Source organism: Ctenocephalides felis, unplaced genomic scaffold, assembly GCF_003426905.1.
Source record: "Ctenocephalides felis isolate EL2017-DRISC unplaced genomic scaffold, ASM342690v1 CF-g0.4_SCAFFOLD_01604, whole genome shotgun sequence".
Lineage (NCBI taxonomy): Eukaryota > Metazoa > Arthropoda > Insecta > Siphonaptera > Pulicidae > Ctenocephalides > Ctenocephalides felis.
Window position 1 is genome coordinate 28,387,958 of NW_020537758.1, and position 144,179 is coordinate 28,532,136.

The following is a 144,179-nucleotide window of genomic DNA, read 5'->3' on the forward strand; positions in this document are numbered from 1 at the left end:
TAATTCAATTAATAATTAAATGTTAATACTGGTTGTATTGATATTTCGTATGAACTTTTAGGAAAGTATCTTGAAAATCGAATCATTCAATTCTGAATATTCGGCAGTTCTCAACTTCATCTCTGGTTAGATGTATGAGGTTTATAGTTGTCAATTTTTCTTTTTCGTAATTCTTCCGTAGTGGAAAATTGAAAAAATCGAAGAATACGATAACAGCAAATCAAGTTCTTCTAGTACACTCGGAACGTGTTACGACTGCCAGTGACACTTGTATTTAGTGATGCTCATAAACAAAATTTTGTTGAAAACTTCAATAAAAGTAACTAGAATTTAATTTTAATAATAATAGTACAAATTGAGAAAACATTAATGTTTACGGATTTTTCGTTATTGACTTATTTTAAATTTTGATTTTTTTTTTTATTGTTTCAACGAATTTATTGAAATTGTGTGTACATAGTTTTTGTTGAATATTTTATATAACCCGTCTAGTAGAGAATGTAATTCTAATGTAAAAGCCAAATTAATAGTTATTAATATGAATATAATAATCTTTTTCATAATAAAGCTGACGCAGATAAATTTAAGGCTCTCTATTTCTATTGTCCCCATAGATCTTTTTTTTTATTTAAATTTGTTGATTATTAATTTCCCAAAGGAGGAATTTGTGTTCGTCAGAAAATCTTGCTAATTTCATTCTTTTTGTCAAGTAATTCTGAATTTTTTGAGACAACCGCAAATGTTTTCGCAAAAAATCATATACATTGATGTTAAAAAGTTAAAAACTTTTTGAAAGATATCAGTTGGAAATCTTGCTGATAAGAATGCTAGAGTCTTTTTTGTGTTGAAATAATAAATTTGATTGTTTGAATAAAACTATGCTTGTTAATAAAGTTATAAGCGAACATCATGAGATACCCAAGGACTGCAATAATCAATAATACAATAACTTGTTGAATATGAGCTTTTACAAAATTCGGCCTGCTACATGTATTATGCGCATGATTTTTGTGAAATAGTGAATAAAATTCAAGATATTTTACAAAAATAGCCATCTATATGTATAGCACATTTGTACAAAATTGAGTAATATGCAATGATTTCTAACATCATAAACCATATTGCAACGCGATATACTTTTAAACCACTCATAAATTATTGGACGCAATTAAAATTACGGCAATGATTTTATTTTGATGAAATCAATTATGAACTTATGTCAAAAAGTTCACGCAACTTGCCCTAAGAGAAAATGCCTTAGTCTGAGCATAGTATGAATACATAAACCATGAATAGAGATCAGGAGAAATTAAGTATTGTAGACGCATAAAAATATCGCTTCGACATAAATAAGTAATAAGTAAATGTATGAAATGTTCAACTGTCAGTTATACAGTCAACTTGAACATCACTACGTATAAAATTTTAGGGAATGTCAGATAAACATCCCGCACAGTGGCGGCAAATAGTTCCTTCATCCCCTTCGAATACACATATGAACTATGTGTAAAACGTGCTGAGCAGACATCGCGGCATGTCATGTACCGAAAGTCGGAGCGAAGAAATTCGCAGACGACAGGAAAAATAAAAGTTATCCGGAGGAATATAAATTTACCGAGACGATATCAAATTTATTCTTGATTGACAATTATTGCGCGCTAGATGTAAGGATTTTATCTGTAATGATGTAAAAATGAACTGATTGACATGGAAATCGATAAAGTTAATGAAACGTTATGGAAAATTTACTACAAATTATTTTTTTCTCATTTATATGCAGTTGATTTTTCTGGATTAAACATGAATGACTTGAATCGTACCAATATATAACAATCTTAACATTATGTTTATATTTATTGGCACCTTGACTTTAGATTAATTGCGTGCAGTTCTAAAAGGTTTGCGCGTAAAAAGATCCATTATCGATATCTCAAAAACAACTAAAATTAAGATTTTTTGCAACTATATTTGAAAGTACAGGAAAAAGTGGTGTAACCAACCATCATTTAAATTTATACGACGCTGCTATCGGGAGATCCGTAACAAAAGCATTTTCTTTCGTTGTTACTTGTTTTGGTATTGAGCACTATTGCTTAGTTTACGAGATCTTAATATAATTTTCAAGCATACGTTATTTAGCACGACCATTAAAAATTAATTGACTTGTAAATAAAACAAATCAAATTATAATTTTCAATTACAAAGATTTCGTTTCATTTTACGACAAGTAATAAAAATTCCAGTCGTATTCTTGCACGAATATCAAAAAGAAAATTTATTTTCAACGAATAATTTTAATACAGGAAACTATTATTATTGCCGGTCTATTATTGCGAATATTATTTTGCGGCCGTGCAGCCGGGGGATTTACGATCGCCCTATTAATGCAAATACGATTCTGTTGCCTTGGCAAAATTGTTGGTAATAGCTACGCCGAATCGTAAACACGCTATCGCGGAACAAAAATGCTATATCGACCAAAGCAATAATGGATAAAGTACAGTATGCATTTCGGGGGAATATACATTCGCCGATTACATGGCACCCGATTTTGAACCAAGAATGTACGCAATATATAATTTTTTGATTCAAATCAATGTATATAGTTTATTGGACTTGTTGAAAATACCCACTTTGGACAGACTACTGTCAGGCAGCAGTGACAACAATTTTTACTTGAAAATATAGATAACAATATGTTTTCCAGTGAAAATAGCTCTTGCCCGGCATTGCTGCACCAATAAAAAGTCCTATTAGATTAATTTTAATAATAAAATCATAAAATATGAATGGATTAACCATTGGGTTACCATCTAAATATACGAAGTAAGAAGTTTCAGTCAATTGCTTATATTTATAATCTACAACACTATCAATACAATATTCTGAGCCTTTTTTGAAATAGAGATAAATTCTTAAAGTTATCAGTCTGTTTCTCCTTTTTGAACATCTTGGGAACCAATCAGAATACTAAGTAACGAATGTTTCAGAATATCAATCAAATGATTATTTATTTATATTACACACACTAGCAGCACTTTTCCTTAAATGCTTGCAACAGCTTTCGTCGATCTGGTCATTTACCATTCATACATTGAAAACCGATAAGTTCTACTAAAAAGCCGCTTTTTGAATTTTACTTTGAATTTTATTAAATTTAGTAATAAGACATTTCAAGTTTGGTTGAGTGCTATTTCATATGGTAAATTAGTGGAACTTTACGTTTCATCAGACAAAGGAAACTCTGTAGTCTGCTATTAAAACCCATCATTGCATTTAGGTTCTTTTCACTATTTTTACTTTTTTCATCTCGCCAACTAGCTTACAATGACTATATTTTCCTCTTGCATGAAAAGTAAGAGTTAGTATTGCGTGTCCGAGAAAAAAGTAAATAATAAAGAATGATCGTAAGAAGGTAGAAAGCATTTCGTGTGTAGACGGTTGTTTTAGTACTTTTTGCACCAGGACCTATATTATACAACTTTGTAGTTGGAGATATATAATATTTTAATAATTGTAAAAGGTACGCGATATGGTAAACATGTGTAATAATTTTCAAACACTATTAACAATAAAATGTTATATATAAATAAATTAACAATAAATAATTTAATTGGGTTGTTTTATGTTTCCATTTTATAAAAAAATGTATTTGGGACTTTATAAAAACTTCCATTTGATATTCTTTATTTACATCATCACTAACTTATTGTTCAGAGATAAATGAAATAAATACAGTCTAAATTTCTTATCATTTTCTGTAACCAAGTAGCAATTTAATGCCTTTATATTTACTTGCCTTATTCAAACTTTAACTATGAAAATGCAAACGGTTCCTGTTGACTATGCCACGAGTTAAACTTTGCTTATTCGACTTTGATGCTTGCTTTTCTCTGTAGGCAAATGCATGAATTTTGGTACATGTATTTGCAGTACTTCTTGACCTTATTTTGAAAGATTCAAAATTTAGTAGAGAAACCATATAAATTAATTTATAAGGTGTTTTATTTATAAGGCTCCTGATAGCGACGTTACTTGATTAGAGGCGTTGGCTGATTACACATATTTTTCCCTCTACTTTCAAATATTGTTGTTAAATAATACTAACTTTACTTGTTTTTGAAATTTTGAAACCATTATAATTTAAGAATTCTCTCGCAATTTTTGTCAAATCTCTTTCGTTTAAAATATAGTTTTCTGCACGGATTACCGTATCTATTATTTCCGTTTATCTCCAATCCTGCTCGGAAAGTTTTCCTCGCATTTTTGCCTACGAATAAGCGCTCCTGACAATTTTTATGCGACCAAAATCCTGGCGGCGTTTGATGATACACTGCATTTTATATCCGCAGATTGTTTTCAAAAGTGCGCGCCACTCTTCGGTTATTTATGAGGCCGGATTTTTGGACAGCGCGTCCATAAACAAAATCCGACTGCATGTTTATGCACAAAGCGAACGCGCATTATATTACAAGTATAATTTATATTCAATTCGCGACATGTTCGTTGCGGTTCGTAGCTCCATAGCTTCGCTTAGGGTTTGTCGGTTTTCAAAAACCGATTTGAGAAGAAAATCATATAATTCGAAAACTGGACTTTTAGTGACAACTATCGGTTTTCAATGTATGAGTAACACTTGAACTGAAAATTACATATGTAATCAAAACTGCCAGTTTTATACTAATTATATTACAACAAATACCATTTATCAAACAAACAACTATATAACTATGTTCAGCAGAACTCTCAGCTAATTCATCATTATATAAATGTGTCTTCTGCTGTTTTGTTTTAAACTTGTCACCTGGTCCTTTTGCTCCATATGTGCGGTTAAATGGGACGACCAGGTAGCAAACAGGTCCAATGTCTTATTATTAATTTTGAAGGATTTTTACGAAATATCAGCTATTATTTAACCAATGCAAAATATAGTTTGGGTAGGTACATTTTTATGGATATAACACTGTATATAACTATGATCTAGTATTTCATCAGAAATATTCATCAGGAAAATTGGAATAACTCTTCAATTCATCTCTTGTAAAATTGCTTTTTTCGAATTATTCAAGCTAATAGTTTTTTTATAAAAACTCAAAATCGGGCAAAACCGTTTTTTCTGAGAAAAATACTATACAAAACCAGTTTCCCAAAATGTATGTTTTTGTACAAACCCTTGCTAAGCTTATATCCCATCAAAAGCCGATGACACATTTTTAACCCCCGAGCGAAACGTCTGAAAATTGTCACAGTGACCGTGGTTAAAAATATATTGTGTTGTGAGATGAATTTATTTTTTCATAAAGTAATATAACACGCGCCGGTATTATTTCTCGACACTTTCCAAAAGTTTTGAAAAATGATTCGTGTAAGGTAGCTTATTAAATTATTGGGCTTGTTGCTACCCGGTAAGGGGCAGTTGTTTCTCTTGTTTAGATAAAAAAGTCTACCGTGCTGTAAATCATTTATATCTTTCTAACATATTTTGATTTATATCTTTGTAAACTTCGTCGTTGGGTTTTTTCATAATTTACTTTTATATCACAGCGCAAACATAATATTTAAATTATTGCATTGAAAATAAATAATAAAATTTTGATAGGTATATACAAAAGTACACAATGACGATAAAAGAGTTTATTTTTTAACAGGGATTCAAGCTACATATTTTTTCAGCTAGAAATTACATTTCTAATTAGTTTAATCAGAAACCCAGTGGTTCTTCTTAACTATTATTATGTACTATGAAAATACATAAATAAATACTATATATGATTATTTTGGATTAAAAACATACAAGTGGAAAAATCTACAAGTGAAATTGAGAAAAATGAAAATAATTTACAATTTAAAAAATTACATAATTGTGAATTATTTATTAAAAAATTATATATGAATATACAAACTCTTCCATGAAATGCAAAAGGTTTTGAATTTGATTTAAGACTAATTATTTGAAATGGTTCTGAAGTTAAGAAACCCTATACATATTTCCTGCGCGAAAGTAATATTCTCCTCATTCTGGAAAAATATTGATTATGTAATCAATTTAGATGAGATTAATAATAAAATACTGTAATTTGTTTAATAAAATTCAATTAAGTATAGATAAGTTTCTAATAGAGATAATTAGTTTCCTGAAATATAAGTTTGCATAATAATAAATATTTTTTGTCGAGTGTTAACTTTGCAAATTATTGTTCGATACGGAACTATTCTTTTGTAAACTTTGTTTTTTTAATAATTTGACCGGGGTACCATGCTATATATCTTACTAGGTCGTAAAATTTTTCATACCAACACGATAACCCAATTTTCGAACCACGTCCTTAGGTCGCTGAGCCGCTCATCTTCCTCCGTGTCCATCCGACTGCACGCATTTATCAGAGTCAGGAGCGTTGTGCGAACAGATTTTAATTAAATTTTATACGAGAAACTTACTGAAAGTTTCCTTGTACATGTAATGATACTTTACTATGGCCCAACACTTATAAATATATCAAGCGTTAAAAGAGTTAGGGTGTACGTATAGTCCACGTCTGCATGGAACAAGGCAACTTGTACCGAAATATAAAAGTTGGAGCGTAGTTTGCTGAGATTTATTTATGTTTGTAAGTTTTGCTTCTAGAAGTATATGGAATGAAGATGTATAATATATAGAGAACTAAATATATTACACGTGCATTAAGCGCATAACTCTAGAAAAATTCGCCGAGTACTTGCTAGTAGTAGAAAGGAATAGTGAATCATGTTTTACCGCGAGTCAACAATGTCTTTTCGTCGAATTCGCTATAGATGTCAGAAATAGAAATTTTCTGTTATATATTATATTTTTCTATTGTATATTCTATTCTACGAACAAATAATTGTATCCTAATGGCATTGCCACTAAATTATTAAAGCGGCATTTGTATTATTGCCATTTTACTAAAAAGTATTCTCATTTATCCAGAACCCCGCCAATTCTAAGTTAATGAATAGTACTAATTTAAAATAAAAGTTAAATATTTAATTTATGCATATCAAGATATAACATGTTTTATTAATCTCAATTTTATGCATACATGGCTTTACTAAACTTTGGTTTTTTACGTATCAATAAGAGGAAAATCTTTAGATATCTATAAGATTTTCATTGATGTATTGTAGTGTTAACTCTGATTTAATTTTTTACAATATACTCGTGTTTGTATTATTTGTTGAAGATTACCGTATCTTCTTGCGAATTGTTTTTTTCTTAAAATAAAAAACCTATTAAAACAAAAAAATATCAGCAATCTATTACATATTCCACTGGTTATATTAACTTTTAATGCAAATACTTCATTAATAATTCATGCTGAATGATTAAATATCTTAGAGATAATTAATAAATTCATATTTTTTTCATATTTTCATATTTTATAAAATTCATATTTTATAAAATTAATAAATTCATACTTTTTATTAACTTTTTTATTATATTTAATACATTATTAATCCGTTATAGATAACCTGTTATCAAAAACAAAAACATACTGATTGACTGTAAATATTCCTTACCATAAATTTACCTTTGCATAATTGAACTCCCAATTTTTTATTTAATTTAATTCCTCATTTTCTATGGATTGTTATATAAATTAGTCTATAATTGTTGATTGCATTTTGGTCTTTACTACTAAATTTTAATAAACCTTCTTTAATAATTAGCAGCATTTTTCTAAAATATATTCAACTGATATGAGCAGCCATTTCTGAGTTACTGAAAAGGATTAATTTAGAAACAAAGTTATCATTAATTTTTTTACTTATGCATATCAATATACTATTTCTTTCATTGATTTTAATACCAAGCATATATTGCTTTATAGAACTTTGGGTGCCTAATCAAAGAAATGATTTTGTTATGTCTAAGTAACGTGTTTTAAGGTTAACTTTCCAACACATTCGATGCCCATCTATATTATTTGTTCAGTTGAAGAGTTTCGTACTATTTTTTTCGGATTTGAAACTGTTTTCGCTCATGAATTTTGTTTAACTAATTTTGGTTACTTGACATTTGAAATAGAACTAGAATTTTCAGCATTATTTTAAAACTTTATTCAACCCAATTTGGTGTTCTGGTATACAATTGTGGGGCAGTGCTCATAAGACTAATGTAAAAATTATACAGAAATTTCAAAACAAATTTTTGAAAATTGCCTTAGGAGCTGCGAAATATGTTCCCAACTGGTTGATTCATGCCGACACGAATATACCTACCATAAATGAAGTAATAACAAAAATAGCATAGAAGTATAGAAACAAGCTAATCAATCACCCAAATACATTAGCAAACTCATTGATAACAGAGAACTATCGAAGAAGATTGAAAAGAAAAGCGCCACTGGATTTAAGCCATCAACTCTCCTGAAAAAAAATGGAAATAACTTAATCATTATTTATAAGAAATTATTCAATAAGTAAATATTGTGTATTTTATATCGAAAGGAAAAAAACAACTACTGAGTTGTTTTTTCCAACATGCCAATTTAGTATACAATGTCCCTTTTCGGCGGACTATTGTAAATTTATTAAATTTACTGAATGTCCTTTACTGGACAGTTGTAAATAAAATAGTTAATAAATTTTTTTTTTTAAATACACTATATACCACTAGTTATCTGCACTTTACTAATAATTATGCATCGTCAGATAACTAAATATCTTAGCGAAAATACATAAAGTTTCATTATATTTAATACACCATTAATCCAAATTTTTGCGACATTTAATTTTTAAAGAACAAGCCATAAAATATTACCATTGTCCACATCCCATTGTCATTATTAGATTCGCACATGTGTCGAGTATCTAGATGGTCGGGTGGCTCTCTATTGTTCTTTGCGCTTTCCCATCCCGCGTTGATCACTGACCAGAAGTACCACGGCACAGGCCGGTCCGTCGGCAAAGCAGGCGCAAAACACAATGAAGACGCAATTAAATGGGAACAATGAAGAGCGCATCGACGGGTCTTTCCTGAAAATCACGCTGATTGGAAAACGGAAAAGCATTGATGGGAAAATAATAGTTTTGGGTGGGAATTATAGAATAGAGAATATTTATTTTTATCACAATACGATTTTTACATGTATTGTTAAAGACATTAGTTATATGAAAATATATTGTAATTATTTCGCTGATCTATCTTTAGACAGGGTTATGAAGGGACTGCAACATTTCTGCTCATATCTTTTACTCGGAACTCAATTTACTATATTTTCTCTTTTTGTGAAAATTATCGACTAAATAATTTTCATTATTATTATTATTATTATTATTATTATTATTGTTATTATTATTGTTATTATTATTATTATTATTATTACTATTATTATTTTTATTATTATTTTTATTATTATTATTATTATTATTATCTTACTATTTCTATTATTGTTATTTTGTTATATTTTATTTTTCTAGTATTATTTTATTATTCCGAAATTTTATTTATATTATTTATTAATTTTATTTTTATTATTATTTGCTTATATTTTACATTAAATCATATTACGGATATTATTTTCATGTAAATTTTATCCTTTGCTCTTTTATTTATTTAAATTTATATTATTATTTATCAATATTACTTGATGTTAATAAATTAGCAGTTGTAATAATTATTGAAATTAAAAAAAAAATAATAATAATTTTTATGATATAGCTATTTCTGTCTTTGTTACTTACCTTTGATGGTGGATGCAGTAGACATATGGATTGGCAAAGCCCAATAATTGGGCTTACTATGAATAGTAGACCTGTAATTCTTTAAAAATTATTATAAAATTCATATGTGTCGGCATTATTCTTCGTCATTCACCGTCATTCAGTCAAACAAAAAATAATTCACTTGATGTTAGAGAATTTAAAATAAAAAGCAATAATGTACTTACAATTTGCTTAACATATAAATAGAAAGAAAACAATAATCCATAGTATGAGAATATATAGTACAGCACTATGTAATTTTTTTTTTTTAATAATTTTATTTGATCATTTATCTACAGGAGATATAAAATCAATTGCATGGCTTAGAATTTACCAAAGAAAGAAAAAGCTAAGATCTGCATCCAGTGATGCAGTTCTTTACAGTATGATACATAGATTGTACAAAACAAAAGAAAAATAGAAGTTAGTACTTATTATTAAACCTAAAACAAGTCGTTGGGGTAGTTCTTTTTCAGTCTTCTGAATTGGATTGGAGCACTATGTAATATAAACTTCAAAACTGTTTAAAAAGTATTTTATTTAAATATTTTTCACGAGTTACATCTAGTAGCACAACTATTTACAAAAAAGGAAGTGTAAGTTTATGCTAATTTATAGACTAAGTAGAAAAATAATAAAACCATGATTTTTAATTGTTTTATTAGTATGTAACTAATTGTGAAATATATATATATATATATATATATATATATATATATATATATATCTATTTGTGTGTGCGTGTGTGTATTGTACCATTTTAATTAGAATGAGTTCCAACTTATTTATTATAAAAACATTTAAAAATCAATGAACAAATTATAAAATTATTATTCTAATAATTTAAATTAGTAATAAGATTTATCGTGTGTTGTTCTCAAAAATATACTCGTTCGAGCAAAAGTGTTCGGATTAATTATCTAATAAGTGTAACGTTTACCTCGTTAATCATTCTACTGGTATCACGTTATTTAGAGTTACTAGTGTTCGCGATTATATTCATAAATCTCACGTTCTTCACTGATAACTAATGGAAACTTTGCACGTTACTAGGTATGTTACCAAAATTGTGTTTACTTTGACCGCTATTATCTATAGATAATCAAACACGGGCATACTTAAATTATATATTTGATTAATGAATGGATCAAAATAGTTCAGTCATCGAAAGATATGGTTGCCCTTTGCAGAAACCTTGAATAGAAAATTTATTGTTCTAGTATTTATTAATTGCAAGTCATATAGATTGATAAAATGTACATGATATATTTAGTGATTTGTTTAGCCTAAAATTTTATAGCTAATGTGTCTACAGGTAATCTGCTCAGAACTTTGATGACCTTCCATAAATATACCAACTATTTATTATTATTTATTATTATTAAACTAACGTGGCCAAAAATAAATTTAGAATCATTGTATTGCTTGTGAAAAACATAAATTTCTTTGTAAAAAAAAATTATATAGTTAGTTCCATCTGAGTATATTTCACAGTTAATTAGATATCATAAATAGATTGTATGTCAAACTTTATCTCACGCTTTAATATTTTTATCGGATTTTTATAAATTGTACTGAAATAGCAATATAATTGGTCTACACGTGCTCGCATGGGCGTTTATAATTCAATTTAAGTTACCTTTACTATCCGTATGCAAGATTCAATTATAAATTCACAAGAATGTATAAAAAACATATGCGTTTATATCATAATATTTTCATACCCTTTCATGTAACTAACATAGAAAATTAAATTATGAGATGAAATATATAAACAAAAAAACAATTATGACTTTTAAAGCAATATAAGCACAATTAGATTAATATTTTATTACAAGATCTACATGTTTCTTTCTGATTTTCAATTTAGATAATGTTTTATTTTCCGTTTTAAAAAGTACCCAATTTGCACGCTAAAGTACAGTTATTTCAAATAAGAATTCTTATCTAAATCACTTTTAAATTTCTTAGGCGAATTCCGTAAGTCGTGCATGTTCTGATATACAAGTCATGAATAAATATCATTATGTTAAAGATATTAACTCAAAAAAACTCTTATTATAAAATCATTTAACAGTAATGGTTTTATACAAAATAGGGAAATAATTATATGTGTATACAATTTAGAATTTAATGTTGATATATATGATAACGATATAACGAATTTCATCAATATAAGTTTTATATTTCTTTGAAAACATTGTATAGTCACAATTTAAAAGTTGCTAAGTTTACATTCTCATAGATTAGGTGTGCATAAAATCAAATGAAATAAGGAAATGTGAAGATTTTAAATCAACTTTTATAAAATGTTAGTACTGGCAGTGGCGGTGTTATGTGATAATTATATACATGCTATATATTTTCGTGTATACTACAAGAGTTAATCCACGTAGCTTAGAAGAAACCTCTTCTTAACTTTCGTTACGAAGCTAATGATCATGTTAGTAATCATGCCCTTTAAGTATAGTTGTAGTTTTGTCTATAGTTGCGACTATGTTACGTGGTTATGTAGATTTGCTTTTTTCGCGAATGTGGTATATGACAGAAATCTCTAATTAAATATAGGTTAACTTCGTGACACCGTATCGCCGTATTTTTTGAAAGGCAAGCATTTATTTATTAAAATTAAAATCAGTGTATAATTAGTTGTAAAATTAGATAATTTACTGCGAACTTCAAAATCATTTGATATGATATCGATAAAAAAGGTAAGCATATTTCTACTGAAATATTTAATTTATAAATTATTATAATTATGATTTGTTATTTTCAGATGGTTCTGCAATCAATGCAAATTCTGGTCAGGTCTTGTGATAGTTTTAGCATTTTTTTTACTAAAATTATTAAAAGAAGCATTTATTTATTAAAATTAAAATTAGTGTATAATCAGTTGTAAAATTAGATAATTTATTGCGAACTGAAAAATCATTTGATATGATATCGATAAAAAAGGTAAGCATATTTCTACTGAAATATATTTTAATTTATAAATTATTATAATTATGATTTGTTATTTTCAGATGGTTCTGCATTCAATGCAAATTCTGGTCAGGTCTTGTGATAGTTTTAGCATTTTTTTACTAAAATTATTAAAAAAAGCATTTATTTATTAAAATTAAAATTAGTGTATAATCAGTTGTAAAATTAGATAATCAGGTCAGGTCTTGTGATCTTTTTAGCATTTTTTTACTAAAATTATTAAAAGAAGAATTTATTTATTAAAATTAAAATTAGTGTATAGTCAGTTGTAAAATTAGATAATTTATTGCGAGCTGCAAAATCATTTGATATGATATCGATAAAAAAGGTAAGCATATTTCTACTGAAATATATTTTAATTTATAAATTATTATAATTATGATTTGTTATTTTCAGATGGTTCTGCATTCTTTACTAAAATTATTAAAAGAAGCATTTATTTATTAAAATTAAAATTAGTGTATAATCAGTTGTAAAATTATATAATTTACTGCGAACTTCAAAATCATTTGATATCGGTTAAAAGGGTAAGCATATTTCTACTGAAATATATTTTAATTTATAAATTATTATAATTATTATTTGTTATTTTCAGGTGGCTCTGCATTCAATGCAAATTCTGGTCAGGTTTTGTGATAATTGAGTTAACAAATAACAATTGAAATCTCTAACTGACCAACGAAAAATTATTACCTCAGTTGGATATTTGTGTGCAGATATATTAGTATTCATACATAGTTAAAAGAAATTCATATATGATATTATACATATTCATTCTTAATAGTTCCACCAAAGGTTCAGCTAATCACTAGATAATACAAATTGGTTTTTAAAAACGATTTTTGCAATTTATTGCTAATTTGTATAACATATAAACCGAAATATCGGATCGATAAGATGGCGGAAGATGTAGAAGATCCAAAATGTTGCAGTATATGTAATATTGATGTTAATGGAAAAAACATTATTGGATGTGAAGGTGAATGCAAAGGTTGGTTCCACAAAAAGTGTGCGAAAGTTACTAATGAACAATATAAAGTTATCAGCACAAGTAACAATATAAAATGGTTTTGTGACATATGCTCAAAAAAAAATGAGGTAAGATATTCACATGAAAGTAATTTGAAAGAAATAGTAAATGAGCTTAAAACTTTAAAGAATGATATTAAAATAATTAAAGATGCAAGATCTAGTTATGCTACAATATGTAAAAATAATGCCACAGAAAATAATAATAATAAAAATTATAAAAATAAAGACATAATAAACCCAAATATGCCGCCAATAATTGTAAAACCAAAGAATAAACAGAACAGCTATGAAACTAGAAACTATATTGAGAAAAACATAAATCCAAAAAACGTAAAAGCAAAAGTAAGATCAATTAACAACATTAGTAGCGGGGGGTTAATAATTAAGGCCTCAACAATTGAGGAAACAAAAACATTAGCAGAACATATGATACAAAAAATTGGAAGCGAATACGAAATATATATAAAGAAACAAAGAAATCCGCGACTTGTTATAACAAATGCTCCAAGGCAATATATGGACGGCACAGAATTGATAAATGAAATGATAGAATATAATTACAATATAAATAACACAGATCAAATTAAACTAATATACCAAAGGAAATCACGAAAAACAGAAAATTGGATTACATATATCGAAACATCGGGCAAAACATACGAAAAATTGTTAGAAAATAATGTAAATCTAGGATGGAGGACAGCTCATATAATAGAAGATTTAAACATAAAAAGATGTTATAACTGTCAGGCATATGGACACAGGGCAGTAGAATGCAAAAACAAGACGTTCTGTGCAAACTGTGCGGATGAGCATAACACAAGAGATTGTAAGAGCAAATCTAAGAAATGCATAAACTGCACAAATGCCAATGTAAAATACAAATCAAATTTTAATACGGTGCATAATGCAAATGAAACGGAATGTTCATGTTATCAACACAGAGCCAAAATGGTAAGAATATCGACGAATTACAATGGACAAATTCAAGAAAATGAATAAATATAATAGCAATAACAAGAAAATAGAGATTAAGTATTTCAATATAAGAAGCTTAAGAAATAAAATAGATGACTTAGAAATAATTATGCATAAAAATGAAAATTGCCAAATTTTAATATTAACAGAAACTTGGATATACCAAGAAGAAGAAGGATACTTTAATTTAAAAAATTTTAGAGGTTTTTACAACTGCAGAGAAAAGAAAAGAGGAGGAGGAATAGCGATATTTGTAAGAAATGAACTAAACTGTACTGTCATAGAAAATAATAATAAAAATAATATAAATCTCCTGGAAATAGAAGTAACAAATATGAACCCTGTTATAAAGTTTATTGTTATTTACAACCCTCCGAATAATAATAAACAAGATCTGATAAATTTAATAGAAAAAAAAAAGGAAGAAAACGGTAAAAATACAATAATAATAGGTGATATGAATTTAGATATAATTCCAAACAGTAATATATCAAATTGTTACAAAGATATTATAGAATCATCAGGATACAAAATAATAAATAATATAGATAGCCAATACGCCACAAGGAAGACTCAAAACACTAAATCAATAATTGACCATGTTATATCAAATTATAAAAAGAAGATTAATATAGAAATAGAAGACACAGAAATATCTGATCACAAAATGATAACAGTATTTATACAAAATACGCCGAGAATCAAACCAAAAATGCATAAAATAATTAGATATAGCATAGATTTAGAAGGATTAGAAAAGACAATAACTTGTAAGTTAGACTCTAAAATAGTGGACCAATTAGAGGATTTAATAAAAATTATACAAGATGCAGCAAAAGAAAATAAAATCAAAGAAACAATAAGAGCCAGAGAAGATACCTGGATAACAGAAGAAATTATTAACTTAATGAAATACAGAAACAAATTCTACAATAATTTAAAGAAATGCAATATAAATGAAGTAAGCAAACATAATGCCATAAAAATGAAATATAATAATATAAAAAAGATATAAAAAATATGATCTACAAAGCAAAAAGACAATACTATTCAGAAGAAACAAAAAAATGTGAAAGTGACTCTCGAAAAATATGGGAACTAATAAATAAAACATTAGGACGAGGAAAAAATAAAAATGAATATAAAGAAAATATTGAAAAAATACAGCATAAAGATAAAAATATATTTCTTACAGAAAAGGAAGACGTTGCGGAGTATCTCAACAAACATTTTGCTGAAATAGGTATGAAACTACAAAAGAAAATGGATCATTGCAACTATAAACCATCAATACACAGACCTAAAAACAAAATCCAAATTTTTGAATTAACAGATGAGAAAGAAATAAAAAAAATTGTTGAAAATCTGAAAAATAACGCTGCACCTGGCGAAGACAAGATAACAGCAAGAATCACTAAAAAAATAATAAATATAATAGCTCCACTACTTGCTGTTTTAATGAATAGATACATAGAATGTGGTGTATTTCCATCGTGTCTTAAAATGGCTACAATAAAACCAATTTTCAAAACAGGAAACAAAACAGATCCAAATAACTACAGACCTATAACAATAACAAACACATTCTCCAAGATATATGAAAAAGTAATAAAAAAAAGATTACTTGATTTTCTCATTCAAAAAATTGACAAAAATCAATATGGTTTCCTCCCTTCATCAAATACACAAGGTGCCCTAATAGATTTGACTAATACCATCAGTCAGCACCTTGAGGAAAATATGCACACAGTTGCAATTTTTATTGATTTACAAAAAGCTTTCGATACAGTAGATCATGGCATATTACTTAATAAACTAATAGATTTAGGTGTAGAGGGTTTGTCTTACAGCATTATCAAAGATTTCCTCATGAAAAGAGTGGTAAGGACGAAGGTGGGAAATTTCACAAGTGGAGGATGTAACATAACCTGTGGAGTTCCACAAGGTTCTGTATTAGGACCTTTATTGTATCTATTATACACCAATAACCTTAAAGACGCAAAATTAAAGGGAAGATACATATTATATGCAGACGATACAGCGATAGTATATGCGGATAAGGATAAAAAAAGACTCGAAGATATTATAAACACGGACATGAAAATATACACCGAGTGGCTAACTGAAAATAAACTAACAATTAACATAGATAAAACAAAATACATATATTTCAAACATAGAAAAAATACTGAGAACACTAAACTAAAAATTGAAGTAAATAATAGAGCAATAGAGGAAGTGGAAAGCATAAAATACTTAGGACTGATAATAAATGAAAAACTGACATGGACAGACCATATAAACAAAATAAAAAGAAAGATAGGAACATTAACAGGGGCATTGAAAAGGATCCACTCTTTCGGCAAAAAAAATAAAATACTAATTCTTAAAACGCAAATAATACCTATAATTTTATATGGCATAACAACATGGAGCCAAACAACTAAAGCAAACCTAAATGACATACAGAGAATAATGAATAAAGCCATAAAAATAGCATATAATTTACCACATCTAACACCCACCAAATACTTGCAGAGAGAAACAAATAATCATTCACTAAATAACATAATTAAAATAGAGAAATGCAAACTAATACACAAAATGAAATTTAACCGAATTAAAACAAGTGCAACAATAGACACAAATCAAGATATACATGAACACTACACGAGACAACACAACAATTTTCACATTGAACGCAATAGAAAAAAGAATTTGAGAGAAAATGTCATATGGAGTGCTACCAAAATATATAACGAATTGCCAGACTATATTAAGATGACCAATGATAATGATAATTTTAAAAGAAAAATAAAGAAGTACTATATGGAAATTGAAGAAAAAGAAGACTGAAGAGTTATATATAGATATTATATTAATGAAATAGATATTATAGTCAAATGAAATGTAAATATTATATGAAAACTGTTTTTCATAATCTCTCATACCAGGCACCTCTGTCTGACTGAGATATGAAAATAATGTATATATGTAAATAAATAAATAAAAAAATAAAAAATATAAAAAAAAAAAAAAAAAAAAAAAAAAAAAAAAAAAAATCTAGACACGTGTAGTACAGAATATGGCTTTGAATTTTGATTGCGTACTGGAGGCATTTGTTAAGATCAAGAAGATGAATATAAAGTTTAATAAAACATTAGAAAATATTAATTCCTTTCTATCGAAAAAAACATGACTTGGAGAAGAGTAAAGAATACAACTTTCACATATTATATCGATTAAGTGTTGGAGAGGAAATTAATGTATTTCTTAAATAATGATCTTGTGTAGTAATATAGTTATACTAATATTGCACTATTTAATACTAATTTGTAATATTTCAATTTTAGCAATTTTATGTTTTAAAGAGCTGGTACAAGAAATTTATTCAGCATGTGTGTTTTCAGAATTAGCTGACAATGTTTTTGGTATGATTTCCGTTCTTATTATTTGTACATTTCCATATCAAATTTAACAAGTTTTAATATATTTTTTACAACAACAATATGTTTTGTTTAATCTATCCTTCCTAGTGAAATAATTAAAATAAGCATATATAATAAACATTGCAAATATTGCCGTTTATTTCCCGATGCTAACGTCATAAGGATCAAGGTGATGGCTGGTTATATATCTTCCTCCCTCTTTTTTTAAATATTGTTGTTCTTAACTTTTCAACTTTACTTGTTGAAATTATTCGTGGACCTTTAAGTCCAGTTCCGCCTTATTGTAAAAATATAATCAAAAAAATAAAAGTTATGATATATTGTACATTCATTCAACTTCAATTTAGTAGTATGATGTACAGTTGTCTCCAATAATAAAAAAGCAAAACACAAGAAAAAAATGTATAAACCTGCCAATTTTTATATGCATGATACAATGAATACAATAATTTGTCAAATAGCCGTGTTTAAAATTTAGTCACTTTTTTGCTTCAGTATAGCATATCAATCCGCGATAAAAACTAAACATTATCGCCCAAGGATTGGTTTGGTTGCCAACACTTCAAATCCGTCAATCAAACATTTAACTCAATATTGGAGAAAATCCGCAATGTGAACGTTTCTAATCATATGTAATATGTTGCGTTGCGCCGTTCATTAACACTAGGCCTGTCGACGACCAGTGACCAGCGGTTACCGCGTTCTATTTCCGACAACCCCAAAGATGGCTTCGAGTCGCGGTCTTCTTTGTCTACGAAGCCGAGAGCACGCGCGCATGTGATATTCGAGACCGCCGGCGACTTATTTATATCCACGCGGCAGTGATTTCCAACAGTCATTAATTATGTATTTTAGTCATTTTAAAATAGCCCATATATAGAAGTATTTAGATGCGGATGTAAAAGATATTTTTAAAAGGCAGACGGCATGCGAATAGTTAATTTCGGGTTGGAACAATCGATTGTCAAAAATTTCCATAATTATTCATTTTTGCCAATGTAGAAGAAAACGATTGTGCACTATAATATAATAACAATAATGATCAAATATTTTATATAGTCTTATTTTTTATAATAATGATAATTATATTTATCTCATTTTGCAATATGATCAATTGTTTATTAATATTGTGAATTGATTTTTTTGCTAAAGTCTACGAATATTTCATTCATAAATAGTCCAAACATTCCAGGACAACTTTTGATATTTACCCAATATTATAATAATTTTTATCTAAATGTATATGATCTCATTATCTAAAAATTTCCAAATTTATGAAAATAATGAACATGCCTTTTACTGGGAAACAAGGCAAGATTTATTGTGTCTATCAAATTTATGGTATTTCCTAATATTTGCACAATGTCGTAATAATGAATGATGACCTCATGATACAAGAAAAATTATTGAAATTCTTATTATTTGCTGATTTATGATCAAATTTATGATAAATAATAATTTTAGTAACTTCAATTAATAGAAATTAATGAGTAATCTTCAATAAATATAAAAAATGCACATAGTATTAAAATTGGGCATAAATTCGGCATCCGAGTTAAAAGGGTTATAACAAACGTTTTTATAAATTTTATAATTGCATTAACTAAAATTACTTAATAATATAAATATTAAAAGTATTTTCAATTATTAAAATAAGTTTTATTAAAATATATAGAAAATAGCTGCTTTGTTTGAAAAATAACTGTAAATATACGTTAAATAAGACAGCCATACCGCATTGTTATATTGAGCAATAAAAATACCTATTAACAGATTTATTGTTTACAGAATGTTTCTTCATGTGTTACAAAAAAGATTGTTTGGTACAAAGATAACAAATATTATTTCATATCTATGAGTAATCATCATACATATGTGTAACAAAACATGCGACATACTTCCGTAGTAGTAATTTACAGATTGATAAATGATATATCTAACAAATTTAGCTAGAATATAATGATTTACTTTAAATTTTCGCCTACGATATAATTTTGATGATACACTGACATGATTCTATAAAAAAAATGGTTAACGTTCATATATAATTTCTTAGAATTATGAAATCATACAATCATCTTTACGCAATTGTTGGAAATTTTGAAATAATAATTAACAGATTATATAATTAGTATCATTTGTTACATAAAATTGCTATAAAATGAACGGTTAACATTTATTCCAGAAAAGTCACTTTACGATTTCATTATTATCGTTGTTATGTTCATTACAAGTTCGGTTTGTGAAATAATAAACTTTTATATAGAAGTCATATAATATTTATGATTTTCTTGCGCGTAAAACTTCGAGTACTATTTGCAGACTTGCATTTGCATATTTACAGAACACAAGACGTAATAAAATTATGGCCATGATTCTGAAGTAGCAATTTAATACCAACATTACGTAATTGTTAAGTTTTCTTTTATAAATCTCAGTTTTTTAGTGGATATTGTGATATTAAAAAATAATGATCTGAAGAAGAGCTTATAGCTATGATGGCATCGGGGTGCATTGTGCTTACCTTTAACGTGTTCCGGTTTGAGAACGTCCAGACAGATTTTCTGAAGTTACCCTGCATTCGCTCCATACTTCTTTACATTCCATATGATATTCTACTACTATGGGAAGCAAGGAAGTACGGATCAACTACCAGGAGTTAGTTGTATTCAAGCACAACTTGTATGGGTCCTAACCAGCAAACCAAAAAGAAATTTGCACAAATTTTCTCACTGTAAAATGTCGAAGCACATATTTATGATTATCATGTCACTACACAGTAGAACTTGCTGAATTATGGTGTTAATCACAGTATACTTCTGATAGCTTCTCTATTGGCTGGTGCACCCTGCCAGTGTCTAGACTCGAATGCAGCACTTCTGCATTGCGTTTGTTTAGAAGATCACATTCTCAGGCATTAGAGACCCTCGACTAACACGTACACATGTTATCATGTGTGTAGAAATATGAAGCAACTCTCGCTCTCCTCCGAAGAAATCAACATCGGTCGAACCGTGTGCCTGGATCTAAAAATGGATCGGCGTTCGTCTATTGGCCGCAGGATTCATTTCGTTTTTACGGAATATGTACATACGGAACACTGCGGGGTAGAGTCCCCTGCCCATGTGTGTGACGGTTCAAATAGTGTTAGTGCATCGGCCGAGTCAGATCCAAATTTGTAATTTCTTAAAATACTTCGGGGCGTTAGCTGATCCGTTCTAAACGGTGGCCCCCTCTTCGAGTCCGCTTCTTGTTCTTACTTCAGACGCCAGACGCGTGTTTTCATCGCGGCTAACTAGGAACTACGAACCGGCAACGGCGGAGGAATGAGGAATGTCAGCCAGAGATAGCCTGTCATGTTATGAACCCGACGAAGTTCGCAAAAACATTTGCCAAATGGTTTGTTGTCAAGTGTATCATGTGATATAAGAAGTCAGATTTACAGAAATAAAGCTGATTATATGAAAGTTATTTTCGGCGTGTTATTGTTATCGAAACTTCTTTATTACGTATATTGAGGGGATTTTTTTATTGCAAATTGTATATATATATATATATATATATATATATATAATATTTGAAATTTAATTATAATTTGTAACTAATGAAGGGTTATATAAAATGCACCTGCATTTCATTTGTTTTTTATACTGAATAATTTGACTAGAGCTTTTTTGAAAAGAAGATATATGCTAAAACCATAATTGTCTATTCTGAATTCTAAAAATTTTTGTTATAAATAAACTAGCACTAATAAATCATGACACATGTGTGGGTACAAGCAAAAATCACAGAAACCATATTAATGTATAGAAAAATAAATAATAGACTTTATAAATTCATGAACATGTAAATAGTACTAATAACTAATGCAGCTGAATGAAATGAAGTGAAAAAAACATTGTAAAATTTGATTTAATTTAAATTCTATGTTAAATTATGCTCTCCCCATTTATAATGTTTTTCTGTGATTTTATTTCTGTTAAATTCAGTTCATAGACAATTTAATCACGAGTATTCTACCTTTAATTATAAGAAAAATAATTTAATCGCATAATGTATTATTTTATATCCCAAGGAGTGCACCCGTACAAAGACATTAGATCCATAAAAAGTTCAGGAAATTAAACGACGGTTTCATTATAATGTGGGGACAAAAACAGTATTAGCTTCTTACCGAGATCAAACCCAGAGAGATCCAAAAAACTGTTTTACAAAACTTCTGGAAAACAATTCTGAAACTCATTTCGAAGCGTTAATAATCTTAACTTAGGCGAAGTTATACGGCGGTAAAGATAAGATAGGATGTGAAATGGAGAAAAGTTGTCAGATAGCGTTAAAAGTTACTTTTTTTGGCTACACGCTCTAGCTGATTTAATGCCCACATTACTCTTTTTGTATTATGCAATTTTAGGATCAGGCTATACTTAGAAAACTCTCTTTTGTTTTATGTATGCTATCAGCGTTTAGCAACACAACGGAATGAAACTTCAGGAAAAAAACTTACGAGAGAAATTGGGAATTTTATAACAATTTGTCAAAGTAACTTTCATTGGATATGTATCATTAGGTTAATACAAGTATGTGAATAAAAGTCTTATATGCTTCAATTTTGAACGTGTTTTTTAGGAAATAAAGATCTTCATTGTTATTATTATGCCATTGGAGACAAATGAAATTAAAAGTCTTAATAGTAATTACATAAATGCTTGCGTGTGTGTGTGTGTATCCCAGTAATTTTTAAAACGATTTTCTTACAATGCATTTATATTAAAAAGTTCAACCCTTTTAGCATTAGAAGGTAATTCCCAACCACCTCATATATGAGCTCAAATCTATAATCTAAATCGACATTTCGACGATTCGTGCGATTTAAAACGCATTAGTAAGCGGAATAACTTCAGAAATACAGAAAAGGCGCCTTCAGCGAAAACTCCATTCACAGCCAATGACAAATTTTCCGAAAGCTAAATTCACGCGAGCGTCGGACGGCGAGAGAGAAAATTGTTTGATTTGTCGGTGCGAGCACAATCGTCAAATCCGTCAATCTTCCAAGACTTGTCTTTTTAGAATACATACTTTACTGGAAGCAAACCGATTCAGATTCAAATCGCATTCAATCGAGAATGTTTCCACTTGCAATGTGGGATATGAAATGTATGTGATTGTTGAATTCAATCTCTCCATGCGGAGGAAGAGCTTTGCGTGTGGACTTTGCATGGGGCATTTTCCTCACACGCGCAGTATTTAAGAATTGTAAAAGCTGACAGCTGTTCGCTGGGAATTCAGATAAATCATTCAGAATTTAACGTTTTGATGAACTTTTAGTTTACGATACGCAAATATTTAAATAAATATATATTATTAATTTAAATTTTATACATAATTGATTCAAAGTTTATAATAACAGGTGGGTCAAATTGTAAAAATCCTACTTTTCATAGTAATTTTCTTAACAATAAAGGCTCAATAAAGAAAATTACAAATGACAACTTGATTCATTAATATTTCATTATTCGTTAAGTTTCCTTCAAATTTCGATCACAAAATATAAAAAGCAAGCATTTATTCAAATAAAATCATTGAAAAGGAATAATTATATTTTTTTCATTGTAATTTGTATGTACCTACTTTATCTTATCAATATTCCTGATAAATGGTACTAATATAAACAATTTTGTATATTACTATATCTTGATCCTATTTTCATGATAATTAGGGTTTTCATGATAATTAAGAATTTCTATAATTATCAAATTTTGATTATTTATCAAATTTTCTTCAAATTTTAATAGCACAATGTTAAAAAGCAAGCATTAATTCACATAAAGTCATTAACAAAGAATAATTATATTTTTTGTGACAACGTATAAAACGTTGTCATCATTGCTGATAAGTGATACTTTTTATGGCTATATTGATCATAATTATTCCATAATATTTAATCATTTCTACAATTATCAAATAAAAATAATGGTCAATTAATATATCTTTGTGGGCATTTTTTGAAAAAAATTATTTATGAACAACAATCTTTATGTTGATTTTTTTAACGATAACTTCTAGAAATTTTTGTTAAGCAAAACTGAAACTCCACTCGTGCATTAAAATAACGCATTAAAAAAATAACGCATATTGAATGAAAAATGATAGAAAGCGTTGTTATGCTTAACTTTTCCTATAATATCCATTTTAGTGGAACCCAATAAATGGGCAAGGTGTAGTTATGCAATAAATCTTATATTATGATATATCGGATATAGCGTTTATATATTACACTCATACGTTGAACTTATATTGATTTATATGGGATTATCCGTTTGCTATTTCTAAATATATCGTTGGGAAAAGGGATTTTTCTTTTCTTAAATCCACAGATATGAATGGTGGGTCGGTACGTATACCCCGAAGAGATTTCACATAATATTGGACCCAAGGGTGCAATCGACTTACAGATGTGCCGCAGATTTTTAAACATTTCCGAGAATGATTTTATGAGGAAAGTTGCTTGAAAAATTGCGATGTCGTTTGCGGTAACGATCACTTGTCTAAATCATCGAACTTGGAACTATTTTTGGAGAAAAAAATAATTATGCTCCTAACTTTAATTTGTAAAATATTTCTAAATATGCCTTAATGGTTACAATTTCTATTGCAAGTGGAAAATCGAAAAACTATTCTTATAAGATTTTTTAAATAAACACATTTCTTAAATTTAAACCCCGAAACAACAAAATATTTTTTTCTAGAATGAGTTATGAAATGTTAAAGTTAAAATACACTGGTAGTTTTATTATTGCAATAAAATAAATTAATAGATATACAATAATTGGATAATAACCCATGTGCTTAACATTATTATATTCGAAATATATTTGGTACAAGTTCTTGCGTAGTGCAACTTGGAAGTAAATGATACAATAATCCCTTTTAAAGACTTCTCAGAGAATGTTCTTGGAATGATAAAACTTAATAAAACTGCGAGTCAATTTAGTGCACTAAGGGTTTCGTCATCGTAATAAATATATTTATTAATTTCAAATATATTTATTCCACTTCCTCATTTTAATGAGATTTTTAGATGTTAAATGACGAGTATGCGCACAAAACTCTGAAAATATTATAAATGGAATAAGTGACTTATTCCGGTTAAATTTATTTTATACGTTCTGCATATGACTCCTATAAATTCACATATAAGACAATTTTTATGAGTAGCTTTTAAGAATTAATATTAATATGTTCAGACATGGATGGCAAACAAGCTTTTCATTTTTCCGCAGTTCTCGCCGCATAAAATATATTTTCTTTGTGCTGTTAGTACATTGTACAATTTTATGCGGTTAGTGAGCAAACGATATTTTTGTCACGTACTTATTACAGTTGCAAATCTTTATGTTTAACAGCTGTTCCAGTTATGCTATACCGTGGGGCAACGTCCTGGCTCCTGCTTGTTTTAATAAAATGTATACTTCCGCTAGCAAGGTCGAGTTGAACTTACATTTTACCTTAGAATAGGAGCCAGGGAGAAAATTGTGATTGCCCTTGTGCATTTTATATTTTTATAACTTTAATTCATATTTCTAGTGAAGACATTAGAGTTAATAATTGCAGACCGGGCCTGCGCAAGATTATTCCTTTAGTCGTAAATTCAGAAAATAGGTACGGAAGCAGAAGTTTGAAAAAAAAGTTGAAAAGTATATTGCGCTACATTATTATCATCGAAAATAGCAATAATGATAAATAAAGTGAATAAATTATACTTATCAATTAATATTATTTGTGAAGTAAATTTAGTCTGGCACTTGTGGGTCAAATGTATAATATTAAATCCTGTTTAAATAAAATCACAATTGATAAATATAGGTTTGTGTGATACATTCTGATTCAATTTTTATAATGTTTCATGCTAAATTCATTGTCTACGTTTTTATTTCCCATTTATTATATACTTTTCTTTATTTTGAATAGTACTATATTCCAATAAATAATTTATAAATGAAAAGAATTAGTTTCTGAATGTTTTTCAATTCCTCAATGTTACTAATGTTTTCATCAAAAAATCTTCCGAGTTGCTCATTTTATGTTTATATGACATTTGAAATCATTCTGGATAATTGAATAGATCTAGAACAGAAATGTAGTATTTGGGCCAAAATTAGATACTTTGTCGACGACCGATTAAAAATTTCATGAAACTTGATAAGGACTAGCATTCATTAGTTTTAGGCAAAAGATAAGTGCAAAATTTTTCTTCCAAGTTTTAGCCAAAAATACTGAACCTATTTTGAAACAGAAACGGTAAGGAAGATAACAGTCGAAGATTGTACGGTAGGGATCGTCCAAGCCATTATTTGTTACTAATTGTTAAAAAATGTAATTCAATGAAAATATTCACAGACTTATTTACAATAAAAATCTTGGGTTTCTAGAAGACTTAGAGAACCGTATAAAAATTGTTTTTATGTTCTATCTGATCCTTTGTTTAAAATTAATACAGACAGTGTTTTAAATTTACTGTAAAAAATATCATAGTAATATCAATATAACCATAAGTCCAAATGGGCACTATGATAGTTTTGTACAGAAGTACCTTGTTATCGGGAAAAATTTCAGATTTCCTCCCAAAAAGCCAGTAATTTATATTTATATATTCTCAATATGTCCCAAAGGTATTATTATGATCAGAAAGTTCAATTTTAAAGCGCCTACCCATTAAAACTATGAATAGATGAAAATGATTTCAGATTAATTTTAATGATTTTATTCCGAGGTTTAGACTAGTTCATTTATTACATCGACGCCTTCTTTATATAACTGCGGAGGGCTGACGACACGAGGTAACGAATTATAAACAATCTTAAAATAATTTCTGGCTAAATCACAGGTCCCCTTTTCTCCATCTTGTACCGTCATAAATTGAACGTAAACATGTTTTTTTTCTTTAAAATTCTCAAACACTAAGCTTGTGATGCCGGATACAGAACAAAGTTTATACAACGACTTCTAAGAAAATTATTCAATACAAGGAATCGAAAAATCAATAATATCTATTAGTACCAAAGACTAGCCACAAATTATGGTTTACACAATTTTAAAAATTAAATACCATGAACTTTGTGCAAATAATTCAAGTAGAGCTTAATTCAATGCATTATAGAAACAGTAGTGTGCAAATACTTTTATGTCCGTGAAGAATTCATCAAGAACTATTATGAAGATATATTTCAATGAGAAAACTATATTAAAAAATAAAAAGTAATATAAATATTTTGGAATATTGATTAAATTGTGTATGTTTATTTACTTTTTTTAATTTTGTTTTGATTTGTATTATGATTTGCTAAGCCAAGGTTTTTTGCTAGATTATAAACATTAGTCAATACTGTTAAATTTATTTTTTAATTATTATTGAAAGCTCATTATTAAGTTATTAATTATCAATTTTGCCAAATTCTAATACTACGGTCAAAGCACAATAATCAAAGAAATTTTTCTTTTTAATTAAATAATTATAGTATTTTGTTGCTATTTTGTTGAACTCTTTCATGCTTTTCACCATTCTGGATTAATTTATAATTAACTAATACACTATAAATAATAAAATAATTTGAGATAAATAAAAATATAGCATTTGGTTATTGCGGAAACATATTGGGTAATTTTTTTTTAATAGAAACATGAGGACTTGTGCTTTTTCTTAGATTTGTTAGTACGGAACCTTAATAACTTTCATATAAAATGCATTAAATTAAACATATACAGACATCTGTATAGAAATTGCTACAGCTTGTAGTTCTTGAAAAAGACATCGGTAAAAATCTCAAATACGGTTTCGATCCATGAAGGTTTGAACTTTAAATAAAAGGTATTATTGTTCAAATGTGAATATAAGTCATTTATATTTAAGTAATATTTATAATAAATAAGCTCTATAAATTTATTATATAATTAGTATAAATCATCATTTGAAAATTAAATTATAGAGAAATGGGCTTACCTGTATAAGTAGTCTGGTTATGTGCTCGAATTCACTCATTAAATTTAAAATTAGACCTTCTTCGGCGGTATCACTTGCGATTGTTGGTTATTATTATATGATAATTTATTTATTTATTACAAAATATCATTTTTAATAGTAACACGTGTTCTCTAATAAGTTACATGTGTGTGGAATTTATAAATACACGTCTCTTGTTTTAAATAGGCAAATGCTTACTTATGTAATGGAATGGCGCAAATCGAGCGCAATATAAGATTGATCATCTATTGTCTAACATCACTGGGCCGTGGATCAGCAATAAGTGTCACTTAAAAATGAATTTATATCAGATAGAAAAAGATATTTGTTATTTTGTATTAATATTTTGTCGCGTAGAACTTCATTAAAATCGTTTGTTTCCGAACAGTGTTCTAAAGTAAACTGATTTTTCAAGATTTTTGCAAGACACCGAACCGTATTTTTTTGTTCAGATCTCTTGTTTTTACCATCATCCCATCCGGCCTGGTACGGCAGGGCATGGTCAAAGATTGTTCAACTATGTTAATAATGAAAATACATCTATTATATATGTTAATAAAATATCATGTTCTTAAGCATCGATTACAACTAGTAAATGATTTTTAAAAATTAAACATGATCAAACCATTAAAAGAATTTTTTTCTACTAAAAGTTAAGTTATTCGTTTGAATAGCATTCGAAAAAACATACTTTATAAATAAAACAGAAAACTTTATGTTCAGAAAAATAAATTATATATATATATATATATATATATATATATATTATTTGCATGAAAATTTGGTGATATTTGTTACTCAATTCTTAACAAAATGTAATTTTTGGTAATCTCGTTATTTTTTCTATAACTGCAATGAAATTTATTGTTCATAATATTTTTTATTTTTAATTAAATTGATCTATTTATAGTTAACTATATTGTACATGGAAGTTTAATACACAATAGAAATAATCTTTAGATTTTACGATGCTTAGCAGTATAATTTTATTTAAATTAATAATAATAATAAATATAATTAGACCAATTTAATTAAAAATAAATATAGTTAAATATTACATTGACATGGATTCGACTTAACTGTGAGTTAGCCTCACAGTTTGACAATTTTATATGACACCACATGTGCGCCCGATGTCCCGTCTTCTTGAAACATAAACAATTTCGAACACATGTGACAACGAAATGGACAAATGCAAGTTTGTGCGTAACGAATCTGTAGCAAGAATTTTCAAAATTGAATTCAATAATATATTGATACATACTTACAAAAAATATACATTACTAAATCTCATTATTGAAAGAATGTAAACAAAAAGTATTAATTTTAAAAAGTTCAAGTTTTTTCAAATTTATAGAGGAATTTATATATTATCATTGATGAAGCATTATGTAAATAAAAAATGTACTCTCTTTTAAACACTAAACTTCTAAATATTTTCAAAAAACTACATTTTTATATCTTCTCTATCCATTTGTCTTTGTATATTTATTTGTTGGTTGTTTATTTGATCAACCCTGTAATAATTATTTATAATTTTTAAACAAAAAGTTTACTAGATAATAGCAATATTATATACATTATCAAAAAAATGATTCATATTTTACCTACGAAATTCAATATTTTACAGCAGTCTAGAATTTGTATGATAATCAGTTCAGTATTTTAGTTAATTTTATTTAGTTAATATTTGATTTATCTGTGTTTTTACACTTTTAGGTTTTGATTTGTAACACAGAACTTAATTAAAATTGAATCAATTAATTTCGCTCATAATTCATGTATTATTATTATTTATCAAAAAAATTATCCGTAGGTTTTAAACTTATTAAAACTCTATCTATATATAATAACGCATCGTTCAAAACCATTAAATAAATTTTATCGCTTATTTTGATTAAGGTCAATCAGCAATTATAGGCGCGGATCATAATTTATACTACTGTTGTTCAAACTGTTAAATTCCATTGTGATAAATTATCTTCTTGGTTTTATACGATATAGATATATTAATCTATGGAAAACTTGTTTGAATAATAATCAATGTATTGCATATGCATGCATTAACGTAATTATGCATTAATGCACTGGCTGATCTTGAAATGTGAGCGATGGATATCTGATTTTTATCAATCTCTCAATTGCAAAAGGAAGTAAATTAACGATAATATTGTTTTTCCGAATTTTTATTGCTATTATAATTAGTTCTGATTTTAATAAAGAGCTTGCAATAGTACATTATATGAAATCAATGTCGAATTTATGTTGAAACTATGAATGTTTCTGTACATATACTAAATTCGTAAAATTACCTTAATTATATTATTTTAAAATATCCCAAATATCAAATAATTTGGTTTTACAGAGATATATATTTAATATATAAAACCTGTTATATTATATATTAATCCAATGGCTTATTTCTATAACTGTAGATTACGTTTGAATTAAGAAAGTACATTTATTTATGCGATAAGTACATGATCAAAATTTAGAATTGAACAAAAATATATTTATTTAGTTTGTAAAAGTTGAACCGATTTCAATAAAATTTATTGGACGTAAAAGAGAGACTGAATTTCTTCAAGAATAACACTTATTAAAATTTCTAAAATTTTGTTTAATATATAAAAGGTCGCCTATATTTATTAGAGTGATGGTATCAAATCGTTCGTATGATTTAACAAATTAAGTTATTCTCTATAAAATTGCGGTTCTGTTTCATTTATTAAGTCAATTTCATATAAATGCATTTAATTAGCAGCAAAGCTAAACGATCGTTGTGCAAGGTCAATAAATCGTTATGCAAGTAACATTAAAATTCCTAATTTTAAACTTTCTCAACTGGGCCAAAACAACAATCATGCATCCAACCATCTACCGAGCAAATTTCATTCAGTAACAAATAAATATATAACAAAATTTCTGTAAATATTTGAACTACTGAAACAAATAAACTTTTATCAGGCACGACATTAATTTACAAGTACGAGGTCCATCGTCTCATAGATTTATACAATTATTTGATAGTGTTGGTTCGTGCGTGTGTAGACAATTGATAACATAATGATTTAAAAACATTCATTTCTTAGTCAATCGTGATATAGAGAACAACTTTAGCAGATTCTCATAATTGAAAATCAATAAATATTTGTCACAATAGATATATCGGTTACAATATTTGTTTGATTGTTATATAATCAGCAATTCGGTGTTTCTTCATTTTATATAATTATTTTTTATTAAATTTGGTAAAAATGAAAGTAGCCGTTATCGGAGCAGGAACCGCGGGTTTGTGTTCCGCACATCGTTTGCTCGAACAAGGATTGTCATGTGTTGTGTTCGAAAGGGGCTCCGAGTTAGGAGGAACTTGGATTTACACTGACGACACTGGCCTGGATGAATATGGACTTCCTATACACACGAGCATGTATAAAAGTCTTAGGTGACCGATAATTTTTTTAAATAATAGTCATTGTTGAAACCAATATGACAATAAAAATACCTTTGAAAATTTGTAAAAAATCTTTTCCAGAACATTTAAATAATTATATTCTATTCATTATACAAATAAATTTTATAATATTGAATTTGGAATGGGTTACAACGCAATATTTTTAAAGAAATTAAGACTTTTTAGGTATAAAACTTTCTTGAACATTCCCAGATCAAAGTAATTGAACTATCAGTTGCTTCCCTATGTAAAATTTGATTTAAGTAGAATAGATAAAAAATTAAGTATAATATAATGAAATATTTCGAACGTTAATTAAAGTTTAACATTTACATATAATATAGTTTTAATAAAATAAAGCATAGCGGAAACTTGAAGAGTTTTAAAACAATATTATTTGATATTAAAGTTATATTTTATTTAGATGTAAAACTTTAATTAATGTTTGAAATATTAAATTATATCATACTTCATTATTTATTTATTCTACTGAAATCAAATTTTACATATAATTTATAAAAACATTCATATATTTGTTAAAGTAAACGTCTTACTACAAAAAATCAAAATAATGTTTGATTAAACACAATAATTTTATTTTCTTTGATTTTTGTAATAAGCCATTTACTTTAAAAAATATATCGATGTTTGTGTTTATAAAAATTATCTTAACCATATCACAACCTATAAAAGCATGCACTTGTAATTAGATTAATTAATTAGAAAGATATATAACGTTTTTGTTATTTTTTGTTAAAACTAATTAACTCCATAATTAAGTCATTGTATATAAAAATATGCTGATAAAATTTGGGTTCACTCATATTTTTTTGATTAACTTACAAAATTATAATATCTTTGGTTTATTACTAAAAATCATAAGATATCTTTCTGGAGTGATATCTTCTATCTTTTCTTTGTTTACACCTTTTGATAGTTTTATAAGATAACTTATTAGATCAAACAACTTAGATTTTGATTGCTATTTAAGGGGAAAATTTCTTTACTCGGACAATTATGTTACCAAGAGATTGTTATTGTCGATGTTTGTTCATAAGCAACTATTTATACAATTGAACAAATAATAGTAAAACTAACAACATATGCATTTTATTGAAATATTATTATGATATATATTTTTAGAACAAATCTGCCGAAGGAAGCAATGGGTTTTCCTGACTTCCCTATACCAGCCCAAAAGGCATCTTACATTCCAGCTAGAGATATTTTGAATTTTTTGAACTTATACGCCGATCATTTCAAATTAAGAGAACATATAAAGGTATATAGATTTATTATAATATTTTTAAAATTATTTTATTTGCATATCATTAAAACAACATCTGATATCACAAGCAAAATTATTATTGAGGTCAAATTGTTTTTAAATAAACAGATTTTATTTTTCCGCCTAGAAATTTTCCTGCAAAATAATCATATCGTCGGATTATATAAAAGCTTTAACGATAATAAGGTACAAGCATTATCTTTATAAATCCCTTCAATAAATAATAGCCCTTTAATACAATAAATTTCATTTGTTATCGTGTATTAATTTTTGATAAAAATCACTAATGATAACCAACATTCCATAAGCCTTCCTCATTAGATTATAAGGATCGAATGGATTCAAATTTATATAAGATAATTTGAAATAGACAGAATATATATTTTAATGATCATTTATATTAATTTTTCTAGTTTATATCTGACCGATATATGATCTAAAGAAGTAAATACTGTACAAATTATACACGTTTGAAGTCTGATAATTCAGACTACATATTTATGTAGTCTGAATTATCAGGTTTCCATATACATGATTGATATATCAACGAGGATCGTATAATTCTTTTTAAATATATACCAATCTGAATATAAATATGTATATGGAAACCTATTTCTGAATGTATGCGGTTAATAGTTAAATTAACATTCACATTCAAATTATAATTTTTGTGATTATGTATTTATTTACATGTCGAATTAACTCATTTAAGTTGTGACATTTTTAGTTTAACCATTATGTAGAGTTGATCAAACCAACAAAAGACGATAAATGGGAAATTAAAGCAAAAGATCTTACTACTAAAAAAACGGTTATAGAAATATTTGATGCAGTGATGGTTTGTAATGGACATTATCATGCTCCATTTATACCACAGATTCATAATAAAGATATTTTCAAGGCAAGTGAAACATAAAAATAATTAAAGCAGTTGATAAATCAAAATTGCAACATTTATATAGTAAGATGTTCTATGATTTTTAGGGTCCACAAATTCACAGTCACGATTATCGCAAACCTGACCCATACACAAACGCACGTGTTTTAGTTCTCGGGGCAGGCCCATCTGGTAATTGAAATAATAATATTTTCAGCCTTTAAAAATATCAATATCGGAATTAAGATCTTAGATAAAGAAACTCAAAAATGATTTTTATTGATCTCACAATTTACAAGTTAATATAATACCTGTGTACTTTATCGGAACGTTTTATCATTTAATGGACTTATGTTCCGAATTATTTGTTTCTTTATCTAATTGTAACTCGTGGCTATTCGAAATATGGTACTTTATAGATAGCATTTTACACAAATGTACAATTTGCATAGGCAGACGGACAAAATTAAAGCGATGATGCACCATTTTATATGTTCTTGCGGTTGTGTTATTTTTAATTAAAAATAACTCAATTAACCAGAGAGATGTAATGATTCATTATTTTTGTGGGATTTCTTAGGAATGGACATTGCACTAGAAGTAGCCTCAGTAGCTAAGCATGTCACACTAAGTCATCGTATGAAACGTGTTCCAAGAACTGTTTTTCCCAAAAATATGACCATGGTGGTAAAAGAAGTTACTGAAATACTTGAAGATGGTGCCAAGTTTGAAGATGGTTCAATAGAGAAATTCGACATTATTTTATATTGCACGGGTAAAAAATGTGGATTATTGGATAATTGATAATTTAGTTAACACTTTTAAAACCGAAAGGGCGATTTATTTTGATATGTGAATTTTCAATATAATTTAGCTATTGCAGAATACCAAGAAATGATAAGAGTACAATGGCGACATTACAATTAGACAAAACAAGTTTTGTAGAATCAAATAAATCGTCATTTTATTTTTTTTAAATATCTGAGCCCAGAAATAAGTACAACATTTTCAAGCCCTTTGTCATTGATGATCATCATCTTGGGAATTTAGAAATTTTTATTTATTTTTATTAGGATATCTATATAGTTTTCCGTTCCTTAGTCCTGAGTGTGGAATTACCGTATCTGAAAATTATGTCCAGCCATTATATAAACATTTAGTTAATATCGAACGTCCAACTATGGCACTAATAGGCATTCCTTTTTACGTTTGTGCAGCTCAAATGTTTGATTTGCAGGTACTAATCGAATTATTAATATAAAGTATTTGACATCCGAATTATTTAACTAAATAGTACAATTTCAGATTCGGTTTGTAGTTGAGTATTTGTGTGGCAAATTTCAATTGCCGTCTAAAGAAGAAATGAGAGCGGATACTGAACGCGACATGCAAAAACGATGGGCACGTGGGGATAGCAAAAGGAAAGCCCATATTATGGGCCCAGATCAGGTATCAATTCTTTCAAAATGATTGCTGTTTTGGATTATAAAAAATGCTTGAAAATGTTCGATATCTTCATAATCCACACCATTTAGATTTCTTTAGCGTTTAGATTTCTTGATTTTGTGAGCCGTTGCTTCGGAAATCAAAAGTTGAAGGTCGGAGGTGGTGTCGCTACTAATATCGATCTCATAAATTCACAATGCGCACAAATCACAAAAAATATTTATCACAATCATCAATAAATTGAAATCTGTTATTCATATAATCAACTTTCACAAGTCGATTACTGAAAATTATATATGCCTAATTTAGGAGGCCTATTACAATGACTTAGCAACTACTGCTGGTATCACTCCAATTTCACCAGTTATGACTAAAATGCACAATGATAGTAGCGAAAGATTTCTTGATGAGTTGGACAAATTCAGGGATGATGTTTATAAGATAGTCGATGAAGAAAACTTTGAATGTGAATATAAATATATATGAAAAACTATAGTAATATTGCATGATTTATCACGTGTCTATTAAATAAAGTTGTATGCAATAAATAAAGTATGTCTGACCTTATGCAAGCTGAACGATAAAGTTCTTGATTTAATGCGCAGAATTGTTAAGATTTGCAAATGATAATTTAAAAAGTGTTAATTGTGAAACATTTGGGGTCATGTAAATTGAGCTTGAAATCTTTTATGGTGTGTCTTTAAGAAACTACATATAATAAATAATTTAGTTTAAATTAATAGCATAAGCATTAACTATACAATAAAAGAATTAGATGAGCTTATAAATATATATTTTATGTATGTCAGTTCTTCATACAAAACAATTATCACACTATATTACTCTCCCACATGGGTTTATCTAAAATTAATCTATCAAAACCAAATCTCGATAAATCGATTTCTGGATGCTCAACACCTAAAACCATTTCCGCTACTGCTCTTCCTACAGCTGGTACTTGTTGTATTCCTGAAATACATTTCTATGTTATATCAAACATCAAATTTATTGAATGGTGAGAATAAGAATTTTACCATGCCCACTGAATCCAGTTGCTATATATGTATTATTGTGATATGGATGCAATCCTATAATGCCATTTTCATCAAAGGTATTGTATTCGTAATAACCAGCCCATGCACTTTTAACTTTAATTGCTTCAAAACATGGAACACGATGTGCTAAATGTGGCCAAACGTTTTGTTCAAAATAATCCATATCTACATCTAAGTTATCGACTGGCGGTTCTTTGTCAGGATCTGGTGAACGACCACAGATATATCTGCCACCTAAATAATTTAAACAAATGGGAAGTAAGAAATAAATGAAGAAAGAAAATTCCAATTCTTGCCATCGTTTTAATTAGTCTCACCTAATCCATCTCTTCTAAAATATGTATTTGTTGGATCGATTGTCAGAGGTGTATTTAAACCTGGAGGAGAATGATGTTGACACTCAAAGCTATACACGTATCTTTTTCTATAAAAGTGAAACAAAAGGTAAACAGGATTTTGAACAATATTAATGATTTGCCATATCAGAAGATTCTATAATTTTAGTGTTTATATTAAATATATCAAATAAATTATGCTCGAATAATTCGATAAATCATCAGGCACTAGTCTCTGAACATTAGATCAAAATAACATCATAAATTTGGATAAATTATTTGTAACGTAACTGATAAGCATCTTGTTTTGTTACCTTGGTTCCACAGGTAAAGGAATTGACAGCAATCCTTCTCCAGTACCAATTTTAGCTAATCTGGCAACATGACCAGACTGAGGTCCTGCAGCTATGACACATATTGCAAACTTTATTGGGTATAAATTGCCATCTGGTTCTCTAACAATAACTCTTGAAACTGGTTCATATTCTCCTAACTCAACTCCTTGTACCATAATATCGTCCTTTTTCTCAAATTCAAATTCAACAGCTTCTGCATGTTGAAAAATTGTACCTAACTCTTTTGCACGGGTCCTCAATCCCGATAATAAAGCCCAAGGATCAAACCATCCTTCATTTTCTAAACCATGACAACCTAGGCAAAATTTTAACTTCATGTAGCAAAAACCTAAGGTAATACCATATACAGATTGAGAAACAAACCTAGAGCAATTCCCTCAGTATTCAGCCATGGAAATTTCTTTTTTAATAATTGAGGTCCTAGTAGTTCGTTTTTGGCACCAAGTGATCTTTGTAATGCTGAATTTTTTTCTAACTGATCTGCACCTTCTTCGGAGGCCAACATTAAATAACCATAAGGAGTAAAATTAACATTTACATCGTGTTTTAGATAATCGTTGATTTTACGAATGAATTCAGCTCCAAATAAGGACATTCGTATATTTTCTTCTAATGAAAATTGTTGCCTTAGTCCACCAACTGATAATACTGTAGAAGCTTTGCTGTACTGAAACAGATGAGAAGTTATTGTTAGAATTTTTTATAAAATGAATTGTTGTAAGCCGCATGATACTACACATATATTCCTTGAGTATCAAAGACTTTAATTAAAGTTATAATGTAATTGGTAGACTCAGTATGGAAAGTGGCAATCCCGTAAGTAGTGCACAATTAATAATACAGTTTCTGAGTTATTGGTCAGACTTTCAAAGCAATAGGCAGTCTTCTAGCAACTTGAATAAACTTTAAATTTGAATTTGATATATTAAAGGCAACCAAGCAATAAGTCTTAAAAATGACTAGAAAGTCTATGTTTGAATCGAATAGACAATCTTATAAATATATATTAAATTTTACAATAATTTTATTTGACTATGCATTGAGAGATGATATTATCATATAGTTACTCACTGTAGGATCCTTTTCCAAAACAACAACTTTAAAATTATCTCCTGCTAATTCTTTTAACCAGTATGCAATGGAGCATCCCATACCTCCTCCTCCAATGATCACTACATCACAATGTGTGTGTTTTAAATCATCATCGGTGACTCTTTTCAATCGAAGGGATCGCAATGTCTTGTCTACCGGGTGATCAGGAGGAAATTTAGAGACATTGTCTGAGAAATACCTCAGTCCTAAAGACCGTGTATTACGTAGAGCGCGAAGAACTTTCATTTCCTAATGATGTTTCGACACTGAAATGATTTCACATGACTCCGATACTTTTGCAATGCGAGTTTATCGTTTGGCTATTGATAAGCGTTATCAGTTTATTTTATCTTGCTAATTGCCTATTGTCGTGCACTGTTCAATAAGATGCACATTGATAAATTAGGTTATGCATTTGAAAACTGAAAACCTATGGAATAACGCATTAATAATATCACCTAATATAATGATTACGTATAAAAATTTTAGCTCTGCGCATAATTATTTATTTTAATTATGTTTCATTTGATTATGTCATAACGCTAAATTTATAGGTTATGTCTCCTAAGTCCTGCACCTTTTTGACATTTCGTACAAACGTGCTTCAGTTTGCAGGCATGCGGGCGACGTATTCATTGTAGTTTCTCGTTGAAGTCGTTTGACATTTCATTTTTTAAAAGTATTTAATAGAAATAGGCAGGGCCGGTCCTGGGGTCCTTAGCGCCCGCATGCAACTTTTTTTCTAGCGCCCCCCTCCTATTAATCTTTACCGTTTTAACAGTTTATCATTAAAATTATATAAATATTAACATATTTATTAAATTTAGAGTATGGACACCACTAGGTATAAAAAAACATTAAAATTTTTGTTACAAAGTAAATTTTACTTTCATTTTTCATATTTGATTCATTTCCATAACTCTAACCATGCATGTCTTCAACATTCAAAGTTCATCAGATGCGAAACATTTGCAACAAAAACAAAAGTTACGATTCAATTTCTCGGAATAAACATGCCATTTTCTAAGCACTGACTCCACATTTTTCATTTTCACGATTATAATCTGTATATAACTAAATCAGCTCGCAATTTTTCGTCAATAATGCCCAATAACTAATTTAATCTTCCGCAGATTTGCGCTTATGGGATTGAACACTAAATAATTTCGTTTTTGATTCCACGGTAACTTTAAAGAAAAAAATGAATAAACAGAACTGTTATTTACTAATTTGCCGAGTAATTAATCGGTTAATTGTTTCTACTGATATCACATTGCAAAATAAATATGCTTTTTGTGTTTCCGTGTGTCTCTTCTTAAGTTAGATTGTTTATTATAATTTATCAAGTATTCTAGATTTTATATAAGTAATAAAAATATAAAAAATACAAGGTATAATAAATTTAATTTCCAAAACTCGTTTTGGCGCCCCCTGGTTAGTACCATGAGCCTTCGGAAAAACATGTTTGTTTTACAATATATAATAACTGCAAACATTAATTAATGTATATACGATTAGTTTTTCCTAAATGATTAGATTTTTTACATTTAGAGAATTAGTAATATTATATGTTCAGACTGGTGCATTCTGTTGTATAATATTCATTTTCAATCAGTTAATTGTGGTACGGCCATTTAACATTGCACAATGGGTTTAATGCGTAAAGTTGAAACTATATTGCAAATATTTACTTCTTCCTTTAACATAATCATACGTTTCATGTATATTGCTAACATAAGTTCAATTCAGTGCTATTCAGCGAAACAGCCTTCTTGTAATATCATATTAGTTAGTTTAGCTAACTAAACATAATCGTCGCATATTTGTTTCATTCTTAACAGTAATCAATTACGTTAGTTCTATTAGCTTATTTTTATGTCTTCTCAAATGGCCATTTAATGATTGCAATTTTTATATTGTTTTATTTCTTTTTCATAACTTTAATACTGATAGCTCTTCATCGGACGCAGCAATGTCTGGTAAGGACAATTTTCATTTAGAAATACATTGCTTTCTATATTTCCGAGTAAAAACTAATGGTACTACTGCTTGGCATCAGGCTGCTCGAAGTGGGTGTCAAACCTGAGACCTCTGAATCAAATCCCCGTCGTTCACTTAGCTATAGGCGAGCCCTAACTTTGGACTTAAATAAATTCTTATGCAAGTTTTCAACCAAAGCATATTGGTATACGTAAAATTTATCAAATTTAAGAATGTGTTTTGTTTTCCTCTAATATTCAATTTAAATAGTCAATGTTTACTGACTTATATCCACGACAAATTTTTTATTGAAAATATGTGGAAAATACATTGCCACTTTTCCAGGACGAGTATTTACGTCAACCACAGTTAACTGGTTAAATATTTGATTCTGCAGGTGGCAGTATCATAGTTTCAAACTTTTCATTTACTGTGCTATCAATAATGAATTAATATGAAAAAAAATGTGACGTATATTTTATTAGTGTTTATTAAATTTACCATAAAGTTGATTTGAATATGTTTTATAACAAAATACATTTACTTCTTAATCATTATTTTAATTGCTATACATCTGTTTTTGGTGAGGTATTCAATTCTACTTCATTATATGCCGGTGGTGCGTCATGTCTAAGGTTAGTTTTCCTCAGAATAGCTTGGAAATTAAAAGGCCCCTTAGTATCATCATCGTTATCTGATTGTTCACACTTGCTTTTCAGTAATTTCAGTTCCTCTATAGGATTTGAGCCTAAATTGCTTTTAGCAGGGCTTTTATTTTCCATAATTTTGGGTTCGGGTGTAGGCGCAGTCAAATTACTTTCTGCAACTGGCACTATGTCTGCCAAAGAATGTTTTCGTTTGAAAATTTTTCGCTTCTCTTCGCTGGGTATTGGAGATTTTTTGGCTAAATCATTTAATGACTTTGATTCAGTGATTTGTGATTTTTCCACCAATGCTTTTTCTTCAGGAATTTCAGTTCGACTGTATGTTTTACTTTGAAGAGCTTTGTATGGTTGCAGAAACGAAGGCAAATTTTTGTCACATTTTTGCAGGGATAATGTGATTTCGTTAGTTATAACGGATTTTGTCGGTTGTAAAGGGGAGTCCCAGGCATCTAAGTCATATCTTGATCCATCTGCCTTTGTTCTGAAAATATAATAGAGATTGCTCCATAAATAATAATCTTGTCCCAAATTGATAACAATGATTCAAATCGTTCTTTCAATATTTCTTCATTGTTTGCATAGTTAGACTTCTACTTACTTTTTGTGACTCCAAGGTTCACAGCATTCGATAGGTTCCGTAAAATTGATATCAGTTAATTTAAATGGAAGTTTCCTGACCGGAGCAGGTGGATCAACAATTATAGAATCCATACTTGTTTGACTATCAATTTCATCTAAAGAAATGTAGTCGTTGCTTTCTTTTAGAGAACACAAGACAATTTGATTGAATATGTGCGACTGTAAAAAATATAAAATTTATTGAAAAATACTTTAATTAAGAACCATTAAACAACTATTATTGTATAATTTATGTTATATTTAGTTCTTTTTACCTGTTGACATAAATATATTAAATCTTGTTGCCTAGCTGCTCTATATTTTAATATTACTTCATATATAGTACGATTCTTCCATAGCTTGCAATAATAAGCAATCGATTCGTAATCGGATTTATTGGACGCGTCATCTATTAATATTTATAAATCAATTTAAAGGTTTGATATTATATATTTCAACAAAATACCTGCAATATTATCATCGTTTAGAATTTCCTCGTCTTCCACATTTTCATTGGTGGGGTCTTCTCTTTCCTTTTCTGATGGATTTTGATGGAAATGAAAATTAATAATATAAAATAATAATACATAAATTTTATAGAATATATATTACAATTAAATTTAATTTTATTTATACTTTGATCATGTTAGACTATTAATTTATAATTTAATTAATTCACTTGAACGGTGAATCAATAGCTTAATTGCTATTGTAACATGTATAAGTCAATGAATTAAACTATAAATATATACAGATCTAATAAAATGAATAATTTACAAAAAATATAATATTTAATTAACCTTCATTGTCAATAGCCTTTTTACGATTTCTCAAAGCCATCAGTTTTCTAGCCAAGAAACTCCTTACCATACACTGTGTTTTAACGATTTTCTTCATTTGATATTCGTACAATCTATAATGCATTCATTCATTATTGATATGATAATAAACCAATTATTGTAAAATTAATATTTACCTGCAAAGATATTCTAAATTATAATATTTTAAAAGGACTTTTGTACGTCCAATAATCCAACCTTCCATATTCAATCGTAAAAGAAGTAGGCGACAGTTTTGTTTGCTCAGTTCTACTTTTTCGTCAAAACCGAAGGCCAGAAATGTGTATCTAATTGAAATAATACATGCTATAATGATGTGTTGAATAATATAAATGAGTTCAAATACCTCTTAAGAAATTCTTGAAATGAAATTCGACATGGATACCCCTCTTTTCTTATCACGGCTGTACTTTTGATGAAAAGCGCTACGATTTGTTCTCGAACGATTGTTTCAATAAAATTTTTGGTTTTATCCAAATTTCTTCTAATACATCGTATAAGATGACTACTGCCCGTTCCGTTATCTACAAAAAAGTCTCATAATTTTAATATCATATTGTTAACAGATTAATGATTTATTCTATACCGATAGAATAATGTTTCAGCAACTTGGTGGCTGTTGAACGAAATATTTTACTTGCGTTTGGTACGTTTAGAGCCTGTGAATACACTCCTTTGGAAGTATATTTATTTTTCTAAAATAAGATTTTCACAAGGTTAAATTTATTACAGCTCATTTGCTAATTACATATATATGCAGTTTCAAAATACTTTAATTTTTCCTTTCTCGTGTACCAAAGCCTTATCCCATTCAGACGCTTCTTCTTGCTCGTGTATATTGAACTTTTGGCTTGGCACGAGATTTCCAGTTTCCGTCAATTTATTTGTGAACATTTCTTTTATTATTTCGTTTGATGTTTTTCTTAAAATATCAACTACATCATATGATAAAACATCATTCGTTTTTTTAATAAAATTAGTAATGTTATATTCGACGGTCCCGATGTAATGTACAACATTGAAGGTCGTTTTAGATGTTTTTTTGATACAGCGAAAACGTTGTTTTTCGATGACATCTGTAAAGTAAAATATAATAAGTATTTCAGATTAATCTAATATTAATAAATGAACATGGTAAATATTATTGAGTGGGAATATTTTATCTAGGACACATACTTTACACTTAACATATATCAGAACGCAGTAGATGGCGCATATATTTCGAGCTACATAAGTTACAGAAAAGAATTATAAATCTTAGAAATAAGTCCTTGGCGACTGTATTACTATCTACTCACCTAATACAAAATTATCATTTTTGCCAATACGACAGGTGTCATGAATAGTTTCCCAAATACCATCTGGTTTTCCAAACAATTCGTCTAGTGTCATTTTGTTATCAAAATATTCTAAATTTATAGCAGGCACATGCTCTTCTTCGTATTCTTGCATCTCCGTCGTAAAAACAAGATGATTATAAAGATATTGCATCTGTTCATTGATACAATTTACAGCAAACTGTTCATAAGAATTTGTCGTATAAGATTCGAAGCCAAACATGTCCAAAATGGATATAGATAACGAATCGCCACTGAAAACATTGAGGTTATTTGAATAAGGAATAATTATTTCAAAAGTATTTGATAAAACTTACTACAAAGTACGATGGAATGAAAATTTATTGTTAATAGCATTGGTGATCCAATCGACCAATCTCGAATATAATGTTATGGCCAATACATTAAAAATGTCCTTGGTTTCTTCAGATGTTCGCTTGCGTTCCATTTTTGTCTCATTTTCTACAACATAAGTATTTAATAAAACTTGTCCAAACATAAATTCATCAACATGAAGATTTTCTGAAATCTTCTTGATAGCTTCTGTGGTGTACAATTCATTGTCATTATTGTCAAAAGACATATCATTGATTATAATTATAGCCGCGAGAACGTTCCAAATTATATTCAATTGTTCATCTTCCAAACCCAGTTTTCGTAGATTATTAACAAAAGTCATGAATTTCTTAGTATTTTCTGTTTTATTATTTTCGTTAAGCAATTTAAAAATTCGTGGTTTGACTTCGGTATCCAAATTATATAAATGTAGTTTTCCAAGTGCCATCATGCCCTCATAAAAATAGTGGAAAATGTTAAAAGTCGTAGTGTTGCTAAAAACAGCTTTTATTAGATCTATAGCATTTATATATATATATATATATATATAAATATATATAAACGTATTTTTTATTTATTATTAATTAATTACCCATTTAACTGAATAGCTCTCCATTTTTCAAGTTGATATATTGAATACACTACTCCGCTAATATTTCCAGTTGAACTGTACGTTAGAATTGTTTGGAGCACACATCTGGTAGAATGGTCATTAAATTGTGTTTTGGCTTGGGTCAAAAATGTTAAAACTTCTAGTGATGAATTTATAAGGTCACCCATATTTCTGTCAGTTTCACCTAAAATAAACAAAACCTTGATATAATACTATTATATACAATTATTATATGCAACATTTATAAAGATTACTGTGGATATTAGCAGGTCCAAGTTTCAATACCAAGTTTCTTTTTTAATTATAAAAATTTTCTAAAGATGTAAATTATACTTAATATTCTAAATCTGAACAATTCTATTATTGATACTAGATTATTCTTATTTGCTCTCAGACTGTTTTCTAATGAATAATTAAGTATAATTCAAAATATAAAAAACTTATTTGTTAATATACGAAAAATTGAAAAAGTTTACCCATGTATGATAAATGTTTTATAATTTTGGCAGCGTTCACACTTTTTCCCGAACAAGTTTCACCAAACAGTAAAATCCGTTGACCTTCTTTATAATGCAACATATTCTGGTAAGCTCCATCAGCCACAGCAAAAACATGTGGAGCATGATCCGATTTTGATTTATATTTATATTTTGCATGGTGCTAAAATAAAACATATTACAAAATCTAATTTTATATTATTTTCTCAGCCATAGTATTTACCTCATCAGTAAATAAATGTTCGCAGTCTTCATCGGGATTTAAGGCAAGCAATATATCTCCAATAAATGTATATATTAGCCCTTTATCAAATCTATCATGTAAAAGATTTAAAATATTTTCTTCTGTAATATTATCCATAGTCGATAAATCTTCTATAAGTAATTTCTGCGGTGAAGTATCGTTGCTACATTTAATTTCCAAGTTATCAAGAAATATTTCTGGTTTTTTATAAAGCTTCCTTGTGCTACGAAAATCTTCTACTAGTTTCGAAAGTTCCAAATTTAACTATGAAAATAAAAAATATATAGTAAAGTTAAGTTAAAGTTAGACTAGTGTACTTGCTTAAAAGACCATTAATAAAAAAGTTATTGTTAACTTTACAAAAGTTTTTTTGCAACTATCTTTGTATACATTGTTCTAAGATTTTTCTTAAATTACTTTATTCTCAAGTGCACATATATTTGTGAAAAATATTATTCTTTGCTAGATGTTACAGATTACAGATACATTTTTGAAGCATTATGCAGCATTTATTTTCGCAATCAACAACACAAACTTCCATATCTAATACATATATGTATTTGTATATATATGTTTTTATATATATATATATAAAAACTAATATGTTAATTCAGTAACTTCTATATTGAAAATACTGAAATTTGGAATTGATGACTGAATTCTAAGAGTTGATGTTAATATGAATTTTTGTTTTGAAAATTAAAAAATACATACATGATAATCACGTTCTGGAAGTTGAGTTATAAACGGATGAGCTACGACCTCCATCATTAAAGGTCGGTGTTCTGGATTTTTTACTAAACATCTGCAAAATTATATATTAATTTTACTAATTGATAGATGCCAAATTAATTTTAAAACTTTATTTCTAATATTTTTTTAAAGAAAATGGTTTTGTTGTTGTTATACATTGAAATTGTAAAAGAAAATGGAATTACACGAGATATTCGTAGAGCGATTTTACTATTTTTAGTATATTTATTTTTAGTATATTTGATGTAAGGGCTTTCGAATAAATATCATTCTAAATCAAATTTCGTAAATTGAAATAACAACAAAAGCATGTACATAATTGGTGACTATGTTTTTATTTTAATTTTGATCTTATTAATTTAATAATATTAACTCACTCATTTATGAAATCGTTGAAAGTATTTGACCACAGATGGGGCCTGTATAATCCAGGTGGGGGATTTTTTTCGATATGAAATAATGCCCTTGTTGGATGCATATCCTCATAGGGCGCCGAGCCATCGCCCATTTCAATAGCAGTGATGGCCAAGGACCACACGTCTGCTCGGCTACCGTGAAAACTTTGATCTCCTGATATTATCTGTTGAAAAATTAATAATATTGATTAATAGCATATTATAAATCGGGTTTGTTTCGCGAGATTTCTAAAGAAGGTCAGAATAAATTTATAATAAAAAAAATCGTTGCATGAAAGCACGAATTTATAGTGAAAATTAAATTTGATCCACATAACAAAAATGTGTCTACTACATTTTGAAACCGTATACATGACCATGCATTTTTATTCACCTCTGGAGCCATCCAACAAGGTGAACCTTGCCTCAATTTCTCAATGCTTCCGCGATCTCTTACTGAACATCGAGATAGATTGAAATCTATCAGTTTAACTTCTCCTCTGGTAGTTAAAAGAATGTTATTTCCTTTTATATCGCCATGTGCCAATAAATGACCATGTAAATAAGTTAGCGCTTTGATGATTTCTTTCAGAATAAAAGCTATGTGCTCTTCGAACATTCGTCGATTTGCATGGATCAAAGCTCGGACAATGTCGATCACGGGTCCACCTTCACAAACCTAAATATATAAATTGATTACTATATATTTTCAACAAAATTTTACTTAATCTGATAGTTAAATGTGTTTCACCTCCATAAAGAAAAGAATTTTTACGGGTTCATCTTCTGTTTTATAAGCTCCATAGAATTCTGGTAGATTCGGATGTAAGCATAAATCTTTGAGTACACTATATTCTTTCAGAATTAACTTGTCATATCGGCCATCTAAACGTTGAACTTTTACAGCGCACTTGCTCTCTAAAAAAAAACAATAATATACATTTACTAAACCTACTTAGCTCAAGGCGCACTTCATTAATACACAATCAAACAAAAGTTAAGACCTTGCTAATATATTTTGATTATATATATTTGTACCTGTAGCAGGGTCTTTTGATAAATAAACTTTACCAAAAACACCTGAACCTAGCAGCTCTTTACACTCAAATTGACTAATTATCGGCAGCGTTTCCAAAGATATATCTTCACTTCCCTCCATAATTATTTAATTATTATGTATTTTTTCTTTAATATTAATATTCCTTCTTGCCATATTGTTCGTGTAAAATCTGAAAAAGGACTGTTCATTGACTTACTCAAATTAAAACTCTGCTACGAAGCTTATTCAATTAGCAAGTTTCAATGAAAAGAAGCCACATAGCTCGCTAATCTTCCAGCAGAGCAGATTATGAAGCACCATAAATATACAAAGCAGATATTGATTTTAATATTGTGAACAAGGTCGATTTTCCCTCGTCGGCATGAAATTTTTTTTTAATTACTAAGTTGAATCAATAAACTCGATATTTCATAATTTTTTCATTACTAATTTACTTTCTAAATCAGTATATATAAATCGTTACCATAAAGAAAACTGGAGAGTTTGCAATATTATTAGAAACTCTAATGAAGATTATTACATTAGATAAAACTTCACAAAGTTTTTATGCAATACTTGAAAAGGAAGTAGAAAAATAAGGTCTTCTCGATTATGGCATTGCCTTTGGACACGCAAAAGCTTATAGTAACTTTGAACTCTAAGATTAAATAGCTATTGTTTTTTGTAGTTAGTTAGCGTTTTAGAATAATCTTTAATTAAAGATGTGTATTCCTATCGTCATTTTGATGTTATCCTACCCAATCGAGATGGGATCTCGGGGGGCTTCTCGACACTATTATTGTTTGTTAATGTGCGCTTCTCGCGTTATGAATTTTTGTGCGATTCGTTTCGGCAATATAAATATTTCGCAATCGTAAAGTTGTTCAAAATATCGCCAACTGTTGCCGTGTCAAATCCGCCGTTCGGTTAATTAAGTAAAGAAATATTGAGTGGTGGTCTAACAGACTGACGCTTCCACTCAGGGAGTGATTACACGTTCTGAACTCTCGCAATAAATTTATATGTGTTTAAAGCAATCACCCACTGGATGTTCTTGAGAGGTAACTGATGTTATTTAATTTGGAATACTTAAAAACGTGAAAACAGACTATTTTTTATAAAAAACAACAACGATATCACAATTTTAAAAAAATCAAACATTAGAAGTATAATTAACAACATTGTAAATGAAGAATAAAAAGTACTTCAACTGCTTTAGAAATCTGATAATCAATTGATGTCGTTCCTTTTTAAATATCACATGTATGATCGTTCAGCACATTGTATTTGTTTATGAAGAATATTACAATAATATTTACATAATAAAGCAAATACGTGCATGAGATTGAATAAATAATGTATACAAAGAGAGACGTTTGGGTGTTTAATATAATATAAATTTTGTGCTACGCGGCAATTAAAATTTGATTTTGTTAACGCGATGTCAAAGTTAAATATTTTAGAAGAAAATGTCTTAGAAGTTGATATAAGTAGAATCTTGAAACATTAGCGTAAAGTGTCAAGTTCTAAGTACTCCATCATACGATTTTTTATTGTTAATTATTTTTTTAATTCACTGGAATTTCGTTGGTTGGAATAGCATTTGCTATAATTTTTTAATTTGAACCGTTTTTTTACCATCGTTTTTGCTGTTGCCTTAGGTAGTGTAGGAATTAGTGCCATACACATTAAATATTCGAATATATTAAATTGACAAGTATGTTTGAAAAGCAACAATTACATATACAAAATAAATTATACGTTAAGTTTATTGTTAATTATTTTTTTAATGCACTGGAATTTCGTTGGTTGGAATAGCATTTGGTATAATTTTTTATTTTAACCGTTTTTTCACCATCGTTTTTGCTGTTGCCTTAGGTAGTCTAGGAATTAGTGCCATATACATTACATATTCGAATATATTAAATTGACAAATATGTTTAAAAAGTAACAATTACATATACAAAATAAATTATACGTAAGTTTCGGACGACATATTATCTAGGTATTACAGTGTTATCTTTGTCAAAAATTTGCTCATGAAATTTACATTTTTCATTCGTTGAACATTGTAGTTGTTATTTCGTAAAATTTCTTTAAAATTAAAAGCCATTGATATTTTTTTGTTCTCTGGCTGTTTCATTGGGTAAAGGAGACAGATGACGATTTTAAAGAAAACAATTAAAAAACACATTTATATAATCAGGAATTAAGTGGGAATTTCACTGAACATAGTATGACAGCTGTTTGTTTGATACATGTTATGTGTTGTGATATTGTTCATTTGGTTTAGACAGTATAATTACTCAAATTTTAATTGGATCCTTGTTCTCAGCCCTATATATATATATATATATATATATATATATATATATATATATATATTAATTGTTTAATATGAACAAAACAGCACTCAGATTTGTTTAACACAACTTTATTTTATGATTACAGACGTTTCGAGACCATGGTGTGTCTCATCTTCAGTGTAATTTCAAAAACAGTTACTTATATACTACACATTCTTTAATAATTTATATTAAAAATTAAATGAAATTTAAATAAATTATTAAAGAATGTGTAGTATATAAGTAACTGTTTTTGAAATTACACTGAAGATGAGACACACCATGGTCTCGAAACGTCTGTAATCATAAAATAAAGTTGTGTCAAACAAATCTGAGTGCTGTTTTGTTCATATTAAACAATTAATATTCGTTCCACTCATATCATAAAATTCTATAATACATATATATATATATATATATATATATATATATATATATTATTAGTATATATTAGTATATATAATGTTCAGGTATTCGGCTTGACCACTTTTTTATATGTTGTTTTGAGGAACCTAATTATAGATGTTAAGCAGTTTAAGAATCGTAGTGCCAACACAATTGCGGGTGGGCAATATAATTATTTTACTTTCAGGTGTTGCTTCTGCTTTATCTTCTGCTTGTATTTTATTTACTTCCGCAAATTGATTAATTTCTGACACCATCCCTAAATTTGGCCTGAGTTTATTTTTTCCTTGAGGATACCGTTTCCTTGGCTTTTTACTTCTGAAACATTTCTGCATAGGTAGACGATGATAACACAGATTCACGCTCGGGTGGCATTTCGAAGCGCGACTAACGCGCTAATGTTACGAAGAAGCTCACGGACAGATGCAATACGCACCATTGTCCGGCGGGTTCATGTTCGGCTCATTGCGCGCTTTTGACTACATTGTATACTAACGCACCGATGATAATCTTTTAAGCTCAAAGTCCATATTTCATTGCATTGACAATCGCAATACTTGCATGTGTGTATGCGCGAAGTGTTTCTTCTTCGTCTTTTTATTTTTTATTCCGGGCCCTTCGACCGGACAGAATCAACAATGCAATTTATCCGAAGGAAGAACGAAATATAATAATGTATGTTGCGCGAGTAGTATATGTGTTCTCCAACGCGAAACGCAGTTTTTAGATTTGTTTCGTATGTTGTTTTTATTGTTTGCCGTCATACAAAGAATGATGTGCGAATGATCACCAACGACGCTAATGGTCGTCGTTTAAGCTAATTCTCTATAGTTTTCCGAGAAATGATGCTGATACAATTGCATTGAAGAAGAAAATCAATATAGATAAATCAATTTGTAATAACAATCGAGAAAATTATAGCATTTCTTTGTAAAGATTTTCTTTCATTCTAAATCTATTTTTTCATTGAGGCGATTAGTCTAGAAATATTATTAATAGAAAGAGCTATTTATGTTTCTATAAATTAGTGAAAACTCATGAACAATATCAGTATTAGAAATAATATTTTCTCTTTATATGCGTATGTCGATCAAATATGAGTAAATACTAAAATCGGAGTTTTATCATCATATTTAAATTGGACAAGTTTATTTTGAACTTGAACTTTGCATTTACCTCAATAAACTTTTACGACATTGATATATTTTTGAAAAATCAAATCAAATATACATGTCAATATAGTTTTGTTGATGTCAATATAAATTTATGATCTTCTATTTTTATATTTTTTTTTTTTTTTTGTAATTATATTGATATTTAACAAATCAACTTCTCTCATTTTTTTACATAGCAATTAATATGTTGCTTCATATTTTTATTACAATAAATTAAGTACAATGATTATTTATCTATAACTAAATAATAATTTAATTGTTTTGCATAAGTTGTATAAAATTCGAGTTTTTAGTGTTTCTCTAACACTTCTTACATTATTTCTTTAATTTAATAGAGGTTAAAGTCAGTCAAATTTGAAAATATATATGCTTATAGTTAAGTGAATAAGTGTTTTAAGCGTTTCATAGGGATATTAATAAATTACGAAATAAATTAAAATAAAAATAAATTTTAATGATTATATACTACTAGTACATAACATTAATATTACTAGTACATAACACTAATTAAATACTGGGAATAAAAGTATTTTTTACTTTGATTGGATATGGTAAATAATACATTCAAATTATAACTTATTCCTGACATCTTCACAATGAAATACATTTTTACAATAATAACACTGGCCTGCAAATTTTAAATTTTCGAAAAGTACGATTAGAATATTGTAAAATCAGAAGTTACATCCAACTTGTTTTCCAATTAAAAGTACATATATATAAATACTGTAAATAATAATAGACTTTTGCAAAGATGGCGAGGATAATAGATAGTAAATTATCTTACTATATTATATAAGTGATGAAAAATATTTTTGCCATATTGGTTTCTCGTTTAAATTTCAGTCGTTATGTATGTATAAGTTTCTTCATTTTTCATCGCAGGCCTATGTAATTTGAGCATTCGTAACACACGGCTAAGGAGGATACATAATCTCGTATAGTATAGAGTATACGTGCATTTTTGGTTTAATAAACATTAATATTCTCACACATTTTTATTGGGACACAAATATGCAATTTAGTTCACTATGTTTCACTACTTTTATTTAAGTTCAGATACTGTGAACATTCAATGATTGTATTCAAATAATTGAACGAACTTTTTTGGACAATGTCTATGGTTTTATCACAAATTAATATCTTTCACCTCGGATTAGATTCTACTTGCATCTATCTATTTGCATACGGCTATCCATTCGTCTCGTTCGCAAGTGTCGCAGTCGACCGTGCAGCACCAGTGGAACCTGCAATTGCATCTCGACACATAGTGTTCCCTTATCAAATTGTATCCGCGTCCGCAACACATCGTCGAACAACTGTCGAGAGCGGCGTCCTGGGTCGCGTTGTGGGTGCAGCGTCTACCCGACGTACCTGGTCGGTTAACCACAAAAATTGATTTGTTAGAGGAAAGTGAGTTGTGAAAATCAGTTTTGTATTCGAGTTGTTCTTACACATTAACAGATTTCAAGCCTTATCAAATTTAGTAATATCAGTCATCAAATGATAATTATGGAGTGAAATCTGCTGTTTTTTATACTAAACAAAACTGGGACTCATATTTATGAGGTCAATTTTACAATAAAATATAAATGTTATGGCAACGCTATATTATGAGTTTATTTTTGTATGAATTAGTTGTAACGAACTGTCAAAATGCTATGAATTTGCTGTTCGATCAGGCGTTTCACACATTGAACCTAACCTACAAAACGCACACATGTCAAATAACTATTTTATCATAAGCGCGTTTTTCTTATGTTTCATTGATAACACATTTTTGAAGTTAGGTTTTTGCACATCAAATACATAGCTTTTTGTTAGTTCTGTCTACCAATTCATACGAAGATGTAACAGTCCCGTAACATAGCGTTTCCGTAATATTTCCTTTTTATCGGAGTTAAGCAAATATTGCTAGATGGCGTATATGTTTATCGTAAGGTTATATAGATTCACAACAAAACAAATCTTTTTGTGAATATCAACGTGTTGGTTTCTATCCACAATAACAACAATTGATTACATTTTAATTATTATTGGTAATTGACATCAATAATATTTATTGTTGATTCATCATTGTTTTGAATTAGGGAAGCTGCTTCTAATTTAATTTTCAACAAAGTACTGATTATTTAAATATGTTTTATATCATACCTGCAATATCGGCTGCAGAGTCAGCATCACAAAAATTTGGTGAACGTTCATAATACAATAGCGATTGCTGAAATCGTTTTCCACGACCTCCACGTTTCCTTTTATTTGAAGAATTTTCGGAATTGATATTTCGGTTTCTATTGCCACCGCCTTGTCTATTTTTTCGCCTGAAAGAATAAACTTGTAGTGAAATAATTCATTCATTTATTCAAACATTAACGTTATCGAATTGGTATGAAATGAATATAGGTAAATGATACGTCAACAGATATAATTATATTAGTTGAGTGACTGAAACTAACTGAAATATATATTTTTTACCTCTTTTTCTTTGAATCTACTCGCAGGATAGGCGATCCATCGTTCATATTCGATTGATCGACCAAAACCGCAGATTTGTATCGATCTCTGAGCACGCGTCCAACGGTACGAAAATCCGGTGAAGTTTGCCAACACGTTTTCAATTGACAACTACCTGACATTCCATGGCACTTACATCTTATTTGCATATTATTAGCTACAGCCTGGATTAAAATTTTGGATAAATATCATAAAATATTTATATAATTTTAATTATGTGTTTATTGAAGTTTTACCAGTCTACCGGCTTCGTTGTTGTGTAGATTTATACGCGATTGTATATCTCCTAGGCTTTCTCTGGAATCTAGAAATAATCTGGAAAATTCCATTCCATAGTCTAAATTATGTGAACAACCGCCCCATTTCCATTTACTTCCCGTTTCAGTTTTTTCGGAATTTTCAAGTGGTATTTGGTTTATTGCATTCATTTCATTATTTATACCAATAGCATTTAGTCTGAAAAAATATGTTTTTTAATTAAAAATTCTTTAAATATATCTTCTTTTGCTCACCTTTGTTCTTCAAGTTTGAAAGCTTTTCGGTTAGCCGCTGTTGGCAAAAAAGGCTTTTTCGGGGTCGGTCCACAGCCACATGATATAAGAGATCCTTGACTACACGCTCTGGTTACACTGTGCAATATTCCAGCAGCCGATATTGCATAAGCAAATGCTGATTCTCTATAACCTATGAAAATAAAAATAAAACATTGATTGAAATTAGTTCTGACTAATCTGAACGTACACGCGTGATCTTATCTTTTACACGTCTCACGTATATATATATATATATATATATATATATATATATATATATATATATATATATATATATATATATATATTGATCTTTGACAAACTGTTTTATCTAGTTATTCCGGGTATCATTAATTTATGTACATATAGTTATATAGATTTAAAAGAATGTTTGAATGAATTTACACGCCTATGTATTGTCATCGTTAATTTTTCTGAAAATCCTATTAAATAAGCCGATTCAATCTGATTATTCGACACCTTTACAAGCATAATAATAAAAGTCTATAAAATCAGTATCTAATTATTCAATCAATATTCTGAGTTAATTACCGAAGTACTAAAAAATACACACATACATTGCTTGTGAAGACATAGTAATACGAAATTGAAATAGTTTTTGAATTAGAAACTCTTACCATGTTTTAAGATTGCCGACGTGTGCGGATTACTATTTTTTGTATCCAGACTTGAACAGTTCCATCTTTCTTTCCTAAACTGGTGCTGACATTCGGCAACCGCCATTTGGAGCCCTTGGAGCGCCGTGGCCGACGTATCTCCTTGTCGTTTACACAAGCGCAACTGCGCCCTCGTCAGCCCTTGCACCGATCTGCAGGGAGACATTATGTTCGACATCGGCCTTCTTCGAGGCGCGTAGTTGTTGTACGAGCAGCGCGCAGCGCTATAATAAAAAGCAAACTGTTAAATATTATGAAATATAAAGAAAAAATCAATATTATTCAATTACATACAAGTAATGTATAATGAGTAGTAAAAATGCCACCCTACACTAAATTGCTAGAAATTCCTGAATGCTTTATTCGACTTGAGCAAAGTGTGATAGTTTTCTGATGACAAGCAGAAATAAAAAAATTGATATAGATAAAAGTGAAATCGCTACTAATTATACTAGAAAGCTGCGAACAAAAAAGGAAAAAAATACATTTAGACTGTGATAATATATATTTTTTTTGTATTTGTACGAAACTTTACGATTTCTCTAAATCTATTTTCAAAAATTTTAGGTAATACTATTAACTAGTTCAAAAATGAGAAAGTGAAATTACCATTATTAATTATATTTACGCGAAATTGGTAATGACACAAAATAATTAGAAGTGTAATATTACAAGAACTAGGTTTTAAAACTAATTATCATTATACGGTTTTGATAATTTATGATTTCTTTCAAATCATCATACATATCTATAAAAGTTTACTATGTTTCAAATCAAATTGAAACGTGTCATCAGTTTTTTCATTCCCGTATATCTCCTAAATCTAGTCAAAAAAGAAAGCGCATCATTAAAAGGATTAATTCGTTCACATTAAGCCCTGGATATAATGCCTTGCTTACTATTTGGAAATCGTGTAGTAACAAATTACAATGTTAACTGATGTGTTTTTTAAATTAATCTTGTTTTAATAAATGTTAATCTAAATCACATTAATTTATCAAAGTGAGAGTAAAACGTATTCTCAAATTTTTTTTATCAAAATTATATCATTAGATAACTATGTAGATGCGCTCTTTAAAATTTGAAACTTGCTGTGTGTTTGTATACGAATCGTTAATCACTTAACAATAATGTAAACAGTATTGCACTATACATTCACCAAACTTGTGATTTATTTGTAATTATTTATATGTATTCATGTGATAGAGTATTATTTAATAAGTTAAAATATCTACTAGTGACTTTGCGCTAGAAAAGTTTTTGAACACAATAAATCAGTTGAAAATTATTTATTGAAAACAAAATACCCTCTAATTAGTATTTTTAATTTTATGGGCAAAAAGATTTAACGCCCCTGCAATACAGAAATGTTTCGAAAGTAAAATCACCGAAGCCATCTACATATAAATAGTCCGTCGAATATTTGAAATACCAAATGACTTTTATAAAATTTAATTGACGATGTCTCGTAGCAAGCATGGATCTTCTTATCTTTATTTATGTTCAATTTATTCACTGACAATAAAATCGATCCAATTTTTTTTCTAAACGAGTACCAATCGGCATTCGTAATGACTACGTGATAAACTTAATGGCTCTCACCGAATGATTACATGCAGTTTGCATTAGTTAACATGCTGGAATGGAAGTTGAAATACAAAAAAATATACGACTTTATTTACATGTGAATGTTTTGTATTATAAATTGATGATGCATGAAATTTTAATCGAGGTATTACAAATAATTAGAATATACGACATACAAACAGATCATGAAGCTCAAAATTATGAAAAATATTCGGCTACAAGGGTTTTGTTACATATAATCTTTTTGAATAATGATGGTAGAATAAAATTTATCAAATGTTTAGTGAATTTGAATATAATTATTCCTGATTTTATAAAAATAATTTGCTTCTATTATGATGTTATTTCTTGATATCATAACTTACTCACCTCAGTATGAAGAGCAGCGCGATGCACGTTATCAAATACAATGAATTCATCTGCTTATTACGTCGTCTCGTTTTGCATCACTCTTTTGTTTAAAAACATTCATGTTACTGCCAATTCATGTATAGTCTTCAACTTTATCAATTGATTATTAATAAACTTGCACATATTTATTCTCATAGAAATTTACCACATAAAGATATTTATCAATTCTTGTAGCAATTTCTTTTTAATTTCATAGTTTCGATCAGGTAATTCTGAAATTAAAATTAATATACAATCAAATATCATTTCTTTACAACCTACCATAAATTAGAGTTTATTATTACCGTCAGTAGTAATATTATATCAAAAATATAAAAAAAATAACTGTCAGTCAAAAAAATTAACTGACTGTCATATGGACAATTAATTATGTAGTATAGCAAATTAGACATATAGTCTTCTTCTAAATTTTTTAATAACTAGAACACATACATGTACTGATAGTAATTTATGTATATAGAACCCTTAGTATAATGAAGATGTTAATTACAAGCGGCTTATGAAATATCGCTTTTCCAAAAATATCGTTTGTATTTGCTCATATCTGTATATGGTTAACGTTATTTTACTTAAATAAAATCTGGACCTGGACTTGGTTCTGGACCTATTTTACTTGAATAAAAACTGGACCTTGATTACAAATAATATAAATATATGAAAAATTTCAACAATATGATTATACAACCAATTTCAGTTGCATCAAGTTTAGTTCAGTTTTAACTATACGTCTATAGTTGAATATTATATATATATATATATATATATATATATATAAGCACAGGCATAAAATGACAATACTCATTATTTTTCTATACATTATATATTAACTATTAATTACAATATTTTACTTGATTTTTATTGAAGGTTGTGACAAACTTTGTAATTCAAAAAATGCATTATCATATTCAATTATTTAATTTTGAACACACTAGAAAATCCTCATCACCTAGTTCCTATCGGGAGTTGTTTCTCGCAAGTTACGTGGGCGAACGGAATTACTTAAGCGCTAATTGTATGACTAAGGCCCGTACACTTTGATTACCGCGACCGGCTTACGAACACAGCTCCGCGAATAATAATTGCTCGCGATATGGGAAATTGTCATGTGATTATTAATATTACAGTAACCGTACTGGGCAGGACATGTGCGAAAATGCAACCGATGCATATAGGGTATTTCTGTGTGCGATAATATGCGCAGTTTAATGGCGATAGAAGTAATAATTTCGTGTGTAATGTCGCGTATCGGGTCTCCTTGTGAAAACAGACCGTTTATTACCAGAACTCGGCAAATGCGTGTTCGTTTTCGAGTACCGTACCTGATGTGTAATGTGTGATATTGTTTAACGATTAGTAGTATGACGTATTTGAATGTAATTACATGTATTGTTATTCTCTACATTTTGCTTTATTCAAATATAAAAATTGTATACCTATAAAATAAATTCAATTAAATAAAATGTCAACTGATTGTGTTTGAAAGGTTGATACAATTCATATTATGATTTATCAGAGTGTTAAAAATCCATTTTTTTCTGTAACAATCTAACAACTTATATTTTGCAACACATATAAGTGCGCGTACTTTTAATGGAACTTGTCAAGGCACTTTAGAACACTTTTTTTAAAGAACGTTTTTGAAAATTTTAAGTTTATAGTAGAAGAAAAAGTTGTAACTTACCGTTATATAAACATAAACATAAATATTTTTTTATTTGAAAAAATGTGTTAATGGAAATAATGTTTATAGTTTTTTGATATTTTTTTTCTTAGATTTTCTGAATCGAGCGTTTAAGTAATAAATCATCAATTATAATCAATTTATATATATATATATATATATATATATATATATATATATATGTTGAGGATAGTTGAATTTGATTTTGAAATGTATTATTAAATTCTTGAAGGATATAGCATCAAGTAAAAAGTATAAAGTAAAGATTTTTGCAACATTTATATTACTCCATATGTTTTAATGTAAAATTCTATATCATCATCAGTATGTATGATTTTTTTAAAAGAAAACTAACTCAAAATGATGATAATGCCAAATAACAAAAAAAGTTATTATAAATTGCAACGTTGCACTTTTTGTCACTAGTTACTATTTCACAAAATATCATTTTAAAAAATGTTGAGAAATGCAGTGGGAAATGCTAGGCTACTTTAGTTTAAGTAATCAACTTAAAACTCATTGTTCAAACTAAAATGTGGCCTGTAATGGGTGCATTTCTCTACATCTAAAAAAAATAATAATACAAATAAATACTGACAAATAGTGCTACGTTGCAATTTATAATTACCTACTTTTTATTTGGCATTATTATTATTTTGTGTTACTTTTCTTTTAATAAGTTCATAACCACTAATGATGATGTCGAATCGTATGAAATAATAAAGATGTTGTAAAAAATTTTACTAATATATACTACTATATATATATATATATATATATTCTTCAAGGTCAAAAAAACAATTAATATATAACTATATATATGCGCACTTTTAATACGAGTATACGAACACTCAGCACTCACACTATTTAATTTATCCAAACTATAACTCGTGTACCGCAATGCACACATACCCCTTTTCAATTTGCTAACAATACTGGACAAAGAATATGCACCCTTTATAAATTTTTTGAACGAGGCTCTTCCGCGGACCTATTGGATAATTACTGCTTCATTTACTATGCGACATGCACCCCAGATAATCTCGACGCAATGACATCATATCATGAAAGCTTTTGTGATATTTCAAAGGGGTTGATTTTTTTAGTCTCACTGGGTGGATTAATGTAGAGTTATTATCAATGGGTTAATTGTTTTCGGTGTATCGTCTTTGAATGGGCACGTGCACAAGCTCAGTATATGTTGTATGGTGGTACCGAGGCAGTTTTGTTTAGATGTCTCATTATTAAAATTTGAATCATTTGGTTCCAATTTAGCAGAACTTAATTAATATGTTCCAAAATATGTCTGACACTACGTTTTGCACAACTTCTAGATATTTTATTTAATTAACAACTAAACGTACATACTAATTGGTAAAGAAAACAAGTTTATGTATTGGTTATACGAATCATTTAACTAATTTATATTCCCTATTTTATTGCTGTGCACTTATTTACATCATATATTAGTATAGGTAATATACATATACATACACACGCATATATATATATTTATATATATATATATATATATATATATATGTGTGTGTGTGTGTGTGTGTGTGTTCTAAATATAGCATCTCATGAGATGTTTATTGTTTTTTTTTCTAGTAATACTATACTGAGTTTGCCACATTTGAATATTAATATTATATTTTAGCTTCTTTATGGACAAAGTTTTAATAGAAGTTGTGCTAATGACATATTTAGAATAAAAATATGACAATATAAAAGTATATAATATATATATATATATATATATATATATATATATATATATATAATGGGTAGTACTGCCCTAGGGCAGGTCTGTGAGTTGAGTTATATATATATATATATATATATATATATATACTTTTATATTATCATATTTTTGTAATTTTTGTATTAAAACTCAGTTCTAATATAATATTGCTAAAATATAATATTAATATTCAAATGTGGCTACTACATATATATATATATATATATATATATATAAATGTGTGTGTGCGTGTGTAAGTGCATGTTTATGAGAATATCAAACATATAAATTCAATCAAAAACATTTCAAATTAAATACCTTTATAGATCCATTTTAGTATTCTTTCAATTGTATTTGAAACTATATTCAGTAAATAAATTCAAATGTCTTTAGCACTAGTTTCCATAATCACTTAATGAAAAACACACAATCAAGTGCTATATATGTTTCAACAACACTCGAAACACCTTCAGAAGAAGTATGGTGCCAGTCAAGCAACTGTACCAAAACAAAAAAATGTGGTACACAAAAACAAACATAGAGCACCACGGAAGACAAAACACGTTGACGCGAGAGGACGGGACGTAGCGAAAAGCGCTCCACACGCGTCGTACACAAGTCACAGGCGAACAGTCGCGATGCTTCTGACATAATCAGCAATAAATCCGGTGATAATTGCTAGAGGGAAACTCTGGTCATACATTTATGTGTTAGTCACATCGACGACGACCCACACAAACAAACTGAGCCAACCAATGTTACAACACAAGCGCCAACAAGAGTTGTCGACTCTAGATTTAAAGTATGGAGTTCCGAGGTATGTTCGCGCGCACGGCTTGTAGGCAGTTACTCGGACACAGTCAAAAGATTTTTCGGTGGAAATGGGCAGTGGCCAAAAGCGTGAATGAGATGGCTGACTTTGCGTTTGTTACCATGAGATTTAGAAGTATAACTGAATGTATTTGTGTGCGAGTATATATTCCAGTCGGATTATATTGCGCCCCGCTCAATTTTGCCCCACCATGATGAAATATGCCCGGTTATCTTTTTACTCATCGTGGAAATTGTTTTGTGAGACTTGTAGCGTACGTTTGTATTGATATTGTAGGCATGGGAATGGAATTATGGATCATGATGAACAGGATCAAATCAGTGCATTCGGAAAAAAATATTAAGAAAAACATCAATTTCTAAAATATCACATTTAAGCAGTTATGTGCAATAAAAATCTAATTATTCAGAATGGTTTTTATTAAAACAAAACATAATAAATAAAAAGAAAAAGTACAAATACGAAATTTACATTTAACAATTAAGCATTTCTTATTAATAAAATTGCCAAAACAGCATCACTAAAATGTTACAATGGGTAAATTATTATATTTCTTTGATAATAAATTAAATCTTCTAACGCTTTACTACGATATAAATTATAAAAAATACTTCATTTATTGCAATGACCCTATGCTAATTAGACAAATAAAAATAAATTGTACTTTGAACAATTCTTTTCTGATTCATTTCTAATCAGTCAGAATCATATAAAAAACATGCCAGTATATATAAAATTTACTCTGAACTTGTATTTTGTGCAACAAATTTATAATTCTCACATTGTTGTTAGTTTTTCAGTTGCAAAAACTTTTAACATAACCATATACTTGATAATGACGCAATAAATCATAACTTCTCATAGAGCTCATTCAGGCCATATTTCTCATTAGTATGCAGTCACGCTCATTGTAGTTCCCACTTATGATAACAATATTATATTATTCTCAATAACTAAAAAAAACATTCTAGTTAACCATTTAAAATAAATTAGTGACTTATTTTTACAGATTTCATGATTCTAACAACTAACAAAACATGGTACACGAATATATGTTATCACCCTTTGATTGAAATGAAAGATAAATATTTTGAAGTGTTGCTAGGCGCCAATGTTGGTAGTTGTGTGAGAAAAACTTGTTATCTAGTACCTAATTTATTTTATAATTTATAATTTGGTATGTAATTTTGTTATTATACTTTGAAGTTATAAAGATAAGTGCGATTTTCTAAATTCTCTGTTTATTATAATCACGCTGAATGTACGCGGCGTCTCCACCGGACTAGTCCAAGCATTTCTTCAATAGATAAATACATTACTACTTAAAATATAAAGAACTACTTTTTATATTACTTCAAATTGAAAATGAATGGTTCACAGTATATTTTAATATTTCATTCATTTTGCTATTTCTATCTGAACAAATCATTTGATGGCATGATCTTCAAATTCGATTCGACAATAATAAAACAGAATATATTATACAATAGGAAAACCACATTAACCAATAGTATGTGAAATTATGAGTGCAAAAAGTCTTATATAAAAGCAAATACGTTATATCTAAATCCTTAAAGCACTTTTTTGTTCTCCGCGCGTTCACGTCAATTACTTAACAATAAAGCGACTTTGCTAATCATCGGGCGTTTTGAATGAACGCTAGAAGCGTTTTGTTTTTATTTTTGTTTCTATTTGTTCTGCTTTATTCTCAAGCTTCACATGGCCATTGACAACCATGAGGCGTGCGTATTAGCACCATCCCGCTAAACTGCTCGGCTAATCCTCAGGCTAATTAACGTGTGAGAGATGGGATTAATGTTTTCAGTCTACCCGGGGAATGGCGCGCGGCGAGGCGTTGCGATTTGCATGCGATCGCCTGCAAACAAACGGTAGGAAAAAGTTAATTACTATCCGAGCAGAAATATAAGCACGCAGAGTTGCGAATTGACTGCCAGCGCTGTTTGATCTATAAGATTTTATAAGGATGTTATATCAGATCAACGGCATACGCTTCGTATGTTTGATGTCGGAGTTTTTTTTTAATTTGGTCATGATTTATTATTAATAACTTATTTGCTGATTGCTTTTATAATCCCAACTAAACTAAATACCGTTGTTAAAATATTGAATTAGATGATAAATTAATTAAACTTTAAACTTATTTTACATTTGTGCAGAATATTTTAGCATACATTATTAACGTATTTCAAAATCATATAGAAAATATTATCGGCATTGTTAAAATCTCACGATTGCCTTGATAATATTTACCCAAATGTTTCAGAAATCTATGATTGAACCTGTTTTTTATTGGTTGATTCATTTGTTACAGCTCATTATTTATTAGTTAGGAAGTATGCTGAAAATATAAAAAAGAAAAAGTTTGGCTTTTGATACACTTACCTAAGTTTCATTAATAGAATTTTTATTTTGATGATTGTTTGAATTTGTTTATTTCTACATTTATATATTATAAACAAAACTATTTACCCATTTTTATTTTATTGTTATCACAATCAGCTTTTAGAATCTTTTAACGCAATTTGTAGCTGATATGGAAATAAATAAATAGAACAATATGATAATAATCGAATTTTCAAATATAGTATTGGTGTACATGTTTCTTTTAAGGCGTGTGTTAAAATGACGTGTAACATAAGTACTCTTGTTTACACTTGAAATATCCGCAGGCGATAATTATCTTACAAATAAGTATTTTTTTATTTCACGATTTGATCGTTATTAATTACAAATCATTTACGTATTTCTGCATCATTCAGTGCATTTATATCAAGCCCACGCTCTGGTAGAATAATAATTAATATAGCATTTATTAACTTTGCGTTTGTATTTTATGTGTCAGCATATTTAAATTATGAATTGTATTGACGCTTGTTGAATATATAGAATTGACGTTTATATTTATTTATTGATAAATATATAAACCTTTATAATGAATAAATTAAATAAGAAGTCTGAATAATTAAATGTTTTGACTTTTTTGCTGTAGTAGCCTCAGGACTTAGTTAATCATTACAAGTCCAACACTTGCATTTTTAATGGAAACTGGACGCAAATGTATACATTATTTAATTTTAGATGGAGATGGAAACATATTAATTAAAATTATACGCATGTAATTGATATAATCCTGATGAAGCATTTTTCAATTCAGCTCAATTCTTGGATTTTCACTTGTTACACGATTTACATATTCTTGAATGAATTCTTGATGCGAAATTCTTATATTAGAAAATTATATTTTAATTTTATTAGAGTCTACAATAATTTATTTGGTTAGTTTTATTAGAGTCTACATATTTTCATTTGAAATTACGTTTTTTATTTTTTATAAAATGAATCTTATTAGTGTGAAGCAATTTTATAATACCATGACATGAACTTTGTTTAATACTTCAACATCTAACATGATTCTAAGGTATTTGGGTATTACCAACCAATCATTGATTATATTTTTTAGTAATTAATTAGTAATTTTTGAGTAATTTTAACGTGGCATCCGCAAACTTCAGACTGCTTATTTTAACTATGCAATAAATGAATTATGAATAATTATAAGCTTTTATAAATTCGTGCATAAGAATCGACTTTGTCGATTGGTATCATTCATGGCCTCGGGACGTAATTAATCATTCAGAGGCGAACACCTATAGTGCAGTATCAATCGAAATTGAAGCACAATTCATGGGCCTTAAGCTTATGATTTTATAATTCATGATCTTTTTGAGGGGGTGGGGGATCACTGGGAGGCAAATTGATTTTCAGACAAAGTGCGAGTTTTGATTAAAACTTCCAAAGTTTAATAAATGCACTATTTTATAAATATTTGATTTGAATAAATTATATGAAGATATTAAACAAATACGTATGTTTGCATATAAGAATCGACTCTGTCTGTCTGTCGATTGGTGCCGTTCTTTGCCTCGGGACTTGGTTAATCATTACCAGGCGAACACCTACAGTGTTAATGCGCCCTCGACGCGCCGTTTATTAATTATTTAATTGCCATGTGCGCGTAATGAAGCACATAGAGACCGCAATGATCCGCCGTTGATGGACTGATGGCTCTTCTACGATGCTCATTACTCGCGATGTTATGCCAGCTCATCGATTATCTACAGAAAAAGATTTTCTTATATATCCTTTGAATTATAATGATTGTTTGCAATGATTCTTCGGGTTCTTGCAGGCAAGATGCGTAGCTTGCAGGTTGAATTTTATAACAGGGATTATAACAGTTTGACGTTAAGGTTGCTAAATATAGTCACAGTTTTGCAAAGCTTTTCTTCATTGAAAATATTAAATATTAAACTTACACGATTACAATGACCAAAATATCGCACATTATTATGTACATATAAAAAGGTACATATAACGGTTTGTATATTTGTATAGGATTATAAATTATATAAAATTAGTTAATTAAAACAAAAACACTTTTATTCAATTAGTCTAATGCCTCTTTAAGAATCATAATTAGCCGTGATTAACGTGATTCAAGAGATTAACGTTATTTTGTATGTCTACACACACACACACACACATTATAGAATTCTAGAGTAGGGGCAAGTGGCAAGAGATAAGCTGAGGTACCCGACATACGGAGACAAAATACCTAGCCTGATATGGGTAAACGCATTTTTTTCAATGTACAAAATAACACTCACACTCAAACACACACACATATAACTTAAATTAATCAAATCCGTCTTATATACTTAAGAAAATTATATATTATAAATAGTTTGTGTAATATCGTGTAGAAATGATACCCGACAAGTAGCTGATTATGTTTTATGAACTGGGCTAAATTATCCTTTACAAAAATTAATCGTCATTTAATTATTTCTTGATAGCATTCTTGGCGTGCTTTATTTATAAGCTTATTACAAGAATAATGGGACTCCAACACACACAGTCGAATTTGATTTAAACCCTTTACACGTCGAAGGGTTTATTTGGCTGTGTGGGTGCAAAGATGCTGCTTTATCGAGGCGTGCCATTGCGTTGTGAAATCTCGTTGTTAGGTGTGGTTTTCGATTTTTAGCTCCGCCTGCACTCTGGTTAATACAGATAAGGACTTCTTATCAATTCATTCTCATCCATCTGATATAAATGTTATTACCCGTATCATATAGTAAGTAAACTTACAAATAACATTTGTTCGATACAGATTTTCAAAGATAAATGTGACTGATTTATAAAGTATGCGCTATTGCAAGGTTTAAATGTAGAGCTTTGGTTTTACGTGCTTGGAACATTTTATGTAAATAATTTCTAATAATATGCTTTTGCATTATATAATATTTAAGTACCAGTATTTTAAGTGCCATGTGTTGAAATGTTTAATACATATTTCTGATAATAAATTTTAGATTTTTTATGGGATTTCTATATTAATTTACGAAAGATAAAAATACAACAATAAATGCAGTATAAGATGTATTGGTTGAAATTCATTTGTTGATTATCAAATTGATACATGCACTATTCATAACTTGTTGAAGAAAGTGAAAATTTCGAATTCAGTTACTCAGGGTGTCACAATATCACATATTATTGACAAGATATATCAAATAAGAAAAGTAATATCTTAATACTATTATAATAATATAGGATAGGGTGGGGCACAAAGGTCCAATTTGACTTTGAGAAATTATATTCTATAAACCAAACCAATTATATCACAAAAAATAACACATATTAAACAAACAACTTTGTGACTTTGTGCAGTAAAACTCACAGCTAATATATCATTGAAGAAATGTATTTATTTTTGGTATTTTCCAAAAATTTGTCACCTTCTTTACCCCACAGGCGGGTTAAAATGGGAGGCCAAGCGCAAAACAGGTCTTATCCTTATTTTTAATTGTAAAGGTATTTTACGTAATAATATATACATTATTCAACCAATGCAAAATATAAATTTTATTGGAACAGTTATTACAGCTAATACTGTATATAATTTTGATCTGTTATTTTGTCAGGAATATTCAGCAGCAGAGTTGTAGTAATTATTTTTTTTATTTTTCTCTTCTAAAACAGCTTTTCTCAACTTAATCTATTAACCCCACCCCTAACAGTTTTTATTATATAGAGGTTATATAATAAAAATAAAAACTGTATTAATTGACGTATACTTAAAATTTCTGTTAAGGTCTCAAAAACTAAACAACAGTGCTCACAACCCAAACCTTTAAGTTCCGTTCTATATATATATAAATCAGTATCAGCTTAAACATGAAATTTAAATTCACAATTTCATTCCAAAGTACTTCTGTTAGAAACTGAATATTCCTCAATATATAATTATTGAATATTATTGTGTATACATTCATTTGCATAAGCGAATATAATTCGCTAGTTATTATACAAAACATAAATTTTACTTAATTCGTTATGAATATACGTTATGAATGGTTTTTCTTGCATGTTTTGCATCACTTAATGACCTGGAGATTAAAATTGTAGTAATTGTTCTGAATACCAAATTAGTTAATTTTGAGTGAAAAGAGTATATTCCTGCACAAGTGAAAAATCATCATGAAACTTTTTTTTCCTCTGGTTAATATAATTCAATAATAATAAAAATGGTTCATTAATATAATACTTTTATATTTATATTTTTATTTATATTTTTTTAAAATATATCTATTTATATAACATCTTGAATTTTTTCGAGAAAAATTTGATATACGTTTATGTGAGAATTATGTATTGGTATAAATTGATGTATCAATGAGCCTTGAGGCTCAATGCCATATACTTCTAGTTCGAACTTTTTATTTATTCATTATTTCAAAACATGTCTGATATTTGCCAATAACTAATCTCTGAATATCGATTATTCATCTGCGTGTCGGTTTGGTCAACATTGTGAAGTGTTTAGTGTCGACCCGGGGCGCCGTCGATGGATTCTTTATGGAAGTCATTTGAAGCCAGGGACGCCCCCATGGTGCCAAATGCAAGCGCGATTTATTCACTGACCGACCAAATCGTGTATTTCATATTACGTGACATAACTGCTGAGTTTTCCCATTTAAGACAAATTGGAAATTCAAACGATAATTGAAAGGGGATACAAATAAAAAAAGTTATGCTGACTTATTCTTATGCTGAGTTTTTGTATTTAGTTTATAATAAGGGGGAGTGGGGCTTAAAGGTCCACGGGTGAGAAGGTCCACCACCGATATCTCAAGAACAAGTAAAGAACTTTTTAACAACAATTTCTATTGTTGATTTCTATTCTATTTGAAAGTAGAGGGTAAAAGATGTATAACCAGCCATTACTTCGATTCTTACAACCGCGCTGATGGGGGATAAACGGAAATGCTTGAAAATCTATAACAAAAGTATTTTCTTTCATTTTTAGTTTCTTTGGTTGTGAGCACTATGATTCAATCTTCAATTGTTTTATAAGATGCATTATTAATTTTAAGTTAGATAAATTTTATATAACCTTTATAAAAACTTACACCTAGGTGGGGTAAAAAGGGCCAACTGAAATTTTACCTTGCCATAAATGTGAAAAATAAAAAATAGTAAATAAAAAAGTAAATTAAGTTAAATAAAGCAATTTCACAAGAGATAAACTAAATAAATAGTTATTCCAACAATGCTGATGAAATGTATCTATTATTTCATCAAATCCCTTTAAATTTAAAAATACAACTGTAAAAAACGGGCTTTTCACTGATCATAGTCAGCTAGTTGTTTGATTTATGCTATTTGTTGTGATATAGTTGATTTGGTTTTCACAATATAAAAGCTCAGGGTCAAGTTGGACTTTTGTGCCCCGTTCGACCCTATATTGTTTTTAATATTTAGAAATAGCCCAATTCGATTGAATTTTATTTGCTTGTATCGCTTTTTCATCATTATCAGTAATGATAAATCCTTATCAGTAAATTTACATTTCTATATAATCTTTCTGTGACTTCGTATAATTACGAAAAAATATACATCCGATTCTTCATTTCATTCAATACACTTATTTGTCAATAGCTACGAGTATAAGCTTAATTGAACAAATACTCATCCAAGGATAAATCCTCTTCGACATTCCATGCATCATATGATGAAAATCCCGACTTAAATGAAGCTTTCACTCTTCATCTAATTCATCATAACTAAAACTACCTTTAAAGTAGATAAATTACATCTTAGTATCCGGGATCAAATACCTATTCGTAAATTATATGAATATGCACCAACAATGCTCGACGTGCAGTAGAACTTTCTAGATAATCTTTCCCATTGTGTCTAATAATGATTATCTCATCGACCATCGTAATATGGATCTTTAAAAAAGAATCTTACGGATGACTTAACTCATTCATTCACAATGGTCATTTACAATATTAGTATATTTAAAAATATATTTGTGTATCAACAATGCGAAGAATAGGTATGAGATCGACCACAAATGGAGGAACAAATACAAATGTATTTATACTGTATAAAAGAGATTTTGTGTCACGATGTTCGTTCATGCTTATAGCTTTCAGTAAAATTATTTATTGGAAACATTTTTGTAATAAATAATACTTATGGATAAAAAATCATAATCATTATAGTAAGTAAAGTATACGTATAAACTTAACGAAAGCTCTTGGTCGCACTTAAAAGCTCATAATTTTCAAACAACGTGAGAATTTTTTTTCTCTTTTTTCAGGACAGTTACAGTCAATATTATCACGTTTTGGCTTGACGTTGAGTTCTTGGACATCCTGCATATATATATATATATATATATATATATATATTTATGCATATGATCTATCCAAGAACACGTTTATGACTATAGGTACACAGTACAAGAATCATTATATCTTTATTCTATTGTACACATATAACGATCTCTATCGGATTCTAAGTTATGACATCACGAACATGACTAACCACATTCTCTCAATATTATTATTAGAAATCAAATTACAGCGATGAATCTAACAGTAATTTACCTATCAAATAGTTGGAAAGGTTTTATTAGATGGATTTATTGAATCTCTCGTTGCAAATTATGAAATTTATCAAGTTTTTCCAGTTCTTGAACCTCCACTCGTTTGAGAAAGTTCAAGTGAAGTAAAATTGAATAGGTTTGTTGACGTAATTTATGTTTAGTATTGTAAGATATAATTTAATATTTGCTTATAGCATTAGTGTAGTTTTCGATCAAAACTGAAGCAGAAAATATTATAAAATTTTAGAAATTATAAATAAGTTAGAAATTGTCAATCGAGGTTAAATTCTAAGACCAATTTAGTTAATGTTATTATATTGGTAATGTCCTTTGCAAACTCAAAATATTGCTTGTTTACTACTTCAACTTTATCTACTTGACTTTTGTGGCCACTTGATTTTTTTAGTCAAAACTGAAGATTTTAAAACTTTTTTAAGATCTTAAATCAGCTACAACATACATACATTCAAGTTGCAAAACTTATTTTTACATTTCAGTTTAGTTAATATTTTCATATATTTTCGAACATTTGTTAGTTATTATTAACTTAATAGATAACAGTGAATAATAATAAATTGTTTTCGAATAAGTTTGTTCATTCCAGATTGAACTAAATCAAACTAAAATTGAAAATTTGTATGTGTATGGGTGTGTGAGTATATGAGCCAAAATTTGACTTTCTCAACATTTTCTCAAATTCGTCAACACCAATTTAAATTAAATCAAAAGCTATTTAATGAAATTCGTTAAGGACTCGCGATTTGTTTTGCGATCAGCCCTGTCGTTTCTTTAGAATTAGCTGAAAATGCAAAAGTATCGAGAAGTTTACGCCAGTAAGTCACCTTAAGACAGATGACATGTACACCTACTTCTTGAAACGTCAAAAACGATTAACTTAAAGTTAATAATATTTGCAAATTATTTTCATCACAATAAGTTATAAATTTTAAACTATTTATTTTTCAATAATTACAAATTATTTGATCGTAAATAAACAAATGAGCAAATTATGATAAGTATTAATAACATCGGCGATATGTATTTATAAATATTTTAAGTTACGTTGAAATATTCACTTTTGCACAGTAAACTATAAAATTCCATCTCATGTACAATGGTTCAGTTAGCTGCAATCGGAATCCTGGAATTTTTTCCGATGAACCGAATTCAGCTCTGCGATTCGAACGCGCCTCTATTGGGTGGTCGCACTCCTTCTTTTAATTCCACTGACGTGACTTTTATTCGTTTTAATTTTGTTCCTTATACACAACCGACTGTACGCGTCGTGATTATTGTGAACATTTTTATATGATTGATGAAATTCTACATCTCACCATACAAGTTCAACATAGAAAGAATTTGTTGTATTACAATGGTAATTACTGTTTGATGGATACAATACACACAAACACTTGTTGATACTGCCAGACGGAGGTAACGAAATATTGTTGGGTGCTACTAATGGTTTTACTAAAGAAAATTTTTAGTGGCATTTAAATACTTTATTTTAAGCAAACGGTAATTCATATTATGTTTGTAATTGGTTATAGGTTATTTTCATTGTTTTTCTAACAAAATATTTATTTACTTTTTTTATAATTTATATATTAATTACATTTTCAATAATTCACTAATATCAATTTACACATTCTTGAAGATAATTGATCTTTTTTTTTTCAATTTTGTAATAATGATCGCTTAGTTTTAATGCCAAGATAATATTTGAAAATAAAATCGAAGTATTTTTAAGTTAATCTTTTGTGGTGTTCAGATATACAGATCCTTGTCTCACTTCTTGCAATTTTTTGTGTAATTTGGTTCTTAATTCCAATCCATTTTATTTTTCTTGACTGATATTATTATAACTCATTTTTTTGCTTAATATTTTTAAGTGAGTATGCTCCTTAAATTCAAATTATTAACATGTTACTTTGAACACGTTAAAATTATTCACATCTTAAAACATAGTAAACTTTGTATTAGAAATAAAATAGAGTAACAAAATAATCTAAATTAATCCAAATTCAACGCACTTTTGATGGAACATGTCAAGACAGTGTAGTACAGTTTTTTTATAAGGGAGAGCTTTCCAAATTGAACCTATTTTAAATTTATAATTTAACAAATGATGCTAATTGGTTATGACTGTAGTCCTATAAATGTTATTTACGATTACAAATCTAAAGTTACAAGGTTAAAGTAACAAAAATAATGAAAATTCACCACATTAATCGAAAAATGGTCACAGTTTTGCCAAAGCTCTAGGTTGCACTTTTTATACATGATAGTTATCATGAATACTACCACCCTGTTTTGGTTTGACATTGAGATTTGCGTCACACTGTATATAGTGTACATATATACTAAATCAATTATTTCAATGTAATTCTTTCCGTGAATAATCGATTTCAAATGATTTGTTTACAAAATCCTCAAAAAATTCCTTCGCATGTCTGTTATTTTAAACACTTGTACCTTCCTATATACCCTTAGGGTCTATCGTTAGGCAATATTAAGAACAACTATACATAATAAGAAATGGCAATATATTTGGCTCCGTGGCTAATTCTTTTGCACCTTAATTATTTAGAACATCTTCCACATTTCTCGCCCGTATACAAGACGCACGGACTTTTTATACACGTTCTCTTTCGTAACTGAAAACTTTCCTCCTCCAATACCCAGGTGGGCTGGAGGAGTTCTGAAACTTTGAGTATGTAGGGTTTATTTAGAATTATTTATACCACTTGACTAAATTTGATGATAATAGTCTTGCAATAATATTTACTTTGACATGAGATTAATTTAATATGAACTAATTGAAAAACAGATTTGCTTCATGACATTAATATTTTTTGTATTATTATGAAAAATACATAAAATAAATATTGCTTCTTAAATTAAATCATATAGGTGGAGTAAAAATTTAAAACAATAAAAATATACGCAGAAATATCTTACGAAATAAGTTTTGTGTAATATCGTTAATTAACTTTATCATTCACTTCGATTTTAATTTAAATTGTTATTGTGAATTATTTGGAAGTTGTAAATATAAAATAACTGAAAAATTTGTATCGCCTAACGTAATCCAGCAGTAAATAATACCTTTCGACTTTCAGAACCATAGCAGACCACCAAAGATTGTTCGTTTAAAAACCGTATCTAATTCGAACTTCGAGTTGAAGAAGTTGTTAGAAAAACGAAAAAAGTTGTCACATTTACATCATTAAGAGTGTAATATATTATTTAAGTAATTTAACAAAAACATTTTTGCATTTCGCCGTGACTAAACGTCGAGGTGGCATTGGCAGAAAAGGGAACCGAAACCCTAAAAAAAACAAATCATTTGCGAAAACACACCGGTAACATGTGCAGATAATAACAAGCAATAAACTGAATGATTTTTTTCTTTACAAATCCGTGCATTCAATACTCTTGTAAGGATCATAAACACATAGAAATGGAACATGCATGGATATTATATGTAAGAGCCCATACCTGAGCGGTATGTATATTAGGCACCCTAAATATAAATAAATTAAAACCTGTGAAGTTAACAGCTTTGAAATGATTTCGTGATATTTATTTGGTTTTGTATCTTTGGGAATGAGTTAATTAGGCAGGCGTTGCGGTATTTAGGCCACACAGACGTTAAGCGCTCGCGATACAGGAATTTCTGGTAAGAAATATTAACAACTGTGACCGGCCAAAGACGTTTGATATCGCCAGATATAAATATTTTAATTATATCATGCATATGGAGTTTTGTGTCAATAAAACTTGTTTTCGATGGTGCCTCGGTTTGTTAATGCGGCGTTTGTTAATGCGGATCGAATCGCATTTAAGTTTTTCTCCAGAAGGACTTCCAAACCAAAATAAATTTTCAAGCAAATTGTGGCGTATTATCTGATCTTATTATATTAATATCTTTGTGCTTCGATAACACTTTGATCCACATCAATATTTATTTGCAGGAGCATGCGATTCGGACAAAAACAAACGGAATAAATTGAATGTAAAAAAAAGTGGCCACGGTCCGCTACCTTCTAAATCTAATTAATTCCGGACTACTATTTTAGATGGCGCTAAATGATAAGATTAAAGCGTTCTGTTTTACAAAACAGATTCTAGAGATAACGCGTCCTCCTAATGGCGTATTAATTTTGAAATTTAACCACAGATATTAATGGTGATTTTGAAGCCTCTCGAGAAGGTGCTGCAGGTAGGCACAAGACTAAAAGTATATACATATTCTTCATTACGAAGAAGTGTTAATCCTACACCGGACGACACAGAGGCGTGCATTTTGTGGGGTCGATTTGATCTCATCCAGCAGATAATAGAGTTGAGAATTAAAGTAATAGTATTACTTCCAGTTATGCATAATTTGATAATATTATTATTAGAATTATTCAACGATTGGAGTATTATTGTTTATATACTATTTGAAACTGTCTAATCATTCTAAAATATTTTAGATATTATCTTCCATGTGGGAAATATTATGATCGAGTTCACATTGATAAACCATTTAAGTGATTTTTGCATTGACCAAGTCATGGGCATTTTAATAATTGATACATCTTATATTTTCACTTAAATTCTTAATTTCGAAGATCTTTTCGATTTAAACTAATAGTTCATAATTTCTGACAAAATCAAAGTGTGTTTTTTTAAATATGTGTCAAATTTGTTGAAAATAAAAAAAAACCTGGAGTAGTTCTGAATCTGGTTAACCAATTCAATTCAACCAAATGGAATTCGTTCTCTAATTTCGATGTAATTTCAATAGTAATGAAATACTAACTTAGTGGTAACACATACGTTCAATTTGTAGAACGCTTAGGTAAATCGTGCAATAATTGAAATATGAACGTGAGTTAAATCCATCAGCATGTTTCGTCCGATCTTTTGGATTTCATGATGTGTCTATGGTTGTTGTAAATATAGTATTTTATGTAAATATAGAATAATACGGATGGAAGTTAATATAGAACGTTGCGAAGCATTCTTCTGCTTCAAGGCGACTAATTATAAGATTAGAACCCAAATAAATTAAATATTATTTTGTTAAAATAGTGATGCATTTCTCGCCACCTCACTGTATCCCCAGCAACGCCGGCGTAGCCCTGTCGGCCTCGTCAGCCTCGTCAGCCCCGTCCTCTTCGGGTTCTGGTGGAGAGCGCGACCGCTTACTTCGCGATGTCAGAAGTGATCCGTCATTGTGCCTTCGTCTCTGTATTAGCACTAATTAAGATGGACTAGGCTTGGATATTGGGCGTGTTCTTAACTCAATAATCATAAGAATGTTTCACACGGCCGCGTGTGTGATTAAGCGCATTTAAATGCTTCTTTTCTCATCTTGTTCTTTAGCTCACGGATGATCGCGGGTGAGAGGCGAGTTTGCAAGGCAAGCGAGAGACAGATATTGTTAAAGTATTACGTTGGAATGTGCCTCTTGTAAATTATTTTACTAAAATATATTTTTGTAGTCTTTTTACATCCACGGAAGGATTTCAGTCTGGGGAAGAAATTCCATTCTTTACATACATTATTTCTTACTGGCTTCTACCTTTGATATATTTTTAACTAAATCATTAATTGTTTCTAAATTTCCTGTTCGTCAAGTTGTAATAGTTAATAAAATATAAAATAATTGAGTATAATTGGATCAACATTTTTCTTGTAAAATTCCTGTTTCCATTGGCTAGAATTTTGTTTCAATAGAACTATTTGTATTAATTTTATATGATGTTCATATTAAAATTAAGCTTGATAGATCATAATTAATTAATATCACAACTTTATTTGTTTGCATTGGAGGCATATATTTATCACAGAAAAAAAATAATTTGAAAAATGTCGACAAGAAAAAAATAAACTCCATAAAACCTAAAATTTATTGCATTTCGTGCGGTCGAAATTCTAGTTTCAGTATCGAAATAATTTATAAAAATTAATGACGCTAAATATCTTAAATCTATATTTATGTTTACCACAAAATAAATTCTCATAACACACATTGTATGCGAGGGACATATAAACGTAGAACGATTTTAAAAAGATCAGGCAACCGAATAAAAAACTATCGACTATTAAGTTCAAATTATAAACAACATGTCTTCTGTATTTTTCTCGCGTTAATTTTTTTCTGTATTTGAGCGACTAACATTTCTAAAATATTTTTTTCGTTTCGGACCTCACACTTCGTATATGCTATTACCGCCTACCGACACATTATAAATTGGATTTTATTGGTCGGCCTCTTGTCTAATTTATGAAAATGTATCAGAGGTGTACCGCAATTTATAAGTGATATATAATATTTAAGGTGAATAAACGGAAATGTAATATTAATAAAGGTTGTTTAGAAACCAATGAGTGAACATTAGTTAAAACATAGTTTCATAAGAATTAATAATAAAGAAATTGTATCAATAGTCATAAAATCTTTTGATAAAAAATATAGATCAATTTTTTAACAGTTAAAAAAAATTAATCAATTTTGAACCATTTATTGTAACTATGTTAGGGTAACTATATTTGGAAAACGATGGATTAACGACATTTGAGAAAACTTTATTTGGCTTTATATATAATATAAAAAAATCAATATGTGTTCAAGTTTATTATATTACACGCGTTTCTGTTGAACTGTGTTGTTTCAATATTAATTTGTTTCAAACAATGATACATACTCTCAATATAATTTACTTAAATAATTTGGGATCGGATTCAAAATTTGCATTATTTATATAAATTAAAAAAGTATGATTATTAGTCAGATATTTCTTTTCAGAGACCACCTTAACTATAAAAGTATATAATATTTTACAGTTACAAGCAAACTGCTCAATTTAGAAGTTACTTTCTTAATCTAAATTAGTTATAATAAAATATTTTTTCTAAAATTAATAACTAGTTACCAACGGAAATGTCAGTTGATTCGAACAATTTGACTAGTTAAAGGATAAGTTTAGGTTTAAGAACAATGCGCATAGGGTCTTTTACACCTCGGAAATTTTAATCAAAATTTTCAATCAGTTAAAAAAGCTGTTACCGCATGTCATAAAATATGAACGCCACGCCTTTCAAATGATGCCCTTTCGTATAAATAAGTCAATATTTAGAAAAAATGAAAGTCAGCTTGCAAACACGATGTTTCTATCTAATATTCCTGTGCAGGGAACCGTTCTTGTGTGTTTTTGACCCAAGGTCTCCAACATTTCGTTTAACAATAGGTAGAGGTACAAAAGGAGCGCCCTAATAGAAATGTTTAAGAGAATTTAATTAAGTTATTTGTGGCGTTCGGATTTTGAAATTTGACAGGGGATATGCGATTAGTTCCCTAAGTAAGACGGACGGTTATGCTTTCACTACTACACTTACAGCGATATTAATAATATCCTTTTGAACATTCTTCATATATATATATATATATATATATATATATATATATATATATATGCGTGTGTGTGTTGTATATTTCTGAATTTGATGTTTACATATGTTTTAACAAATTTGTGTACTCGCCCATAATATCAATAAAAAAACCGTAAATTTATTTTAAAACTTCGGCTATAATCGTAGCCTTCATTCAGTGGTAAAATTTGGTAATTTTAGTGCTAAAACAGGAATATCAATAATCCATCCATTTGACAATATGCGCTACATATATAACACAATATATCGTATTTAGTGTTGAAACGAATAAATAGTTTTTAATATTTCTGTAATTCTTCAATTCAGCGAATTGGCTGGTTGATCATATCATATAAATTTATATGAAAATATTATATTTAATACAAGGGTATATATATATATATATATATGTATATATATACTATATATTTTATGGTTTTAATACAGCTTGAGTTCAGCGATGAAGTAGATGCTGTTTCTTCATTTTTCCAAAAATTAAATCAACTTTAGTTAGCTAATATTTGTTTATGAGCGGAAAACTTCAGAAGTTATCACAGATAATGCTATACAAAATCAGATAATTTTTTCTAAATAAAGAGCCATATGTCCAAAAATTAAACAAGATGCGACGAAATATTCATCGGATACGAGCAATTACGTACGGGCTACGCCGTGGGCGATTTGATATGTAATTTTTAGTTAGGGAACAGGTTTTTATTGAGTTTAGCACACAAGTGTCAGATTCGTTCAGTCATTTGACTATTTAGATGTACAATAAAACCACGCTTATAGAATCGTACAGGTAAAGTATTGAAATGTCTCGGGCATTTAGTGTATAATAAAATATTGTTTCACAACAATAAAAATCACAGACAAAAGCTGCAGTGTGTAAACAAAATGAAATGACATACACTGGAGGTATTTTTATTATATTTACATGGGGATGGGCCCGCATCTTTTTGGGACTTCTCCATTTTCCCAGAAGAATAATTATCTCATTTTATATATTCATGTTAATTTAGACTTCAAATTCCTATAAACGCGCATTCCATTAGCTATTTGTTTACATTAGAATGCAAAGTTTACAACAATTTTTTCAAAATGATTATAAATTCCCTGTTTTGAAATTTTCAACAGGAATTTATTCATGTAGACATGTAATTATGAGTTATACAATGTAATGATGAACAATTGGAGTTATAGATTAATTATTATAATAAAAAAAAGATAAAATGTTTATTTAACGAAAATGATACATTTCATAAATCATAAAATATATTATGAATTTCTTGCTTCTTATTAAAAAAAGCGAAGTAAATCAATTTCGTATTAATCAAATCAACTAATACATCTGGTCTGTTTTCTTCTAATAATCCAGTTTGAGCTGTCGGCAACTCAAATTACGAGTATAATGGACTCGTTATAAACTATCTAAACATACATCAATTTTATAATTACATATACTTTGACTATTTTATAACGACATATAAAATAGTCAAAGACATCTATTTGCTCTCTGAAAGCAAATTACCATTTCACGTTATCATTATTATTATAGATAAAATAATTTATGGAGTAGTAAAAAACCAACATCCCGTCAAAACACACTGTAAAAATATTACCGTAACAAATCAAATCAGATTCTTCCTGTGCCATTAGTTGAGAACTTCATCAAATAAACGTAAAAAATGAATTCGATTACTAATGGTTGTATGTTGAAATGATTTGTTAATTATCTTTAATTAACTGCTCGTTGTAAAATTTTTGATTCGTTTTTTTAAAGAAATATCCGGTGTTTTCAGTGAATTATCAAAGCCAATAGTACTAAATAATATTATAATGCATTTATTTGATATTGACATTGGATTATTTTTTATGATAAAATGTGCATAATTATTTGAATAATTAGTTTTTCAATGCTTTTTAACTGCGTCGTACTAGTTCTCATTTTGCTCTGAAATTAAGCTAACCAAGAATCTTGTCAACCAATATATTTTTGTCTTGTAATACTTTCGCAGTATTTTATTAAATTAGTATATATATGCTTTCACTATATATATATATATATATATATATATATATATATATATATATATTATAGCGTATTTTTTCATTTTTTAACTAAACAATCTTCATATTGACACTTTTTTATGAAATACATCAAGAATTAAAATACACGTGAATTAATTTTGTGCGAGTTTTTTTTTGAGAAAATTGTTATAAAATGTGAATAAATATTGAAGTATCAAGTAGGTATGATTTTTAAATATTTTTTTCTTATGAGTAATGTTTTTTTTTTGTAATTTTTGCATGGAACACCTCTTGCGTTAGGTCTCAATCTTATAAAGCGCCATTAACATCGGATCATAAAATACACCAGCGGTCTGATCCTATACCGCCCGCTCGCGTCGAATCTGTGGGGCAGCATGTTTATCAAATGTTCTCAAAATTTAGTATTTATATATAATACAGTATGAAATATCATTCACTTACTAAAAATTATTAAACTCAATAGAAGCCCAAACAGCATCAATATAATGCAAACTCCCACGTCCCTCGCATTAAGATTCAGGATATATTTGCATTTGATCCCTAAATTTTCAAGATTAATAGCATATATTAGTTATTTTTGTAGTTTGTTCTAAATCGGCAGGAGACTCCCTAAGCGCTAAGTAAACTTAAAAACAAATCTTTTTAATAGTAATAAAGTATTTGTTTTTTATATAGAGTTTCCCAAAACTCAAACCGAAATGGTAGGACAGTATTGATTGTAGCATGAAAAAAAAGAAATTCATCCCTTCTTGTAGTTTGAAGTTTATGAGCTGGTCAAAATGTGACAATTTTGGGGTTCATTTCAATTATTTTTGTTTATTTGTAACCGTAACCGTGAATAACATTTTTTAGACGAGTCAAAAATAATGACACAATTGCTCCAAGTTTTCAAGAATTAAGATTTTTTGTTATTTTTTTGTTAAACAATGAATTTAATTTTTTTATAGTTTTTTGGCTTTGAAAAGTCGTTTTTAAAAAAAAAATCACGTGAGTACTTCGGCGATTTTCGCTGAGAATCACCATACATATACATACATATACATATATATTTCTATATATATACATATATATTTCTTATATGGTTTTCTTATGGTATTTATTGTCAACAAACATTTATCAAACATGTAAATTTTGATGTGCAGCATACTTGATATATAAATTTTGCAGAAATATTTATATTAGCATATAGCAATCGACTTTTTTTAATAAATAAACTTAAAAAGAAATGTTTTTGTCAACAATAACAAAGAAAGAAAATAAGAAAGAAAAACACTAGGCACGTTCTGTAAAAATGTTTATTAACAATTATCTAAATTAATTTCCTAGTAAAATTTGTTTAATAATAAATTATGCATGCTCATAAGTGTTGTATGTTTAGAATCGCTTTATTATGTATTTTGTACGATGAACCTCCGAACACTAATTGCCTGACCCTGCCGTGCCTCTATTACGATTTAATACCCCGTCCATCTATACCTCCCATTCATGTTTCCAACGCTTCAGTCTCGACCATCGACTTTGCGAAGTACTAATTATTAAATTGAGGTGTGCATAAGTAAAAAGCAAATAAATAATAAATAGTTTTGTTTGATGGAGCCTAAAATTCAAACCGGCAATGAATTTTACGCATATGTTACTACATCCGGTCTAAAGAGCGGTAATAGTTTATTTTATTGCACACCTGAACACTTGTTTGATGCGTGTGTGAAAACTGTTTATGGATTATAACACATGACTGAAACAAAAGAATTATAAATATTAAGCAATTCTCATTGAAAGATTGCATTTGTGTACATCAAGATGATCAAGAATCCATGATAGATGATCTTATTTGTCACTGAAACAAGCTGGGAGATAATTGTTTACTATTTACCGATATAATAGTTAATTTTTTAAATATATTTTTTCATAATATTTGAAATAATAAGGAAAAGCTCTAATTTGATGGAATAGATAATAAAATAATTCAGCTATTCATATAAAGCAAAGTCCATAAAGTTACAAATACCCACTAATAAAAACTCATCATGGATCAAGTTTCCAATAGGACTTATGAAAATGGTGGAACGCTCGTTCGATTCGGGCTCTCCAATATATATTTAATCGCGAATCCGCACAAACCAGCACAAAGGTACAAAGAGATATAAAATGCGAGTGTTCGAGTGTGTGATGTATACATCACGCCCTCGGCGCCCCCGGACTGAGAGCGCGGACCACCCAACCGTAGCCTGAGAGGCCGCGGGTCATCATTGCGCAGAATCAAACTGGGCCGCAACGCCCATCAGACACCTTCGCTTCTTCGGATTGTGAACTTCCAAAAAGGATAAAAATAAGTGAATGTTAACAAATGAAAAAATCCGACTGCACCGATTATCTAAATTCGCACGCTAAATTCGAATTTGTTCTTACGATATGAAGAAGTTACTGATGAATATTTCCTAGTATGATATATTAGTGTTTTTTACTACAGATACTAATAATTACTATTAGTGTTCTTCACTTGCAGAGTTATTAAGAAATCTTTCTAAAACCATTTTTTTCTTTTATTGAATTTTCTTTTCCCTTTTCTTTCGCATTTTGTATTAGCTAAGTTAAAATTTTTTAACAGTTTATTCTTTATCCAAAAAAGACTAAAAATTCATATTACAACCGTACCCAAGGCACACTTTTGAAACCATCGTTATAACTAAGCCGGCAAAACTTCTTTTTGACTCTTTGAAAGCAAGCTTCTACAGATCATGTTAACGTAGGACGCCGACTGTAAGCAATAATGGGAACTTGTTCAAACCAGCATACTACATCTTTCCCCCTTATAGCCTATCTAAAAATCAGTATAGTTTACCTATTATGATGACTGTCACTACTGTACCCTGGCACAACCATAACCAAACTGCACTACATAAATGAAAATGGAAGATTTTTACATCATCTTTATTATTTTCATACTTCTCGACATATAGTCTTAGGTGATCTTCACCGGTATATTAAACTATAATCGTTTACTATAAGTTTACTCATATGTTGTCAACCTAACTAATTATTGATTGAATATTGTTATAAATGCAAATGCTTCAACAATGACCATCCGAGATTAGAGACTCGAACAAATCGAGTTCAATAACGTATTTATAATTATAATAATGGTAATAAGATAATAAATAATGATTAGAATTTCTTCAATTAAAATTTTTTCTTATTGAAAAGAATGTGGTTTCTTAATAAATTTAAATTACTTGATTGTTTATACATACTTCAATAAATTTACTGCAATGATATTTATGTGCAGGGATCACCATTATGTATGCATTTAACATTTAAAACAATTTTGCTTCAACATATTATTAGCTGCATCAATCTATATTAAATCATCGAACGAAATGGCGTGAGAAATTGCAACAGAAATAATTTAGCATATAAGAAACTAATTCATTATTCATACATGAATTATAAATCAAAACATATTATAGATAATGCATATATTATCATAAGTTGTAAGGTTTCGAGACCTCACAAGTGGCCATGTTCTACCGTCGTATTGCTAGAAATACAAATTCCACCGATAATTTATACATTATTAATAATTACAAGTCATAAACTGTTCATAACTCAAACGCTAAATTAGTGATAATAACAGTATTATGTATTGGAAAAGGTTTTCAGATTTATGGCAAATATGTCTCTGAAGCATTGGTAAAACATCTTAACCCGCAGAGTAATAAATGATATTTATGACTGTCAGCACTTTCAGTCGGTCAGTCTTGTGCGCGGCTAATATATTAATAGTACCGACATAGTTTATGGTTTATATGTGCACTTGTGTTCGAAGTGATAATGCAGACTTTTGTTTAAATCTCGTGACCAGGAACGCTAAATCGGAACGATTTCTCTAATAATTTTACGCTAAAGAAATAATCACGTTGAAACAAATCCACTAGCAGTAAAGCATATCTGTCGAACTTCAATAGTATATAAACACGAGTCATTTGTTTCACTGTAGCGTATAGTACTAGTATGACACCGTTATTTATCGATCAGCTATCGGATTTTATCACATTAGGAATCCAATATTGAATTCGAGTAAAATTAGAAAGCTTTTAGAAGATCTGCGTTTTCAATAATTCAGTGATTTTCATGGAATATTAAGTACGATTATGTATAAACTTTAACGTTACAAATAATTCGACGTCCTGAAAATTTTATAGCAGTTTTGAAAATTTGATCTCCATTTTTGCATCATCAAAAAAAAATCTTAATTATTTATAAAAAATAGTTAAATCCGATTTTAGTCCATTATTTAAAGGTATTGTATAAAAAATAACTCACTTTGCATACATTTTTAGAATACCTTCAAAATGTGTTTTACCTCTTTATCGATTATTTAAGAACTACGTTTCTATTTATACTAACTGAGAAAACGTTATAAGTAAGGTATTATGTATTAAAAAATATGGTATATTGTTTAAAAAGACACAAAGAACTTCGACAGTTAACTTGGCGTTCATCATCAGGTTTTGCAATTATTTTAATAATGCTTCTAATTTTAATTATAATTTATTATAATTTTATTATAATTTATTATTAGTGAAATATTAAATATGCAAAACATTATTTTTTATTATATTTGTAAATCTATGTTCTTTTCACTGTATTTCAAATTTTTTACTTTATATTAAATAATTGTTCAATGGAATAAACTATGCTTCGTTCTGCTCTATAAGATACAAAAAATGACATCTCAATTACACAAATTTGATACCTTATGTAAAGTAAATTATTCAGAATGTCCTATAAATTCAACACAGATGAAGTCATTAGTAAAAGTCGATTATGAATAAACATCAACTAATTAGTGATGACGACCATAAATCAGTTGTTAATTACCCACGTATGATAATTCCAGTTGATTTCTGTTCGTTTTATCTTATTATTTATCCAATATCCAACATTTGTCCGCAGATAATTCAAACGAGTCGGTGCGGGTGGCCGCGGATCTACGAGCGTCAGTTATCCGCATATTTCCGGAGACTAGCGCGCATCGGCCTAGCAAGGTCGCGGCAATTTTTCGGTTGCATGACCTAAACACGCGAACTAAAATGATAAATTTGCCAAGGTTATAGACGCGTTAAATATACAGACGTGAAGAAGATTATTTCTAATGACCCAAAGGTGGCCAAGATATAGAAAGGTAAATTTATTTAAAATTTATTTGCTCCACTTTGCTTAGAAATGGGTTACTTGTTCGCCATGTTATTATTGTTCTCAATAACGGCTTTTGATAGATAGGTTGAACGTTCGAATACTTACGACAATACTAAAATATGAAATTTACTTTATTTTAATAGCTGTCATACTGGGACATTGAGTAATTGTTTTCACTTTATTAAATGGATTTTTGAATGGAAGGCAACCTAGTGGTCCAATTTAGTTATGACTAATTAACTATACCCAAAGTATTTTTTGATATTTTATTATATATATATATATATCCACAAGAGGCGATTTTTACTTGAGATTATATTTGATAGAAGCTGCCTGATGTCGGACTTAATAATTATTAGGTCCAAAATATTAAATAACACTACTTTTTTAATTCACTTTTCATTATTATATAAAAGTTACTTTTTGCTGGCTTCATTAATATTTATCAATTTTGGATAGAATAATGCGTGAGGAGAAGCAAAAACCTATTTTGTGCAAATAATTACAACTAACAATTTAATAATACCTGCCAATAATAAATAAATAAATAGAAAAATGTCAGAATTGCCACATATTTTAAGTATTATGATAGCAAATTAAATCTAGTCTGAGAAGTTTATTTTTTAATATTTTTAAATTGAAGTTTTTATGAAAACTAGTTAAAATCAGCTTTATTTAGATAAAATTGTCTTTTATCAATTTATCATTATTTGATTGTTGTTATCAATTTTATTTTAGGACCTTCGCATCAAAGCTCTTCATTCCACTGTTATATTTTTCTGTGCGTAGTTGACTAATGATCGTTGACTCTACCCGCAGAAGTTTCGTGTTAAAATGATTGTTCATAATGAGTGTTTTATAATTCCAGGAGGTCGGGATTAATATTATGATTTATTTCGTGATGATTATAGACGCGCATCAGTTGAATACATACCTTTTCGGGCGTTCATTTGTATGACAGCTGTAAAATTAAATATTTTTTCGGCGAGATGAGTTTGTTAAAATATGTATGTCAAGGATTTAATTTTTTCTTGTTAGATATCGGTCATTAATAACGGAAATTCAGAGACTATACCGCAAAACTTTGCATGAGTTAGCCTTGAAAGGAATGATTGGCGACCGTAAAAAAGGAAAATATTTATTAACTAAATAAAAAAAACAAATAAGAATTATAAACATATTTGTAAATATCGTATTGTAATTTGTAGAAATTTAGCACAATTTGCTTCAAAAATAAATTTAAAAAATATTTAGGTAACTTTACAACGTTTATAATTGTCCAATAAAGCGTATTGAAAAAAAATTGTAAATTTTACAGATTATTTAACTCTTGCTTTCATTTATAATATAAATAAATTATTTACTTGAATGGGTTTGAAACCTATTTAAACTTACAAGATAAGCCAATACTTAGAAACAACTGAGTCATAAAATTTCTAGCGATTTCCATAATAACTTGCAAAATAATTGCTTATAAATATTAATACAATGAATAATAAATCAAACGATCGTAAACATTCAGTTGAAATTATTTCATCATAATATAATTACAAATGGAACTAAGAACAACTAGGTAATGTGCATGTTTATGTCGTCTTTACAAATATAGTTAAAATAAATAAATAGTTTGCGACCTATAATGTTAACGCAAGCTTCTATATAATATAATAATGATGTAACTGCAATTACAAGCACGATGTCTTTCGACGGAAAGGCCAAACGAAAACCTATCGGCTCTGATTTATGCGAAAATATCGATGAACGTGCCGCAATAACTCATATCTTGTAAATATCAAAAGCTGTTCGTTTATTATTTAATCTTAATCACATAAAGTTCGCTGTAGGTATATTGAAATTAAATGACTTACTTGATCGAGACAGCATTTCAACAAGACTCCTGAATATAAATTTTACTTTCTCATAACTCCAATGGTCATACATCACAAGTAATATATTGATTGATTTGATTTGACTGACACAAGGGATTTGAAATTATATATCTAATTGAAATACTGGCTAATTAAAATACTATTTTTTAAAATATATATATTATTAGTATAATAAAATAAAAAATATTATTACCTTTTAGTTATTATTAACAGATTAGTTCATTCTTTTGTTTTCATTTTCTACGGTACTAGTAGATTTAATAGACAATAGGATATTTATATTACTCTATTCTCGATTAAATTCGAGAAAAGTTGTCTACTCTTGTGCGTGTTTTCGGTAGGAGCGACATTGCTATTAAAAAGAATAAATTATTATATACATAAACACAAGTTTATATCTTATATGTGCAAAATAATCAATTTGTGTATAATAACAAATTTGCGTCATATTTATCCATCGGCCATGAAAATGTTAGGTTGATTTTATATTGCAACAAAAAAAATATACAGCCCATACATAATTAATATTACACCCAACTAATCAAGCACTCTTGAATTCTATTAAAATCTCCACAGATATTCATCGCTTCTGCTAATCGTACATATCAAAGTTTTTAAAACTATCGATATGATGTGATGGTAATAATATCGGAAAATATTTTAAATTTCAGTGGAGTGGAAGCCCTTTTAGTATAAAACTATGTACATTTGCTATAGTAGGTACCTATATAAATATTACTATATTGTATATTAGAGGAGACTAAGTACGGTTGTGCCAAGTTACGGTAGTGAAAGTCGCCATAATAGCCATACTGATTTTGACATACGGGCCAAAGGGAAAAGATGTAGTAAGTATGTTTGTTTAAACATGTTCCCATTATTGCATTCAGTTTGCGCCCTACATAAACATAAATAATTGACTAAAGGTTATTAATAATAATATAAAATATTTTATATATTTTTATATAAATAAAAAAAAGTAATTATCATGAATAACAAACATTAAGTTTTAGCTAATGTAACTTCTGCGATCCATAACGCGGTCCACAGATAGAATGTGCATGATTTTCAGCAATGTTGAATATGATTTATGTTCATTAATGACACGGTGCGAATATGCACCGCGCATCTGCTTCGTAGCACATATATACCCACGATACAGCATTGAACAAATGCCATTGTTATTTGCAATTCGAATAATTAAACACATAATGCGCACAGTTTAATCAACAACGTTTCTTATTAAACAATTTTAATTTTAAAATCATTTCTTGGTCTTTCCTATCGTCTCGCATACAAGTGCAGCTGTATAAGACAAATTGTGGTCGTATGGGTGCGCGGGACGCTGAGGCATAGGTATCTTCCGTAAATTAAGGGGCGTCTAGATTAATTTTAAATCGGTGACTTATCTAAAATATTGGAAATCAAGAAAGTATTATTCTATTAAAACTTCAGTAGTAAATTTTTCAATGGGGTTTGAGCTTATTAATTAATTTTAACTTACTGGCAGATATTAGATAACTTTGCGCTATTTTTATAATCTGCCCGCTTTATTTTGATTTGTTTACTTTTCTTAAGTGATGAAGAATAATATTTCAGATTATTCCAAATATGTAGTATGTAGTACATAGCAGTATGTAGTATAAATTACGTAGTAAATACGTAGTAATATGAGGTATATAATGCGAGATACATGGCAGGTTGTAGTATATAGTACTTGGTACATAGTAGCATGTAGTATAGAGTATGTGGTACATAGTAGTATGTCATAGTACGTAGTACATAGAATGTATGAGGTATTTAGCACGTAGTAATATGTAGTACGCAGTTTCTTTTGCAGTTAACCATAGGTGTGATTTATCTTTTTCTTTTACATATTAAATTTTGTTAATATACGTTAAATATTCGTAGGTACTATTATAAAATTATTGAATTATATATCGCTATTATTAAACATGCATTTTGAATAATATAAGTAACAATGATTGAACTTCATTATGAACTTATTTAATTACAAAATTTAAGCAAATCACATATTAAATTATTTTTAATAAATTAGGTTCAATAAGGTATAATAGATCTGAATAATTATACATCATAAAATTATACATCATTCGATAAAAATAGTTCCGTTTTAACAGACTGTGTTTTAACTTCCTATCGTTTTGAAGAAACTTTTCTGGAGATAAGTTGTTCAGTGTCTCCTTAAGAAAACGTTGGCGCGCGATATGTATATGCACGCGCACACAGACTCTGCTTGCTACACCGCGTGCATGCATATGAACACCGAAAGGCTTGATATTCTGCTGCCTCTCTCATAATACTCGCGCGTATTCAATCAGTACCGTAGTATCGCAGACGGTCGCGTACACCTATCTCGCGCTCATCTTATGAAAATCTTCGAGAACAATTAAAAACCAAAAAAAAAATCAACAACTGACTCTACTAAATCCGTGCATCCGAACCTGTGTACGTTTTCTTCGCGTAGACGCTCTCTTTTGTGACAACCGCATTTCGTTTTATTTTGTAACAACAATAGTATCGCTATATCGCTCGGTATATATGAAAGATTTTCCCCCACTCTTTGGTGTATTTTCCTAACTTAACCGATTGCACCTCCCGTCGCCTCCCCCTTTAAGGAAACGGTACGCGTTGATTTTTATTTAATTCGACTTTTACTGCATACAAAGTGTGTGAATGGTTTTATTGTTATTGACTGTGAAATGTTTAGTGAGTTGCCTTTTATTACCAACGCTTTGTTGCGTAATGTTTGATCGACGCAGCAAATAAAAGTAAAAAACTTTATACCAACCGGTGTGACACAGTGTTATTTCTGTCAATTATATCTTCGAATGGCGCAATATATCTCAATTTGCCAAGTGTGACAGAAATTTAATGATTTCTAGTTATGTGTGTTTACGTCTACATGCTGGAAATGACGCTTGGAAACGTTCAAAACCGTGGTATGTCATAAATCAAAACATGTAGGTTAGAACAATGCCTGTTGCAATAAATAATGATACACAACATTAAGATATGTTTTCATTGTTGAATGAAATTGACATTAACCTGAAAACTAAGTCGAACTAGATTTATAATAATTATTTATATTTAGCAGATTTAACGTATAGACTTTATACAAAAAGATTCATTCAATCTGCGACTAAAAAGAATTTATTCAAGTACTGTGATTTGTAACAGGTAATTGTTATTTACAGAACAAGAACATTAAATAAGCGATCAGAAAGAAAAAAAGTCGGCTCAACTAAAGAGATTACACCGTTCACATATAACTCTTATATGACTTACCAAGAATGCTAATATCATCGTGCGTAATACACATTACATGCACGGTGTCCTTTTTACAACCGGTCAGTTGTTTTAAATAAACAATAAAAACACTTTAACGCCGATACGGTTTGCGATTTTCTTCGAATCCGAGCGGAGCTTTCATTTCCGTCGCAGCGCGAGTTTTATCGTGGGAACGCAGTAGACGCAAATCTGCAACCGCTCCCGTGGTGCGGGCGAGCGCCACCCTCGAGATCTGCTGTTGTGTTGGAAAATTTATAAACAATTCATGCTCACAATAGCGCCAATCCCTGACATGCTTTTAATTTAATGAAAGGCCTAACACCATTCGAGACTGCATCATAAAACTACGACAGGAGTATTAGTAGTCGCCACAGAGCTTTTCATATTTGCATCAGCAAAATCACTTCAAATTGTAATATTTTTCAATTAACTAAGTTTTCACTTTCCTATTAACTCGTTAAATGTTACCTTTTTCGTCTGTGGCATGTCAATTAATCAGACGAGATAAAAGTTCGCTTACTTGGAAGCTTTCGCGTACTACTACTCACGAATCGCACACACTGAACTGAACGCGCGAATTATGTATTCGGAGTTAGAATTGTGCCATTGGACAGCATCGTGCTCATCAGAGTGATAAGTACGTGTGAATAGAGTGTGCAAAGCTCCTCCGGGTTGTGGGGGTTTTTGTTCCTGACATGCGGACTGCATTGCTGGCTGTATGCCTCTTCCTGGTCACGCTAATGACTAATACTTGGTGGTGAGTAAGATGAATTAGTTAGTTTCTTAACAACAAGTTTTTATAAAACAAATATATCGAATGTAAATAAACAAATAAATAACGAAAATTTTGATGTAAATAAATAGGATAATATTTCATATGATCAGTTTCCTAAATTCTGGAAAAACAGCTATTTTGCTTTTTTAATGTTTTTTTTGAATTTTGAATATTAAAATAATATGCTAATAATTATTTTAGCATATTATCATTTGTTTGTTGGTGAGATTTGTTGACTCTGAATTTGATGTTGACATATATATTAACAAAGTCTAGTAATCGGGCATAAAATCAATAAAAAACATGAATTTCTTTCAATACTTTATTTTACATCTATACATTATATTTGTCAAATGGATCAAGATTGAAAGTGAATAAAATAAATTTTCGTATTAAAATAAATAGTTCTGGCGTTGTGCTCTGTGCTTTTCACACACTTTATTTATTTTTTAATATTTGTTAATCGTAATCTTATTATTGATTTAATAGTTTATTTGAATTTTTATTTTATTTATCAAACTTTCCATTTGAATGCTAAAGGTTTTTTTAAATTTGCCAAGTCGGTGCAATTGTCGCATCATCATTTCGTTTCAAACTATATGTTAACTATAAGAGAATATCATAAACATAAATTAATTGCCATAGGTGGCATAAGAAGTGGGATTAAAAAAATTTAATTTCCGTGGAATCTCGATCCATTAGTTGACAATAAAAAGATCTAACCGATGACTTGAATGCATCCGCGCACGATATCTTACAATGTATATAAAAAGAAGTGATGGAGCTGAAAAAAACGACAAAACTAGTTCAATATGCGTTTGTTGTATCCGGCCATGAAACTGCTCGGCGACAGTTAATTAAACATCTATATTGATAATAAAATGATAATTGATCACACAGATTCCCAATTGTAATACCTCATGCTAATCTAACTAGTTCAGCATGCATAAACAAAAAATGCGAAAAAGAGTATGCTATGCAAAAGAGGTTATTATATTATCCGAATTATTATCTAGTAGCACATCTAGTATTTTCTACTATTTTATTTGTGGGCTTTTCCATATTTCTTTATTATCCTTGCATTGTATTTGTTCGATAATATATAGTTAAAATGTAACCATGTATACTAAAATTTTTGAATAATGGTAAATGAATGTCATCGATTCAAACGCATGCTCCTTCAGTTTTTTTCTAAAATAAAAGTTAATACAATCTTAATCGGTTATTAAATTTTGTAAAATCATTATTTGGAACCAAAATTCACAAGTAAAAAATTTTGTGAGTTGTAATAAATTTTATAATTGTACTACAAGCACATACATAAACAACATTAATAACAGTACATAATGTTGTTGTCAGAAGTAATTTTATAAATGTAATGTAATTTTATAAATGTAACATTTATTGCACCCTTAATATCGGCTAAAGGAAGAAATTACTTAATTTTAATGTTCACAACGTTTAAAGTGAGTCATGATATCAATAAATTATATCAGAAGATTAAGAATGTAATGAGAATATTTTGCATGTATTTATATATATATATATATATATATATATATATATATATATATAATGCATATTACCACGATCGACAAGAGATAATAATAAAAATCTTAACCAGAGGCTAAAAATGTCCATTGACGTTTGTGTTCATTGGGAAATTGAACGCCATTTAATTAGCTCCTTTATTATTGTGATTAAACAGAGATTACATATACTAAAGCGTCTAAATAATTACAAGAAGACCTCCATCGACGGCTTAATGTGTATTTGTGCGCTGATTAAAAACAATTTAAAAACATATTGATGTAAGAGCTTCATACTTTATAATTATACGGGATTATATAAAACATCAAGCCAATCCTTACACATAAATTAATATATATATATATATATATATATATATAAATATATATATATATATATATTTATTTATTTATTTATTTTTCAAGATTCAATTACAATCTGTTTTATAACGTACAAAAAACATTTAGTAATTATGAGTGAAAATGTGTCATGTTATGACCAAAATAAAGTTTACCCATTGGCATCTCTTTTTGTATGACATTATATATAATTTTCATTCATTTATAGATATACGATATAGATATAAATTACAAATAAACTTGTAAAGCGCGTCAATTTTTTATACACCCAACAGTAATATATTGGGCTGTTGAAATGTATCATACTCTTAAAAAATTCTATAGATCAATTATTGTTAGTATTGAAAAAAATCAGTTATTTTATTCACACTTTATTGTTGAGATTTATTATAATTAAAGGGATAACCATTTCAAGTTTGAAGTGGCAATTATTAGTTTAATTCTTTATTATGCATCTTTCTATAATCAGCAGTTAAATAGAAAGCAACAAAATATTATATCGTATAATTATTAACAATTGAAACAACGTGTCAGAATCGATTCCTGGTTTTTTCACAACAATTTTATATGTAATTCCAAGTTTTTAAGGATACAATTGAGAAACCAAGTACATACATGGTATGAGCAATAAAAGTGATTACATTGATAAAGCAATTAGGTATAATGTGATAATGAACAGAAAAGTATCACTTTAATAGTCATCCTCAGCATAGACCACGGCGCGGCCACTTAGCGCCAGCCATCGCGCAATTATAAACTAGATCATATAAAGAAAGTTCACATGCATACACATGTGTAGATGCACCAATTTTTCACAGTTCCAATAAAAACTACCGACCTGTGTTTATAAACTATAATAATACTACAAAATTTTTACCTTGTATTTGTATATTAGAAACAATTATCAGCCCCACATGAAAAACAAATATTTTGTCTTTGTATAATTATCTTGAAACATAATATTACAATGAAATCTAAATACAGCACTACAAAGATCATCTTCCAAATAAACATAGGGTAGAGTGGAGCTAAAGGTCCGCGGATAAAAAGGTCCACCGACAATTTCTCAAATCCAAGTTAATAATTTTTGCCAACATTATGTGAAAGTAGAGGGAAAGAGATGTGTAACCAGCTATTGCCTTGATTTTTACGACGTTGCTATTGTAAAACAATCAGTAATGTTTTTGGTTATGAGATTTGTTGTTTAGTTTAAGAAAATTTAATATATTTTTTAAATATACGTTATTTGTTTTATAAGATGTACTGCAAATTTTAAAATTAAAAAATAGTACATAAACAACAGTATATTTTACAAGAAATAAATTAAATAAGTAGATATTAAACAATTTTGGTGATGAATATTTTTAGGAAATGCCAAATCAACGCACAGAGCGTTAAACAATCTTACCTCTGTAAACAATATACCCATGAAATTTATATTTTGCATTTGTTGAATAGCTATTATTTTGTAAAATACCTTAAAAATTAGAAATAAGACATTGGACCTGTTTGCTCCCTGGCCGTCCCAATTTAACCTGTCTCTGGGGCAAAAAGGACTAGGTGACAAAGTTCTGAAAAACAGCAAACAAGACATTTCTGCAATTATCTGGGTATTTCACTGAACATTATTAGATAGTTCTTTGCTTGATATGTGTTAATTGTTGTTATATAATAGGTTTGGTTTTCACAATATAATCGCTTAAAATTAAATGGACCTTTGTGCACCGCTCTAACCTATGTAAAATATTACATATAGAAAAACTTACGAGTTTATGTAGATATGCATGTTTATACATGAATATGTATATTCATGTGAAAATTTATCTCAACGAGAAACGTAAAAGTATTTTATAATCACAACGGAACTTTTTAACGTGCAATGAAAGCACTCATAAATACAATGAAATGTGTGTACATTATATAGTTGATGCATTAACCCATACAACACGATGCTGGACGCATTCTTTCCTTCGTATTATGTGGGTACTGACAGCATTACGCTCTAAATTTCGTCTGTGGACATTACCAAATATGTTATAAACAAATGAATAAATAAACCAATTTACCGTAACTAACAAATAAATATTTACTTCAATTAACACCCCGCGTCCGTACATCTTAAACGCAAACAGATCAATTTTGGAATTGTTTGAAGTTAAGTTTTATTGAAACAGCAACGAACGCATGTGTATCACGACGATATGTAGAACGGTGGTAACTTTCTGTTTTAAAAGAATAATTGTATCTAATTATTACTGCAATTTACTGAAATATATGTCAGCTCATTACATATTGTTATGGGCGAATAAACAAAATATTTATATTATGAAATATCATATTTTAAAACTGATTGTTTTGGCGAACGTTTCCTGTATTTTTTTCTACACATACACATACTAACAAATTTTACTAATATACAAATTATCAAAAACATCACTTATTAGCTATATATTGAGTTATGTTAGGCAGAAAAAGTAATTTATCACTTAAGAACAAAGTCCTCATCTACAAATCATCCCCATCTGGACATATGACATAAAACTCTGGGGCTGTGCCAGTAAATCCAACACCAACATTATCCAGATTAAATTCATGATTTAATTCATGAACAAATATTATCAAGACGCTTAGCCTACAACAACAAACTGCGAATCCACATAAAACCAACCATCAAAATGTTGCCCAGACCCACAAGACGCCTGAAAAAGAAATAGCCTGTTGATCTACCGCTGCAATAAACAAATTTATGTCGATATATTTTTGCAGTATGCATTTTATTTAATCCATTGCAGAATAATCGTAATACACTTCTTACTAACTAGTTCAAAGAGCGCGAGTTCCTGCGCTTATTTATTTTCCGAAATGCATTTATGATTATAGAATTTATTATAATTTGATATATATACAAGACCAATATAATAACGGACGAAGACGTTAATCATTCAATACGATAAACGGATCATTAGAAAGTTGCTACACAAAATAGTTCGTGACTCGAGATTTATGAAAAGATGCATTGTGGTGCTACTCCTCGACATTGTTGTCCTAAATAAAAAAAATTTGTTAACAGAATACTTATCACATCACGACGAAAACATATGTGTACACTGCAGTAATAGCTCTATTTCCGTCAAGTCACTTTGGTATTGTTAGAAACTCAAGTATTTATCCCTTAAGTTTAAGCGAAAAGCATAAATATAATATTCATAAATATTAAATAAGGCATTAAACATTCGAAAAAATTACTAAAGACATTAAAATTTGATAAAGATACGAATTGCTTATCGTTGTGATTTAATCATATTCTTTTACTTAGTTTTAAGTGACCCAAAATCTAAACTCAATTATTATTTTACTTCATTTTTATTTTTCTAACAAACGACAAACAGTTTAAAAAAACTTTCGTTTTACTTTACACATTATGCACAAGGGTATAATTATTTGTTCATATAAATATTATTACTCATAACTTAATCATGAATAAAATGTAGGTAAAAAACTTGGATAAAGTTGGTCAATTGACAATTGGAAATACCGTTTAGTTACACAATAAAGATTTAGAGGTTTTAATTAAAGTTTAATAACATATCAAAGATTTAGGATATAACACTCGAATATTTTTTTATCACATGATAACACGTAGCATAACCTATAAATATAACCTATTTTTTAATTATGTAGATATTGACTAATTTTTAAATATATATTTATATAACTATAACAGGATATAATTGAACGCAAGATACTATTACTTAATGCCATCTAAAAATATTTTTCTATATTTTCCGCTTCTTGCGTTTGATAATTTACAAAAATTTCATCGCCTTTCGATTAAAATTTTCCATCAGTTCTAAGAATGATCGAATGTTTCACTGTTTCGAATCGGAACAAATTCAATTACCAAATGAGATCTTGACAGTTGAAAAGGTTCATGATTCCTATTCAAACGTGATATTATTTACAGCCTCCAAGACGTCAGGTCTGTCTAGTATCACTCCTTGAAACTCTGTACAAATATTTGCCACAGTCAGTGGTATACCTTGATTACCTCAACCGGAGAACGCTCTCAAAAACAAATTGTTACTGTATGATAAAAATCTTTTCGAATATTTTTGAGCAAGATTTGATATTGTTCGAACCACTCATAATTTTACCATATCTTTCGTAATATTACGAATTAAAATTGTTTATATTTATAATCTTTGAAAATCGATTAAATGCAGCTGATTAGATTACTAGATTTAATGGGCTTTAGCATTATCTAACCAAGTTCCATTTCATTAATGCTGCAGTTATTTTGCGGTATTTTATTTGTATTAATTACTATTTGTATTTATATACTATTTTTTCAATTCCGTTATAGCATAATATGTACAAATGTTAAAATTTCATAAAATCTTTAAATAATAAACTTAATAATTTTGAACTAGATAAAGTAGCCAATAAATATGTATTTAGCCTAAGAAGATATAGACAAGACAACCACGATTGCAATTAAAATTTAAGACGAATTAAATCAGAATATTTATATTTATAAAACAAAAGCTTATGATAATAATCGAACAGTGAATAATTTAAAATAAATCTCATAGATATTCTATTTAGTGATTTTGCTTGAAAGCTGACTATAAGCTAGATTAAAACAATCCATTATTGAAAAAGTATTGTTTATAAAACAGTGTTTCAGTTCTTTATAATGATGATAGTAAAAAAAATAATAATAAAATTGAATTTTTACTAGAAGTCATGAAATAAGTAATAAGGACATTCTTAATTCTTTTGTTATGAATTTGACCTAGCAACTTCCACGCTAGACTATTGGGATACATATTCTGTATGTATAAAATCTCAGTTACTGACCGAAATGACGTACAAATATTTATTCCTATAATCGATAATATCAATCAGTATGAATTATACCACATACAAAATACTTTAAAAAACGTTTTTAAATTACATTGTGGACTATAGGACAAGCTGTCACGTTTTTAATTTATGAAGCAGCAGTTTATTTGTTTTGTCGTGTCTTCTGTTTATTCATGAGCTCAACGAGATTTGTCTGTGACATTAATCTGGTATACTATTTCATGATTTAAATATTATTTTTATTAAGTGAACAATGATGGTAAAAAGCAACGGAAATAAGGTGTTAAATTTTCTATAATTAATTTTCAACTTTTGCTCAATCAATAATAATAATTATAGAAATAATAAATAGACTTCTATAATTTTTATTTGCAGTTAATTTAAAGCAGAATATGTGAATTATTTGCTAATAAATTGTTAGTATGTATTGAATTTATTAGTCAAGAGTTAATGAAACCTAGTTAAAGTGAGATTAAGGTCTAAGAAAGACGCCAATTTTTTAAAACCTGATCAATATTTTAATATTTTTACTTTTTCTGAAATGATAGAAAGTATTTTGCATAATTATCATTTGAGATGTAGGTAATGCGATTTTAGTACTATGCTATTTTGTATGTATCAATAAACTCGAATATTATCAAAGCGATCGCTTATGTTTGAGTATAAAAGATCAACATTCATGATTTTTTTAGTTTTTATAAACAATGCAGCCGTTAATTTGAATCATTGTTTTTTGTAGTATTTCGTAAAGACGTGCGCTCATATATCGTGTTACGATCGCCGCGGATCTTATCCTGACGTACGCCGAGGTATTTGAAGATTCTACTTCAAGATGTCATATTTGAAAAGCTATTTTCACAATTTCCCACAACTGGAAAATAATTATGACAATTTTGAGTGGCAGATCAATTGTCGAAATAATCATATTCATTAAATAAATTATATTGTTTCTAAATTTATATAATTAGAGCATGTTGAAAAGATATATTAATATTTATTTCAGATTTTTTTTAAAAATTGTTTTAGTCAATACATTTTTATTACTGCCTCTCTGACTGATTGATGTTAGTTTAGAGCTAATGGGTATTCGATATTTACTACATTGGAATTAGTGTTGTGTCTTCAACTTATGTACTAAATGTACTTTCTAATATGGACTAAAGTGGATTTTTACCTATAGGTTCTGACATAGTAGGTATGCATTATGTTTTAAACGTTTACGTCTTTGCCACATTTATAAACCAATACATTATCGAATATTAGTTTTATCGCATCTATATAAACTAGAAAATTTTCAACAACCTACCGAATTGAAATTTTTCGAAGAGGTATTTATTAATTTAAAATAAATAATGATCAACGGATCTTATTTGAAAATCGAAAAAATTGAAAAGTATTGTGTATATACTTATAGAAGTTAATTTAAGAAGTTTACAACCTTGCTCCAGTTCCGAGCTTTGAGCACTATACTTATTATTATTTGACCACTATAATTATTTGATTTTCAAGGAAAATATTTAGTGTCATTAAATACTTTATGTAGTAGGTACTACTGCAATTGGTGAAGTCGGCTCTACAATGTATGAAGTCACATTTGATTTTCGAATCACGTATGGACTCTCTGTACACATCTTGATACGTCATCACACTTACTGGCGAAATGAGACGTGCCTCTCTCGGCGTTTCGCACGGATCCGCGTGACTGAGCCCTGAATGAAAAAAATAACCATACCCAGTCCAACCTCATTCATATTATACTCTGATATAGATATCTCCAGTATTGCCTGGATGAAATGACACTGCTAGGACATGGGAATGTCAACAAGATTGTCTTCAGATGTTGTCATGTTGGCAACATGGACGGAATTCCACTTGCAGAAATTGTGATCTTTTGAGTGCGGATTCCATGAGCACTAATCTTATTATTGGTTAAAAAAAAGATAGAGGTCTTACGAGTGTTTAATATTAAATATGTTGATAAAATTTATCACATGTCTTGATGGGGAAGATTTTCTTCTATTCAATTCATTCCTAGTGCTTAATAGATGAGGCTTACAATTAGTAAAAACGACTAAAACGACTTTACTATGCTTGATAGTAACAAAATTTCTTGGCTAGGTTTGATTTTTCAGAATTGATATTCATAAAAATGACAGTTTGAATGCCATTAGCACGTCTAGGAGCATTTTATAAGTGCATGTAATATATTAATTGATTTGAATTAATATCCGCTGAAATCAAAAAAGGGTTAGAAAATTCAGATTAGAAATAAATTAAAGGCATCTAAGTTTAACTATATAATTGGAATAATTTATGTTGACTTTATTAAATCAAACATTTCAATATCCATTTTAATTGTATGCCTGATTTCATTAATATTGTTTATTATGCTTAGTTTTTCAGGATTGTTCATTCATCTTTTATTTTCAATAAATAATTTTATATAATGGTATTTCTATATTTTATGAGACCTTACTGGCCAGACATTAAATTAAGATGATATATCGAAGTCTGTTATTGCCGAACCGCTCGCGTTCATGTTATTTGATGAAGCACGATTTATAAACGCCTTGCAATACAATGTTTCACGAAAGATGGTTTCAGTGAACAGCATATGGACCAGAGAGAAAAAATGAGTCGAAACAATCGTTAAAATAACAATTCATTCATCTGCTGAACGTGGAAAATGACGTCTCAAAGACTTTCCGATGTGCATGTTTGTTGTCGCAAAATCAAACCGAAAATTTTCTTAAACGCGACCTGTTTATTTGTACAACTTAACGTGTAATAATGTAGAAATCCAGTTTAGTATTTGTTTGAAGCTTTAGGTAATATTCCTAGTATTTTATTAATGATTCGTTTGCTAGATCTGAGAAAACTGTGATTATTTATTTTATTTGCAGGCGTTGCTATGAGCTATTGCATATGGTTTTCATATAATGTTTACGTTATAATACGAATATATTCTGTAATTATTGCAATGATTAATTATGTCATATTTATTTCGGTAAATTAATTTTAATTTGACTTGTATAAGCGTACCATCTGCATTAGTTTTACCGGAAAAATTGATAATTAGATGCTCTAGGGAATTGCGTTGCATCAAAATACTTAGAAATCTTTAAAGATATATTTCATTTTACACGTGAGAAATATAGGCCTATGCTGCAACGTTTTTAACTATATATAAAAATGAATGTATGCCTGTGTCCTATGAACTCAAAAACTATGCATCCAATCTCAGTTATGCCCGGGAAGGTTTTCGCATATTCTTATTAAATCCAAGTGGGAAGGGTTGGATACCCCTGATTTATTTTACTTGTTCGATCTTTTTTATTTTATTTTAATGCGTAATTAAGAAACACACAGAGCTAAATTCATTATAGTAATTACTTCACTTTTAACACATCTCAATAAATTTCAATTTGGAACACATACACATCAAAAATTATATTTCTAGTGCTGTTAACAAATATTAGGATTATGAGAAAAATAATTCAATTTGCTGTATAAAATTATAATTAAACTATAAAAATAAATAATTGCAAACTGTTTTTTTCAATTATAGTTAAAATAATATATTAAAAAATAATATAAATAGTTAAAAATAATACCTTGTATGTATAAAAACAATTATATAAAAATATTTAAATAAAAAAATGAAGTGATCGATTAAGATTTTTCCATGACAATGATACTATATTTAGCGAATAGATAGAATTACGGAAAAGACGAATTGAGAGTTTGTTTTCTTGACGAATGAGTTTCCGCGGATGGACGAGTGTTCAGGATCTCTTGTCAGCGTATGTCGGATCTTGCCATCAAAGTCAAAAATCGGTTCACACATAAATAGTTCAGTTCACCACATGTAGCTACTAAATGTCATAGAAGAGCTAAGCTTTATCTCAACTAACACGTTAGTACGCGGCCATTATTACCGCGCGCGATGCTTTTAATTTATAAACATTCAGTAAAACGTGCAGGGAGAACCAATCACTAGTTCGTCATTGACACATTATAACCCCTTTCTTGAATTTCAAGGATAAAAGTAACTTTTCTGGACAAATCAGTTCTGGTTTTCTATAATAACTACAAGAATAAGTCACTTTTCTCGACAAATTAGCTTTAGATTTCTATAATAATTTCATCAACAAAATTAGGTAATTTTAGTGATTTTGATTTTTAACATTGTAGAGGTAATAAAAAAAATAAATAATTTCCTTGAACTACTTAATTTTAATTTTTAGCTATAATTCACAAACATTACGTAAAAAGTGCATGAAAAACCAATAACTCATGTTATTGTCCATTGTTGCTAATATATATATATATATATATATATATATATATATATATATATATATATATATATATTAACAACTGCATTTGAAATATTTTAAATATTTATATAGTAAGTAGTTTTAATTTAGTAATAGTTAATAAATAAGTTTTTCGAGTTCAAATAATTGTTTTTATGGACTAATTTATTAATAATGCTATAATATTAATATTATATGTATATATATATATATATATATATATATATATATATATATATATATATATTTATTCTCTAGAATCATTAATATAAAAAGTGTATAATTAGTGCACATAAAACTAGTTAATTACGAAATATTATTATGCAATTTATTATTTTCTCAAAATATTGTTAACCTTGACACAAATTTAGGCGATGGCATACATATGTATGTATATATGTATGTATATATTTATGTATATATATATATATATATATAATATTAGGTTTATATATATATATATATATATATATATAATATTCTATATATAACCATAAAAATCTAGTGAGAAATCATGTTTAGACGATTAGTTATTCAGAATTTGGGATGACTTACAAGGTCGCATTCGTCAACGCAGATGCAATGTTTACCTTTACAGCAATTACCATCTCTTCAATTTCGTTGACGTGATTCAATTATATATATTTTCATGACGCGAATCTGAATATATTATTTTGTGTTGAATTAATTTTTTTAAAGATGAACTAAAACAATTATAAAACAAAGTAAAAGCAAAAAAAAACAATTATAAAAAAAAGCAAAAGACTGTCAATTGTGCTTATAAATAAAACAACTACGATTGAAATTATGGACTAATTTGTTGAAAATTGCCTGACTGGAGTTCAAAAACAAAACGAAGTATCATGTAGATGCTTTATTCTTTCATCAAAAGCTTTAGAAGAAAGCAAGCTTTCATAAACCTTGATAGAAGGCAAATAAATATATTTGTTAATAATATTTTTATTTTTGAATGATAATAGTACTTGGATTTATTTTTTTAAACATAAGTATTTTTAAATTTACAAAGTAGCCAATTTTCTATTACGTATGTTAAGATTAAGTTAAGCCCCATTTTGATCTTTTTAACGACCGCCTCATGCGGGATTTTATTGGGAATTAGTACACAGCATGTTCTCTTTTTTCAGGTCGGTGAGTGGTCAGAACCTGGCTCTAGAGCCCCATCGCGCCTGCAAAAAGGCGCGCAAATTGAAGGGGCGACTTGGCGAGGCTTGTCGCGGAGGCGCCGCTCTTATCGCCGCCGTTGCACGCGGTGCAGCCCTCGGCGGACGCGAGTGCGGACACCAATTCCGTGATCGTCGATGGAATTGCACTACGGACAGACGAAGTCTTAGACGGATTTTGATGAGAGGTTATTAGATTAAATTATATAATTTTTCGTGTCTTCATAACAGAAAAGAGAGAAAAGATTTTGAATGCAATGATACTTAAAAAATAGCTGACAAATATACAAGGCAGATTATTCTTTTACTCCAATATATTTGAATTATATAATTTTTGCGATAATACTAATATAAAAAGTGTCTCAAATCAGCAAGTAATTTCCTAAATTGAGAACCACTTCCGATAGCACCCGGTGTCAATGCTAGCACGCGTTCAATAGATCGAGATGAGGGCATTTGAACACAAAACTTGTGGGTAGTTTAGTAGTTGACACATTTGTAAAACACCGGGTGGCCCACGGACCCCTGATGATTATTGTACTTGTACCTTTTTGTCCTTTTGCATAGGAAGTTTTTTCTTCTGCGCGTTTCTTTCTTCGGGAGCAATTTATCACGACCGAAGATACAAGCCGTTGACACACATAAATCCTAGACTTTATGGCCGGCTTTTGTGATAAAGGAGCGGTAAATAATATTTAGCTGACTCAATGTATGTAACTTGCGTGTGGTGGTTTTATTTAATAGCATATTAGTTCACGTGCTTAAAGTCAATAAATGTCCGAATGAATTTCCATTTCGAAGAACCCAAATTGTTGATGCCTTCTTGCGAACACTCAAATTGATATATATATATATATATATATATATATATATATCTGTAGTTGTGCATTCAATATAATTTTAATGAATCACAATTACTTCCATAAATAACGTTTAATAAAAAAAATTTCAACTTTGCTTACAATCACGAATCACTACTTTTCACACTTTCTCCAACTATCCACTATCTCATTCAACCCTTCTAAAATTCCACTTTTATTAAAGACCTTAGATTGATTACTAATTTACAAATTATTAACAATTAATCATTCCGGAGTCTAGTCATCATACAATTCTAAAAATACAAACGACATGGGTTCTTTGCCAGTAAAAGCGTTAACAAAATCACAACGCGGGTGGCGTTTATGACAATGCCAATTCTATTGTTGAAACTACCCAGGAAGCACAGTATATTTTACATTAACAATAGTTGGCTTTTGCAAAAGTCATCATGTGAAGTGTACAAATAGAAATGTTTCAGAAATTTGGCCTAGTCAATTTTATTAATGAATTTATGTACCACTCGTAATCTTACATTTGAAGTAGTTAAAAGTGGTAGTAAGTTAAGAGATTAAAATCCATAAAATGCATTTTTTTATTTATTCTAGTGCTTTGAATAGGTGATTATTGTTGAATGTTGTATATCATTAAGACTATCAATAAATGTTTTTAATGTAGTAAACATTTGTAATTTACACTAATAAATCGGTTAGTTTTGTGATAAGATAAGGATTTTTATATAATTCGGTTTATATGTCAAAATCAATCAATATATTTAAATTACAATATTCACAATATCGACAAAATATTAGTTCGCTGTCTGTTTTCAAAATGAATCTTCGTCTTGGTAGCATTATTTATTGTATGTCATCAATGTCATCATCTACTATATTTAGCAGGGTTTCGTGGTATCTAGGAGTGTTTGCACTTTTTGGTGCATTACTTAATGCAGCGCACTTAATATTAGTGCGATTTGATAATTTTCATCGCAACATTATTTAATAAAATATTGGTTGGCTGTCCTTGTGAAAAATGCATTCTCGTCTTCGAGCGTTTGTTCATTGTATTTCGTTATTGTAGTCAAGGAGCTGGTTAGCACCCAAGACACAATGGACCTCTGGCTGCTGCAATGTCCTCACACATTCACTCGAACCTTTGTGTGTATATTCGCGAAGTATTGCTATGTGCGGTTATGTCTTCTTGTGTTCGGAGATGACAATGGAAACATTACCGGGCGTTAAACGGTCTGAATGAACAACTAATATAGACACCCAAGTCGCGAAATGCCCGTTACTGAATTCCTCCCGTTTACAATGTTAAAAGACGATGATAAATAGGATGCGTTCTTAAGCAAGCATTTCTCATAGACGATTATTCGCTATGTGAGAATGTGTCGCCTTGGCAATGCTGCTGGCATGACAAAATTCCTTGTTCATTCACGATTAATAAAATATAGTTATAAAATTAAAAAACAAACTTTTAAAATTAATAATATATTATTTGGTATCTACCTAATTTAATTTATATTAAAGATTCTTATATATTTGTAAATTTATATTATTTAAAGATTCTTATATATTAGTTATGAAGTTCATATTATTATTCATATTTTTAATATCTAGATAATTTTTATTAACATTGAATATATCTTTGAATAGATTACAGGCAATAAGAATTAATTGTAATTAATATAAGCAAATAAAAAGGTTTTTTTCAATATATTTAAAATATGTAGGATGTTGAGAGACACAAAGATTGTTCACATATTTTTCTAAAATTTGTCTGTCTGGTCCAACAAATCCAACTTTTTTTTTTCATTTTAAACGGATTTTTTCAAAATAAATAATAATTAAATTATAGGAACGATTTTTTACAAAGATTTCATTCAATTTAATGTATATCTTGTAAAATTGCTCTTCTTTAACGTAATTTACTTTTTTATTTTTAATTTCTTATTGTTTTTACTTTTATCAATGTGTGAGATTATAGAGGTTATACAAAAAAACTTTTGAATTTAATTTAAAATTAACAATTCATCTTACAAAACAATCAAATAATGTATATCTAAAAAATATGTTCAGATGTCATAAACTAAATACTAGAGCTCAAAACGAAGAAAACTAACAATGAATAAAGTACTTTTGGCTTGAATATTAATACATTTGCATTCATCTCCTGATAGCAAAATCGTAAGAACTAAGGTTATAGCTGGTTGCACGTCTTTCGTCTATTACGTTAATACAGGATACTATCTTTACTAATTGATGATGGTCCATACCCGCGAACAAATAACCCCCGCAATAATTTAAATTAACTAAATTATTTTTGGTTATAAACTATTTAAGATGAAAATTTGAAAATGCAATTCATTTTGAATGTAAATCCTAATTTATTTCCAGAAATATATGACGCCACAAAAGCGTTCAAACCGCAAAACCCTGCTTTATTTATAAAACTCGCAACGTTAATAGGCGTAATTATTTCACGGTCTAATATGTAAACTAACCACCTCGGAATAATCGTCTTAAGTTACCCAAAAAAATAAAAAAATTAAATGAACTTGTTTACGAAATGGGAATGCACAGAATTTTCTTCAGAATGCATTGCGGAGCGCCACACGGCCACGGTAAGCTGGTTTCTTAATCTCTCGGACATAACTCCGGTAACCGAATTAGTAGTATGAGAGGAGGTGATTATACAGATCTTCGTTTTGATACCGAAAAACCGAACAGGTAGGCGCAACATTCGATAAACACCCATCTCGAATGCTTGTGAAGTGCCATCCACACGAGGAAGTTACACAAATGATGATTTTTTTAATAGTATATAAGTAAATTATTCTAACCTTTTTGAACAAAAAAAAATTAAATTTTAATTTTTTTATTTTCTCGAAATAGCAATCAAGATTCAATAATATCTTCTAGGCTATTATTATTATATGAACATGGAAAAATTGAAAGTACTAATTTAGATTTCACTCCATTGAGAGAAAACTATTATGGAAATGTTTATATAATAGATATTTATTTGTTTATAAATATATTGAATCCATCAGCGTATCAAAATATATAAACTAATTTGTCCAAAACATATATTTGTAATTTTTTTCTATTTAAGCCCTATGATCTGTTGAGCTCGAATTTCTTTTCAATCTGTATTTAGATGGCGACCCAACGGTCAACCTATTTTTATTGGAGATTTTTTTTTTATTAGATCATTTATTATCTTGTTAGTTAAATGTAGCATGTAGCATGTAGCAATACTGAGGATGTTCTATTTTCACTTGGAAACATATTTTGGGTCCATATTTCCAAGTGAAAATGGAAACTTTACTTTATGTTATTAAGTTCTTTGTGACGGGGATCGAACTTGAGCCTATATATATATATATATATATATATATATATATATATATATATGATTATTTATTTAAAATTATTGAATTTAGCTTCAATACTTTCTGATATGTATTCGATAGCTAATTTTGCATCGCCATATAAAATATTTAGCAAACACTACTCTCTAAAAACAATTTTGTTCTTTTTCCATGTTATGACTTTTTAATATGGATTTCAATCAATAAATATATTAACATGCATTGACAAAGTGATACGAATTTATTACTATACATTTGAAATAATTTTTCACTATTATTTTTTTTACTGAGAAGTGTCTGTTGCTGAGTATTGTAACATTTAACCTAAAATGTTCCATTTCTTTAAGTTTTCTCATGTGGATATAGCTTACGATGAATTTCGTCCATCTGTAGACGAAGACAACCACTCTAGAAAACAAGCGCGACGATGTTTCTTTCTTATCAATATTACACTCATTACTTTTATGTTCACCTGATAATTAAATTAAGTTTTATCCGATGGACATTCTGTCCGTTGTGGGATAGTTATTTTAGATATTTTTAGTTATTTAGATCGCGTTGTGTGTGGCGCTAACTGATAACACCACAAAATTTACGACTTCCCAAATATGTCCTTTTGAGATAATTTCGATATAAGAGAAGAATTAAAAGAAATTTCTAAAAATTATAAATTGATTCCAGGTGCAATTAAATTATCGTAAAATACAATTGATGATCAGAGAAATTGATTGTGGTGGTTTTATCTGTTAAACCGTTCAATATATAATTGATAATTAAAAAGTAACAAAACGTTTAAAACAAATATAAAAACCCTCAATATTTATTTCTAACTAATGCACTAATTATTTTTTTGAATTTACCATATCCAGTCTTTAAGTATTTATTTATCTTATTCCCAATTAATTCATATTTCTAACAAAGAATTGATCAAAATTTTTAAAATCGAGTTGAAATCTAAAATGAGATCTTAATAATTATTTAAAGTCACAAATATTAGAATTATAATATATTTATACATATATATATATATATATATATATATGTATAAATTTAATTTAATTTTGTAGTTAATGTCATATCAATTTTAACAAGATGCAAAAATAAATTTATATATTATTTATAATATATATATATATATATATATATATTATAAAAATAAAATATAATATATATATATATATATATATATATATAAATGTATGTATACAGGCATACATATTATTGCGCTTACCTTGCATGTACGGTTTATACTTACACAAATATAATAATTGGATCCCATAAAAAATCATCACTTTATGTAAGTAAAGACCATCAAGATTAAAAGCAAGATACGCACAGTAATTAATTTGCTCTAAATGTTGATACACTTTCATACTAATTATGAACCTCATTATAATTATCTCCACATTAACGGAAACAATTTATTTTGATAGTCCTTTTATCGGAAGGAAACCTTAAGTTAATACACATGATTTTAAATCGTCTTATTTAAATTTAATTAAAGTCGTATAACTTGGGTATTTCTTTTGCGACCTTTGTTCATTAAAAATATACAGGGTTTCTATTCGAAATCTCGCCAATTATGACGGCTTTGGGTTTTCAAAATATGTACCGATATTCGATCATAAAAAGGTGTTGCCGAACCGAAAACACTATTTTTCATTTTGTTCGAAGCGCCGGGTATCATTAAATAATAGTCTTTTAAACTAGTCATTAAATTTGTAAGCTGTCAGAACAGTTTGCCATATTAATCACGCTTGAGCTTACCTCGGCAGGAGAGAAGGTGTTAGCAGGCGCGCTCAACACATTCGTCAAAGGGTAAAAAGTATTAATAAAATGTAAAGGAAGACGAAATCTAAATGATATTTTTATTTGCCAAGCACGGAATTTTAAATGCATCAAAAATTATGTGATGCGATATATATTTTTATAAATGTTTCTATAACATCTAATTTGGAGCGGCTAACGTCGAAAACTAAAAAAGTAAACTTAACAAACTGTTAGATGCCTTTGTGTATATTGTATAGCATTAATGCTTATTGATAAATAATTTAGCAGTGTTATTATATATATATATATATATATATATATATATATATATTATATATATATAAGAGAATTTTTTGTTCGACATTGAAACATATTGAATTGAATAAAACAGCCAATGCGTCGAATAAAGAAATATTCGTAAAATTTTTGTACGTTTCAAGACTAGATGTGTTTCACATTCAGCTAAAAAAAATTACAATATAAGGAAAAGTTCTAGAATTAATAATACAACAGTTAGATAAATGAGATTATACAAGCCAGACCAGGAAAAAGCACATGTTACAAATACAACTAACAAACAATCACGTGATACAACTACAGGAATTTCAAATACTTCAAATTGTTTTGTCTTCCAAAAGCATAAACGAATACTTTAATCGTGTAGGATTTCTTTATTAAATAAATGAACAAAATAGGCCTTTTAATTTTTTGTAATTATCTTTATTATTGTAACACTTTAATTAAAATAAGTTATTAATTCTTATTTTACCTTACGTTACCTTAGGATTTACCTTGTCAAGTTAAATATCAATGCTTCTATAATAGTGATTAGATTAATGCTATAATCTAATAAGTATATAATATTACTTGATTTAGTAAAGAAAGTTCAGTGTAAAGTTCTCTTCAAAAAGATTCTTGATTTTTGTCTCTATATTAATATAATTTCAAATTGTTTATACAGTGTTCATACAAATTTTAAATACTGCCAAATTTTGAGCACATTGTTTAGCACCTGCATTTGGCGAGCACTGTTCGAAATCGTATAGGCATAATTAAGATGTGCTCTCACAAAGTCCGTTCGTGCTACGGCTCGGCAAGAAAGAAGCAAGGACGTGGGTGTTCTTTATATGTGGCGAATCTCGAAAACGTCGAACACGTAGACCCGGTCACATATGTATGTGTTTAAATCGAAATTTAAGTGTAGAGAGCGAACAGTGGGAAGCAAATAAGGCATAAATGCTTCAAGATAAAAATCCGATCGGGCAATAAACTAAGTGGAACTGCTGTCTTGATTTTTTATATCGCTTTTATGTGTGGTTGAATCTTTCGACATTGTGCATTTCATGACGTATCGAATTATCAATTTGCTCATGCATCGATATAAAACTTGATCTTTTCATTGTTTAAAGAGCTAATGTAAGATATTGATGATACATTGATCGTATTTATTCAAAATTATTTTGGGTCAACCATAATTGAACAGTAATATGTAGTAAGGAGGCTCGGTACGGTTGGGTAGGGGTACGGTAGTGACAGTCGCCATAACAGCTAAGGTATACTGATTTTGAGATTTGGTCCAAAAGGAGAAAGATGTTTGCATTGCATTTAGTCTGCCCCTTATACTAATATGATATGTAGACCGCGCTGCTTTTAAAGAGTTAAGTTTCTTTATTCAATTTCTTTTAATTGTAACTGTTACGTGTATACACGTAAATAATTTGTTTATTATTTTGCAGTAAATAATTTGTTTATTATTAGTAAGTTAAACATTAGTAGTTGGCAATTAGTTTTTGCTCAGATTATTTAGCTGAGTCATAACGATGATTTGTTTTCAAAATCTTGCCCTTTTCGGATAAAAATTAAACAGATAAAAAATCAAACTTAACTGAAACAAAATACGAAAAAAGTGAAAGATAAATGTAATACGAGAAAAAAAATCGGTGGCTGTACGAATGAATTTCATAATAACAACAATACCCAAGGTTGAAATGATGCTGAACATTCTCACATACTTATCAAGAGAACAACATAAAAATCAACGCAAGAAAACGTGCGTAATCCACAGAAAATCAGCAGTTAATATCTTACGCTTTGCACATATTTATAATCCTTTTAAACATTGGTCAAAGAATGTGAATCATTGTAAAGCCCGCCGTGGCATAAACGGTTAAGGACGTGGGCTAGCACAAAGTATCCCCAGTTTCTATACCAACCACTGACAGATCGATATTAGAGGCTGTAGATCTCAAATATAATCACAAGTGAAAATTGCAAATATAAAGTTATATTAATGTAACATTCAAAAAATGGAATAGATTTCAACTATTCTGTTAGTAACAACTGATTGTAGCTCAAAGAGAAATGATAAACTTACTATTATTCTATGTGGTTATAAATGGTTTAATGTATCAGTAATTAGCGTCTAAATACATTGATAAATAATTTATCAAATATATTGTTATTAAAAAGATATATTTTACTTAACTTAAATGGTATCTCAGTAAAGGTCGAGATGAAAAGTGGATAATATGTAAATCGCAATTTTGCTCAAAATTCAATAACGTTGTGAAAACTCAGTACTATTATAACGTAATATATAAATTTAATATTGTTTCCTATGGGTAACAAAAATTACAAAGTTTACAAAATTTAATATTATTTTGTTTGTAAATTTTCTAGATTATATATCGTGTATATATCGCTAACAATAAGTTAAAGAATCTCAGAAATAAGTACCATTGGACAATTGTACCTTCGGTTTTCTTTTTAATACCGAAGCTTCATCGTGATATAGTGGTATAGTTTTGTGCGCAAAACTCCGTGCTCGGCTCCTATATATCAAGCCATCTCGCTGACAATGAGACAGTTCGGGCTGTCATCGCGGCCTACCGTTAGATCCCTGGGAGATTGTTGCTCGTTGCTCTCTTGTCGTCGCACAATGCATTTCCCAGCACGATCGTAAGTTTAATATAATGTATTGTTTTTGAATGTGCATGCGGTCGAAATACAGATGAGTTTCTACTTTGCAAATTCATCTCATCTCGGCCCTTCGGAAAATACATATCCTCATCGCATCTACATGAGATTCATTTGGCCAAACTAAAGCTTCGTCAACAATTGTGAAATGTAATTAGTAAGCTGTGTTCAATGATTTTTATAAGTTTTAAGATACTTATAAAATTATCAACTACAATATTTGAAATAAAATTTAATTGGTTATCTTTGTTATATGGCGTCGTTTTCTCGATTATTCCAAGAATACAATAGCATTTAATATAATAATATACAATAATATATTAAAGTAAACAATTTATTGACATTATTACTTATATGCAATTATGTTATGACTATTTTAATAATAGATACAAGAGAGACAGGATTTGTCAATGCAATTACTGCTGCTGGAGTGACGTATGCTGTAACCAGAGCCTGCACTGCTGGTGAACTTGTTGATTGCTCTTGTGACAAAAAATTAAGTAGGAGACATCCGCAAATGGGAACTATGGTAAATAATGATGAGTAATTTTTAAATATAAACATTGCACTAATAATTTTAAAGCATCTTTTACAGAGTAAGAAGAATCATCGTGGTAAAGGTAAGGGTAAAGGGTTTAAACGAGGAAGAAAACAAGCCATGCCAATGCCTGATGGAGATTGGGAATGGGGTGGTTGTGGAGATAATGTACATTTTGGCTATAGAAAATCTCGTGATTTTATGGATGCGAGACCCTCAGGCAGGCATGGGGATATAAAGACACTTGTGCGATTGCACAATAATGACGCCGGTAGATTAGTAAGTTATAAATCTGATATTAGATATTTTGAGTTTTCTGCTTCTATTGATTATGGAAAAAATTCTATTACAGGCCATAAAAGACCACATGCGTTTAGAGTGCAAATGCCACGGGTTAAGTGGTTCCTGTACGCTCAAGACTTGTTGGATGAAAATGCCTCCATTTCGGGACGTGGGAAATATACTTAAAGAGAGATTCGATGGAGCAGCTAAGGTGATTGCGGGAAACGATGGAAATTCTTTTATGCCAGAAGGTGACAATAATTTATAAGCTTCATGTAGGTTTTATTTACTGCTTTATTGTGTTATGAAATGAGACTCCTTACATACAAGCATACCAGATTTTCAACGTGTGTAATATCTGTAAGTATGTAATTTATGGCTTTAATATTTTATAACTTAAGTAATATTGCGGGTGTATGTGTTTTTGTTATAGCTTCTTTCGGAAAATGTTTGGTCAACAGCTTGGTGGAACTTCTTTATTGTATTAAACAATCTATCAATCAAAGAAACTATATTGCTATCTTGATGCTAAACCAATCTTGAAATTTATTTGCAGAAATATCTATTTTCTATTAGGTTCATTAAACAGGGATATATTGCCTATATTTTTATATCACATACTATTGCAGGGCCAACTATTAAAATTCCTTCGCGATCGGACCTAGTCTATACTGAAGAAAGTCCTGATTTCTGCACGGCAGATAGGCGAACTGGTTCTCTTGGAACTAAGGGCAGAACGTGCAATGCAACTTCTCCAGGAATGGACGGGTGTGATTTGCTCTGCTGTAGGCGAGGTTATGATAAAAAAATAATTCGCGAAAACGTGAATTGCAGATGCGAATTTCATTGGTGTTGTGAAGTCACTTGTGAACTCTGTCAACGGAAACGAGAAGTTTATACTTGCCGGTAATAAGATGATAAAATTACTAATTTTGGTAAATTTATAGTATTTTTATTTGCAAGAAATAGTATTACCCATTGAAAGATAACGTGACGAAGAGAGGTTGACAGGTGAAATGTTGTTATTTTATTTAGGCATTTGTGATCATCGGAAATGGAGAATTTGGTAGTCTCGAAGTATGCAGTTAACTTCTAATTTGAGTTGAAATAACCATACCCATGTTATGAAATAACTAATTGAACTTTGATGCTTTTATTAATATATTATCGAAGATTAATTTTAAATCTTATTTGATGTATTTTTATGAACACGTATTATCAACTTCACTTTTATGTGCCAAATTATGTTTACAACATTTTATGTGCGTTGTTCCAAAAACCCGTTCTGGTACAAATGCGAAAAAATCGATAATCATCCACGTGATAATTGCAATGGATGGAAAAATTGCCATCGCTGTCTTACGTATTTCACTGATTGAAAATGAAACCGAGTAGAACTCAAGTAAAATTTATGATTTGATTAATAACAATGGAAATGAGAATGCTCAGAAACGAATATTAAAAATAATTTCCTACCTAATTAATGCATATTGATTGGAATAAAATGTCCATTAAAGCTTCTTGTAAATGTGCATGGGATACAATGTATGTGAGTTTAACGAAGGCATCTCCAAATAACCAGTTTTGTGAAAATGATATTAGTAAGTGGTAATTAGTTCTGAGACGTCAGACGTGTATTTGTGAATCGACTAACTTATTTATTTTAATTATCCGTGTGATAGAAACTTGCGTGTTAATAAAATAAGAATTCACGGCAGATTAATGATTATATATGTGATTTAATATGTAGGTAAATGCTCATATGTGTACATATAGAATAATAAACATTAATTCATGTAATAATAAAGTAAATAACATTGTGTATTTTATTTATTTTAGGTACTTGATACCCAACAAGAAAATACAAAATGATTGTGTTAAGTTATTTACTTAAGTGATGCACAAACTATATCATCAAAAATATTAATGATATTGAATTATCCATTTGTTCAACTTTTGATATCAAACCTAGGAAAAATCAATTTACAATTTCTAATAACTTTGATAAATTAAAATCACATACATGTATTGCACACAATGTTAATGCATAATGTGTTATGCCAACGGTACCTTGATTAATATTCCATCTTGTGCGCATATTGTTCGTTCAAGTTAATTATTAATTTTCGATAGTTATTGCAATTACCGATAGTAAAATGAATACGCTTCCTGGCTATTATTGAAATAAAACGATATGCATACCGATATTAACAATTATTTAAACATTTATTCGCTTTGTGTCAAGTTTGTTTTGTCGAGTCCGCTTTTGTGCGAACCGATGTGCCCTATGGCCCTTCGCGAATGCGTGACAAATCCATACAATTTCATACTAATTTATCCGTTTATAATTATGTTGCTCGCACGGTGTGCTGGGTTTGCGAATATCTCCTTTTGTATTCTTCATTAAATTTCAAGTCATGTCGAAATGCCTATCTATTCTTGCATTTGCTTCAATGTTGTCTCTCTTTTTCAATTGAAAACTATTGATGCTGATACATGAAGGTTATATTAAATAAGATATAATGAATTTATATTAAATACTTACATGAAAAATTAAAATAAATGTAAAAGAATTGCAAATTACTTACTTTTTATAATTTGATCCAATTATAATGCACTCCTATGGTAGTTTAAACTTAAATTCATATTTCCAAATATGGATTTAGTTTTTGCGGAAAAATCCTTTTATCTTGTTTCCTATTAATGCGTCTACAAATCTTTAACTAGCCATAAAACATCCAAATTATACTTGTGATTTGGTATACAATTTTGAGCTCGTACGACTTTCTCTAAAAAGATACATTTTTCAACTTTGTTAATTATTCTTTTAGATAGAGGATCAATTCTCTAGATTTACCTAAGAGTATTCTTCAGTATTGTTAAAGCTCTTCAGTGTTTTATCTATAATATCACGATATAAACTATTAGAACTTATGTTTGATACCAGTTAGTTTTGTTAAGTTTTGTTAACTGGAGATTTATTATATGAAACATTTACTTTTACTATCTTTGATGATAATCTTTTGTATTGCTATTTGATAGTTATATCAGATTTATTGTGACGCGTGTACAACACGCGATATCCATTTTCTTATGTTGCACAACTTGCTTGCTAAGAAGGAGCATATCATATTTATTAATACACACAGAAACATTTTCATGTATGTATATATATATATATATATATATATATATACATATATACATAATTCTATGTATTTATAGGATTATATAACACTTGCTCTCATTAAGTGGCAGGTTTCCAATCAAAATTTAATCATATACATTATCCTGTAATCAAACTCAACACATTACGCTCAATAACGTTTAAGATCCTAGTACATGATAATTATATTATTAACATTGCTTTATACAAATAATAGTGATTACCTCTTGCCTGTCTATATACAGATTGCACACCTATTTGCAAATATAACGTTGGATGTCACAAAATAAAACTTATGTTTATTAAATTCGAATTACTTATTGGTTACTTTTACTTTGAAAATTTTGCAAAATAATATTTTATCAATTTGAAAATAATATATAAAACCTATAAATTCGTTTGTTTGAAATCTGCACGAAAGCGAAAGTCAGCTTTTGAAGTATGAGTATCAGGGAAAGCTTTGTGTGTTAAATTTATAGCCATCCATTTGTAAAACCAATGGATCGCTATGTTGGTAATATAATAAATCTTGAAATATTGGAGAATTTAATTGAAATAGAATGAATTTATTATACATTCCACCTAATAAAGGAAAAAAAGTGCATTTAATAGCTTGTATCGGAAATTCATGGCAAAGATTTTTTATTAAAGTTAAAGACTTAAGCGGTTCTTGATATGAGTTTTATATTTTTATCAAACTTATATTGGTTGCATATATTCTTATCCAATATTTGAATTCTAATAAATGAACATCCTATAAAATGTAAATTAATCTTTGCGCCCTTAAAGCAAACTAAGGAATAGCTCATGCTAGATTTTATAGCTATTTTTTCAACAAGCTACTATTATAATGAGTGAAATATTTTGTAGTATTATTAACTATATTTTCTCAAATCATGAATAAAAATGTATCTGAATACCCTTGCATACATGCATTCAAATATCAAACTGCATATTTCTTACTAGCTATTCAGAACATCACAAAACGTAAAAATGTATGAAAATTTTCATTGTTTCGTGATTTCTATCACTTCCCAACTTGAAGTTAATCCATACCCTTTTCTTTGGTATAAAAGTCATAGTGTATAAGATATGTAATTAGGTTTATGTGTGCTTATGTGCGTTTGTGTATACCAATATTGAAATAAATTATCAATCAATAATATCATGTGCCCTGGCAATATCAACTTGCCTCTGAGATACTGTTATATCAAGTCTTACTTCCTGACCTCGGTTTACATATGCATAAATAATACGTTATTTACGGCAGGCCGTATTCCAATAGAATATTTCCGTTCGACCGGTGACTTTGTGATCTAATTAATATCTTATATTAGACGTGAACACGTTGGTATGTTTGACCTTTATCAGTGCAATTTTTTTCTATTCACGTAGCGGTGCATTGCGTAATATGAGGAGAATTTAGGGCTTGAAAGTTTACATTTGTTATTTTAGAAGCAACGGATTTCACATCAGTTGAGAACGGTAGAATGATATGTTATTTATTACTATTCGTAAAAATAATACATCAGTAACCCTTAAGCAAATAAAGTGAATAGAGTTTTTGTTTTGGTAGGCTAAAAGCAATTATAAACTCTCAATTAACAATATTTAAATAGCAATCAGAACGTTATATTTTTTTCTATAAGCTTCTGTGCTGATTTAGATAGTTCTGAAGTTCTATATGCATACATAATGAAAGTATTAGATCGATGATGTACTTTTTTATCAATAGCTAATAGATAAAATAATGAAAATGAATTTATTCTCATATTCATATAAGCAGTCATAACATTATACGAGGAAAATGACTGCAATATTTAACTGGATATCTTATCATCGTGAAGGCTAAGCGAACAGCGAATTAATCAATGATTTCTATATTTGTATAACCAAATGTCGAATTCTCTTTACCATGGTCTACTAAATAAATATCAAAAACCATTCTCTTGTGTTTAACAATTCCATAGAAATTCTAATTTGTGATATTACAATTGCGACCAAATGATCTCTTCTCATGCGATACAATCAGGCAATCACACATTTTATCTGGAATCACTTTGATTTTAAAAGTCAAAGCGATGCCTTTTAATATTTGCTCTCTGAAGATGTCAGAAACGTTCGGCCCGCTGCCAGAGAGCGGCCAGCAGTGCCTTCGGTAACCGCAGCTTTCACAATTGATACATCAAGATTATTATGCCAATAATATGTGCACATAACTTAATATCTTCTTTATGTACACATTCGGAGCGTGCACACACGAACCGCGCATTGTCCGGTGGGTATATGCGAGCAAATAAAGCTGAGAGTGCTGTTCGGAGCTGCGCGTTCCTATTAAAACATTATCTCTGAAATATCAATTTCAGCGGCGGCTAATGTTCGAAAATGATCATGTTAGGTGTGCGTAATGATACGATTACGTCCGTCGGACCGGAGCAGGGGGCGGTAACCTTGCGGCGTGCGTGCCGTTATTACCTGGCAGGGAGACCACCCGGACAGGTTGCTCTCGCGCTGACTTGTTTTCCCTTGTCCTCTTTGGGCCCATCTTTCGCTTTCGAGAGCGTTTTGTATCGTCTTTGCGCTCTTCTTCAATGCGCGTCATAAAATAAATTAATGCCTTCGGAAAAATAAAAACGGGCGCGTAATTGAGTATCGGGACCGCTATTAGAGAGATATCGCGACTGCTCCGGCCGTTGTTCGCCACTGCCGCGTCCGACGTGGGTGTCGCCTTCTCAAATGGATTGCCGATTGTGAGCATGTCTTCGTGAGAAACTTATTGTTTACTTATTTTATTCGCGTTTTGCTCTTATTAAGCTCATTGTTGCGGAAAGCACACTTTTTGTTACAACCATTGTGCGAGTGATTCACTCATAAACCTGTTTCAATATTGGCATCAATAATTGATTAATCTTCATAATATATAAATACATTTTTTATCCTCTGTTTTCATAACTATTCATTAAACACTATCTTTGTATGATATGTAGGGTAGTGCGGGGCTAGTTGAGCATAGGGGCAAGTTGGGCAATTGAAATATCTCGAAAACTATTCACCGTCCGTTTAGGCATTATATGGCGGAAAGATAGAGGTTTGGGAGAAATAAACATCCCGCGATCGCTAGTGGCCGCTGGACAAATGAGTGAGGCTCACGGCCGTTTTGTTTATTTTGAGACCAAAAAGTAAAAAAGTCATTCATCACGAATTTTCGTCTGGTTTAGTCAAATGTTATTTATTTTTAATCAGGTAAATGTTATTTTTCCATATGATTATAGTACTTTTAATATGCACAGAGATTCTGGGTATAATTCTCGCGGTTTTTTTATAAACTCAATTTTATTTTAGAATTCCAAGTTGGGGTTAGTTGAGCATAGTTGCTAAACTTGTCATTAAGACAATTACCATTAACTTTCAGAAATTAGTTATTATTTTTAAGATTTAATCTAAGTCTATGAGTAATAATATAAAGAAATAATTATTTTAAACAAAAATACTGAATATAATGGTAAAATAATTCCTAAGATACGATATTGTTTTGTTGTTTTTGCTTTTGGTTAATTATTCAAAGCATATTACTATAAGTTTTGTTTTCTCTGTCAATAAAGACTATAAATATAGAACTGGTTATTAAAAACTTAATTTATATCATCAGTAATCGACATTGAACCTATGATTTCATTATACTTTCTTCGTGCTCAACTTGCCCCACCTATGGGGTACATTGAGCATACTTGACTTTTTGCATTTAAACAGCTGTAGCTTTTAAATTTCACTTATTACCACAAAATAGTATTAACACTTTTGTTAAGCGATAAACAACAAATCCATTAAGCCGTATAGCAATTTATCGAGAATTTTCATTGAGGAGCTACATCCGTTTAAGTAAAAATTTGTTCAACTAGCCCCGCCCTACCCTAAGAATATATATTGACTGACAAGTGTTTTTGTTTCTATATGTATATAGGGTAGGGCGGTATACAAAGGTTCAATTTGTCTTAGAGCAATTATATTATGAAAACTAATGTAATTATCAAATAACGCATATCAAACAAACAACTATCTGACTGTGTTCAGTCAGGTCCCAGCTAAAAAATCTATTTTTTGCTGTTTTTCAAAATTTGAACACCTGCATTATCTACCCTATAAGCAGGGTGAAATGGGACGGCCAGGGGGCAAACAGGTCGAATATCTTATTTTTAATTTTGAAGAAATTTTACGAAATAATAGATACATTATTCAATTAAATCAAAATATACATTACATGGACTATTTATTTAACTATGAACTATTTATTTAAATTATCTCTTGTAAAATTGATTCTTTTTACAGACATCAACGATTACTAAACTATCTATTCAATCCATTAGCTTTGATTGCATAACATTTTTCGAGTTTTAAATTTTGAGCGTATATGTAATACTTTTCAAAATTTAGAAATTACGAATATGAAACTGAACAAGATTTCGCACACGATCGACAAATCGCCCGGGGTTATCGAGATAAGGGCGGAACTGGGTCATAGAGAAACAGTACGCAACAAATCCTGATCGTTTGATATTACGTGCTTTACGAAAGATTATTTATAATTGGGAAATGCTTTTGCAACTGTACATGGAAATATTTAAGATAGTGAACTCAGTAATATATTGTATACATTCTTGAAAATTTATATAACTTTTTATGGAACCTAACATTAAAAATTTATTTTTAAAGATGCAAAGAGCAAATATTGATTATTTTATGTTATATTTATTATATCTGTATATACTTATGCAATTATACGAGCCTTTGACATCTTTGAATATTATTTTCTCTTCCCATAAAGCACAAAACTCAATTTCTGATACGGACTGCATTGAATTAATTATCTTTCATAAAAATATAAAATACGAAATTATCTAATAAAAGTTACAATCAATTTTACACTTAATGAAAATCTCGGCAATCATTCAACTAAAACCCATTTTATATTTATATACCTAGCCGACGTTCGCAAAATCATTATAAGTTCACACGGCCTCAAAGACATGAAACATTTTAACCACGGACACTTTTATGCCTCAATAATATTCGGAATCTCACAGTGGGAAGCTTTCATATGCATCGTCACATTGTACAGGCAACAGTTTAATCACAATATAAAACACATTTTAATCCCAGTCCGGCTAATAAAGCACCTATAAACCTGAAGAACACTGTAATCAGTGGCGTAGATGGGACAAGACTTGAATAACAAACGATTTGTTTTTCTTATTCTAACGATAATTTTTTTGCCATATTCAACTAATTGAAAAAAAAATACAGTGAAAAACCGCCTATAAATTATTGTGAGGCGTTTTGTTATAATTAAAATGACTATCTATAAAATAATATACTATTATAAAAGAGCCAAAAGATTTCCCTGGGAAATCATTGTTACAACTGACAAAATTTTTCTTATTTTAATTTTGCCATTAAAGTCTTACTTGTTCAAAGCTCGGTGTTCTAGTATCTCGAAACACTAGTTTGTCTATGCCAGGTCATTTTTAAGTAAGGGTACCACTGTATATATCATTTCCAATACCATTATTGTTGATTAAACTTTATCATTTAATTTAATGTTAATAGTTTGTATCATTATTTATATTGTCAACTTTATTATTTTCTTTATTTAACAAATAATTTCTGATTTTTAGTATTTGGTTTAGTATTTGGTTGAACAACCCTTTCAAAATGCAATTTCGGAATCTTGCACATTGTTTTACCGTTTAAAAAACCTATTCCCTCTGAAACATTGGTATATGAATGAAAGCAAAAGGATAAACCTTGTTCATCCAGGTTATTTAATTTTTTTTTAATTATTATTGCTTTGAACAGCAATTAAACCTTAAGAATCGGTTTTACAGGTGGCAACCCAAACTCTGTGTGATAAATTTTATTTTTACAATTTCTGTAATAGAGCGAATATTTCATTGATTTAACAATGCCGGATGAGGGCTATTTTTACTTGGAAACATATTGCTATTTGACATGTGTTTAGTTAGAAATTGTGTTTGAAAATAATTTTCGTGATAGAGTAACCAAGTTCTAGGTTTTGTCGGTTGTTACAAAATATTTGAGATCACTGTCGTTTGTGACATGTATGAATTTCATTTCTGTATCCACAATAGTTTTCAGAGTTATGCATCACGTTAAATAAATTCTAAAAAATCTAATTATATTATTTTGACTTAATTTCTATTGAGTGCCGCCCCTGATTCAGCGCTCATAATTGATTAACACATCGGGCAAGAGTAGTGCGATGAATGACTTGTATGAATCCAGTAAAGAAATTAACACATATGCGTCTCAGTGCTACGTGTTAAAAATAAGAAAATTGAACGAACGGAATCTACGGGAATATGAAGCCTCGTAAAAAATATAAAAGTGATAGACGCCCACGGCGCTTTACAAAAAAACAGAGGATATAGTTGTTGACTGTTCCCGACCGAAAACACATTCTTCATTCTTTAATATTTCGAATTAATATTTATTCCGCCTATTAGGATCCTATTACGCGTTCGCGGTGTTATTTTTTTAATTTCCTGTTGTCGATTTATATTAATTTGATTAAACACGTCGCGGCGAATTTTACTGATGTAGAATTAATAGCTACTTCAATATATAGCAATTACGCTCAAATCAATTCTTTATATAGAGTTGCATACAAATAATTAACATTTTTAATAGTAAGACTGTAAAAAATTAATAAATACACACACATATATATATATATATATATATATATATATATTTAAATATAGTTAATCTTTTGTACATCAATGCATTATAAATATAGTATGAAAGTGTGATTTGCTTAAATGATGATATCTTTTTTATTATTTGAACAGCAATCTCTATGTGATGAATTTTTATTATTACAACTTCTGTAAAATTGATAATTTTTTTGATGCAGCAAATCTGGGTAAGGGCTATTTTTCCTTGGGAATATATTGCTATCTATATTTCTAAGGGAAAACCGATGCATGTGCCTAGTGCTTGACATCGGGCTGGTCGAAGCGAGCCCAATATTATTATCAATATTGATATTGATAATATTATATATATATATATATATATATATATATGTATATATATAAGTATATATATATATATATATATAAGTGTTATTTACTATTGTGTTTAAATGGTCAACTAATATTTCAAAACTTATTATTTCAGAAATGTGACGCTGATTATCTATGAAGTTTAACCTGTTAGTTTTGCTATTTCATTTCCCATTTTATAATTTTTGTAAAACACTCTTTATGTCTAAAAAGAGAAACCATCGATCCATAAGCAAACCAGCAAAAAAAAGATTCCTTTTTCGCAATTATCAACAGGTAATTTGTTTAAATGCGTTTGATCTATAATTACATAGCAGGCTGCCCACTCTCGGAGTGATTTACGCTTGTACCGGGCGTTTGTTGTGTATTCTATATATTAAGATTTATACCTCGCGCTGTACATTTAACACCGGCGCTGCAGCCTTGAAGAGACCCATATTCGCACGATCTGTTGAGCTGACTAATTCCGACTTCTGACACTTTGCGTGTTCATTGTTTGATGTTGTTTTTGATTTTTTATTCGTTATTTTGGTATACCTATCTCTTTTGTGTTCTCGAGAAATATTTGCTAATCAATTTCGATGATGGACCAAATTAGATTAGAACACTTGTACTTTCATGTCTTTAGAAGTGTTTATAAAAATGTGAAATGACTTCAGTTCGGAAAGTAAAATGTTTGTTTACCATGGTTTAAACATTACTGAAATGTGTTCTCTACAAGAGCGATTTATTTTGCTTTTGTTTATTTATTTTTTTATTTGTTTGTTCTCAAAGTCATTGAATCAAATACAAAAATATTCATTCATTTATTACCTTATTACAACAATTTATCATTTATTACAACCTTATGAGAAAATGTGCTTGTTGTTTGAAAATTCGGTTTAGTTTCTTATATATTTTTTGAATCTTTCGTTTTATTATTAATATCAATCAGACGTTGGGAGTCCGACTTCTTATTGGCGTGACTTTATAGATGGCTATCCAATGGTTATTCTATCTATATTTAATGAATTTATTATTAGAAATCATAATACTGATGATTTTTTTGACTTGTCTGGAACGGGTAATGACTATTTTTACATCTAAGCATGGCTATCTATATTTTCAAATTTAATCTGAAACGTCTGAATGGAAGCTCATAACTCCAACTACTAAGCCTAAGAAGCCAGTAGGATAGGATCATATTAACTTTTTTTTTAATTATTTGTATACATATTAAAATATTAATTTTGTACATACTTACAGTGTGACAAATATTTTGAATTGATATGCTACTAATGATATAAATATTAATACTATCACAAAAACTAGTGAATAAACGATATTTATCTAAATTTACAAATTATCAATCTAAAATGTTACAATCAGAGGAACGCAATTAAAGCTATTAACTATTAAATAGAATTGGCTAACCAATAGACTTCTTTACCCATGAGCAAATATTCTGTTCCTGTGGGTGGCTAATGAATCAATTACCCTTGAAAGGAACCGCGGCGCCTAGGTAGTTGCTTGTTGTAGCACCCGAGGGGACATGGTTGAATCATATGTAAGGCAATTAATTTATTTCTTGTAATTGTCAAGTGATCTATTAAAAAGCGACACTGAGTATGATTTGCCGCATGATTAACTAAAGAAATATGTTCCAATAATTAGGTTACCGCTGTGTATATGACATCATCGACATGCCTACGTTATTCATGCCTCGTGGGTATCCGGGAACAGGAGATGTTATCTTAACACGGAATATTATCTAGTGTACACATAAGTTTTAATAATAATATAGGAAACGCTCAACAATGATTTACAGTCAACAGCAACTTCTCTAGAGCAAACCGTTCGATTTTTTATGTAACTGAACAACTGGTACATAAACGGAACAACGAAATCATAACTCTATAAAAGTGTAAGTGAATATATTAATTATTCTAATAACGAACAAGATTTTACAGTTTATGTCATATATTGTATTTTTTACATCCCGAATGAGAAGTTGAACTGTTCGAAAGATATCAGTTGGTAATCGTTTTAAACACATTTTAATGCAGTTAAAAAGTTAAAATGTTTGAAGATTTAATTAACATTTTAAGATATAATTGGTTTACCAAAAGCAGTTGAATAAAGTGTATAATATCAATTGGAAATCGCAAGGATTAGTTTTTAAATATAGGCGAATTGATGAGAATACTGATTTTCAAAATAGTTGCAAATTTTATATTCATAGTTTGAAAAGTGCTGAATCTCAAGTCTTATGGATTGATTATTTACCCATCTCCGGAAGTTCCGCAATATTAATTATTCAACATATTAGAAACTCGCTCATTATAAATTGTAAAACATAACTATTAATGAATGTGTAGTTAGTATAAAAATCCATAATGACTCAAACTATTCAAATTGAGAACAATAAAAAACGATTATGCTGAAAAATGATGACATTCGCACGAGACAAAACTTAATGATAGGTTGGCATTATAATAAACTTCGCACATCCTGTATTGCTCACATATCTCATATGAATTCATTATAAAAATATTTGATAATTACTTTTTTACAACGAAATTCTTTTTTATAATTAGTTCGCGTGATATACGGTGAATTTTGTTTGAATATGCAAGTTTTTTAGCATACCTGACGCAAGATATAAAATATGAATCATCGTACTTCCAATAGGAAATCCGTTAATCAGACAGGCTATAACTGATAATTATTTATATAAACTACATATAACCGTAATAAGTGATTCGCTTATTAGATGATTTCACTTAATCGAAGTTCAAGTTTACTATAACACAGAAATAAGCTCATCGAAAGGATAATAAAATTTTATAGTTATTTGAACATAATTGCTAAAAACAACTTGTTATATATGAAAATATAATCATACACACCACACATACATATATATAATATTTTTGTACTTTTTATTTATTGATGACCATTATCGTTCAACAAATAAAAAACTTGCATATGAAGTTCGTTGTACCACTTTCTGTATATATTTATATATTAAGTACTTTATTTTATCAAATTTATCGAGAACTTTGCACTAACATAATGATTCCATTTCTATGGGCTTCCATTTAGAAGTTTCATGTTTGATAACTACTTCGGGCAGTCTGTTATAAAGCAGTGGTGACTTTGTTTTTTAATATATCAATATGTTTCAAGAAAATAGCCCTTCTCGTAATTTGTAAGTCAGCATCACTAGATACGTTTTCATTTTTATATCAAAGACTGATAATGCCAACTATTGAATTGACTTCCAAAAATATTAAATTTAATAAAAAATCATCACGCGGTTTTGTACTCGAGACTCGGTAATCACGACTTTGATTTTGATAAATTATTAAATACCAATAGTATAATATTGGAAATAGTTACCGTATATTTTAATATTCAGTTTGATAAGTTTTATTATTTATATTCCAATTAAAATTTAACTTTTATGATGTAACTTGGTCATGTCATTCGTGATTCAGATAATGATCACATTCAGGGAGGTGGTACGCGTTATGAATTTGAAGGAACACATTCGACCTCGTGGCCTCCCACAATGACGAGAAAAATCCAAGAATTGTCTTAGTAATTCAGTGAAATTATATATATATATATATATATATATATATATATATATAGAATTGCTTTCCACATTTCCTACGTATGAACAAAAAATATTATATGATAAAAATTAAACTGATATTCAATATTATATATAGAATTTAGTATTATTTCCATAAACTTATAACATACCATAATGTAATTAGATTAGTAATTGAAATCGTATTTATATTCGCAAAGAAGCCTTGTTTCTCAGATAGAAATTTTGTGTCAATTTTATGTATATATATAATTCGAAGTTCGAAGTTTTAATGTACTTATGTACACAAGTTATATCAACCGAATATATTCGTATAATTTCGGAAATTTTGTGAGCGACCTTTGAAGTGTTTTGAAATGTTATTACGATAATACATATGAATATTGCATATCGGCTCGAATTTCATAATTAAATCATTATTTAATCAAAGGAAACAATTATAGTGATTTAAAATAATACATGAGCCTTTAAAATTGTGCAAGAAGCCATGTTGTTTCAAGAATAATATTTGTATGACTCGTTATTATGAAGACTGCAAGTTTTATATTGATATCATTCTTAGTGGAAAATGTTTATTTGCAAATGAGATTTACAAGTGTTCAGTGATTCAAGTGGTGTGCGTAAAATGTCAGTAAAATATACAGTTTATGTGATTATGGCAGTTCGTGGAAAATCTGGCGGAAACACATACTTATTTGTGTTTCTAATAAATTATAAATTAGCAGATATAAATTATATTTTAGCAGAATATTTTAATTTGTATTATTTCGGAAATTGTGTGCGCGATTATGATCAGTTACTAACCCTTCATATTATATTTTCGCATATTGAATATTACGTATCGATTGAAAAATCAAAAAATAGTTATATACATCAAATGAAATGATTATAGTGAGAGGAAATAATATTAATATAAGTTACAAAAGATTGTGCATTCAAATTGTGTCAGGAGCCATGTTGTTATAATAATTATATTTATATTGTTTGTTGTTACAAGATTGCAAGTGTTATATTGATATCATACGTAATGAAACGTGAATAAGAAAAGGTGTGATTTAAGACTTTTTAATGATCATGATTAGTGTATAATATGTCATAAAAATATCAATTTCATGTGAAGATGTCAGCTTCAAGCAAAGGTAAGAATAGTTACTAATTTGCGGCTTGATCAAATTATATATATATATATATATATATATATATATATTATTAGATGACATTCCATCCCGTTTGACTTTTCGACGCAGAAAAATAAAATATTCAATTTTATTCTGAAATCTTTTAAATACTCCAAGCCGATGTGAATAGTAAGTCTAGCAAATCGTAAATCGGATGGCAATTCGATTTTCTATTATCATTCTTTCTGATTGTTTTGTTTGATCCAGTCATTGTTTCATTGTACCATAAGGTCACATAAACAAATAAATTTGTCATTTTCATTATAAAATTATGTTTTATTGTCTCTTATCGAAAAACAAAGCAATAAAGTCACATCACACGCTGTGACTAAACTAATTTATAACTCACAATTCGCGTTCGTAAAACACTTACAGAATTAAATGAACATTTTCACATCTCGCCTACCAAAATGTCATAAAGATGAACAGATTATACGTACACAGATGAAATGTGTGTAGAAGGCGAGCCTTCATGAAAAAATGATGAAATAAAGGAACTGGAATAATAAAAGTAAAACTGAAATATAATTAGCAGTTATATATTCATAGCCCACGACGCTCTTTATGGTTTTATAAAATTATGACCGGTAATAATTTTTTGTCGTGATATCACAGGTTTGAAAGTATCAGAACTTGTGATCTCGTGTTTTGTCATGTGCTGTACTTGATTCTTTTGTTTTTGTGTCAAATTTTTGGCTGGAGACATGCGCCTGTTTTCCATCTTGTTCAATTTTTATTTATTTCGATACGAATAACTCGACTTCGTTGAGTTATTAATAAAAAATATTTCTATACTAATCTGAACATCTAAATATTAATTCGGAAGGGTTTGAATTTAAGTCAAGCATTATATCGCTTTAGCTTCTCGAAGGATATTTTCAAGGTTTTGTCAGAAAACTCAATTAATTAATTTTGTTGCCTGGTCGTTCATGTCATTCAGAATCGTTTGACAGTTTTGTCGTTATTTTAAAAACTTATCAGTTGATGTAACTCAATAGTTACTCAATTTTTTGTGAAGTTCATCCGAGTCGCTTCGTTATAATCAGCAAAAAAGTACAAAATTTTACGCTCATTTTAAAATCTAAACCGATATTGAAATTGCAAAAAAAAATCAGATATAAAATATATATTTGAATTTAAAAAAACTGTTCGAAAGCTAGCAGTTGAAAATTGTGCTGATCAGTTTTTGAAAAACGATCTATTTTTTATACTAGCCTTCACAAATATCTTATGATATTATACACTTATAAAAAGTGGTTAAATTATGATTTTTTTTTTAATTTTGGAAAGTTGGGCCGTGTTTTTTTAAATCCTTGCGGTAACTTGATAACATGTTAAATTTTAAGTATTATTCAATCAGGCGATTAATTACAGACTTCACAAAGTTTTTGCAACTTGCCTTGAGGTAAAACGCCACATACACATAGTTAAAAGCAGTGATTCCCAAACTTATTTTACCTACCGCCCCCTTTCCAGAAAAAATGTTACTCAGCGCCCCCCTTACAAACTTTCCGAAGGAGAAGTTTGTTTTCATCAAAAAATCTGCTAATTTTATGTTTTCTCGACGTTTCAAGCCATTCTGAATTGAATGAGACCAACATTTGGACAAAGTATGTGTGTGTGTGTGCGTGAACAGATTTTTTGCCGTAAATCGACGTTTTCTCAAAAACGACTGGACCGATTTCAAAAAACTAAAAGCCATTCGATGTATCTCGATGAGGACTATTGTTTGTGCGACGATCGGCCAAGCCGCTTCTTTATAAATAGCAGAAAAGTGAAAAAAATTTCGTCCACGTTTTAGCCCGCAATTCTGAATCTATTTTGAAAATTCAAAAACCGTTCGAAAGATATTGGTTGGGAATCGACTTGATTAGTTCTTAGTAATGATCGGCCGGGCCGTTTTCTTGTAATAAAGTGTTTTTATTAATTTAAGTAGTAGTAATTAATAAGTAGTAGTAATTTTTTAGACAATTTATATTTTTTTTGACGGTAGATACCACAGTCTTATAGATCATACTAAAATATTACGGTCCTACGGCAAGTCGTTAAATTTTGAAAATTCGTCAAAGTTTGCAAAAATTAGTATCGTTTTTATGGCTTTTGTCAAAATTAGAATTTTCAACGATGTTTGCTTAAAAGCGCATGAACCGATTTTAAAAATTTAAAAGCCAATTGATGTATTTCGAGGTATTTCGATTATAATTTTAATGTGAGGGAAAAGGAATGAAGGGGAGTGCGCTCGTACGTACAGTAAATTTGTTCGCAAAAAGTCATAAAGGGAGTCGCGTTCAAATTCAAGCAATAGCGGATTTAGACTCGGAAATTAATACAATATCAAAATCGCTATTCCAAAAATTACGCGTTAAATCTCAATCCAGGAGCCTTAAGCTCCACGGTGTTTTGTTGGAATTTCAACGAAATCGAATAATTTTACAAATTTAGAAATATTTAATGAAGATGGCACATTTGCAAAAAATAAAAAAATATAAATGCCTTTGTGCTTACGAAAATATTGAGTCTACTACCCGCGCAGCAAATCCAAATTGCTGAACTAAATCTTCCTAATGGATTAAAACTTTTGGATTCACACTTAAATATTCCGCGCGAAGTAAATATGTTGATAGGTGTTGATACGTTTTTTGAAATTTTAGGTAACGAAAGAATTATACTAGGCCCCGATAAATATATTTTACAAAACGCGGGTGGACAGTTACGGGTAGATATCAAAGAAATATAATCAATAGCACGACAAATAATCCGCCAATCTTACAGATTCTCTTACAAAAAATCTCTTAATGAATCCCTTACAAAATTTGGTAAAGTTACACGCTTTGAAAAGTTATATAAATTATCGACATACAAAGAAACATATGAACCATACTTTTCATTAAACCTTTTGCGAAACAAGAATTGGCAGTGCATAGTTTTAAAACTGATTTACTTACTAATACACCTATGCAAATATGTTTGATTAACTTCAACTAAAATATTATCTTTATATAATTCAGTGTTTTTTATTATAATTCAATTTTAATTTTTTATTTATATATAATATTAATATTATAATATTTTTTTAGTTTTGTGCTTTAAACGCCCCTTACAACTAAGCATCGCCCCCTAAATACACCAAAGCCCATCACCGCCCCCCAGAATCGCCGCAGCGCCCCCAAGGGGGCGCTGGCGCCCACTTTGGGAATCACTGGTTAAAAGTATCCGTGCTAAAACAGTTAGTAAATGTCAAGTAGCATGCTTAAAAATTAGAATATTTGTAAAATGTATTAATACAAAAATATTTCATAACAAATTATCTATGGTAATAATATATTTTTTAAGAACAGATCTCAAAACACAGTTGGAATTTCTTGGCTGCATAGCTTTTTTAGAAGCCGATCGTTGGTCAATAAAAATTTCTTCAGTAATTAGAATTTCTATAATGTTATGCAATACTATTAATAGTTGAACTTTTATACAAATAAATATTTTGTTCTGAACTGAAAGAAAATTTTCAAATGTTTCTGCCTTGGTTGTTTGGCGCGCGAGGTTTTTATATTCTTTGTCAATCTAAATTTATTTCGATTTAATTAAAGTACATAATATGAAATTTCCGAGTTGAGTCAACATGATGAACGGAATGTGAAAATATACATTTTCTCACATGGACGGCTCGTTCGCACATCACAGGCAATGACTCGTCTAAACTATTAGGAGATCGGTAATAAGATAAGTACACCTTTAACAAAAACGATCCTATTATATGGATATGCCGTCCGTCTTGCTTATATTCTTCATCGGTTTCTTGGTCTCTTTTTTGCTCTTCAACAAATTCTATTGTATTTGAGCTAATCATTGTATTATGAACTGAAAGCATTATGGTAGTTAATTAGTGATTATTAAACAATAAACGATGTAAAAAATATTAAAACTTGACCGGAGAAACAATTAGAGATGACGGGATGAAAATAGAAACAGACACTTGTGATAGACAACTACTAACATAACTTTTATCATTTTCTGGATGGGCTCGTCGTGAAATAGTAAAGAACGTAGGGTAGCAATTCCTAGTTTATGGGTCGTTCCCAATCTCGGCCAACTTGGCATCAAGCACTATAATACTAAATTTTCACTTAAAGATCATATAATCTCGATCATCGGGTTGCCCTTTCTTGATAGCACCATTAGTAGTAGTCTAGGCTAAGTCTTCTATAAAACAGTTCAAAATACGAATAGTTCTGATTACAGTGGTTACAAATAAAAAACAATTTGCGGGATAAACTGTTTTGATTGTTTCTACAACATTTTTGTCCACGTGTTACACTACAAAGATATCAAAACTTGTATATAAATGTTGTAGCATTGATAGATTCGTAAATCGGCCGACGTAGTGAGGTCTTCATTATTTTCGCATAAATAACAAGTTTATTTCGGACGTAAAATATTTAATCGCAAAACAACAGCACACACGTTGCCTGTCATCGTGAAGAAATCACTAATAAAATCTCTTATCTTCTTGGCATTTATTTCAACGTTTATGGCTTTATCATTATATAGTCGTATTAACTCACAAACGCCGTATATCAAATTCGCCACTTGAATATCTGTAAAACTGTTTCATCAAACAAGTTACAACGGGAGGGTTGACAGATTTAGAAAAAAGTCGATCTAAAATAATTCTCAAATTCTTGTCTCTTTTTAAATGAATTAGTTGTTAGTGGATTAATGTTATTATGTTAATTAACTAGTCGAACAAGTTGTCCTTTTCTGAAAATTTTGTCATAATTATATTGTTTTCGTTATGTTTTAAATTTTGAATTCTTGTAATGTTTGACATTGTTGTAGATTATTTGATATTGTACAACTTTGTCAAATGCTTTTAAATAATTACTAATAACTTATGTTCATCAATAGACAAAAAAATGAGGTATGATTTAAGTAAATAAATCATAAAGCAAATAGTAATGCTTTTACATTTTTTGATATTCTATAAATATTACAAAATTTATTATAGTTTTTATAAATATGCCACATATTTATTCACTAACATAAAAATATTTTACAAAAAAATAAATATAGACGTTGTTATCTCAGGATTTAAAATTTCAAGATTTTATATAGTTTGCCTATATCGATATTTTGTATTGCTCTCACTAGTGAATTATCTTGTTTTTGTGTCAGTCACCGTTGTGTTAAAACACTGAATAAAATAATAGTAAAATGTTCCACAAGTACTATGTATAGTTGTTGATTTACAACTGTAATTAAATGTACATTTTCACTCATATTACCTCATAACCTAAAATGTAAATCGTAATAAACAATTAATTAGAATTATTCAAGTAAAATAAATAAAAAGACTGGAATATTAAATAACTAATTTGTATTTAAAGTTTAGTTCATTCTTTTAAAATTCAAATTCATAATATCGATCTGGTCTAGTTTTTTTATATTTATCAATACATATATATTAAAACATCGGATTTATTCTAAAATGTATGAACAAAAAGCGTCATTTAAATATTTGCAACTGAGTACTTATATACTATTAACTTCTATAAATTGTTTCTTGTGTTGAATAAATTATTGAGGAAACATCTAAGCTTTCTCAAGCCATCATTAATTAGCTTTTAAATAATAAATAAGTTGCATTAAGTAAATAACTTTCTTTTTCGCAGTATGTTATTTAGATGTTCCTGATTTAAAAAAAAGAATTCAAACATCACAAATGAAAATTTTTACCGTTTGGTTCCATATTCGATACTCACCTCGTACAACCTGATATGAAACAGTAAATGTTTTGAAGTAAAAACTACTGCAAACATATTATTAGTATTAGAACATTTTTAATAATTTTTTTTATCAAATTATAGCTATTAATAAAGTGCGATTCATTTTTTTCCTAATATCCCTGATTCAGGTCAAATGTTCCTTTTTTTACAATAGTGTCCAGTAAAATTCTTTTCTCGCCCAGTCTTTACAGAGTTTCTTCATTAGTTACCTAGACGATTCATTTTATTTCCTTCATTCATCTTCACCACCATATCTATATTTACTAAATTTACCTTTTACCAGCAGAATGTCATCTGTGATGTTAGCCAAGCATTATATTTTTGGTGCCGTGTGAATCAAATATCCATTTTGCCCAAATCTCTATATCTAAAGAATGCAAAGAATGTCGCGATTTAGCGATGTTCTGGATCCTCTCATGTTCAGTAGCTGCTGTGTCATCATTCATTACTACTTCCATCGACTTGTCGAATACTCAATTTATTGCTGGTCAAAGATTTCGATAGTCGGACTTCAAAACGCGTTTTCCAGTCGGACAAGCAGTGCGATGGTGGTCCGAAAAAAATAATTTCGTCGTATGAACTGAAAATAAAACATTTTGTGCAATGTTGCGTATGCGACAACGCGGCCATTCCGCGTTCATATGAATATATTTGATATTTTATATTCGTGGAAGGTAAACCTTTTGGTGAAAATGCAAGCATGTGGTTTTTATTTCAATGCATGTATTATATATTTATATCAACGCTAATAGGTGACATAAATATATTTTTTATTTAGTAATTAAACCAAGTATTTAAAAGTGGATGGAAAGTTTTGTATTTCTAAATGCTATCTCACTCCCTACAACGCTCGTCTTTTTATAAACTACATTTTGATTTTTTTTTGTTGTCCGTAGCTGACATCCTTATACACAGGCGATAGATGTCATATATGAAAAGGCCATTTATCTTTTCATTGATAAATTGATGATAAAATTTACAAATTATAGCATCCTTTGGTCCATCAGTTTTTCTATTGTTTGTTTCTAACAGGCACTTACATTAATTGCTAACAATTATATGACGAATTAGAATTTGTTTTTCGTTTGTTAGATGGCACTTTCTAAATTTGCTTTATGAATCAAGCTGTGAACCAAATAAGATTTATTAAATTTATAAATATATTATTATTATTATATTTTTGAACATTTTATATTGTATTTGTAATATAATAATTATAGAACATAATAATAGCTATAATTGATTTTCTAAATACATTTTGAATGTTTTGTACACCTGTGCAATTGTACAGTTTCAGGGGAGGCTACACAATACCTCGAGTTTTGATTACAATATTAAAACATCTCCAACTATGCGAATAATTTTGAAAGGGGTAGCAAATTTCATTTCATATTCGTAGAGTATTATGACAAGAATTCCAATTAAAGACAAGTATTATTTTTATATAAATTCCTTTGGTACTGGGGGTACAATCTGCATTCATTTAGCTTCATCTCAATCGTTATTTATACAACAGAAGAATGAACAGATTTGTATATTTAAAATTTACCAACCAAAAAAATTCCAAATATAAAATGCACAAATCTTTAAAATAATTTGTTTCATACTTATTATATTCCTTTATATGATAATGTATTATCGTTCAAGTTTTGTACTTTACTGCGTATTTCGGCAAATATTGAAACAATCTTGTAGCATATAAAACAACGAATTAAAATATGATAATTAATTGTTGTAGGCATTAATTAGCAATCAACGTGGGTATAAAACAGAATGTTAATTATTAGCCACTCATTATGTTTACTAAACCGTTTTCTATTCTCCGATAATTTAATTTGGCTAGTCACAATATTTAATCAGTTAACAGTTATCGCACGTTCATCAATATTCATTAAAGACTATCACGGCGGTATCTCAATTTATCGACGCGGAACGATTATTAAGGCATAATTTTTTTGATCGGAGAATGTTAAAATTTATTTAACCATAATGACGTTATCAAAAAATCTTCATAACATAATTGCCAAGTAAAATAATATGAGAGTTATTTGTATTGTTTAGTTGATTGTTGTGATTGACGTGGATGATTAGGTTTCAAAAATGATTTGTTCGTTTTGAATACTTTTTTATTGGTGCATCAGTTAATTAGGAAATGTATTTAGAAATGTTATTATTAAATTAAGTAATTATAAAACGATTATGTTGATAATTCGAGAAAAAAAGTTGAAATAGATGAGTTGTTATATATGAATTTGAGAAAATTAAATTTTGAAATAATAATTATATAAACATTATTTTCTAAATCCATATCAAATTGTTTAGGTAAAAACTTATTTTTAATTAGTTTTTATTACTAAACTTATTGTTGATTAATGCTAAAATTATTTTTTGGCAGCCGATTTATTATAAAATAAACATTTTTAGTACTTTATTTCTTAACTAAATTAAAAAAAATTCAATTCAATTTAAATATTTTATTTTTATTTTTATTTTTTTATTTAATGATTTGACACTATGATATTATTTTGAATACTGATACTTAAAATCTTAAGAATTAGTATTATTAAGAAAATAATAAATGTGGAGTATTTTTTAGAATTACTTTTTATTTAAATATATTTTTATATGTAATAAGTGACAATTATTTGGTACCAATCGTTTTAAAATACACATATATACAAATATAATATTTCAAATTACGTATGAAACTATATTTATAAAAATATTAATACAATTAAATAAAAGTACGTATATACAAAAATTTAACAAATAATACTAATCGCTTAAAATCAAAATAAATATTTACATTAATTTATATACAATCATATATATATTTAAAATAAATTCAATAAATTATAAAATCCGCTTAGAAACTAATATTTGTTTTTATATTACATTAATATTTAAATTATTACTGCTAAATTTATTTTGTCATATAATTTAGTTACATATATTATTATATACATATGTACAGAATGATCGCTGCTTGACTAGCGTAAAACACGTTGTATACTTTCACAACTCACAAGATCGGTATTGTTTTTCATAATTTAATAAATCTAATTTTTGCATTCTTTTAAAGTTCATTTTAATTTAATCAGTCTTGAGTAAGATGTAGGTATGGGCGATATGAGCGGAAGATGAACAATGTTGAACTTCTCATAACAAAGTTACGTTTTATAATTGAAAAACAAATTTAAAAAAATGGTTCAGCTAGTGAAATTTTTACGCAATTTGATACTCGTGTCTAAGATAACAATTTAATGTGACCTATCCGAACGCTTAGAATTGTGGGATAAATTCGTTTCGTTGATAATAGGACATATTTGCACGAGTCTTTTCATGCCTAACCCATAATTATAAAACAATTTTTATTTAAATAAATTTTAGCGTGAGCAAAATATGATTGCTGATATAGTATTAATTGTAATAGCTATTATGCGCGTGATTCTAATATACTTTAATATTACCAAAAAAATTGTGGATTATTGTGATAAACGTAACGGTGTCTGATCAGTAATGTAGATGAGATAAACAAATCATCGACAAAGGTTAATTACAAAGTAATAATGAAAAGCAATACTATAATGGTCGGTGGATTTTGTGTCAAATGTTAACGTACAAAACGATCTTATTATACTATTATATAAATAACAATTGATAACACTAAAATTGATTGTCTACAAACATGTATGTATTGTCCGTTTTATACGACACCAACTGCACTTGACTTTACAGCACCATTCGAATATGCAATTGCAGCGTTCAATCACTTGCACTTCTTGAGTTCTGTAGCCTCGTCCGCAACACATCAGGTCGCAACCATCCACTCCGATGGATGTGTCGTTGCATTGTCTACCGTGCGTGCCCTGGATACCGAGACGCGGATTCTTCTCACAGAATCCGGGGCTGGATTCGAAGTAGACCAGGTCTTTGATACCCGGGTCCTTGTGCTCGGGCCTGTGAGGTCTCAATAGTATGTTGTACCGATCAAACTTCTTGTTGACTCCTGACGATCCGCCGCGTCTTCCCGCCTGTCCGGCCACGTTGCTCATCGGCCCTGCTCGGTTATTGTTGGCTCCGTTGCCCCCGGAACTGTGCCCGCTGCCCGAACTTCTATGGTTGTTACCAACAAGCACGCGAGATGCTCCATCAAAGCGGTCTTTTAAGTTGTCTCCGATCTTGCGGAAGTTCGCAAGCCGCATCCAGCAAGTCTTCACTGCGCACGATCCAGACATTCCGTGACATTTGCATTCCTGTCGCATCTCCGATCGCACGTGCTGAAACAAATTATTTATTCTAATTAACCACAATTTTACTTTACGATTTTCACATGCGTCCGATTATTCATGTATGACGCATATGAGTGACATGCCGATGCGCATAACTGCGCTCATAATGACCGCAACATCATTTTAATAATAAAATCATTTGATAAGCAGAACGGACAAAAGTTTTCTCGCTTTATAGTCGAAGAGCAACAAGAGAGGGACATTTCACATGTTTCTTTTTTTTAAAGAAATATATGATCTCCATAAAAATAATTTATTAATGCAATATATTATAACGGTTAATTTTATGTATTATCTTCCTTCTGTTTGGCGTATCTTCGCGACAGGGGAGGCAGAGCAGATCACAGATTCGCCTTCGTAATGTATTCACCGCAGATCGACCGCATCGGAGCGATCGGGGTTTAATAAGACGCGGCGGTTAATTATCAGGTCCGCTTGATAACTCACCATGCCTCGTGTGCGGCCACGCGACGCAAGAGCGCGCGCCGGAATAATTCACGATCGATTTCGATATAAACATTTTGTAAGCATTTAAAATGAGTCGAATTTACTTTTGAATTTATAATATCTCACTGATTTTGTTAATTCATAAAGGAGTATATCATCAAAAGATTTTTGACTACTAAATTTACTTTCGAAATAAGAATTTCTAGTTGAGAGGTAAAAGTTCTGAGTTGTATGGATTTTTCAATTTACATTGAAAAAAATGAAATTTTTAAAAATTTGAAAAAAATGAAAAAAGCGGGATAAAAAATTATTTGATTACTGAAATGACTATTACGAAACAGGGATTTGTGGTAGGAAAGTGAAAACGTAGGGTTGCATGACTTGTATGAAATTTTTAATTACGAATTAAAAAAAATCGTCACATCAATTACAAGAATTTGGTTCAAAATAAAAAATAAATCTTAAGGATGAATATAGAATAAAACGTATTATGTTATAATATAATTTTCTTTATATCTTATATAATTTCTTTTTCTTCGCACGGCACTGGCCGAAGAGCAGGTTTTTTCTTAAATTGAAACGTCAAACGGCCTCCGATATTATCAAGTGACTTACGTAAGCCGGAAGAATAAATTCATGCAGGAGGCGATTCAGGTCGACAGATTAATCGGTGAAATTACATGAACAGTTGATGTTCATTACACTGATGATGCCGTGCTTTTAACTTTAAACATCGCTTACCAAACGTACTATTTATCACGGACTACCTGAACAATTATTTATGCTTCGGTGCATTTGCATAAATGTGGGAGTAAAATCGTGAGAGCAATTTAATAGAAACTTGGAGTATGCAGTCATAACAAAGATAGGTAATGTACGGAAGGAATCAGTTAGTTTAGCAAGTAACAGAATAATTTTTATAAAAAAATATTTTTTTTGTTCTAGGTTCTTTTGAAGTCTAAATCGATATAGCATTTTTGGAGGTCATCGCATTGAATTTCAATGATTCATTGACAGATGTCTAAATAAAATAAGTCAAAACGAGTAAAAAATCAGTTGATGATTTGAAGAAAATGTCGTCAATCAAAATTAATTAATTATTTATAAACCGATGCCTATCCATTAAATGACAAAACTGTCACAAGATTATTTTAAACTAATGCTCACAGATTAATCTTTTCAATCCAGCTTTCATAATCGCTACCAGCGTGTGTAATCCTTTCGAGATCGAATCTTATACATATGCAGCCGCGTTTAAAATCTCGCTTAATAATAAATAAGACATTGCGAGCTGGGTAAGCATTTAATGCCCATTGCAATAACATACATCAGATCTGCGTCATCATTAAATTAAATAAGAGACTCGGCCGTCGTTCGTGTGTATAGCATAATGCAGTTGATTTATATCTCTTCGTGAGGATTTAGTATTGGAATTTTATACCATATTTTTATTTTGTGAAATGTCGCCTGATCATGCCACCCTCACTTTAAATTTATTGTCGAAAATTATTATGCATCGGTTATGTCAATTCGAATTATATCTTATACAATAACTTTTTTCAAATTTGTTTTTTTTTGTACAATGATAGCGTTCAATTCCTTGAGAATGGAAATTTGAATTCCATGGGAATCTGGTTTATATCTTATTAGATTCTTAGTAAATTGTGAGAGTTGACGGCGTCCGCAAAGGAATAAGTTCACTTGATAGCATTATCGTTCACTCTAGATTTTAAAATGAGTAATTCCAAAAGCACACAAAACACACCCGTTGTAAACATTATCACGATCAAATACTACGAAACGATAAAAGTATTCCGAGTTCCAGTAAAATATATTTCAAATATACCTTAGAAAAGAGTTATTCCATTTTATTTGATTTTCGTTTTTTGTTAAGTAAAATGCTGTACAATGTTATACGTACCGTTTTATTTACATCTTACTCGATACGAGTCTCGTTGAAAACAGAGTGATTTATCATTGTCGTCATGAAAGCAACGCGGCATGTCCAAAGGCCACAAAAAAAGGTATCTCGATGCAGATTAATATATGCAAATTTGACAATATCTAATAGATTATCAAATCAATTTGTCTCGATCAATTATTCAATATTAGAGTTTACTTATCGGTTTGTATAACAAAATCATGTGGGAACTGTAACGAATGCTGAAAACTCGTTTTAAACCTACAGATCCGCATTAAGGTGAAATTTTTAGGTATCAAAATAATTTCATTATAATTTTAATGCGGTTTTGGTATTACATTCTAGTTTCATCATCTGTCATGATACTCAAATTTGTACCCCAATCGATTGGGCCATAATATTAATTGACATTAGAGTGTTTTATGTTTGCAAGTCCCGAGATGTTTTGAAATTGTGCCAGTCTGCTGAAATGTTTAATTATGTAAATTTTTCAAATAACGATTTCTCGTCCGGCCTTTCATCTCTTTTCGAACTGATATCTCGGAGCACTGTTCTCGAAGAAGAAACTGTGCGTAGTTTATATATATATATATATATATATATATATATATATATATACAAACATGTTTCGCATGATATGATTTTTATCATATGAGCAGCGCCCGCGGTCCGGTATTTTGATTCGGGCATAAATCAGTACCGGGTGAGTTGACTCGCGGCCGGGTCTACGCGTGTGGTCATTATTTATTGTGAACGCGTCGTTGTTATAAAGTTATAGATTAATAAATAAATTCGCCTTTTCTTTCGAGAATCGATTGAATAATAGCTTAATCTGGTTCGTATAAATTTCGTACTGTTGGCTCGCTGGTGTTCACGTTTTTCGGTCTCCGAGAATGCGTCTCGCGATGCCTTCGGACTCCCAACAACACAACGGGGACGTAGGTCGTTGAGCTACAAAATTAGTCAGATGCGCGGAATGATCGATGGATCGAGAATTAAACCGGGTTAATTAATAAATATAATGAAAGATCATCTGATTGATTTGACATATGGGCATTTATAGTCGCGCATTTAGTCGCGGAGTGAGCTCAAGCTTATTGGAAAATTAAATTTTCTATTGGTAAATAAGATAACATGATTTGGAAAGCTGTTTTCAAAACTGTGAAAATTTTATAACTGTTAATAAAAGTCGAGTAGCCTTGTATGATCTATAATTATAAAGGGTTGTATGACAATTGAAATAACCGTATAATGTCAAAATAAATTGCATGCAATAAATATAAAATTATTTATTGCATGCAATATAATTATTTATTCTGGGTTATATTTTTGCACGTCTATCCGTTATTGATAGTAACTATGATTTTGACAAAATATAATACATATAAAAATATAGCTTACCGCTCTTCCTGCTTCATTGTTATGCAAATTCATTTTTTCACGAAGATTTCTTCCTCGTTCTCCCGTGTCTACAAACTCTCTCGAAAATCTGAATCCATATCCAATATTATCAGAGCAACCACCCCACTCCCAGTCCTTAACACCTGCAACTGCTCCATGACTGCTTATCTGCGGAAATGCGAATCATTTTACTTTTTTATATTTAGATTTTTGGCGCGGATTATTATTTAAAAATATCTTACATGAGGTGATCTTCCTCGGTGACTGTAATCGCACGTACAGGATTCTATACTTCCTTCGCTGCAGGCTCTCGCGATTGTGTGCGTAACTGCTGCACTCGTTATAGCATAAATAAATGCAGTTTCTCTGCAACCTGGATACAAAAGAAAAAAAACTATTTAAAATATCTTCTATATTAAACTAAGTATGACAGTTTTTGTCGTATTTCTCGAAAAATTTAACCGAATCTAATTTGACATAAAAACGTATCATTCATAATAACGGATGTACTTATCAGTCTCTCGGGAATAATTTCCATGTCGGGGGCGATCATGCGCAAAAAATACATTTTTTTCTGAAATTAGTTCACTTCTTTACGAGAACGGTTTCATTCACAAAACGATGTCGGGCTAACAATAGGATTATTGTAGACCAAGCATTCGGGATCTTCAACAATGAAGTGGTACCCGATTGCCATGAAAGCAAACTACCAAACTTGACGTAGATTAGCTTTTCATATAGTTAAATCTGGAAATGTTTGTTGAGTATTGACGAGTGGCATTTTAATACGTATTTTGAAAGTGGAGAGCTTTGTAATCTTAATCACGGTTTGCTGATTGTGAGTTAGAGTAAACCTCTGGACTCAATTCTAATTTTCATCAATAGAACTTCAAGTAATTTTGTATGAATTCATAAGCAATGCTATTTTTTAACCATTATTAGCTCATAATATACGTCGTTTAATAAATTTCACTTGTTTTTTTTTATCATTTTTATATCTAATATAAATAATAATAATGTGCATTAAATAAATAATAATAATGTGCAGTAAAGTAGAATTCCATTTTTGCTTAAATTTAATCAAATCTTTACAAAATTACATAAAGCTGATGATAAATATTTTACATCAATAACAACCCAATCAAAATCAAGTTCACTATAATAAGCGTACACAAAATGCACTCATTCATCTCATGAATAGTTTAATAGTATGTGTATCTATATAATTTGCATGTTGAATGGTCTCAAGATTGACATATCAACACGTTTCAATCATTTTAATAGAGTAATATTTTTCTTGTTTTGTTACATATCATGCAAATGAGCATACTAAAGCAATCACAAAAACTTCAATTATCGAACTAGGTGTCATTTATAGACTCAGTGAACATGAATAGTTTTACATTACAATGGAAAATGATTTATGTTGTTAATATAATAATAATAAAGTAATATCGAATGATTTTATTGCCTTATATGGAGCTGATGTTCACAATAAATTATTATTAATTTTATTGGGTTCTTATTGGGTCACACAACATATGAGATGATCTATTCGAATACAAATTTAAGTTTTAAACTTTTTTAAAAATGTTCAATAATATATAAATTATATGTTATAAATACAAGTTAATTACTCATAGTTTGTCTATGATCTATGAGTTGGTGGCCACAAACTGTCAAAAAGATATTTGTATTTGCTGTACGGTCAGGCGTTTTACACATAAATATAGTTTGTCTAGTATACTTTGTTCAATCACTTCTCATGCTCTGGTTGTTATAATAAGTATTTTTATATAGTGATGGTTTTCAAATAAATTATGACAAATATTGGGGACTGGCCCAATCGAGAATTACTTTTTCTTTCTCGAAATCACTGGCTTGGATTAATGCCGACATTTCCAATCTCGTTATAATGGTGAATGATATTTTTTCCACATTTTTTCGTCCATTGTTCAATCACCTAACTACACTGTGTTTTATAATAGACATTTAAAATATGGTTTTCGGATGGATTATAACAAATATTGGAAACTGGCCCTATCGAGAAGGCAAACCATGACAAATATTGGAGACTATTGGATGGCATTTTTTTCCAAATACTGGCTGAGATATTGATTGACTATTGATGCCGATATTTTCCATCTCGATATAATCGAAAATGATATTTTTTCCCCAGTTCGTCCGATCTCCTTTGTTCGCTCACTCCACCGCGCTATGGGTGTCATAATAATAACAGAGCATTTAAATGAATCCAACCGGTCATGATTGGCCGGGACGCATAACAAACTCAACTCTCGGCGAAGGAGACATCGCACGATCTGCTCACGTTGCGGAATAGGGACGGGT

The 144,179-nt window shown here is 29.2% G+C and overlaps 6 protein-coding genes across 6 annotated transcripts in view; 2 read left to right on the forward strand and 4 right to left on the reverse strand.

Annotated features, from left to right (window-relative positions):
• Positions 1 to 31,292: 31,292 nt before the first annotated feature.
• LOC113372428 (senecionine N-oxygenase) lies at positions 31,293 to 35,824 on the forward strand. The gene is made up of 8 exons (XM_026612757.1): positions 31,293 to 31,633; positions 32,786 to 32,924; positions 33,658 to 33,831; positions 33,915 to 33,999; positions 34,388 to 34,582; positions 34,881 to 35,044; positions 35,113 to 35,256; positions 35,563 to 35,824. The coding sequence occupies exons 1-8, from the start codon at positions 31,446 to 31,448 to the stop codon at positions 35,737 to 35,739; spliced, it is 1,266 nt and encodes a 421-aa protein (XP_026468542.1). The 5' UTR covers positions 31,293 to 31,445; the 3' UTR covers positions 35,740 to 35,824.
• Positions 35,825 to 36,036: 212 nt separating this feature from the next.
• LOC113372320 (FAD-dependent oxidoreductase domain-containing protein 1) lies at positions 36,037 to 38,608 on the reverse strand. Its single transcript, XM_026612642.1, has 6 exons — positions 38,071 to 38,608; positions 37,363 to 37,666; positions 36,958 to 37,294; positions 36,626 to 36,732; positions 36,288 to 36,542; positions 36,037 to 36,222 (listed from the first exon to the last, which is right to left on the reverse strand). Exons 1-6 carry the CDS (start codon positions 38,335 to 38,337, stop codon positions 36,083 to 36,085), a joined length of 1,410 nt encoding a protein of 469 aa, XP_026468427.1. The 5' UTR covers positions 38,338 to 38,608; the 3' UTR covers positions 36,037 to 36,082.
• A 2,029-nt stretch (positions 38,609 to 40,637) lies between these two features.
• LOC113373603 (neither inactivation nor afterpotential protein C-like) lies at positions 40,638 to 47,527 on the reverse strand. The gene is made up of 19 exons (XM_026613891.1): positions 47,407 to 47,527; positions 47,120 to 47,286; positions 46,763 to 47,047; positions 46,351 to 46,553; positions 45,935 to 46,025; positions 45,200 to 45,484; positions 44,963 to 45,139; positions 44,459 to 44,679; positions 43,848 to 44,360; positions 43,492 to 43,784; positions 42,989 to 43,269; positions 42,780 to 42,888; positions 42,540 to 42,717; positions 42,331 to 42,480; positions 42,155 to 42,267; positions 41,821 to 41,892; positions 41,630 to 41,763; positions 41,335 to 41,534; positions 40,638 to 41,217 (listed from the first exon to the last, which is right to left on the reverse strand). The coding sequence occupies exons 1-19, from the start codon at positions 47,525 to 47,527 to the stop codon at positions 40,638 to 40,640; spliced, it is 4,173 nt and encodes a 1,390-aa protein (XP_026469676.1).
• A 4,982-nt stretch (positions 47,528 to 52,509) lies between these two features.
• Positions 52,510 to 90,879, reverse strand: LOC113373604 (protein Wnt-10b-like). Its single transcript, XM_026613892.1, has 8 exons — positions 90,733 to 90,879; positions 75,400 to 75,533; positions 55,018 to 55,280; positions 54,359 to 54,530; positions 54,083 to 54,302; positions 53,808 to 54,010; positions 53,487 to 53,653; positions 52,510 to 52,706 (listed from the first exon to the last, which is right to left on the reverse strand). Exons 1-8 carry the CDS (start codon positions 90,877 to 90,879, stop codon positions 52,510 to 52,512), a joined length of 1,503 nt encoding a protein of 500 aa, XP_026469677.1.
• Positions 90,880 to 90,881: 2 nt separating this feature from the next.
• Positions 90,882 to 114,856, forward strand: LOC113373606 (protein Wnt-6-like). Its single transcript, XM_026613893.1, has 7 exons — positions 90,882 to 90,928; positions 103,166 to 103,389; positions 112,529 to 112,671; positions 112,738 to 112,959; positions 113,033 to 113,213; positions 113,592 to 113,868; positions 114,802 to 114,856. The coding sequence occupies exons 1-7, from the start codon at positions 90,912 to 90,914 to the stop codon at positions 114,854 to 114,856; spliced, it is 1,119 nt and encodes a 372-aa protein (XP_026469678.1). The 5' UTR covers positions 90,882 to 90,911.
• A 22,593-nt stretch (positions 114,857 to 137,449) lies between these two features.
• Positions 137,450 to 144,179, reverse strand: part of LOC113372413 (protein Wnt-1) — a 50,283-nt gene continuing 43,553 nt past the window's right edge. The window contains exons 3-5 of the mRNA XM_026612739.1: positions 142,073 to 142,203; positions 141,831 to 141,998; positions 137,450 to 138,049 (exon numbers count right to left, since the gene is read on the reverse strand). Coding sequence (XP_026468524.1) covers positions 137,450 to 138,049; positions 141,831 to 141,998; positions 142,073 to 142,203 — 899 coding nt within the window. The remainder of the gene's footprint in view (positions 138,050 to 141,830; positions 141,999 to 142,072; positions 142,204 to 144,179) is intronic.

What these genes read in the sequence shown, in the direction of transcription:
- LOC113373603 (XM_026613891.1), bottom strand. Translation starts at nt 47,527, where the DNA reads ATGGAGGGAAGTGAAGATATATCTTTGGAAACGCTGCCGATAATTAGT. An exon ending in AAATTCTTTTCTTTATGGAG is followed by an intron (nt 47,048 to 47,119) that starts GTGAAACACATT and finishes TTATATATTTAG; the next exon opens with GTTTGTGAAGGTGGACCCGT. An exon ending in TAATATATTTATGTCAACAG is followed by an intron (nt 41,535 to 41,629) that starts GTAAAAAGAACT and finishes TATTTTTTACAG; the next exon opens with TCGCACATATTCAATCAAAT.
- LOC113372320 (XM_026612642.1), bottom strand. Translation starts at nt 38,337, where the DNA reads ATGAAAGTTCTTCGCGCTCTACGTAATACACGGTCTTTAGGACTGAGG. An exon ending in TTTTAGAAGAGATGGATTAG is followed by an intron (nt 36,543 to 36,625) that starts GTGAGACTAATT and finishes TAAATTATTTAG; the next exon opens with GTGGCAGATATATCTGTGGT. An exon ending in AACTGGATTCAGTGGGCATG is followed by an intron (nt 36,223 to 36,287) that starts GTAAAATTCTTA and finishes AATGTATTTCAG; the next exon opens with GAATACAACAAGTACCAGCT.
- LOC113373606 (XM_026613893.1), top strand. An exon ending in ATAATGACGCCGGTAGATTA is followed by an intron (nt 112,960 to 113,032) that starts GTAAGTTATAAA and finishes ATTCTATTACAG; the next exon opens with GCCATAAAAGACCACATGCG. An exon ending in AAATTCTTTTATGCCAGAAG is followed by an intron (nt 113,214 to 113,591) that starts GTGACAATAATT and finishes ATACTATTGCAG; the next exon opens with GGCCAACTATTAAAATTCCT.
- LOC113372428 (XM_026612757.1), top strand. Translation starts at nt 31,446, where the DNA reads ATGAAAGTAGCCGTTATCGGAGCAGGAACCGCGGGTTTGTGTTCCGCA. An exon ending in AGCATGTATAAAAGTCTTAG is followed by an intron (nt 31,634 to 32,785) that starts GTGACCGATAAT and finishes ATATATTTTTAG; the next exon opens with AACAAATCTGCCGAAGGAAG. An exon ending in ATATTATGGGCCCAGATCAG is followed by an intron (nt 35,257 to 35,562) that starts GTATCAATTCTT and finishes TGCCTAATTTAG; the next exon opens with GAGGCCTATTACAATGACTT.
- LOC113373604 (XM_026613892.1), bottom strand. Translation starts at nt 90,879, where the DNA reads ATGCAGTCCGCATGTCAGGAACAAAAACCCCCACAACCCGGAGGAGCT. An exon ending in TAATTCGCGCGTTCAGTTCA is followed by an intron (nt 75,534 to 90,732) that starts GTGTGTGCGATT and finishes GTGCTAATACAG; the next exon opens with AGACGAAGGCACAATGACGG. An exon ending in GTAGATTCAAAGAAAAAGAG is followed by an intron (nt 53,654 to 53,807) that starts GTAAAAAATATA and finishes TTATTCTTTCAG; the next exon opens with GCGAAAAAATAGACAAGGCG.